The sequence below is a fragment of the Leopardus geoffroyi genome, chromosome D2 (genome assembly GCF_018350155.1).
Source record: "Leopardus geoffroyi isolate Oge1 chromosome D2, O.geoffroyi_Oge1_pat1.0, whole genome shotgun sequence".
Taxonomy (NCBI): Eukaryota; Metazoa; Chordata; class Mammalia; order Carnivora; family Felidae; genus Leopardus; species Leopardus geoffroyi.
The window spans coordinates 55,812,607-55,934,502 of NC_059334.1; the positions used below are offsets into that span (position 1 = coordinate 55,812,607).

A 121,896-nucleotide genomic window follows, 5' to 3' on the forward strand; every position below is an offset into this window, starting at 1 on the left:
CACAAGTGGGGGAGGGGCAGAGAGAGGGAGACACAGAATCCGAAGCACACTCCAGGCCGAGCTGTCAGCACAGAGCCTGGCACGAGGCTCCAACTCATAAACCTTGAGATCATGACCTGAGCCGAAGTCGGACGCTTAACCAACTGAGCCACCCAGGTGCCCCTATATTTGTGTATTTAAATAGAAAGAAAGAAAGGAAGGGAGGGAGGAAGGGAGGAAGGGAGGAATGGAGGAAGAAAGATTTATTATAAAGAATTGACTTATGCAATTACGGAGACCGAGAAGTCCCAAGATCTACAGTCAGCAAGATATCGTGGAGCACAGGAGAAAAAAATGGTGTAAGTTCTAGTCTGAAAGCCCGCAGGTTCGAGACCCACAAAACTCCAGTGTTTCAGTTTGTCTGAAGGCCAAAAAAAGGCCTATGTGCCAACTCAAAGCATTAAGGCAGAACGAATTCTCTCTCTCACTCATAGGAGGGTCAGCCTTTGTGTTTTATTCAGAACTTTAGTTGATTAAATGGGGGCCACCCACATTAGGAATGTATGATATTGTGATATAATAAACATGCATTTGGCCTTTGTCCCAAGTTCCTGATAAAAGACCTTCTAAAACCCTTGGAATTTCTTGAATGATAGGGATAAGAAGAGTATCTTCTAATATTTATAAGAAGCTCTTTCAAGCATACCTGAGTTTATACTAATGATGTGACTCTTGGTGGACCCCTAGATAGCTTCTGGATGGAGGCTGGAACCAACCATGTGATTACAGGGTTGGAACTATCAGCCCTATTCCCTGACCTCCACGGAAGGAAGAGGGGCTAGAGATCGAGGTAATTGCCAATGGTCAATGGTTTGATCAATCATGCCTACATAATGCAACCTTCATAAAAGCCCTAAACAACGGGGTTCAGAGAGTTTCTGGGATGATGAACACACTGAGATGCTGGGAGGGCAGCATGCACAGAGCAGGTATAGAAGCTCCAACCCCTTGCCCACACGTTACCCTACTCTATCTCCTCCTCCATAGTGTATCATTTATAATAAACCTGTAATAGTAAAGTCATTTCCTGAGTCCTGTGAGCTGTCCTAAAAAATTACCAAACCTGAGGAGGGAGTCACGGAACTCTTCATTTATACCCAATCAGTCAGAAGTCTGAAAGCCCCAAAACTTGCGATTCATGTCTAAAGTGGGGACAGTCTTCTGGTACTGAGCATTTGTAGGATATGACACTACTCCAGGTAGACAGTGTCAGAACTGAATTGAATTGTAGGACACCCAATTTGTGTCTAGAGGGTTGGCAAGTGGGTTAGTGTAAGGTTGTGAATAAAAAAATTTTTATTCAAACAGGAGGGCAATATGCTTTACCCAGTCTACTGATTCAGATGTGCATCTCATCCAAAAATACCCTCACAGACACATTCAGAATAATGTTTGTTCAAATGTCTGGGCAAGTTGACACATAACATTTAACTGTCACAACCATCTTACCTGGAAATGGAACATCGCCATATAGCATTTTCAAATTTGGAATACCTCCTTGTTGATTAGAGATTATAAATGTCTACATATTCTGTGCCCTATTTTTAAAAATAGCCTTGACAACTCTCTTTAACATTCTGCATTATGCTAAAACAGTTTGGAAACGTAGTCAAGGAACTCTTCCATACCATGTTTATAACAGGTGTGATTTACCTTTTTATGACCACTCCAACTGCTAGGGGGTGAATACTTTAGAGGATAGAACTAGTGGTAATACAACTCATTAAGAAACTATTGTACAAGTCCAAGTAAGAGATGATGGTACCTTGGGCTAGGATGTCGAGAATGGACACAAATAAGCTGTACTGACTTGAACAGCTCCTCCCTTCAAAAAAAAATTTTTGTCTCTCCAGAAACTTAGAATGTAATCTTATTTGGAAATAGAGTCTTTACAGATATAATTAGTTAAGACGAGGTCATACTGGATTAGGGTGGGCCCTAAATCCAATGATTACTATCCTTTCAAGAAGAGGAGAGGACACAGACACAGAGGAGGGGGTGCTGTGAAGAGGAAGGCAGAGATTGGAATCATATAAGCCAGGGAACACCAAGGTTTGCCAGGAGCCACCATAAGCTAGGAAGAGGCAAGGAAGGATTCTTCCCTAGAGCCTTCAGAGGAGCATACTGACAACTTTATTTGAGACTTCTGGCTTCCAGAACAATGAGAGAATGAACTTTTGTTGTTTTGAGCCACTCGGTTTCTGATAATTTGTTATGGCAGCCCAAGGAAACTAATATAGTAGTAGACCAACCCAAGACATATTTTGGGGGTAACCAACAGAACTGCAGTTATGAAACATACTTCTGAAGTATCAAAACAAGCAAAGAACAAAGTGTAAGACTTTTACTGGAAATAATTCATTCAACTTCAAGTTAAATGTAGTAGACTGAACACAATTTACTCTACTCCCTCTCAAGTGGACCACACAAGTGAATAAAAGCTAAGAAACTAGAAAGTAGATAGATGCATGATAACCAATTTACCAGACCACAGGAAGCTGAAAATGAAATGCCTATAGATTCAGGGATGTTGGGACTTTTCAAAGTCAACAAAGAACCTCAGAAAACTCAGGACCTGTGACACTTTAAAGATGGAGGTAAGGGTAGAGATACGAGGTGAGTTAAAAATAGCAGGCTCAGTTAAAAGTCTTTAAAAGGAATGGCTATACCAAAATATCCCCTTCCTCATCCTTTGTAGCCAGGCAACTCTACTTACCAACACTAGAAGTCTGAAAGCTTATCTTCTAAAGGTTGAACTGTGGGTAAGGAGAGGGGGTTCTACTGAGAACAGAGAGATCGTGTGAAAGTGTGTTCACTGTATGGTGAAGACAGCCTTCCAGGCTGCTTCTCCATGTAGCCTCCAATCCCCTTGGCAGAAATGAGAGGGCTAGAAGGCATTAACTAGAGCATGAATTCAAAATTGTGAGGGGAAGTGATTTCCGGGTTAGAATTTCATATCTAGTCAAACAACCAAGGATGAGGGGAGAGTAAGGATACTTTCAGATATACCAGGTCTCAAAGATTTGCCTCCCAGACACCCTTTCTCAGAAAGCTGTTGGGATATGTAAGTCAAAGAAAAGAAAGACACGTGATCCTGGGAATAGGAATCTAACCCAGGATAGGCAGCCATCAGCTCTAGAGAGAATCCATCAATATTGGAGCTAGAGTGTCAGCATTAGATGGATCTAGAGGAATCAATCAAGAGTGGAAAGATAAAACCAATAGATCATCTAATAGGCTTGACTGTTTCGAAAGCTGAATGGAGACATTTTACAGAGCTATTGGAGGATGTAGAAAACTTAAGACACAGACTTGAAGAAAGCAAAGAAAAAGCATCTAGGAAAACAAAAAGGAAAGTATGATTATAGGACACCATGTGGCTGCACAGTGAACAATGTGTAGTCATGACAATGAAAACAACTGAAAATGGATGTAACCAAAAATGTGTTAAAATTATATATTGGGGAGATGAAGGAAGGGGGAAATGTGTGTGTGAAAGGTAATACAGAGCATCTAATTTTTCATTAGCCAGGACAGTATATAAATGTATTTTAAAATGACAAATTGAAATCATAATATAAACATGCCATTTTGAAAGATGATAGCAAACACCGTGAGAAATAGCTAAAAGAGATCAAAGTGGTTACCTTTTGGAGTAGGACTTGGGAGTGGGGAGGGAGTGCTACAGGGAATGGTTGCTCTCCATTATATGCCTTTTAGAAATATTGGACTTCTTAATTGGTGTACATACACGAATTGCCAGGATACATTTTCAATTTAAAACCTTTCAAACTGGGACACCTGGGCGGCTCAGCCGGTTAAGTGTCCAACTTCGACTCAGGTCATGATCTCACGGTTCATGAGTTGGAGCCCTGTGTCGGGCTCTGTGCTGACAGCCCAGAGCCTGGAGCCCGCTTCAGATTCTGTCTTCCTCTCTTTCTGCCCCTTCCCCACTCGTGCTCGCTCTCTCTCTCTCTCTCTCAAAAATAAACATTAAAAAAATAAAACCTTTAAAACTGGACAATGATCAGAGCTTTATAAAGAGTGTTGGGCCTCTTTCCCTACAGAAGACTGTCACATGTGTGTAGCAAGAACAAAGAACCTAAAATGTTAAAGTCAGAAGCAATCTCAGTCATCGTCTAGTTCACTATATTTATTTATTTATTTAAAAAAAAAATTTTTTTTTTCAACATTTATTTATTTTTGGGACAGAGAGAGACAGAGCATGAACGGGGGAGGGGCAGAGAGAGAGGGAGACACAGAATCGGAAACAGGCTCCAGGCTCTGAGCCATCAGCCCAGAGCCTGACGCGGGGCTCGAACTCACGGACCGCGAGATCGTGACCTGGCTGAGTCGGACGCTTAACCGACTGCGCCACCCAGGCGCCCCACTATATTTATTTTTGAGAGAGGAAGAGAGAGAGAGAAAGAGAGAGATAGGGGGACAGAGGATCCGAGTGGGCTCCACACTGACAGCAGAGAGCCCGATGTAGGGCTAGAACTCAGGAACTGTGAGATCACCACCTGAGCCGAAGTCAGACATTCAACATACTGAGCCACCCAGGAACCTGTTTTAAACATTTTTTTAAGTTTATCTATTTTTGAGAGAGAGAGAAGTTCACTTTATAGATAGGAACATGAGTCTCAGAGGAGACAAATTACCAGCACTCCACTAGGGAGCAATAAATCAAGAACCAGGAACCAGAGCCCAAGTCTTCGGGCGTCCAGTCCTTTGTGTCAGTGGAATCCAATGTAGCCACTGAAAGGAATCCTGGATGTTCTATTATTGAATGTTCACCAGAATATATTGTGTGACAAAGCTAGGTACACAACAGAGGGCATAAAGTGTGATGATGTGTGCACAAAATGGAGCATGCATTATGTATATTACAAGTACTTGGCTATTTCTGGAAGGGTACAAAAAAAAAATAGAGTTAATGTTGCCTCTAGGAAGAACTGAGATTAGGGGAGAGAGGGAGATTTGCTAGTCCCTCCATACAGTCTTCTGTTTGAATGTTTTACCTTTTGCATGCATCCATTTAAAAAAAAATTAAACAATTTAACATCAGTGGCCTTTTACTGCCTAAAGTTCCTGAGTTATAAAAGCATTGCAGAGAATCTGGTCCTATCCTCATCTTTGCATAATCCGTTTTGTGCCTTAGGCAGCAGGCAGGCTGGACCCTTTGCAAATTTCCTCACTCTGCTCACTCTGTAGAAGTTCTGCCTCTTTTTTTTTTTTTTTTTTTTTTTTTTTTTTTTTTTTTTTACTTCCATCCTTTCATACCATTCCTGGCTGCTGCTTCCAAGACTTCCAAGTCTTTCCTATTTCTTCACTCCAAGCATACAAGGACCTCCATGTTCATTCCAAACGTGCCTTCTCCTTGGGGCCTTTGAATTTGCTGTTCCCTTTGCCTGCAACCCTCAGCCACCAGATACCCGCACGTTCCCTTGCTTCCCTCAGGCCTTCGCACACCTCACCTTATCAAAAAACAATGTCCAGTCACTGTCACTTTCTAGTCTCTATTTCTATTTCTTTTTCTTCACAGAACTTGTCACCACGTGGTGTTTTGTTGTTGCTCACTTACTGTGTTTCTCTTTCCCCTTTAGAAAATAAACTGTATGTATGAAAACCAGACTTTATTTCGGAATTAAGTACATACCTAATTGTGTCCAGCTTGCCCCAAAGGAATTAATGAAGAAATCGTAATAAACCTGAATTTACACTTTAGGGAGCTATAATCTAAGTTATATATGTATATATAGACAAACACACGCACACAAATCTATAAAATGCATGAACATTAAGGTCCTTTCATCATAGGAGGCAAATCCAGAAAATATGAAAACTGTGAACAAATACCTCCCCGTGAATAACATCCTTAAAGTAGAAACCACGAGAGACAACCTACTTATTACACTGATGATTTACAGTCTGTGACCTATTTTTCTGAAAAGGTTCTTAAATAGACCCTGCACATTTAAGTTACTGAGATGCCAAATTATTGTCATAAAGTTGCTTAGTGGACATGAATTAGAACCTGAGGAAGTAGGTACTATTTAAACAGCATTATAAATGGGATGGAGCTCTTAGCCTGATGTGTTCCTCTCCTCTCTAGGGAAACCCTGCAACTGGGATAGGCTGGGGCAGCCTCTCCCTGGACAATGCTGTGCTGGGCTGGGTTCTGCCCATCTCTGCTTCTGGGTTTTCCTTGTCTCGCCATTACTTCCTGTAGCTCTCTTCTGGGCATGAGCGTGGTCTCACATGGTTCATATACATATCTGCGGCTGTTCTTCAAATTTATCAAGATGTCAGTGTGATAAGTAAAACGGATTTATATAACATACATTCATCACTTTATAGTATCTCTTTATCATGCATCTTTGGGGACAAAGAATTCAAAGTAAAAGGGGGAAGCTTCCATGATTTATTTTTTAATATTAAAAGAGGTTGCTCTGCATTCTCAGAAAAGTGAGCATCACTGTCCTGGGTTGACCATGCACTTCTGTTGTGATAGTCTACCAAAAAGGTTAAAATACAATTGATTAGATTTCTGCGAATCATATTTCAGGTCCCACATCACCTTACTTGGTTTTGGAGTGTTTCCACAGTTTTGTAGTTTCCGGATTTAAGACCATAAATGATTATTTACGTCCATTTTCAATCTGACAAACTAGGTTACTAAAGGTAAGCTCAACTTTATTCAAAGCTGTCGGGAATCTCTAAAGCAAAGGAAATGAGGGGGAGGGGGAGGTCAATTAGGTTTCTGGAAGGAGTGGGTCTCGAGGTAGAACTTAAAAGAGACAGCAGAATCTCACAGAGAAAACGCTTTAGGTGCTTCGGCAACGGCCAAAAACATTTACGGGGGGGGGGGGGGGGCGGGATTGGTAATGCCACTGAGCAGATCCTAGGATGTAAAACGGGGCTATAATGATGTGAGATAAAACAGATTGAATCCACATTGCAATGAGTTTTAAAACACCAAGCTGAAGCTTCGGACCTTTCCTCCGCGGGCATCGGGAGCCATCGAAGGTTCTTAGCAGGTGAGTGGCATGACCAAATTGACTACCGGAACGAGGATGAACTTTGTAATTTCTCCGGCGCCTTCCTCCGACTTCTGCCCGCCGCTCGGGCGGGCCTCAAGGTAGGTGGTGGTGGAGCTGCCGGGCAGCTCCAAGCGCCGGGTCGCGCCGGGCCGGCGGGGGTTGACGCCGCCGGGTCCCGGTTGGGGCCTCCGAGCCGCAGCCAGACGCTGCACCTGGACCCGGCCCGGCCGCCGATTGGACGGCTCGGCGTGACCCGGCTGTATCGCGAGACGAGATTGGCAGCGGCGGGGCCGCATGTGCCCCCGCGCTGGCTTTGTACGCCGAGCCGCCTGCCGGTCCTTTAACAATGGGCGGCGCGAGCGCCCCGGCGCTGGGCCCGAGCTGAGGCCGGCGCTTTGCGGCCGACTGTCCGCATCATGAGCGGGGCCGGCGTCCCCCGCACGCCGGCGGGGCTGGGGCTGTGAGGGCCGCGGTTCCGGGTAAGGGAGGCCGCCGTGGGGACCGGCAGGCCTGTGCTGGGCGCGGGGCACCGGACCCGCCCGGCCCGGCCTTTTGTTCGCCTTTCTGGGGCCGCGCGATCCCGTGCGCTGCTCTGGACGAGGTGGAGGCGGCCTGGGTGCGTGCCGGGCCCGGCGGGGGCCGCGGGAAGGCCCCCCAGGGGGGAACGAGTGCCCGAGCGGCTGCCGCTGGGACCCGGGGCCGGGCGGGTATTCGTCTGCTGGTTTATCCGCGGGAGGTTTTCGCCTCAAGGGATTTTCGATTGGTGTCAGTCTCTCCGCTGCCCGGGGCCGGCGCGAGAATTCGAACCCGGGACGCGGGGAGCCCCCAGTCAGGCCTCCGCCTCCAGCTTCCCTTGCGCGCACCCCGGGCCGCGCCTTGGGAACTCCAAGTTGGTCCCCTTTGCCCGGCACCCAGGCCGGCAGTTCTCAGCGCGAGCCCGCTCCTCCTGACTGGGTAGCTCGGGCCTTAGGCGCGGCGTCGGGGAATTGGTTTGGATCGGTGCTGGCTTTAGGTCGAGTCCGGTGAAGAGGAGCAGCCACCCAGGGTGGCTTGAGGTCACACCCCTCGGGGAGGGGGCGCTGAGGGTCGTGTGGAAGGAGCCGGCCTTGACCGCGTCTGGGGTGTGTCTTACAGACTGAAGTTGCCGCGTCTGGCCAGGCGCGTCGCCGGGTCCCATGGAGCTGGAGGGGCAGTGGTGGCGGGGACAGCTGGCCGCCGACATTCATCAAGCGCTTCGATACAAGGTAATTTCGGTGCCCGATTTTTCCATTCAGTGTTTTGTGCCAGTTAGTATAAATCGCGGCTCCCTGGGAAGTCTGGTCACTAGTTTCCAGACCAGAAAAGGCGAGTTTGCTTATTTGCTCGAGGTTAATTAACTCCGGGGTTTCTTCCCTGGGATGTATCAGAAGAACCTGTAACTTAAGTGAGGGTGGAGCGTGGTATTTGGGAGAGGGAAAGTGGAACATGAATTTGATACTGTTTTTAAACAGATGTGTGTGCTGGCTTTTATTGGGCAGAGTAACCCTCGTTCTGTAGTTGCTGTTGCGTTCCGCTGTTAGGTCACGTCTGTACATAAATTCCCCAGCCTGTCCACTAACCTGCCTGCTATAAGACTTCGGACAAGTTACTTAATTTTCTCTTTCCCAATTTCCTCATCTGTAAAATGAATAATAATACAATGAGGCTTGTGGGGAGATTGTGAAGATTAAATGAGTTGTTATTGTGCATGTGCTTTACAGCAGTGCTTCGGGCATAGTAAGCCCTAAGAAAGAGGTGACTGTTGTTATTTTTCCCTGGGACCCCCCCCCCCCCGCCCCAGATTTGGGGGCTGTTCAAAATGCCTTAAGGTAGGAGTTAGCTGCTCCTTCCAGCTAACCGAAAGCAGAAAGTAGACTTTAATACATATTGGGGGGGAGGGGCGGGGTTCGGTGCAATTTTCTGGCACAATGCAAAGTCTGTGTATTGTCCTTAAGTTAACAATTTTGCTCTTATGTCACATCTCAGTTTAACGGGTCATCTCTGCCTCTTTGATAACCAGAAGAGAGACCACATCCAAAACTGTCCCTAACTTAACTCAGTTTCACCCTGGATGGAGAGGGCCGTTTGTTATGTACAGAAAATGAGAAAGAAGCAAAACAACTGCCTCTTTAATAAAAGGGATACTGATGGGGCACCTGGGTGGCTCAGTCGGTTAAGCCTCCGACTTTGGCCTCAGGTCATGATCTCACAGTTCATGGGTTCAAGCCCCGCCTCAGATTCTGTGCTGACAGCTCAGAGCCTGGAGCCGGTTTCACATTTTGTGTATCTCACTCTATCTGGCCCTCCCCCACTTGTGCATTCTTTCTCTCTCTCAAAAATAAATAAGCATTTAAAAAAATAGAAGGGTTACTGACTGTTGGAGTTAAAGTTCCTGGGATGATAATGAACTTGTATCGTCAGTTTTTTTTTTTTTTTAAACCAGGTTAACTACATTAGAAAACCTAATTCCGACTTAAATTGTTACAACTGTACCTGTTTCTAAGGTTAGAGATTTTTTTTTTTTACATTTATTCATTTCTGAGAGACAGACCGTGTACAAGTGGGAGAGGGGCAGAGAGGGAAGGAGACACAGAATCCGAAGCAGGCTCCAGGCTCTGAGCTGTCAGCACAGAGCCTGACGCGGGGCTTGAACTCACCAACCGTGAGATCATGACCTGAGCCAAAACCAAGAGACGCCTAACCAACTGAGCCACCTAGGCGCCCTTGGTCTTTTAGTTTTAAATGTTCTCCTTTTCTAAATGTCAGCCCTTTATCCCTCTGGTATGTGGTGAAATTAATTCTTTGATGTTAATGATACTTTTATTTTTTTAGTGACATAAAACTCAAAAGATTTTCCTTAAAAAATTTCCATGGTATGGAAATTATGTGTAATTTTAATCCGAGTGATGACATTGAGTTAATTTTGTCAGTTGAGGTTGGAAGTGGATTTTTTCCAGCACGTTTGTTAAATACTTTGTGTATTAGGCTCTAAGGAGGATCGAAGGAATAAGACACAAGCCTGTACTAAAATTGCTTATGAACTATCGAACTATTGGAGCATGGGGCCTGAGGGAATGCCACTGAAAGTTACCTTGGGTCACCTGTGGCGTGCTACCCTGGGTTGTCTTATTTTATCTTTAAGCCCTGTGTAAGCCACAATTGACACAATAGTCACACTTTGTGAAAAATTTATTAATCGGTAAATATGTTTATCGGTAAAACTTGAATCTTGTGGAACTGGAGAGACCCCTGTTTGTAGTATACAGAAGTCAAGAAAAGTTAAAATGAACTTTTCTTATAAAAAAATTAATTCCAGATTATTAATTTAGTGATTTAGTTGGATAGTCATGCTTATTTATTTATTCAACATATATGAATACCTGCAATATACAAGGTACTATGCCAGGTGTTAGAATGGTAATAGTGGATGAGACAGACATGTCTCTGCCTGTGTGAGGTCTAATCTCACATAACTCAGCATCTCAATTTAGCTCTTCCTTTGCACAATTGCCATTTAGACACAATGGAAGGAATTATCTGTTTAGATCCAAGGTGTGTGGAGTAATCGTTGCTTTGACCAGCAGCTTTGCATCTACTAGGGAAGGGTAAAAATTACAGCAAATGGAAATTCCCTTCAACCCCAAATGCAGCTGTTCTGATTTTTTGTAAAATATAACTATTTTCTCCTCCACTTCCCCCCAAAAACCCTATAAAGCAGCTGTCTTCTTACACTTCTCATATTGTTATCTTCTCATATTGTTATGCTATGTATACTAAAATCCTATGATGGCTGGGAAGTATTTTCAGGAGTGTCTATGACAGATGGGAACAATGCTAGCTTGTGAAAAACACTCCAAAAATATCCCACAGAGTTGTATTTACAGTTGTGAGTACTGCTTCTATGCCTTTATTTCCATCTTGGCTGGACAGTAGCCCGTTCTGAGAAAGGGATGGCATTTAGGATGGTGAATGGACTAGTACTTGAGACTGGAGATGGAGACGACCTGCTCAGGTCTCCGTGCTTTGGTCCCGTGAGATCCTGAGAAGCAGACGGGAACAAGAGTGTAAAATTCTAGAGTAGGTCATTTTTTCATGCTTACATAACTGTAGTATCTGGATGAAGAAAACTGAATCTGACAGCCATCTGGTAAGCACTTGTAGTTTACCATTTAAAATGATATAAAGAGAATGTATTAGACACACTCTTAAAAATCTGTTGGTCCTTGGTGTTCTTGCCTTTGTTTTATCCACATTTAATAAGTTAACATAGTGAAAAATAAACTCCACCAAATAAAGTGTTTTCCAGCTGTGTTTCCCAGTGAGTCTTTAAGACCTGTTCAAGCCTCTTTTAAAGAAAGCCTCCCCTGGCTTTGTTTTTTCCCAGCACTCCATCTCCTGAGCTGGGTTAGATCTTCTGTCTCTCTGTTCTGTAATAACTTGTGATTACTGTATTATATTCTAATAATCTTTGGTTTATTAGACTATAATATATATATATATTAATAGATTTCCTGATATCAAGCCATCTTTGCATTCCTGGGGTGTACTACAATTGATGATGATGTATTCTTTGGATATACTACTAAATTACATTGGCTAACATTTTGTCTAAAATTTTAGCTCTTATTGGTTAGGCAGATATGTAAGTTCCATTTTTGGTGTTTGTTTATTGTAAAGTTTTTACAACATAAAATTTTAACTATTTTTAAGTGGATAGTTCAGTGACATTAGGTACATTTACATTGTGTTACTTTTACCTCTACATCTGTAGAACTTTTTCATCTTAAACTAAAATGCATTTTATCAATTCATATACTGAAGGGTTGTTTGTTTCTACCTTTTGGCTTTTGTGAATAATGCTGCTAACAATAGAGAGGTACAAATATGTGAGTCCCTACTTTCAGTTCTTTTTGGTGTATACCTAAAAGTGGAATTGCTGGATCATATAATAATTCTATGTTTAATTTTTTTGAGGAATTGTAATATCGTTATTCAGTGGCTGTACAATTTTATATTCCCACCATTCCAAAAGGGTTCCAATTTCTCACATTCTTATCACCACTTGTGTTCTGTTTTGGATTTTTTTGATAATAGCAATCCCAGTGGGTCTGAAGTGGTATCTCGTAATGGTTTTGATTTGCATTTCCCTAATGATTAATAATGTTGAGCATCTTCATATGTGTTTATTGGTCATTTATATATCTTTGGAGAAATGTTTATTAAACCTTTTGCCCATCTTTAAGCAAGTTCTTTGTTGTTGGATTGCATATATAAAAGTTCTTTATATAATGTGCATATTAACCTTTTACCAGATATATGATTTGCAAATATTTTCTTCCATTCTGTGGATTGCCTGTTCACTCTGTTGAAAAGAGTGAACTTTGCACAAAATTTTTAAATTTTGATGAAGTTCAATTGATCTTTTTTTTTTTTTTTTGCCTGTGGTTTTGAGATCATATCTATGTAATTTCCTGCTATTGTGATACCTATTAGGTTTAATATTAGTATTATGCTGATCTCATGAAATGAATTTAGAACCTTTTTATCTTTCTGCTTTCTGTATGTTCTGGAAATACTTTAATAGTATAGAAAATTTCTAATTTTCGAAAAATGGTTCATGTAATTCTGAGATTGAACAGCAATGATGGGAAAATTTTTAGGTATATGAAAAGGTAATGGTAAATGAGAGATCATAAAACTGCTCAAATGGAAACATGCTTAGAAGATACTAGTGGATGAATACTAGTCTCTACCTTCCACGTCTCTGCAAGTGTAATAGTATTTGACCTACTAGGAGCATATTCACTACCTGTTACCTTCTACCCCAAAGCTTTGAGCCTCCTAAAGGGGGTGTATATGTGTGGTGTGGTTGGGTTTTTGGTAGCAGTGTTTTTCTAAAAACACGTGGTAGGGAAAAAAGGATACAAAAATCTTGCTGGAATATATCCCTTCTATAATTAATGCATGAAACACCTATATCTTCTCACCTCACAGATGTTTAAAAATAAGGAGAAAAGTTTGGTTTTAAATTTTAAATGCCATTCATTATGGCATTAAACTTTTTCAAATTTGTGTTTCCTTCAAGAAGTGTTTTAGGCACTAAAACACTAATATATTGGGGGCAAAAGTTGTCTTTGCATCGTAGGGATACTACTCCTACAGGCCATGTTAGACTAAATGTTGTTCCTCTTGATTTAGGAGCTGAAGTTGCCTTCCTACAAAGGCCAGTCCCCTCAACTAAGTCTCAGAAGGTATTTTGCTGACCTGATTGCCATTGTGAGCAATCGCTTCACTCTCTGCCCTTCTGCCCGACATCTGGCTGTCTATTTGCTGGACTTATTTATGGATCGGTATGACATCTCCATCCAGCAGCTGCATTTAGTTGCACTTTCCTGTCTGCTTCTAGCAAGTAAGTATGAACCTCATCTACATGACTAGAAGTTTCCATTGTTTGGAATAAAATAAATTCATATAGAGGTCAGTGAAACATCACCAAATTGCATTCATTCCAGTTTACTAATACCAGAAAGTTTATGTTGAAAGTGCTTCTTGGCATAATCATTCTTAACTAGACATTAAAAGACTAGCTCTGAAGTCTTTTAAAAACTTACGTGCTTAAGCCCTACATCCTGAAGATTCTGATACAAATGTCTAGGCCACTCCAGATCTATTGACTTAGCATCTGTATCATGGGGCTTGAGTTCCAAAGCTGATTCTGATGTACCTTTCCATTTGAGAACCATTGCCTTAGGCTTCTCAACCAGGAAAAACTGACCCACAGTAAATAGTTGGCATTGGGTAGAGACAGTTTTGGTTGTCGTCACAACCTGGGAGGGTGCTACTAGCCTCTAGTCTAAAGTAGAGGGCTCTAGTAAGTAGAGGGTGCTACTAAATATCGATGATGCACAAGGCAGCCCCCCCCCCCCCCCCCGTAAAGAATTTCTGGCCCCAAATGTCAGTGGAACTGAGGTTGAGAAACTCTGTCCAAAAGGTACTATAGTCTTGTGTTGTTAGAATACCTTCTACTGACTACATAATGAGTTGACTTAATGAACTGAAGGTTCACAGGCAGCTTCTACAAATGGGAAAGACTGTTTTTGCAATAGGCCTGGCTCAGTGGTGGCCTGCAGGGTAGACTCTGATAAATCCTGTTTGTTACCTGATGAAGAAAGTACTGTTGGGTCTTTTGGTGGCTCTTTCTCTTAGTTTCTTCCTGTAATTCATTTCATTGTTAGTATCTTGACTGAAGAGAAAGAGGGTGAGTAAAGGAATTAAAATTGGGTTTTTCTTTTAGTAATGTCATTTACAGTAGAAATGTAATCCCCACTTCAGAGTACTTTGTAGTAATACCTACTGCCTTCATTTCTAACCCCCTCTTGAGGGTTTGGGATCTTATGTGGGTGCTGTCTAAGGAACATTCCCCCTACATGCTACCACCAGAGTTCTTTGTAGAACAGTTTTGTGCTTTGACTGAAAGTAAACCTAAAACCAAATGCAGGCCTTGTGATACCATTTCTGGCACTAATTTCTTCTCAGATTTTCATTTTCTTTTTCTTTTTCTATTCTTATTACTATTCCTTTGATCTGATAACCTCCTGCGTATTTCAAATTCTTTGTGGACCACACTGCATATAAATAAACACAGCCCCGGGGGTGACGTAGCACTCTTTGTGGGTTAAGGTAGAAACTCTTTAATGTAACACTTAGAACCTTGCATCTGGTCCCAGCCACCTTTCCAGTCTTATCTTCCCTCCCTGTTCCCATACACCTTGAGCCAAATTCTTACCAGAATACTATTTTCTGAAAATCTATATTTCTCCTTTAATCTGTTGTCCTCTATGATCCAGACACATCACTTGCGCTCCTCTCCCCTCTATCCAGAATGCTGGAGAGGTAATACTTGTACGTTTATAATTAACCTTTAATTTAACCTTTAATTAAAGTTTCATTCTCATAAGCAATCTCATGTACAATTCTGTATGTGTTTCATCACTGGCTGTGAAGCCCTTTGTGCTTTCGTAGTTGGCATAGGATTAGAAAAACCCACACTTGATACATTGGATGTGTGAGGATTCACAAATGGAATGGCTTCTTATCCTACAAAATGTTAGTTTATAATAGGATCAGTTTATAATAGACACTGGAAATCACATATGCAAGTTAGGTTATTTTTAAAACTTAGGATCGTTCGTGAAAAATGATATTGCCTGTTGTGGCCATCACTGCTTTTACCACTACCAAACCTCATCTTGCTTTATGCCTGAGATTCTTAAAAGTGTGGTGGAAACCAAGTAGGAGATTATTCCTGGTGAACTGACTTACATTTGTGACTTACTTGACTTTACTTAGTGGTAACTTATCAAATGAATTAGGATTTACTCAACTAGATATTCTTTTTTTTTTTTTTTTTTTTTTTAACTTTTATTTATTTTTTTTTAATTTTTTTTTTTTTAACGTTTATTTATTTTTGAGACAGAGAGAGACAGAGCATGAATGGGGGAGGGGCAGAGAGAGAGGGAGACACAGAATCGGAAGCAGGCTCCAGGCTCTGAGCCATCAGCCCAGAGCCCGATGTGGGGCTCGAACTCACGGACCGTGAGATCGTGACCTGAGCTGAAGTCGGACGCTTAACCGACTGAGCCACCCAGGCGCCCCAACTTTTATTTATTTTTGAGACAGAGAGGGACAGAGCATGAATGGGGGAGGGGCAGAGAGAGAGGGAGACACAGAATCAGAAGCAGGCTCCAGGCTCTGAGCTGTCAGCCCAGAGCCTGACGCAGGGCTCGAACTCACGGACCGCGAGATCGTGACCTGAGCCGAAGTCGGACGCTCAACCGACTGAGCCACCCAGGCGCCCCTCAACTAGATATTCTTAAACTACATGTTATTGCTAAAGTTGCCTGGGGATTCTAGTTGAATAATCTAAGATTTCTGGCCACCATGCAGTGTTTAGCATTGGTGCCAAGTTCTTGAAATTTCTACAATTTGGGGAAAAGATACTTTATTTGTGCACCATCTTCGGTTGATTGAAATGGAGCTTTTAATTGTTCTTGTTTTTTTAATTATCTCTTACTGTTTAAGATTATGATCAACTTATTGAAGATGATTTTTGCACATTTTCAAGGAACTAGGCTTTAGGATTTGTATTCCTGTGGCTTAAATATGAATTGTTGATCAGCTATTGCTGAGCGTCAGATACCTCCTCCCTTTGTTCTGCTGGCATCCCCTAACCTCTCTTTGCCGAAAGAGAGGAATTGTTTTTACATTGTTCCTTTTCCACTGGATAGTGAAGAGAGTGAGATAGGTATCCCCCAGGGTCTCAGCCCCTCCAAGTAGGCAGTGGTCAAGAGTTTAAGCTGTTGGCTGTATCCTTGGGTCAGGAATCAAAGAGACCCTTAGTAGTCTGTCTCTACTCTGTAGGTTTGCTGCTACAAAAGTACTTAGGATGCATATAAACTGGTAGCCTATTTTTGGTATCTGGTGTCTGTTTTTAATTTGTGGAGTACATTCTAGTGTTTCTTAACATTCTTACACTTTTCTTATCTTTGGCAGCTCTCCAGTTAGGTTTCATAAACTTTATTTAAGTCCTGCCTCTCTCCCAGAGTGATTGAACTCTGTATGCTCGCCTTCCCCATCTGCTCCCTGCTTTAGGGTGAGCAGCCTGTTGCGTAACAGTGGAGAACAGCTTGCAGCTGACAGGACTGGGGGACGGTGGATTCTGCTTATTAAATAGGATGGGAGGCTGTCGGTAGTTTGGCCAAAGATGGAGCACAGCTTGTGAGTTCCAGGTAATATCTGTATCCAGCTGCCTGTATGTCTGCACTGTTGGAGCTGGGAAGAAAGGCTGTCTCTGATGAAAGAGCGAGCCCTATGGTGTTTTAGAGTAGGGATTACGGTGGTGAATTTCCTAGGTTTGAATCTGTTGTCAGCAATATGCATTTCAACAGCCCTTAAGTCTGAAGTTACTTGTCTATAGAATGAAAATAAAGACACTTAACTGACAGAGTTGTTGTGAGGATCAAGTAGGGTAAGATGTTTAAAAACACATAGGAATTTGAAACATAAATGTTAGCATCATAATGATTAATTCTTCTATAAACTCTTCTATAATCTTTAGTCTGACTCCCTAGCTCTAAAGATTCTGGCTCTTTCCAGAAAAGTCTGTGCTTCATCCTGGGAAATTCTTAAATTCTAACTCTTTGTCTTGTATACGCTGGCTTCCCTTGGCTTCTGTGATCAGCATTGAACTTGTAGAGAGCACGGAAGCAGTCTTGGATATGAGGCTTTTGATACTTTGGTCAAGGTCTTGTGTAACTAAGAAATGATCTCAAAATCAGGATGAAGCCAAAAGTAAGATAGGCTATTAGTAGTGAAAATCTGTGACAAATGCTTATTTCTCCTTGCTTACCAGTAATGGGTTGGTAAAACTTTTTAATTGGTTATCTGAAAAGTGAAAATTTTACTTCCTAGTTGACTTGATTTACATCTTTTTAATGCAAATAAATATGAATAGAACCTTTTTTAAAATATGAATAGAACTTTTTTCCCCCTATGAATTGCCTCTTCCTGTTCCTTACTTGGTTTTTCTCTTAGATTGGTAGTCTAACAAATTTGTGAAAATTCTTAGTATGTATCAAAGATGACTTTTTTCCTGCTCAATAATAAAAGAATCGAAATGTCTATTGGCAGAGTATACAGTGACATAGGATCCTGGCTCCTTCTGCCATATGCCTACCATTCACTGCTGGCTTTGAAAATGTGCTGGTTTCCATAGCTGATCTGAGCATTTCCTATAAAGGAAAGAAAGTCCGATGTTTTGTTTCTGTGGCGTCTAATTCTTTATTTTCTGGGAAGCAGATGTGAATTTCCTGTGCCCTTATTTCCTGTTTGGAGCCTTTATCAATATAATCACATGGCTTCTGGTATTTCCTTTCAATTGAAGAAACTGATCTTTGTGATCTGTATGTGGTATTGCAGATAAGTAGATTTAAAATACCCATGCACATAGCTTTGAGCACAACAAAAATGATGGTTATGAATGCAGGTACTCACGCTGTCACACATTTTTAAGTCTTTTAGTATCTATGTATCGGAGTATATCACTATATATAATGAAAAAGTTCCAAAAAACTTAAGCCTGAATAAAATCCCAAGTATAGTCATTATGCAGTACACAGGTTGTTTTTAACTTTGCAAGTCAAGGTACAAAGGCTTTCTTTTTACACTTGTAACCGCCAAGTACTTTGTAAATACAGAAACCCCATAGGTTTTTAATAATACAGAATTCTGTCTATTTTGATAGTTGTTGTCCCCATATAACCTAGTGCAATACTTTGATCTAGAAGTACAGATTTGGGAATTCAAACATAAGTCTTCCTTTTGGCTTCCATCTTTGGTTTGGTTCAGCTTACTTGACCTTGAATGAATCAGCCAACCTCATTGCCTTCGTTTTTTGAGCTTTGAAATTGGTCTTATACAATTTTGTTTTCAGTGTTGAAAGTTTCAGAGAAATAATATGAACCATTCTTGATCCTTGAATTAAACAGTGAGTTATAGTGTATTAATTTCTTCAAAGGAACTTCAAACATGATGTAAATAAACACATTAATTTTTATGATATTCCTTTGAAGTACACTGAGGGTGTTGCTGTTGCTACACAAATGGCAGGGTACTTTGAAAACCTTAATGATTCATCCAGAGGGATTGAACTAAATTCCTGGGACACTCTCCACTCTGACAGTGGAGAACAGTGGGTTCCTTTCCCGTATCTTTATGCAGTGATGATGCTGGATGACCAGCTTGTAAAGATCACTTTAGTGCTCTCAGCCCTACTGAGTATATCATTGGAAACACTTGTGAAATTCATCTGTATGTGATTTGAATTGGGAGGGGCTATCTAGATTCTTTCAGAGTCTGAATTGTACATGGTTTTTTGATCACCTCCTACCTGTAGCAATATATAGTTAAGAGTAATTTAGATCTAAAGATGCTCAAAATTTCTGAGGCAGGAGAAAAATTCTCTTTGGACTTCACCTCTTCATTAAGTCATGAGCTTTGACTCACCTGGCATAAGAGACAAAACCTACCCCAGGTCCCCTCCCCCTTAAGCCAGACCCAAGGTAGCCAGCAGTACTTTTTCCCCAGCCCTGGGCGGACAGACTTGAATAGCACCACTGACTCCGGTCTGCTGAACATCTGGGCTGGTGACCATTACCATTTGTTGTAGCACCTCCAACACGTGATATAAACCCATCCTTTCTTGGAAAAGGAACTTCACAGGGAAGCTTGTGTGGTTTCTATTGCTTTGACAATCTTTCTGGCTCTTCTCCAAAACATGTTTTTAAATGGATAAAATAAAATCACAAGATTTCCAAAGAAATCAAATATGTTGAAATAGTTCTCAAAATAGTAAAACAAAAAATTTTATATAGTAATATGTAACATAGTCTAACAACTATAATTTTGAACAAGTATAAAAGCTTTTGTGAGAAATCTATATGATAGATTGTATTGCATACAATACAATTAGAAATAATTGCAATATTATATGGCTGTTTTAATGTAAAATAGAACATAATAGTAGAAGGTAGAAGGCTTTAGTTAATAATTTCCTGTCTTCTGTGGACCACCATGGAACAAACCCAGAGAGATTTGAAGACAATTCTTTGGTTCTAATGCTGCATCTTGAAAACCATACTGGTACTGGATAGTTTGAATTTTTTCCAGCCATAAGTTCTAGAGATACCTAAAATGAATGATTTATATACAGTAAATTAAAGTGTAAGATGGTACATTAATAATCTGTAGAAACATTATTCTGGGGCTGGAGAGGGAATTCTATTCCTCAGCTGCACATTTAGATGAGTATTTCCTGAAAAGAAGTTTATGCCTTAGAATAATAAAGTACAGCCATCAGAATGTCTACTCCTACTTTGTAAGGGGATACAAAAGTAAATATAAAGTATTCTCCTGTTCCTTTTTTGGTAAGAGACTTACCTAGGTTTTGTTTGAATTCAGAAGAGGAGGCTTTCCAGTGTAATGAGAATGCTTCTTAGATATTCACCCAGTTTTTTCTCCCACTGTCTCTCTGGAATTGAGATTGTGCTGAAAATAAGCCAGAATGAAACACTTGAAGTTTTGTGTTTTTTTTTTTTTTAATTTTTTTTTTTTAAACATTTATTTATTTTTGAGACAGAGAGAAACAGAGCATGAACCGGGGAGGGTCAGAGAGAGAGAGAGACACAGAATCTGAAACAGGCTCCAGGCTCTGAGCTGTCAGCACAGAGCCCGATGCGAGGCTTGAACTCACAGACCGCAAGATCATGACCTGAGCTGAAGTCGGACACTTAACCGACTGAGCCACCCAGGCGCCCCACTTGAAGTTTTTATGTATTTATTTTTGAGAGAGGGATGGAGAGAGCAGGGGAGGGACAGAGAGAGGCTCCCAAGCAGGCTCCACCTGTCGGCACAGGGCCCAATGCGGGGCTTGATTTTACAAACTGTGATATCATGACCTGAGCCGAAACCAAGAGCTGGACACTTAACCGACTCAGCCACCCAGGTGCCCCTGAAGCTTAGCTATTTTGATTTCAGATAACTCCGTGACATGAAATTCTTTAAACTTTCTTCTATTCTAAAATAAAAGCCTGTTCTCCCACTGACCACTGCTGTTCCCCCCTTGCCAAAAGAAGTTTCCTGGAAAAGATTGTGCTGGTGATTTGAGAGTTATTTTTTCATTGGCACATATGACTATTTTCATTTACAGTATGACATAGATCAGAATGTTTACATGTTCCATTTTTTGTTTAGAGGCGGGTAGGGAGTAAGGGATGGAGGCACCAGGAGAGAATACTGCAAAATATGAGAACCAGAGTTTTGGCACACTTGTTTCTGCCCAAGAGAGGAGAAAGAATGTCTTTGGATCTAAGTCTTTGCAGTAAGACAGCAAATCCCATTGAAGTGACCGGACCTATAATGATCACTTGTATAACATTTTGTCTCTCTGTCTTACCCCTCCCCCCTTTTCTTATAAGGTAAATTCGAAGAGAAAGAAGATAGTGTGCCTAAGCTGGAACAGCTCAACAGCCTGGGTTGTATGACTAACATGAATCTAGTATTAACAAAGCAAAATTTGCTACATATGGAACTGTTATTATTAGAAACCTTTCAGTGGAACCTCTGCCTTCCAACAGCTGCCCATTTCATTGAGTATTATCTCTCTGAAGCAGTACACGAAACAGATCTTCATGATGGCTGGCCAATGATTTGCTTGGAAAAAACTAAACTCTACATGGCCAAGTATGCAGATTACTTCCTGGAAGTATCTTTGCAAGGTGAGTCATTGTGGACGCCAGTAAGTGACTTGTGAGCTTGTAACTTGTGTATTCTGTTGCTTAAGTTCATTTTTGATGTCTCCACAGATTATGCCTTTCTAAATTATGCACCTTCTTTAGTAGCTGCTGCGTGTGTGGCTTCTTCAAGGATTATACTTCGTCTTTCTCCAACGTGGCCTACAAGATTGCATCGTCTTACTGCTTACTCCTGGGATTTTTTAGTGCAGTGCATTGAACGGCTATTGATGTAAGCCTCCTTACCTCGTGTTTGTGATTTCTCGATACTTTTCTTCATGTACAAGGCCATAAAAAGAACTTCCTTTTTTTTAAATGTTTATTTTTGACAGAGAGACAGAGTGTGAGCGGGGGAGGGGCAGAGAGAGAGGGAGACACAGAATCCCAAGCTGGCTCCATGCTCTGAGCTGTCAGCACAGAGCCCAACGTGGGGCTCAAACCCACAAACCACAAGATCATGACCTGAGCCAAAATCAGACGTTTAACTGACTGAGCCCCCCAGGTGTCCCTCTGAAAAGAACTTCTTAAAAGCACAGAGCTTTTAGGATTTGGGCTCTGACAGTTACTAGCTGCCATGAGCAAGCCATTTTATGATTAGTACTTGGCAGAAAGCTGTACTTTAGCTGTTTTCCAGTGAGAGGCTGTCATTGCTGTCATGATTTGGGGTACATGATAAGGAAAGAAGCTGCTCTTACGTGAGCTCACAACTCATCAGTCCAGGCAAATCTTGCCCTTTTGCCCACTTCCACATCTTGAAATTGTAGGGCCACCAGATGTCACCAAAGTGGCAGCCACGTTTAAGTGCTTATTGTGGAAATATTTCCCAAGCTGGAAATAGGCCTCAGAGCTACCAGCAGCCAATTCCCAAGGTTTGTGTCAAAGGAAGGAGCTTTTAGAAGGATAAGAGTAAAATCTCACTGTTGTTAAAATTATGGTTACAGTGACTGCTACCTGGGCAGTGGGGCAGTCCATGGAGTCAACTGTTGAAGAGTTGAAGTAACATTATAATTTTTTTTTTTTTCAGTGTTTGTTTGTTTTTGAGAGAGAGATAGAGCATGAGCCAGGGAAGGGGCAGAGAGAGAGGGAGACACGGAATCCAAAGCAAGCTCCAGGCCCCGAGCTGCCAGTGCAGAGCCCAATGGTGGGCTTAAACTCAACGACTGCAAAGTCATGACCTGAGCCGAAGTCGGATGCTTAACCGACTGAGCCACTCAGGCGCCCCGAATTGGAAGTAGTATTATTGACATTTTTCTTTCTCTCTACGCAGCGCTCATGATAATGATGTGAAAGAGGCAAACAAACAGAGAGGACAGGCAGGATCCCAGCCAGCACAGCTGAGTGTGTTCCAGTCAGCTTCTCAGCCCTCGCGGCCAGTTCACTTTCAGCAGCCTCAGTATCTCCATCAGACGCATCAGACCTCACTGCAGTATCGCCATCCTGTAGCGGAACAACCAAGCTGTCAGCAGATTGTATCCACCACACACACCTCATCTTACACACTACAGACGTGTCCTGCTGGCTTCCAAACTAGTGTTCAGGGCCTTGGGCATGTGCAGACTGGTGTTGGGATGTCACTGGCAATACCAGTAGAAGTTAAGCCCTGTCTGAATGTTTCTTATAACCGGAGTTATCAGATAAATGAACATTACCCTTGCATTACTCCATGCTTTGAAAGGTGATTTTATGTGAAGGTAATACCTGACCCAGACTGTTTGTGACTTGAAGCTCTGGGGCAAGCTTTTTGTAAACTTCTCTTCAAAAGGAAAGGGATCCAGATTGCATCAGAACTCTTCAGATACCAGCATCTGCTAGGAAGACTGAAAATCCCTTTCAGTGTGCCACGAACACCTGGGAGGACCGAACAAACACCGCAAACACTTTAACAGTATGTATATCAAATCCTGTTAAAACACATCCCTATAATGACAAAAATTTTCAAGCCCTGGCTGATGGTCCAAATATTTCAAAAATATTCACTACAACAAAATTTGGACAGACTCCAAATCGCCATTTTGAGATTGGCCTGTGGTGGGCTCTGGGCCCAGTGTTGGCTTATATGTCAGAGACTAATGTTTATCTGTGGACTTGCCAAACGGTCTTTTTATGAAGGAAAGTTACAGTATTAATTTTTGAAGAAGTCCTTTTTTTTTTTATTCTGCAGTTTTGAGTTCCATTTTTGATCCACAAATGAATTTTTTACTAAGTTTAAACTCATGAATTGCTATTCTATACCAATCTGCAGTAAAAGAAAAAAAAATTTTTTTAGATGATTCTATATAACTTCCTGTCACAATATAAGTATCTGGATTCATGTACTAAGATTAAGGATGGATTAGATCTCTTAAAATCATGGTCATAAGTTTTTCTTATTTTTTCCCCCTAAGTGATCAACCTCATATCTTTAGAATTAAAACACATTTAACTCAGGGAATTTGTACTACTTGGAAACACTTAACTGTAATGCAACATGTTTTGGGAATGTTATAGTATGAACTACCTTTATAACATAGGTTAAAATACTCTTGCTAGGATGTGTTTTCAAATGAGAACATAATTGTAGCTTAGAACGAATGAAGTGGTTCCTATCATTCATGATACATACAGAGGTTTTGCATTTCTCGGTGCAATCAATGATTTATACTCAGAATTGATGTTACTCTAGAGGTTTTTTCAAGGGAAGGCTTGGCTGTAAACTGTCAGTACTAGAATGAAGTCCTGTAGGTTTATTTTGAAATGGAATGTGGCCAGGGTAGTTCTCAGGTTGTGCTAGAGCAGCACTTTGTTACATGGAAGACAAGTTTTATAAGCAGCCTTTCAATCCAGCCAGTCAGTGTAAGCAGGCAAAGGAACTGATGACTAAATTTCAGTAGCCACTTTCATTACATCAGCCCCAGAACTGCCCTGGGACATTTCACTGTATTGGTCATGAGTGAAAACAGCAATAATAAGTCATTACAGCAAGGGCAATTTGGGGGAAAGAATTCAGAGGGAATAAAACGTAAAAAGAAAGAAAGCATTGTAATAACTGAAACTGTATACATTGTGCGCTTATCTGTGGGAGAACAGAGATTTGGTGGAGGGAAGCTTTCTGATTTAAAAATTAGTAAGGTGTGTCTTTTTGTTTTGTGTGTGTGTGTGTGTGTGTGCGCGTGTGTGTGTGTTTTTAAAGATAGCACTTGAATAGAAGGGAAATTGCATGGCAGGTATGTGACTGCCACAATATGCATTGAAGACAATATTATAAATGTGTTGTGGGTATGCAGCAGGAGTCTCAGTAATCAAGCCAATGGCTTTTGTTAGGAAAGGAAGGGACTCAACGCAGTAGTGGACTGATCCAGATGGCTCCAGTGGATAAATGTGGGTGGGTGGCCTCTGCCAGCATGAATTCTTAGAGAATGTCCTTTCCTTAAAAGAATGGTAACTTGTATAATAGAGTACATAGGGCATGATGTGAATTTATTAGTCTGGTAGATTAAAAACCACTCAGGTAAGAACACTCACTCATGGCAGTTTTGAAGCATGAAAATTGTTTTCTGAAAGTATCATCACTTTTCCTCTAGAAGGCTGCTAATTGGATTTTGGTAGTTCTTACCTCAAGAGAGCTTGAATTATTTGGGGGAAAGTGGGTTCAAAAGAGAATATATCTTTCACATTCAGAACCCAGCACCTGGAGTCCGATTTTCAGTATTTTAACTACCTCAATAATGCTATGAATGTAAGATACTGGGATAGAGATCCCAACTTGAAACAACAGCCGGTGCCTATGGTAATTTAATGTCTTGTCAAATGCTTTTATTGATTGGTTTAAATGTCATTCTTGTTATAGAAGAATATGCCTTTTTAAAAAACTTATAACACTTTCCCAGTTTATATTTAAAAAAACTAAACACTGGATTAATTTGGGGGGGGGATAGAATAAAATAATTAATTGGTTACTATTGCTGCATACCCAGGATGGGGTGGGTGGGGTGATTGGAGAATCAGAACTATTTTTAAAACATTAGGTTTCAATATAAATACAACTCACAACTGCTAGCCTTGGGGGACGGGGGTGGGGGGAGTTGTGTGGGTTTTGTTTTGTTTAATTTATTGGTTAGTCTTTAAAGTAGGTCTTTTTTCTTTCTTTCTTTTTTTTTTGAGATTACTGGACCATCATTAAATGTGTACTGTGAAGAGATTAATGATATGTATAAAGGGCTTTACCAAAGTCCACTAAATAAACACTACTCAAGTACAGACTGCAAACCAAAATGTATCTGTGTTGTGACATTAATTGCAAATAGCGAGTATGGTGCTAAATTCTACACCAATGGAATTAGATGAGTGCTATGCACTTAATTTTAAAATAAATCTAGTTTTCAGTAAAATGGCTTTAGTGTTTTGTTTTAAATATAAATTTGATATATATTTGTAGTTTCAGTGAACCATGTCATCGTATTAGTCAGACTTGGAATCCTAATTATATTTACTAAAAGCCATCCAGATGTAGAGTATAACCAAAGTGGTAGGAAACATTTGTGTAGTAATTATGTATTCCATACTGAGCATCAAAGCCCACAAAAGTATATCGCACACAGCTTTTGGACTTTTGAGCTTAAAATCAGTTAGTGTATTAACAATCGCAGCTTCTAATTTATTAAACAACACATACTTGAGAAAATTTGAAATCTGATCTCAGAAAAGTAGGGACACAAAACAGTCAAGGGTGTGAGAGGGAGCAGGGTCAACAGTGAGTGATAGTGGTCTGTTCACCTAAATATATCTTTTGCCACTGAATTAAACTTAAAACTCAGTAGAAATTGTTTTGAAGAGTAAAATTTTAACAGGTTTGTATGTGTGGGTTAAGAATTTCCACTCCTAGGGGCTCCTGGGTGGCTCAGTCAGTTGAGCATCTGACTTCAAGTTGGGTCATGATCTCACGGTCTGTGAGTTCAAGCCCCACGTTGGGCTCTGTGCTGACAGCTCGGAGCCTGGAGCCTGCTTCGGATTCTGTGTCTCCCTCTCTCTCTGCCCCTCCTCTGGTCGCACCCTGTCTCTCTCAAAAATAAACATTAAAAAAATGAGAGGAGTATATATTATTTATTTCCCCACTGCTGTTAAGAACAAAAGATTGTAAAAACCTAAATGCCCATCAATAGGGGACTTTGTTTTACTATTACAGTGACATGTAAAAAGAACAAACTATTACTATAAGCTGATATGGGCAATCTCCACGATATATCAAAGCAAAGGTAATGCTACCATTATGCTAATACTTACAGAGTAAGTAAGAAATAAGTAAGGCTTTTTTGTCTATTGATGTTCGTGGTCATTTGTGGTTTTCTCATCGGTCAATATGGAAAACTTGGAAAATAAAAAATATAAAGCAAAATGGCATAATTTCTCTTGGCACTTTTCCTATATGTATACATATAGATACATATATATTTACATAATTGGCATGTTGAATATGTAACTTTGTACTCCACAATATATCAACAACATTTTTCATGAAATTAAAATACATCCAAATTAAAGTATATATGTTAGAAGGGTTGTTAGTATTCAATTATATGAATACAATATATTTTAACCATTTTCCAATGTTTTGAAATGATTAATAAACTAATGAACACGTATTTTACCACTTTCCCAACAATGACCAGGGTGTATGGGTTATAAGGCTTAAGGGTGTATCTCAGAGACCAAAGATCTAGATTGCTCTCCCAGGAATATTCTTTCTCTTGTATGAAAGCAACGAAGAATATAACAGAAAGAACCAAATATTTGCATAACCATTCACTTGATTTCTGCAGTACCTTTTCCTCTAAAGCCCATCCACTAGGGATCAAGGAGTGTACTTATGACCAGAAAGCAACAGGTGTTATGAGTAGAGGTACCCCAATATCCAAACTGTTTCAAGTACAATTAGTGTAAAAGGACATAATTACATTAATTGTATTACATTAATGTATTATACTTAATTAATGTCTATATCAGTGTATGCATTTATTATATTTTTAAAGTTTACTTATTTTTGAGAGAGACAGAGCGTGAGCAGGGAAGGGGCAGAGAGAGAGAGAGACACACAGAACTCAAAGCGAGCTCCAGGCTGGACGCCGGCAGCACAGAACCTGACGCGAGGCTTGAATTCACAAACTGAGATCATGACCTGAGCTGAAGTCAGATGCCTAACTGACTGAGCCACCCAGGAGCCCCTCAAAGTATGCATTTAGAGTTCACAGAGCTTCCTTAGTTTTAATTTCACTTGAAAATTTTTAAGAAATGTAAAGGGAACTACTAGCTTCATGCTATAGATGATGAAAACGAAAGCCCAAAGATTTTGATTGTTCAAAGTCACAACAGGTTAAAGCCCAGGTATGTCATCTCTTGTGCCTCTAGGAATTTTGACAATCTTCATATTGGCTACAATCTGAAAGGAAGGGGGAAAAAAGGATGAGATTTTTTATTTTCTGTATGTTGTTCAATTCCTCCTAGTTGTAGAATGTTTAATGTTGAAACATGGAAAGTCACTGAATCCAATTTTTTTTCTTTTTTTTAAAATTTTATTTTTTTAATTTACATCCAAATTAGTTAGCATATAGTACAACAATGATTTCAGGAGTAGATTTCTTAGTGCCCCTTACCCATTTAGCCCATCCCCCCTCCCACAACCCCTCCTGAACCCTCTGTTCTCCATATTTATGAGTCTCTTCTGTTTTGTCCCCCTCCCTGTTTTTATATTTTTGTTTCCCTTCCCTTATGTTCATCTGTTTTGTCTCTTAAATCCTCCTATGAGTGAAGTCATATTTGTCTTTCTCTGACTAATTTCATTTAGCATAATACCCTCTAGTTCCATCCACATAGATGCAAATGGCAAGATTTCATTCATTTTGATTGCCGAGTAATACTCCATTGTATATGTATACCACTTCTTCTTTATCCATTCATCCGTCGATGGTCATTTGGGCTCTTTCCATACTTTGGCTATTGTTGATAGTGCTGCTATAAACATGGGGTGCATGTGTCCATTTGAAACAGCACACCTGTATCCCTTGGATAAATACCTAGTAGTGCAATTGCTGGGTCGTAGGGTAGTTCTATTTTTAGTTATTTGAGGAACCTCCATACTGTTTTCCAGAGTGGCTGCACCAGCTTGCATTCCCACTAACAATGCAAAAGAGATCCTCTTTCTCTGCATCCTTGCCAACATCTGTTGTTGCCTGAGTTGTTAATGTTAGCCATTCTGACTGGTGTAAGGTGGTATCTCATTGTGATTTTGATTTGTATTTCCCTGATGATGGGTGAGTGATGTTGAGCATTTTTTCAGGTGTTGGTTGGCCATCTGGATGTCTTCTTTGGAGAAGTGTCTACTCATGTCTTTTGCCCATTTCTTCACTGGATTATTTGTTTTTTGGGTGTTGAGTTTGATAAGTTCTTTAAAGATTTTGGATACTAACCCTTTATCTGATACGTTGTTTGCAAATATCTTCTCCCATTCTGTCAGTTGCCTTTTAGTTTTGCTGATTGTTTCCTTTGCTGTGCAGAGGCTTTTTATTTTGATGAGGTCCCAATAGTTCATTTTTGCTTTTGTTTCTCTTGCCTCCAGAGATGTGTTGAGTAAGAAGTTACTGCGGCCAAGATCAAAGAGATTTTGCCTGCTTTCTCCTCGAGGATTCTGATGGCTTCCTGTCTTACGTTGAGGTCTTTCATCCATTTTGAGTTTATTTTTGTGTATGGTGTAAGAACATGGTCCAGGTTCATTCTTCTTCATGTCGCTGTCCAGTTTTCCCAGCACCACTTGCTGAAGAGACTGTCTGTATTCCATTGGATATTCTTTCCTGCTTTATCAAAGATTAGTTGGTCATACATTCGTGGGTCCATTTCTGGGTTCTCTATTCTGTTACATTGATCTGAGTGTCTGTTCTTGTGCCAGTCCAATTTTCTAATTCAGCATTAGTGGGTCATGAATCAACTTAATGGATCACAGTCAACAAACTGAATAGAAAAGAATGGAATAGAATATATGAATGTACTGCCCTAGTAAAAGTAAGGATTGTTTTATTAAACATTTCTAACTCCAAGTGACAGGAAAAAAAAAAAAAAAGCTTGGAAACACTGCTTAATCCCATGTTCTCAAACAACAGGTTGCCTAAGAATCATCTAGACCTCAAGTCCAAAAGATTCTGATTCAGTTAATCTGGAATGGGAATCAAGAGCCTGCATTTTTAGAAGGCACTATAGGAGAATCTGATGCAGACAGTCTTGAGGTTGTGCTTTGAAAAACTATGCCCCATATAATGCAGAAGCAAGCTCTTCTGTACATGCATGTCTTCTCCAGAAGGTTCCCAAGACACCAGAAGACATTCTTTTGCCGCAGAAAACCACCTCAGTACAAAAGTGCAGGGTTTGGTGGCATGTGCCCACTAATTACAGCCATGTTCTTGTATTGGTCTGCAGACTGTTCCCGTACCTGCCTCCATTCTTAGATATTAATTACTAGGCCATCGACATGTCTGAGAAGGGTGATAACCATGACTAAGATCTGGATCTCTTACATCGTTAAGTGGCATATGAAGGGAGCTGGTGTCAATAATGTGTCCTTAAGTGTTCTTTGACCTTGATTATTCCTAATTGCTAATACTTTAACTAAATCCTACTACACTACTAGGCCCCAGGATTTGGGCTTGGCATTGGAGGGAACACAAAGATGACTGCCCTGGACGTCTTCACCCCATCCCAACACACAGAAAGCAAGAAAGTGGCTCAGCAAATATTTTGTCTTTGCTTTTTGCAGAGGTGCCTCGTGGGTTTCAGATACCAGGGAAGTGGCTTCTTATAATCAGAGATGATGGGACTACACCCTCCAGTTTCACACTTTTCTTCCTTCTTCCACACACCAAAGGGAAACATTGTTCATGTCTTTAAGGAAATATATCCTCTACTGGTCCTATTATCAAGGCATCACAAAATAATATGTCATCCTAGAAACCATGGTCTCCAAAAGGTTTTGAGAAACATAACGAAAGGATTGGGCATGTGCTGGAGTATTGGCAATTAGTACATTTAGGAAGACTCATGTTTTACCGATATTCCTCCCAGTGAGGTGCTAAGTAAAAACAGTCTTTGGATTATAGAGAGGCTTAAAGCCCTCCCTTATTCACAAATCACTTGAAGGTAGGGGCGCCTGGATGGCTCAGTCCGTTAAGTGTCCGGCTTCAGCTCAAGTCATGGTCTCCCGGTTCGTGGGTTCAAGCCCCGCGTCAGGCTCTGTGCTGAGTTCAGAGCCTGGAGCCTGCTTCGGATTCTGTGTCTCCCTCTCTCTCTGCCCCTCCCCTACTCAGGCTATGTGTGTGTGTGTGTATGTCTCCCTCTCTTTCTCTCTCTCTCTCTCTCTAAAATAAATAATAAAAACATTTAAAAAATACTTTTAAAAAATCACTTTTAAATCTAGTTGGTTCAACAACTAACTTAATTTGATCATCTTAAAGGATGTTCATCAAAGGGTTTAACATAGTAATTGCTGGCTAGTGGGACTGTCGATTTTAATTTTCTCCTTTATAACTTTGTGTTTTTTTTCTATAGTACATATGGATTACTTTTACAATTGGGAAAAATATATTTTGTATATCTTTAGAAATCATAAAAAGCATCTCAGATAAGGTAGACTGACTTCTTTATGTGTTTCAAAGAAGTTCTAGATGAAAGACTTAGTAAGTACTCATGCAGGTTTCTTTTTAATAGGATCCCATTCTCAATGCTCAAAGATGTATTACTTAACAGCAGGTAAAGAACCAGAAGGCTTTCCAGAATGGCCATTTATTGATTCAAAAATTGTAATACATCTACTTCACAATAAATCAATTCATTCTCTAAGTATAGACACTCTAGGTGACCCCAAACTTATACAACCCAGAGATCTCTGGCTAACATAACAATAACACCCTCAAATAAAGCCTTTGTGAAGATGATGTTTTTTCCATTTTGGCGAGAACACATTTTCAGCATAAAACAGCTTTGGAGGACGGGAGTCCAACAGGCAAACATGTGCTCCTACTGTTCCCACAAAAGCAAAGCAGTTTTGCCAACTGTTAGAAACATGATAAAATCATGGCATATAAATTATGTAAACAAAACATGTTCTATTTGTTCCATAACAGTATAAAATCATGTTAATTTTCATCCAGATAGAAAGGCTTTAACCCTCTAAATCCAAATAATCTAAGGCCCTCATTGCCACCCAAATATTTAAAAAAAAATTTTTTTAATGTTTATTTTTTAGAGACAGAGAGAGAGAGAACATGAGTGAAGGAGGGGCAGAGAGAGAGGGAGACAGAATCTGAAGCAAGCTCCAGGCTCTGAGTTGTCAACACAGAGCCCAACATGAGGCTCGAACTCACAAACCACGAGATCATGACCTAAGCTGAAGTTGGATGCTCAACCGACTGAGCCACCCAGGCGCCCCTCACCCAAATATTTTTGATGTGGTATGCCTAAACTTTTGGGATGCCCTCTTCTGACCTTGTAAGAGTTTCCCATGTATGTAGATAAGTATTGTCTAAATAATAGACAGTGAGTCAAAGATTTGGAATAAGATTAGGTCTATCATGAAATCCTTTGGAGATGGTCAACCAAGGCTCCACTCAAATGTTACCACTATCAATTTTTTTAAAGCTCAGGTGTAGAGACAAGCATTTAGGGGAGGAAAAAAAAAAAAAAAAAAAAACAAATTATTTAAAATAATTAAACCTATTTATTTTGAATTTTTACTGAATAGCAGGGTAGAAAAAGCCCATGCTGATGTTTTGTTCACCAAAGCATTGTTATCACCAGAAATAGAAGAAACCTCATAATCTGATCTAGAACTTTGGAAGAGAATGGAAAATAGAACATCACAAGAGATCTGAAATGGTAATATTCTAAAGATTTGGGGGGTGGGTGACATTTTTGTCAACACTAACAGGAGTTTTCACTGATTGTATTCAGATTCACTGGATTTTAAGTCTGTTTGTTTGTTTTTCTCTTTGTAACTTAAAAAATATCATTGCTCCACAAAACAACTCCTAAGGAGGTAGCTGGGACTGAGGCTAGTGTCTAATTTAATTCAAGAGCTTATTCTAGGGCTCAGAGAATATCTGGATAGGACTGTGGACAAGGAGTGTGTGGCACAGCCTGCATTACTTGCCTCAAAACCCGTTCAGCCTCAGTAACAGAACCCAAAAGTTTAGCTGGGCGCATGGTCATGAAGCGAAAAGGACTTTCCCAGCCTCCCTTTCATTGAGGCTTGGCCACGTGACTAAGTTTCAGCCATGAAATGTAAGTGGAAGCATTGTTTGGGACTTCCGGAAAGTCTCCTTTGTTTTTATTATTATTTTTTTAATGCTTATTTATTTTAGAGAGAGGGAGAGAGACAGAGCACTCGCGGGGGAGGGGCAGAGAGAGAGGGAGACACAGGATCCGAAGCAGGCTCCAGGCTCTGGGCAGGACGGAGGGCTCAAATTCACACGCTGTGAGATCATGACCTGAGTGGAAGCCAGATGCTTAACCAACTGCGCCCCTGGAAAGTCTCCTTCAAAAGTGAGGGGGAGAGATATGCCCAAGGACACACAACCAGTAGGTTGTGGAACTGGACTCAAACTGCTCTAACTGTGTGATTCTACTGCATCCTAAGGACATAGTGAAATCTTGTGAACCATCTACAGCAGAGTTTGGCAAGCTTAGGTCTGCAAGCTAAGAATCATTTTTACCTTTGTAAATGGTTGAAAAACAATCTAAAGGATATTTTGTGGCAGTTTCAGGGTCAATAAGTAAAGTTTCATTGGAACACAGCCACATTCATTCACTTACATGTTGCTTCTGGCACCTTTTACAATGACAGGGCTGAATGGTTGTGACAAAGTTGCCATGACCTACAAAGACTAAAATGTTTATTATCTGGCCCTTCACAAAAAAAAAAAAAAAGAAAGAAAGAAAAGAAAAGAAAAAAAAAAAAGAAATGTACTGATCTGTTACCCACAGAAAGGGAGGAGGTATGGAGTCAAGAGGGTGTGTGGCTAGGTAGGAACAGTGCGACTCTGGTAGCCATTCTAGAAGTTCAAGTGGGCCAGAGATGAAGTGTCACTGCCTAGTAAAATCAGGTGCTCATAAGCATTTGTTCACGTGACAAAACATGTAAGTATGGCCAGCAAGCACATAAAAAAAGATCCACAGAGTGTATTATGCTAAGTGAAATTAGAGAAAGACAAATATCATATGACTTCACTCACATGAGGACTTTAAGAGACAAAACAGATGAACATAAGGGAAGGGAAACAAAAATAATATAACAACAGGGAGGGGGACAAAACAGAAGAGACTCTTAAATATGGAGAACAAACAGAGGGTTACTGGAGGGGGTGTGGGAGAGGGGATGGGCTAAATGGTTCAGGGGCACTAAGAAATCTGAAATCACTGTTGCACTATATGCTAACTAATTTGGATGTAAATTAAAAAAAAAAAAAGATCTACAGCACCAGTAGTCATCGAAGAAATGCAAATGAAAACCATGAGACACTACCACACACCCACTAGAATGGCTATAATTAAAATGACTACATATTGGTGAGAATGTGGAGTAACAGGAACTCAGATATTGCTGGTGGAAATATAAAATGGTACAAACACTCTGGGAAAACAGTTTGGCAGCTTATTTTAAATTTAAGGATCCACTTACCATATGACCCAGCCATTCCACTCCTAAATATTTCCCCACAAGAAATGAAAACATATATCTGAACAAAAGCTGGCCCCAAACTGGAAACATTCCAAATGCCCACTAACAGGTGAATGGATAGACCAATTGTGGCATATCCATACAGTGGAATAATACTCAGCAATAAAAAGAGACAAACTACAAATACATCAACAACATGGATGGACATCAGATACGTAATGCCGAATAAAAGAAGCCAGACTCCAAAGAGAACCCTTTCTATATGGGTTCCCCACTTTTTGAAGGTTTGTGTTACACTACTTTGCTTTTACGAAAGACTTACATCGGTATGTGTTTTCACTAACCAAAAGAAATCCAAAGAGGATATTTGATGGAATATCAAGGCAAAAAGCAAGTAGCATCCAGTGCTTGTTTTGCAGTAGGTTATAGAGGCAGCATATACCCCAAGTAGTGAAAGTGGCCCACCAAGCTCCCTCCCCAGGAACTACACGAACACCTCAGCATCAAGCTGCCACAGCTTCGAATTGGATCTGTGAGCACCTGTGCTTTATCTCAATTTATATTGTGCATCCATTAGCAAGATGTATCCTTCTTGGGTCTGGGAACACTCAGACAATCTTCCATATTTATTAATGGTAAATGCTTCTTTGCTTTACAACATTTGGCTTACGAAACTTTCATAGAATGCTCTATTTTCAGATAGTGGGGAAAATCTGCACTTGTATTTGTTTAGAACTCTAGGAAAGACAGGTTTATTCCACACTGACAGATCCTTGTCTCATGGGTGTTACTCTCAATGGTTGCTTGGGTGGGGCTTGGGTTGGGGAGGTTTAGTGGGAAAGGGCACCCAGAGACCTTTTAGGGTAATGCTAATGTTCTAGATCTGGATTGTAGTGGTGGTTACACAGGTGTATGTATTTGTGTGTGTGTGTGTGTGTGTGTGTGTATTTATATATATATGTATATTTATATATATATAAATTTTTAAAAAGGGGCCCACATCTTCAGGACCCAATAACAGGGAGGAGCACTGATGCTGAGCATCACCATGAATCCATGCAGTCATAAGAAATCCACATGGAAGAGAAGAACAAAGATAAAAAGGTTACTTTCCAGGCAGAGTTTTTCTGATCCTACAAGGAAGTGGCCTCAAACAAAGTCTTCTTTGTAGGCTCCTTGCTGTAGGGCATTTTTGAGCCAGGAAAAGCCCAGCTTTTATCCTATATCAAGGGTTGCAAAGATCCTAGAAATGAGGCCTTTAGTACTCGGACCTTTGGATTTCTCTAAACTGAATAAAAATTATGAATACCCTCTTATTCAGTTTCTCTGAAGTTTCCAATCAGCAAGTTACCCACTTGGATTCTTCAACTGGGAAACGAAACACATTTACCTGCACTAAAAATGTAGTCAGTTGGTTTGATCTAAGTCCCTGAGGGAAACTTGATCCATCAAGGTAACTGGACCTAGTCAGTTGGAAGTTCAGGATGTAGTTGCTGACAATTAAGTCTGCTTTAGTTTCAGCTAAATTAAAGTGGTCGTCTTTCCTCATAAGAAACATACACTAGCTGCTCAGAGTTGAAAGAGTAACATTCTAGCCAATCTGAGGTGTAGGGACAAAGTTCAATAAAATCGGCATCTGATTTCTCCTTTTGGGTAAAATTTGGATGATGGGGAAGGTTGTGACCCAGCCACTGAAATTAGAGAGAGATGGAAGAAGAATGGTTTTATCTGGGAATGGCCAGATGGAGCAGACGGTTCTTGAGGAATAAAAGAAAATCTCTGAGTCTCCTTCCACAGGAAGCCTGAAGCAATACCCAGGAGACGAGATTGTTAAGGGAGCCAAGGAGGGATTCAAGTAACAAAGTGATCTGTATTTGCAAGTCTTTCCAGAAGAGGGGGAAGGCCACTTCATTTTGCCTCTCAATTGAGTTAGAATTAAAAAGAAAAAAAGTTTTTTTAAAATACCAGTTTCAAATAACAACCAAGATAAATCCCTGAGAGAAATCACAACGGAATATAATGATTCTAGTCCTAAGACAATGAGACAGGTAAGGAAAACACCTTCAAAGAAAGGTGCTTGGGAAGATGGGAATGATAGAGAAATTTATGTTTGATCTAGATTCTCTGAACCAATTGTGCAAATCCAAGATAAAGGGTGGGACCCTTATCAGTGATCTGTGGTGGGTGGTAAGAAAGAGGAAAAAGGGCTTAATGTAAGTCTTCTCAGGAGTCTTACACAACTGCAGAAGAGAATGGAATTTATAAAGCTATAAATTGAATCTATTCAGTCTAGAATTCAACTGAGTGAGGGCTTCAGGTTTTGGGGCAAGTCCTCAAAAGTAGCCAACAAAGTATAAAGAATTAGTTCATAATCAAAAGAGGCTAAGAAGACCCTGGCAATATGCAATGGGCAATGCCAGAGCGGGAAGCTCAAAAGCGGTTTCAGAGATCATTTCAAAGGAGAAAGCGCAAAGCTTGTAAGAAGCCAGATAAGTTTGCAGAATGCTGCAAATTATGGAAGAAGCAGTGGTGTAGCTCTGGATGTGATGCCTGGAGCTGCTGCAGCCATCTTGCTCAGCTTGATGTTAACATCATAATGACACTTTCTCCTACAACACAACACAAAAGATGGCAGAAAGAGTTGGAAAGAGTCTGTGTCCTTGATGACATCACTGTGCCAATGAACAGAGGCAACCACCCCTGAAGCCTGCCCTGCACTTGGAGTTCCTGTTGTAAGAGCTAATTCTGCTGTTTAGTCTTTGAGTTTGGGTTTGTTACTTGCAGCCCAAAGCATAAGAGATAGATTCCTCTGTACTACTTCCTGTACTCGCCTTCATGCGGCCAGATATTTATACATTTTCGTGTGTTCTCTTCGCTATGCCATCTTTTAGACTTCTGAACAATCTCAGGTAAAAGATTTTTTTATGCACTTGTGTACACACACACACGCACACACACACACACTTACTCATTTTTCTGAAAGTTAAGATGTTTCTATTTCCCATACATTTTGGAAGAGGCGTGTTATAGTCATGGCTCCTACTCCTACAGTTGCTGGTGCTGTGAAGGTTATGAATGCTACTGAACCATATTTTGGAAACAAAAATAAAATTTTAGCTAATTATACCTACCAATGTGGTGCTGTAATCTATGAATGTCTTAAGCCACTTAAGATGAAGCAACCGTACATCTTACAAGCTCAGATGTGTAGGCATAGTAAGTGTCCCTGTTAATTCAAAGCTTGCTGATTGCCCTCAAGTGACAAATGCAACAAACCTTCACTATCACAGGAAATGTGCTGGGGAATTTTCCTGCAATTTTACCACAGGTATTTATCTTTTAGGAATCATGTCTAAATTTGCATTTAAATTAAATGCATTAAATTAGAGATGAGTACAGTTACAGAAGGGATGGGGTAAAAAAATCACTTAGAGTATTGGCAAAAGAATGCTCCATTAGGCCATCCAAACAAGCTAAATAATCTCAAACTTGGTTATAAAAATTAGTTTTACTCTTAAAATTATAGAGGTACTTTTCAATCTGGAGGCTGTCTCAAAGGTCCATGACTCAATTTTCTCAAACTTGAGGCTTTAGTTGTTCATATTCTGTGTATATAATAAGCTTCAAGGAGGGCCTAATCTTCTATGTCCCAGTGTGGTCCTCCATAACTTTTTTAAAGCGTGTATGTGTATGTATATATATATATATATATATATATATATATATATATAGTATATATATAGTATATATGCAGTATATATAGTATACAGTATATATATATACAGTATATATAGTATATATATATATATATACACACACATATAGTATATAGTATACTATATATATACTATATATATATATATATATATATATATATACTTTTTTTTTTAACCAGTAATTCTTATTTCACTGCCAAAAGGAATAATCAAAATTTAGTTTTTGCTAAACTATCAGCAAAATTTACATCCAATCTAACCCAGTATTCATATCTAAGATGAATACCATGTACAATCAACTTCTTCCCTTATGTTTCCATCACCACCACTCTGGCCTGAGCTACCGTTATCTCACACCTGAATGACTGGACTTATCACCTCCGCTCCACTCAACGCTTGTCCTTCTTCCAGCTCAAACAAGGGGATCCTCTGAAAACTCAAGTCCGACCTCAAGCCTCATCTCCTCATTCTCTCCCCTGTACAGCCACCCAAACTTCCTTCTCATACCTCTTTCCTGACTGTTCTTTCCTATCATAGATTCTTGCACATTCTAGCCCTTTTATCTGGGGAATACTTTCCTTCCTTGTACACGTACACAACATTCAGTCAGTCTTCAGCCTGAGCACTATTTTAAGACTTCCTTAGTACAGTCAAATTCTCTTGTTCTAGACTCTCATATAACCTCATACTTCTTCCTACTACCTGTTAAATTTGCATTTTTATATTCCTCTGTGGTTGTCTGGTAACTGGTGGTGTTACACTAAACTGTAAGCTTTATGAGCAGGGGTTTTATCTGCTTTTACTCACCATTACATGCCCAAGGTTGGGCACAGCAGTGGAGGCTCAACATATTTGTTGGATGAAAAAATAATTTTGGCAAACATTTTCTCTCATACACAATAGTCTCAGAAGAAACATGAGTCTTATCATTTGTTTGTTTGTTTTCCCTGGTTGTTTTCAGTGATCAAAGGAACTCAATATGGATTCTTTGGCTAAAAGATTTGTCCTTTTAAAACATGTAATGAGAAGAAAGACCTGGACCTTCTTAGCACCCATCCCTTTTGGAGGCTGGTGGTAGACTATGGATGGCATAAAAAGATACTGCCAGAATGCAAATGTCCTACTACTTGTGACCACAAGATATCAACACCAGGACCATTGCCTTCTCTTGTCCCTAGAAATAGTTTCATCAAGTGAGGAATTACTCAGCCTCCTGCTTGTCCCCTTTTCTGAAGCTGACATCCTACTCAGCATTTGAACCCTAGTAGAAGCTAGAATCCTATTCAATCTAATTTCAAAATAATGATACCAGCTCTATCTCTTCATTTTCTCCTTTTAAAGGCCGTGTTAAGTTGCTTTCCTGAATTTTATTCTTGTGACACCAATCAAGGTATAAAGGAGTGGGGGTTGGTGGGTCGGGAAATAGTGCCTTGTTCACAAACGTTAGGTTGAAGAACTGGTTTAATCTTAACATCTCAGAGGAAGTATACAATGGTTACAAAATCTCTCTTCTGGGAAAAGCTGCCTTCATTTTCACTTTCTGTGCCCCCCTTCCCCGCTCGCCCCCCCCCCCTTTTTTTTTAATGTTCTTGTAAAAGATTCTACTAAGATAGATTGGAAGTTCCAAGGCAAGTTCTCTTAATCTGGAGTGATAAACAAGATTTAGCAATTGTGAAACCCTTGAAAACATATGCTAAATTTTGAGTGCATGTTTTGGGAGTACATTCTTCCGGAGAAAGACTGTGGGTTTTATGTCAGATTCTGTCTCTAGCATCTAGTACAGTGCCTGGCATGCAACAGATACTTAATAAATATATGAGTAAGGAATGAGAAAATGAATGAATGAGATGCCCTTAAAGACACTGAGAAGGAATGGCTACAGAAGTAAGTTATCTGATTCAAGGAAAAGAGTAGTGGCAGAGAAGCCAAGGAAAAAAAGATTTTATGAAAAGGCAGTGGTTAAACTGCCATCTGTTGAAGAATAGTCAAGTCAGATGAGGTCTGAAAAGTGCTCAGTGGATTTAGAAACAGAGTGGCAGCTGGAGACCTTTAAAACTGATAGCTTCCTTTGGGGTAAAACATTGCAGTTGGTTGAAGAATAGGAATACAAAGTAAGGAACTGTGGATAGAGACAACTCTTTCATAAACCACGGAGAATGATGAGTTGCTATAGGAAGGTTTTAGTTTTTTAAGATAGAAAAGGCTTGAAAATACCTAAATGCCAATGGGAAAGAGCCAAAGATAAGTAAAGGAACAAAGGTCCGAAGAAACAGGACTGGGAAGGGATCCAGAGCTTTGTATCAGAAGAGGGTCATCTTTTCCATTGTGAAAGGAGGAAAGAAAAAGAATGGGTACCAATTAAGCAAGTTAGAAGGTTTGGTGGTACTAATTTGAGAAAGATTGCATCTTATGGGTTCTATTTTCTCTGAGATAATGAGAGGTAAAATAATCTGCTGAGAATGAAGGGGTACAGGGGTGGGTAGATACAAGGGGAAGGTCTTAGGTGAGCAGAAATTTAAAATAGCTCCTGTGGAGAAAGGGAAACAGGGAAGAATTGCCAGGCAAAATCGTGAACCTGTATTTGTTGTGCTGCTAGTGTTCTCTGATGGGTGCTTTTTCTCTAGGAAGTCTTTTAAGCAGAAAGCGGTTTCTAAGAAGAATCCCTACTCACTAGAAGCTAGTGAGCCTTCTCTAGAGGCTTCTCTCTTGAGACTGAGTAACTCAAATTCAGGTTCAGAACTGTGAAGATATCATTTCTGTATTACATACAGAAAGTATGGTGGCTTTGATATTAAAGGTAAGAAGTCATTGATATTATTTTAAATACATAGAATATAAAAGTTTGCCTTTTAGGTACCTAAGAATGGCAACAGGAAAGGTTTTTTTGTACTGGGAGCTAAAAATCACTGTCAAAACCAAAGCCTGAAAATAACTACGAGAGGGCCACATTGGTAGGCCCATTAACTGGAGCAATCAGCTCTCAAGAGCTTTATCCTGTCACTTGATAATGTCAGGGTCAACAAATCCATGACAAAAAGAGGGACATCTTGAGAAAGAAATCCCAGAGGAAAAACTGGTGAGAGTGATTGTCCCCAAAACAGATGGAGGACTCTCTCCTGTCTACTCCATTGCAGACAAAGCCAAGTTCAGTCTCTCAAGTTCAGTAGTTACCTGGTCATCAAGCAGAGGGGATATGTCATGTCCAACCCCCAGACTGATGCACATTCTCTCTGTAGTTTTCCTCTCCCTTTGGCTACAGACATCCAGAAGTAGCCGGTGGCATTAGATACCTCATCATTGTTACTTCCCTCTATGCTTCCTGCCTTGGCTTGAAACTTACCATGAGGGTAGGTACTGAACCAAGGGCTAAGACGAGTACTTTCTACACTCTCCATCTAGCCAAACCCACTCTGTCCCTAAAACAGTTCAGCAGTCCAAACACGGAAGCAGAGGAGACGGTTTGGAAGGAAGTCTAAAGTGATCGTGAAGAGCATGGTTCCTAGGAGCAAACTGCTTGGGTTCATATTCTAAAGACACTACTTAGAGGATAGAAACTGCTTTAGTTTCCTCATCAGCAAAATGGAAATGATAATAATGCCTGTCTCGTAGGGCTGCTATGCAGATTACAGGAGACAATCCTGGTAAACTTGGAGAATTGTCTGGAATACAAGAAGCACACAGCATATGTTAGCTATTATCATCTCTGACCTATGGCTGGGTTTTGCTGAGTAGGTTTAACAGAAAGACAAGATTGCAAGAGTGCCGTGGTTGAAATGATGAGAAGTGAAAAGCAGAAGAAACTGATAAAGTAGCACAGTCAAGGGCCTGGAGTTCTTGAAGTTGAAATCATTCCATTAGAGGAAATTAGCAGAAAGTAGAAGAGTTTAAGTTTTGTTTTTTTTTTAATGTTTATTTTGAGAGAGAGAGCGCTCATGAATGGGGAAATGGCAGAGAAAGAGGGAGAGAGAGAGAAATAGAAGAGTCTAAGGTTTTTTTTTTAATGTTTATTTTGAGAGAGAGAGAGAGAGAGAGAGAGAGAAAGCACAATCAGGGAAGGGCCAGAGAAAGAGGGAGATAGAATCCCAAGCAGGTTCTGTGCTATTGGTGCAGAGCTTGACATGGGGTTTGATTCCAGGAACTGTGAGATCATGACCTGAGCCAAAATCAAGAGTCAGATGCTCAACCGACGGAGCCACCCAGGTTCCCCTATTTTAAACTTTTAAGGGTGAAGTTGACATAAGTGATGACAAGGTCCAGGGAGTGGGTAGCTTTATAGAAAAGGTAAGGACATTGAATTTGAGGAGGCCAAGCAATCAAGAGGCCAGGATATTGGCTGGGTTATCCACATGGAATTTTATGTAACCTGCCATAAAGGTGGGACTTGGGGAAGGGAGGGAATCTGCAAGTCAGGTACCAAAGTCTTCGGAGGATGAAAGGAAATGAATAAGGATGAAGCACATGGACAGAAAAGGGCCCGAAAGTGGTGCAGTCAGACTGTGTTGAACATGCATAAAGATCAGAGCCCAGGAGTGAGGAAGCCAACTGCTCCTTGTGATGCCGACTGAGGCTAGTTGGTGGGAAAGGATGATAGAGCCAAGAATGCTAAATATTTAACATTGCTTAGGAGAGTCTAGTCCAGTGATAAACTGTCCTATCCTAACACTGTCTCTGTTGAGGAACACAGCCCCCCTAATATTTAGCGTGCTTCCTCAAAGGAACCTGGCTATCCAAGGTATCACAGTTCTATGAAGCCACTCTCCTCCCTCTTAGCATGCTCTAGACCTCAGAAAGGATCACCCGTGTCTCTCTCTACCCTGTACATACTCTCCTCACAGTACAGATCATCCTCCATTGCACTTACATGTTTAAATGTCACTCTCATATAGATACTTCCAGGGTTGTTGCAAGATACAGTGATCTTTTCATGTTTGTCTCTTAGCCCTGGGCAGGCATTCATAAATGTCATTTGTGAAACAAGAGACTTCTCACGGTCACCAAATTGGGAGGCAGAGCATAAAAAGAATTTTCTATTAAAATGGGTCATCAAGCCTTAAGCTTTTGATTATAAAGAATAATTTTCTGGTGCACCTGGCTGGCTCAGTTGGTGGAGCACTTGAGTCTTGGTCTCAGGGTGGTGAGTTCAAGCTTTGCAACAGGTGTAGAGATTACTTTAAAAAAAAAAAAGATTTTCTAATAAATATTAGAAAGGAGATGTGATATTTCTTCACCAACTTGCACGATAACATTTCTGAGCACCCTATATTAGAAGAAGTCATGGTTGAGACCTCAAAGGGAAAAAAATCAGGATCTAAAAAATAAGGTTGTGAACTTGTAAAATTCTTTACCTTCAATATACCAAACTAAAACCAATAATGAATTAGCAACATTTTATTTGTATTCCTTTTCTAAAAACTTTTAAGGAATTTACTTGCTGTACAGGTTAAATGTGACGCTTATAAATCCACTTTTGCTATAGGTAAATAACCTGACAATATTTTATTTATTTATTTTTTAGTTTATTTATTTTGAGAAAGAGAGAGGGGGAGAGTACATGTGCAAACAGGGGAAGGGCAGATCCCAAGCAGGCTCTACACTAACAGTGCAGGATTAGATCCCATGAACCACGAGATCATGACCTGAGCTGAAGTCAAGGTGGGATGCTCAACCAACTGAGCTACCCAGGTGCCCAACCTGAGAAGGTTTTAAAATTTTGTTTCTGGGTTACTTTCAAGTGTCCCGTGCCTGATTTTATTATTTTGATTCACTAAGATTTTATACAAATGTCAAACTTTCTAAATCATATATATTTGACATAAATTCCTAAACGTGGAGAAAATATACAAAACAAAATAAATGTATCCTAGGATTTTATTCTAGATGAAGTCACATGAAGTCATAATTGGCAGGTCAACCTAGCTGGCAGCCCAGGAAAGGGATAAGCGGCTTACTAGGATTTATTTACAGGGAAGCAAAAAGATTTTGTTTTAAAGATGGGAAAATAATAGAAATTTTAAAGAAAAACATTATTTTGAGGTGGTACAAAGCATTACCATTAGGTACTTTAAAAAATCCTTTAGAGTTTGAATTCAAAGAACATATTTGCTACAAATTTAGTGATAAATACCAGTCGTCCTTCAGTTCTTCAAAATGTACAGGAATATTTAATCAATATGCATAAATTTCTATAAAAACCTCATAAAATTAATTATTTTATTTGAACTCATAATGTCCTGTGAGCCCTTGGCCTTATTCTCCTTTGAGTTTGGGGATTCAGGAAAATATACATTTATACAGCCTTTGCAATGAATTAAGTGAACACTATTCCCTCCTCATTACTGCACAGGCTGTAACTCATAAATGAGTAAAAACTGCATTTTCTATGAAAAGATGCCCTGAGAAAAGCAAACCGATAGTGGAAATTCAGAGAAGGTAGTGGTTAATGTCCATTCAGTAATAATATAATGTGATACAGGGTTTCATTTTAGTGGCAGAGATTTTAGTAGCTATGTAAATTCGACTACCAAGTATTTGGTCTTTAAAAGTTGGGTATGCAAGCATGTAGGCTTTCCAGAGTTATGTGAGGAAAACTGTAGCTATAGTCATTATAGCTATAGAATTAGAGGTTTTGAACATTCTAGATCTATCCATCATGAATATGAAATAACTGTCTATGTCTCATTTTAGATAGACCATTGTGTTTTTTCAGGGTATATTTTTGGTTGATTTTCCCAAATCCTTTTCTGATGATATTTCACATGTTGTTGGTTGTTCTGGCCACAGCAGAACACTTAGCTGATTATCTCCCAAGAATTGTCTACAACTCTATAATAATTCCTGTGTCTCCTTCGTGGTTCTAACTGAAAGTACAGCCGTCATCAGACATACTATAAATACAGTTGGGATAATCTCTTTAGTTACATTATCTTACACTTAGCCACCTCAAAACTTGAACACTTTTCTGCCTGTTCACACAGTTTCAAAATGTCTTTCAATTATAGTTTATTTTTAGCATTCGTAACTCAGACACATTAAGTACTATTTGTGTATTTAGAAGGATGGTATGGTTAATCACCTCCAGAGTACTCATAAAAATTTAATGAAGCTATCAAATAACATTTTCCCAACTTTTGTTAAAATAAAAATCTCTATATATTAACCAATGTTCCTATGCTTTTGCTAACTAAAAAACAAAAACAAAAACCAGTTTGATTCCTTGTTTAAAAGTCTATATGCCAGCATTTCAATTTTTACTATACCTCTTCAAGGAACAAAATGTACCACACACTTGATGACAACCAATAACAACGCACAGAAAAGATGTTTGGAAACAATGACCACTGTTATTTATAAGAGTATTTTCCTGAATGCAAAAAATGTTAGCAAAGTATTTTTTCACTGTTAATACCACTCTATATTATGTCAAATTCAGGTCAAACACAATTTTTTAAAAAGCTGTATTTATAATGTGAAGATTTGCTTAATTTGTTCAGCAAATATTTACTGAGCATTTACTACCTGCCAGGCATTGTTCTGGGAAGTGAAGATTTAGAAATGAAAAAGACAGGAATGGTTCCCACTTTTCCATTACCAAGAAGCTTGTTTTACCTTGGAGCATTCACATTAAAAAATACATAAACCAGCAGTAAAGTATTAGATTGTCAGAGATGTCACAGAATTGGGGTTGAAAGCAGCTCAGAGATCATCTACTATGTATATATTACCAATTCCAAGAAGCACCTTATTTTACATTTTGATGCTGCGAAAACAGCCACATCTTACAACGTGGTCAGACCAGGCCGTGCTCAAGGGAGAGCTGTCACTGCCTGCACATGCGTGTCAAAGCTCAAGGAACAGGTGTCAGAAGCTTGGAAGACAATATGGGAGACAATGGTGAAGGCATTCTTAAGGATTCTTGATGAGGCAAGATTCAATTAAATACAATAGTTGAAAGTGTTCGTTTCTTATAGGAGAGGAAAATGAAATTCAGACAGGTTAAATGACTTGCACTAATTTACAAAGCAGGGTAGGTAGTATGAGTCCAGATTCTGAGTTCTATTCTTATTCTTCTACCAAAGTCTTCAGATATATGCAGAGAAAGGCTCTAGAATGTGGTTCCAGTTTTAGGACCATGGGCAAGGAACTTTATCCTCTGACTCAGTTTCTCCATCTGTAAAAAACAGTTTAACAGACCTAATTCATGACATTGTACTAAGTAAGATAATGTACGTACAGGACTTAACAGAGTTTGGCATACGGTAAGTGCCAAAAACTATCTGAGATCAAACTTCACATTTGGTAGGAAATTTAAAGTGACCAATTATCCTACAAATATTGCTCACTATACCAAGCCCACATCTAGTTATTTAACTAAAATACTGAAAATCAATAGACTGGTCAAATATTTGAGCTGATTAATAAAAATTTCCACCTTAACAATGCTTTGTCCAGGTCTATATGGTACTATGCCAAGAAGCCAGTAGACTTACCTGCAAAAAACCATACAAAAAATAAGAATTGACACCAACTATGATTATCAAGTTACTAAGGACTCTGATGTATATGAATGCATTTATAAACACAACCTGAAACAACCTATATATAAACAAGGAAAGAATATTCAAAATGCATAAACAGTTCATTTATTTTTGCTTTCTATAAAATATTATTACAACCATATATATTAATACTTGTACAAGAAGCACAAGTTTTGGAGGTTAAAATGTACCTACCCTAGGAGGACATGATTTGGTCAGAAGAGTGAGAGTACTGTTCATGATCAATATATCCCTTTATATGTTATAAAGCACTTTCCCATTCATTATCAACTCAGTGCCTTGCATATAGTATATAATTGTAAAAATAAATCCCAGGTGCTTTCTAATGCCATTTGTATTCTGTTCAAACAATGGCATGTTTAGAGAATGGTTAAATATCTACATTTCTTTTTTAAGTCTTTCTGGTCAGCTCTTCTAATTTGGGGAGTTTAAGTGAAAATCTAAATTATAACACACCGTGTTATATAGAGTCAACCTGCCTTACATGTTAGTTTCTATATTTTTGTTATAAAAATAACATTCTATATGTATATTTCACATCATGAGTTTATTACATTCTATATGTACATTTCACATCGTGAGTTCATTACATAGTTTCAACTGAGATTCTGAATGCAACAGATATACAGTTAAGCAGTTAAAAAGTAATTTTAATTACTAGGAAATGTTAACCAATCAACTCACATTTGTTCTGGTTTCACCCGGAGACAAAACTGGAGAGAACTAACCTAAACGAATATATCTATATTTAGAATTATTGTATTTGCAGAAGCCTCTCGCAATTAAAGTCTTATCACGAGGTACAATTCCGGTGTCTTTGTGTTTCATCATGACAACTACGCAGTAGCAGAGTGCAACAATTTTCTGAGTATTTTAAATATTATTTTATTTTCTTATACCCGTTAGTGTTAAGAATGCTTTTAAGAAATCTCACAAGCTCTAATATGTTATCCAACTTTAAACCTTAAAAGAAAAATAACCCAATATTCAACATGTGAAGTTTCCCTATTAATTCTGAAATTTAAAACTAACATTATTAGTTTGCTTATGTTTGGGATTTTTAAAGACCAATCACATCCCGGATATTATTCGAGGGGCAAAGTCTAAAGCTGAGTATGGTTGGGTCGGCAGGGAACAGCCCGATGGCCAAATGTAAGAGCCCCACGGCAAGGTGCATGTCGGGCAAAAAGACCAGGAGCAAGACTCCAACGGGCACGGCAGCTCGGGGGCACTTAGTGGGGCGCCCCAAACCTCTGCCACCCCCAATTTCCTAGCGTGCCCCGCCTCTCTCCGTCCTCGCCTCCGGCCCGCCCCTTCCTCCCGGGCTAGCCCCCCGCAGTGCCCGCCCAACTCCAGGACTACGCGGAGAGACAGAAACCAAAACCCGGCACCCACGGAAAGCCTGGGTAAGAAACGAGGCCCCACCCTGCCAAGAGGGGCGGCTCATTTAGAAACACTTGGCGGCAAGTTAACAGGAAGCGCGGAGGCACATTTTTTAGGTCTTTTGGAGTACCCTGCCGCCTATAATCTCATCTTTTGTCCTTTGACAGGCCTCCTTAAAGCCCCAACTCTGAGCGCTTTCTGGGCAGCTCTTGACTCGAACTCCACTGCGGCCCCTCACTGATGGCAGCCATGTTAGTTGCATCCGGGTATGTCGAGGAGCCCCGACCAAAGTCTCCCGGAAGTGACGCGAGCGCGGAGGGATTCGCGTTCGGCTGAGGTGAAGGGGCTCCGGAAGCGGTTGCGGTAGAGACGGTGACAGGAAAGGTTGGGTCTTATTCACTACCGAGTTCTTGTATCCAGTTTTGTGTGTCATGTGTTGTGCTCGACATCAGCATTGCCGTGCCATTTAAATCCTTTCTTCCCAACAAGCCCAGGAGGAAGAAATTTTATCCTTTCCATTATGGAGACATTAAGGGTCGCAGAGGGCAAGTGAATTGTCTAAGGTCATTCAGCTTGTATTGGAGCTGGTCTGACCCCCTCAGTTTGGCTGCAGAGCCTGTCTTAAATCTCCGTAATGCCTACGTTTAGCAAAATCCCAATCTCTGGTGCTTGCATCCTGGCAGGTCGCTTCGGCAAGGGCGTTCACCTTCAGCTCGGCAACATTTGCCCGTGGAATGGTGCCAAGCCACCGTGGTCTTTGCGGTGGACACAGACCGAACTGTGTGCCGGGGTCACCTAAACTAACCCAGTGCCCTGGGATCTCACTTGGTCTCCTACCCCTTGAGTCTGCACATGCAGGGTTCTTGCTGACCTCGACCGCAGGTTAACTGTGGGAATTGGGCACTGACTGTTGGAGCTGGGAAACATTTTAACTCCTGTCGGGCACTTGTAAAGTCAAGACTGTTCAGACCATTCGAGGCCTGTCATCAATTAACTATAACCAGCTTTCAAATACTGAAGTGTGAATAGCCAGTGAGGTCTTTTTTTCTTTTTGCTGTGTTTTGTTTTGTTTTTCTTTTTCTTTTACAGGGAGGCCACCAGGTGGGGAAATAGCCACACACACCCCAACACCTCCTTAGAATGGGAACTCTGAGACCCCTGGGTGTCAAAGGTCCCAGGGGCACCGTGTCCTCAGGGAAGGACAGAGCCCAGTGCTGGATATCATGGGAGCGAGGCAATGTTTTTGTAAAAATAAATTATGTATAGAAAAAAACACTAAACAAACACATCAGAATTAAGAATGATAATATTTGAAGAGTGGCCACTTAATTCTATTCTTTTCTTTTCTTTTTATTTTTTATATGTGCTACAATATCTTTTTAATATAGGGAAATAAACAAATTGACTGCAGCAAATCGTTTTTAATTGCTTGCGATAATGAAGACAAAGGCATATTGCCAGATTTTGGCCAATGACAGTCCTTGACACAAATTACAGGAATTCTGTTAGGAAAAGCATTGGTTTTTGTCAGGATGTTATCAAAACACAGTTTTGGTATTGATGTTTTTCACACACCTTTGTATAAAAATATCCTACAATCAAAGTTTTTCTTCTAAGAGAAAGAGAAGGATTTGGGGCACTTGAAATTCTGGAGAACAAGTATAAAAAGCTATTTTTATTCTGCTTTCTTTGGGGTACAGCTTTAAGCTATTTATCAGGTTTAGACTGTGCAAAATAAAGGTTTCATTCTCTATTTCTGTATTCTGCTTCCCGCTGTTGCTCTTCAGTGACCTCTCAAGGAGTGGCACAGAAATACAGTGAAAACATAGATGAGAAGAATGAGAAGGGATTGGGGAGGAAGAAAATATAAAATGTAGGGGAATAAAGGAAAATGCTGATATTGGGGGATATTGGGGTTGAGGTTGCTTTGTAGTTCCAAGTTAGCATGTATCAACCTTTTTATCTAAGTCTTGGCACAAGACCTGTTGCCCACTCAAATAGATTTGCATATACAATGTTCCCACTCACACATTGAGCACCCATTATGGTAATTCTTACCAAAATTTCAGCATTATACTCCTACAAATTAGACATATATTTTGACAAAACCTAGAGTGTTCTGAACAACAAAAAAAGTAAAATGCCATAGATTCCCCTGGGGTTCCCTCTTACCATATCATTCGTTCATCCTGTAATTAGTAGCATAACTGGATACTGGAGTGGGAGTGTTGCCTGCAGCATTGTAGTACAACAACTACAAAACATCAAGTGAGGTCCTGACAAGATGCATGTCTTCAAAGGAAGTATCTTTTTAAAAAAATTTTTAATGTTTACTTTTGAGAGAGAGAGAGAAAGAGACAGAGTGTGAGTGGGGGAGGGCAGAGAGAGAGAGAGGGAGACACGGAATCCAAGGCAGGCTCCAGGCTCTGAGCTTTCAGCACAGAGCTCAATGTAGGGCTCAAACCCACGAACCACGAGATCATGACCTGAGCCAAAGTCAGATGCTTAACTGAATGAGCCACCCAGGCGCCTCTCAAAGGAAATATCTTTATGTTAGTCTGGGCCCTCGGAGAAACAGTTAAGATGAGATTCAGTGCGCAAGAATTTGTTAGAGGAAACAGTTGTGAAAGAGAAAGGAGAGAAGGCTGAGAGAGCCATCCGACTGGTGCAAGTCTGAAACTCTGTGAAGGAGGTCGGAGGAGGTTGGTGGAAGTGTCTCAGGCTGCTGAACAGTCTAAGGAAGATTTGGCAAGGCTGTTGGGAATGTTCAAGCTAAAACTGCCATCAGAGGAGTCCTCCTAGGAAGGAGTCTGCCTTATTATCTATGCTACATTCAGTCACTGGCTGGAGCAGCCCATGGAAAGCTTGCTCTTTGGTGCAAATGTGGCAGAAGATTTCAGAGGGTAGCCTCTGGGGCCCTTGGTCAGTTTTGCTCCCTGTATTTGGTAACCACAGTCCAAAAACTGGCTTTTCAATTATTGGAGATTGTCACCAATTTCAAGGCTTAGAATATTATAAAAGAGGTGATTTCATGAGGAGTTTTGGAGAGGGCCGTTGTTATGCTTCCTCACTCCCCGTCAAGTCTACCGAGTGGGGCTCCAAAGGCACTACTTAGGGAACTTGATATGTCTCCCTTGGGTTTTGAGAAGTACAGTAGTGCCTGACTCACATCTGAGAATCCTAAGGTAGGAGAAAGTGAGAAGTTTGGGCAGAGGAATAAAGAAGAGTTGCTATGTTGGGATCAGCTGTCACTCCCATAGTTTGTCAGGGCAAATGATGTTCGAGTGTTTCTCGTGCACCAAATGTGTACCACATGTGGGAATGAGAGAGCTGGCCTGGGGCTCTTTTGACTCTTGCCCAAGAGGACTTCCTAGAAGAGAAATGGGACTCCAACTGAGAGAGTTTATGTGGTGTGGATTATCAGAAAGTCTGGGGCTATAGAAGGAGCAGAATGGGGGAAATAGAATGCCTTGCCCATCTAGGATGGCCAACTTGTCTAAGTTTGCCTGGAACTCTCCATGCTTTAGTACCAAAAGTCCTGAGTCTCAGGAATCCCTTGGTCCCAGGCAACTCAGGATGGTTGGTCATTCTGCATGTTACAGGAGTTGCAGTCAGAAGGCATCCCAGCACGGAACCTCCAAAACCCTCCAAATCACCCATAAGAGTAAGAGGTAAGTTGAAATTTCAGGCAGGTCCCGAATATGAGAAGCCAGCTTATGATTATGTCAGTATTGAAGTGGATATTGTCAGAGGGTAATTGGAAAATGATGCTGAAGCAGAACCTTCTTTTCTACACCTTCCCTTTGGAGTGTGTATAGGCTGCTCAGGCTGCCATAACAAAATACCACAGACTGGGGCAGCTTATACTACAAAACTATTTCCTCACAGTTCTAGTGGCTGGAAATCCAAGGTCAAGGTTCTGGGCAATTCAGTTTTTGGTGAGAACTCCCTTCCTAGCTTGCCAATGGCCACCTTCTTGCTATGTCCTCACATGACCTTTCCTCAGTGCCAGTGTGAGAAGGGAGGGAATGGGAGGTATTTTTGGTGTTTCTTTTTATAAAGACACTAATTTATAGGATCAGGGCCCCACCCGTATCTTATTTAACTTTAAGTCTTCAGAGGCCTCATCTCCAAATACAGCAACATTTGGGGTTAGGGCATCAACATATGAATTTTAAGAGAACAAACATTCAGTATATACCAGTGTGACTCTATAACACAGAGATACTTTGGGGGAGGGTCATGAAAATATTAGGCCTGCTTCATGCCTCATACCTTTATGGAGAAGATATGCTATTGTGACTGTAGCCCTGTGTCTTTGCAAGAACAAAAGTAAGCATATTATATTTAGAGCTCGTTTGTAACACTTTTTTAGAGCTCTTCAGACATTATTCTAATCATGTCAAGGTAAAGCTGAACCCCTCCAGGGCCTTTTTTTTTTTCCCTGTCCTGTAGAGCAGAGGAATCCTTTTTAGGAAGGATTCCTAAAATCCTTTTAGGAAGCAGAGCTAGTTTTTAACTCTTCAAGGCTTTAGTAGTTGGACCTAGGTTCAGCCATGAGCACAGAGTAATAGAAAGCACCAAAATAAAAGTCGTTATGTTTTTAATATGACAAGTATATTTTTTTCTTTCAAGAAATCTGGTGAAATTATCTTGGGATTAGTATGGTGATTCATGGGGTGAGGATTCCAGGCTCCTCCTACCTTATTGCCCCACTGTGTGTGACTTCCATTTTTCAAAGTAATTTCCTGGTCCAAGATGGCTGCAAGAGCTCCAGTCATTCTAGTGAACAGGAAGGATGGAGACCTACAAAGAACGGCACACCTCTTCCATTTAAGGACAGTTCCCAAAAATTGTACACAAGCTTCTACAAGAGAAGCTGGGAATAGTAATACTTTTTTTCCTAGTGGGTCAGTACCCAGCCAAAAGTTATGAGATTTTATTACTCTAGAACAGAGATCAACAAACTATGGCCCATGGGCCAGTCATGTGTTTTTATAAATAAAATTTTATTGAAATACAACCCTGCCAATTTTACCTATTGTCTATAGATACATGTTTTTTTGTTTGTTTGTTTGTTTTTTTGTTTAAGCACTCTTTATATTTTTAAATCTCAATTCCAGGGTAGGTAACATACAGTGTTGTATTAGTTTCAGGTGTATAATATAGTGATTCAAAAATTCAATATATTACTCAGTGCTCATCAAAATAAGTGTACTCTTAATCCCTTTCACCTTTCACCCACCCCTTCACCAACCTCCCTTCTGGTAACCATCAGTTTGTTCTCTAGTTAAGAGTCTGTTTCTTGGTTTGCCTCTCTCTTCTGCCACCATCCCTCTCAAGCATGATCATTTTTGTTTTGTTTCCTAAATTCCACATGTGAGTAAAATCATATGGTATTTGTCTTTCTCTGACTGACTTATTTTGCTTAGCATTATACTCTGTCTCTATTCGTGTCATTGCAGATGTCAAGATTTCATTCTTTTTTATGGCTGAGTAATATTTCACTCTGTGTGTGTGTGTGTGTGTGTGTGTGTGTGTGTGTGTGTATGTGTGTGTGTGTATCTATCTTCCTTCTCCATTCATCAGTTGGTGGACACTTGGGCTGCTTCCATATCTTGGCTATTATAAATAATGCTGCTATAAAAATAAGGATGCATGTATCCTTTTGAATTAGTGTTCTTACATTCTTCGGGTAAATACCCAGTAGTGCAGTAAGGTGATTGTTGGATCATAAGGTACTTCTATTTTTAACTTTTTGGGGAGCCTCCATACTGTTTTCCAGAGTGGCTGCACCAGTTTGCATTCCCACCAACAGCACATGAGTGTTCCTTTTTCTCCACACTCTTGCCAACACCTGTTGGTTCTTGTGTTGTTGATTTCAGCCATTCTGACAGGTATGAGCTGATATCCCATTGTAGTTTTGATTTGCATTTCCCTAATGATAAGTGATGATGAACCTCTTTTCATATGTCTGTTGACCATCTGGATATCTTCTTTGGAGAAATGTCAGTTCATGTCTTCTGCCCATTTTTTAATTGGATGGTTTGTTTTTTGGGTGTTGAGTTTTATAAATTCTTTATATATTTTGTATGGATACGTTTTTAAAAAACAGCCTTATTGATATATAATTCACATGCTATAAAATTCAGTCATTTAATCTGTACAATTAATTGGCTTTTAGTATCTTCACAGAATCATGCATCTAGCACCCAAATCAATTTAGAACATTTTTATTGCCATGAAAAGAAACCCCACACCATTTAGCTATTGTCTTTGAATTTCCCATTTCTTACCCCCCACCCAAGACCTAGGCAACTAGTAATAACTTTGTGTCTCTACAGATTTACCTCTTCTAGACTTTTCATATCAATGGAATCCTACAATATGTGGTCCTTTGTGCCTGGCTTCTTTGACTTTGTATAATGTTTTCAAGGTTATTCTATTTGTAGCATATATTAGTACTTCATCAGTACTTCATTTCTTTTCATGGCCAAATAATATTCCATTGTATGGCTATACCCCTTATTGTTTATCTGTTCATCAGTTGATGGACATTTGAGTCGCTTTGAAGAGGCAATAATCCTTTGTTCTGTTAAGACTGAAATAAAACAAACCAGCAGGTAGTCTACTCCAATATATTAATAATTTTAAAACATTACCTTATGGGGGCGCCTGGGTGGCTCAGTCGGTTGAGCGTCCGACTTCGGCTCAGGTCACGATCTCACGATCTCGCGGTCCGTGAGTTCGAGCCCCGTGTCGGGCTCTGGGCTGATGGCTCAGAGCCTGGAGCCTGCTTCCCATTCTGTGTCTCCCTCTCTCTCTGCTCCTCCCCCGTTCATGCTCTGTCTCTCTCTCTGTCTCAAAAATAAATAAACATTAAAAAAAAAAATTAAAAAAAAAAAAAAACATTACCTTATGGATTTTTATGGGACTGACTGGGCAAAAATATTCTGTAAAAATATTGACGATCTAAATAACTGTGATTAAGATTCAACCAAGGTTTATGAGAAATGGTGCAGTACTACAACTATTGCCAGTCCCTATTCAGAGTTACATACAGCTCCCAAATTGTTTGTGGAAGACTTCTCAACAATGCTTAAAGATAAGCTGTTGCCTATAGATTATGTGAACATAAAGACATGAGTGTTCTAGAAGACAGAGTCAGTTACCCTAATGACAATGTAAAAGTTTTCACCATGTATGTCCAACGCTGGAATCTTACATCACTTACATTATTATAAATGTATTCTGTTGAGGCGAGAGAATTCAGAGCCCCGGTCTAAATGTCATGTATGTGCTTTTTTACAAACTGTCTCCATTACTACTTCCTCCTTCACCTAGGACAAACTACAGGAAAGTGCTCTACAGATGGTTCTAAGAAGTCTTCGATGAAGCTAAAGAGAGCAGATTTCTCTAGTGTGTTGCCACCATCCCCCTCTGGAGACTTGGGAAGCAGAAGGATAGCAGTGAGACAGAGTGAAGCTGACATGCATAGAGAAGCTGGGGTAAGAGACCGATGGAAAGAGATCTGAAAATTTTTATATCTTTGTTTCTGGGAGCTTCTGAGACCCAGTATCCTTTCTGCCCTTTCAGTAGTTGTGTGTTCAAGTTTTCCTTTCATTACAAAGGATATCAGACCTTAATATTTTTCTAATAAATCTATCTTTTTCAGACCAGTTTGTTTGTTTGTTTGTTTGAAACCAAAAGACTCAATGCATACATGATTATTGCCATATATATATATATATATGGCAAGAAGTAGGCGGCTTCTCTTTCTTTTAAAAAAAATTTTTTTTTCACATTTTATTTATTTTTGAGAGAGAGAGACAGAGAGACAGAGCACAAGTGGGGGAGGGGCAGAGAGAGACACACACACACACACAGAATCTGAAGCAGGCTCCAGGCTCCGAGCTGTCAGCACAGAGCCTGATGCGGAGCTCAAACCCACGAACCATGAGATAATGACCTGAGCCGAAGTCAGTTGCTCAACCGACTGAGCCACCCAGGCACCCCGGAGGCTTCTCTTTCTTAACAATTTGTTTAGTATCTTCCCATATTATTTCTAGGCATCTTACACATATGAAATATCACTTTATATTTACTTTCATTTACATGTGACTGTTTTACTTGGCAGTGTTGTGGAATTCTTTCTATGTTAAGATATATAAAATGTACCCCGTCTTTAAAAAAATTTTTTTTAACGTTTACTCACTCCTGAGAGAGAGCATGAGCAGGAGAGGGGCAGAAAGAGGGAGAAAGAGAATCTGAAGCAGCTTTCATGCTGTCAGCACAAAGCTGGATATGGGCTCAAACCCACAAACTGTGAGATCATGATGTGAACCAAAGTCGGACACTCAACTGACTGAGCAACCCAGGCACCCATAACCCATCTTTTTAATAGGTGCATAACATTCCATTGCATGGTGTGCCCCAATTTATTTAACCAAATAATTGATGAATATTCAAAGGATATTCCCAATTTCATAAGTATTACAAGACAAAGGTATAAAATTCATTCATCATTTATTAATTCAGCAAATATTATTGTGCCCACACTATGTGCCTCTTTGCCAGGTAAGGTAATTTCTGCAGTTTCTTTTGGTGTGGAGAAGATAAGCAAGTAAAGAAATAAATGTGAACTAAATAATTTCACCTACTAGTAAGTTCTGCGAAGAAAAGAAAACGTGGATATTTGATGAAGAATGAAAAGTGTGGATGTAGCACTTCTTTCTGTGGAGGATCTCAGCTGTTTCTAAAGGATGACATTTGGCCTAAATCCTGAGTGATACAAAGGAACCAGCCGGGTGAGATCAGGGCAGAGGGAGCACCAGAGCAAATGTCCTAAGGCAGTAAGGATTTGGCACTTTAGAGGAAAACAAATGAGGTCAGTTTATCAGTCACAGTTGTTAGTTACAATCAGTAGAAACCAATGTAACAGTTTAAGGAGAAAAAGAATTCACTGAAATATACTAGGCAACTCAGAATCTCTGGGATGCTCAGAGAACCTATCTTGGAGACTGTCTGACAAGACAAAGTCTCAAAATCCCATCACAGAACTGGTGTAGTGGGGACGTTGGTAGTGTGACTACTGGTTGTAGACGCTATGGCTTGCACCAACGACAATATTACCACTGCTGGCTCTGAAATTCAAACCTACTTGCCACCATCCCCCTACCCTTATTTGCAGTACGTGTCTAATTTAAAGTCTGAACAAGTGACTCACTAATGTAGACCTTATATGTGTATTTTTGCACGTTTATATTGATACTTCTATAGACTCAATTCATAGAAGTATTGGATTTAAACAGAAACACATCAATTCTTTTTCTACTGAATTGTATTCCCTAAAATATGATAGTAATTTACACTCCCACCAACAGTATATGAGTATGACAGTTTCTTCAAAGCCTCATCAATTCCAGGTTTGTGTTTTAGAGTAGTTTTGTAAAGCTGGACACACCTAGACTTGATTCTGGCTCCATGACTTAGTAATTGTGTGTCAGTGGGCAAATTTGTCCATTCTCTGGGTTTCATTTACCTCGTAATTATAGTATGGAAGTGATAACCATGTTGCTAAGACTGTTAGTTGTCCCCTAATACTCATTCTCCCCTTCTATATTCATAAGGCCCCAATTTTTAGTTAGATCCAGAGATGTCCAGAATCAGTACTAAGTTGCTAGCTTTTCTTAGTCATAGCCAGCATCAAAATCTGCAGAATGGGTGTCAGCTGTTTGTAAGAAAATACTGGAAATAATAGGCACTTTTTAAATGTATTTATTTTCAGAGAGAGAGAGCACAAAGGGGAGAGGCAGAGAGAGAGGGAGAGAGAGAATCCCAGGCAGGCTCCACACTGACAGAGCAGAGCCCCGTGCAGGGTTAGATCTTACAAACCGTGAGATTATGACCTGAACTGAAATCCAGAGTTGGACACTTAATTTACTGAGCCACCAGGTGCCCCAGTAATGAGGCACTTTTTACAAAAATTATATGTTACAAGCATTCTTTATGATACAGAGGATAACACTATGTAGAAAACTTCAGATATTTATGCTTCTGAGTTAAGCGATTTGAGAATAGTTAGACTCTGAACATGAAGAAAAAATTTAAATATCTTAAATTATTTCTTTTGCTTACATATCTCTTATATATTTTTTTATGTATGGACAAAAGTGGCATATAATTCAATTCATGTCTAAATGAATCAAAAAGTTCTACTTCAATAAATACACAATAAAAATTCTAAGTGATAAGAAAGTATTGTCACAATTTAATTGGAAATGTTTTTTGTATTCTTAGATTCCATTAAAATATAAACAGTAATGGTTTCAAATGTTAATTCTTACTTTCTTCTATAGTAACAGAACTCTCAAATTTAGTAGGACATAAGATTGCCAAAAATAAAGATTCAGGCTCCATTGCAATTAGGTCACGTGACTTAGTCTGGCCAATGAGACATGAGTATAAGAGATGTCTGGAGATCTCAGGTCAAGACAGTATGGTACTGGCACAAAAGAAGACACATAGATCAATGGAACAGAATACAAAACCCAGAAATGGACCCACAATTATATGGTCAACTAATCTTGGACAAAGCAGGAAAGAATATCCAATGGAAAAAAGACAGTCTCTTCAACAAATGGTGTTGGGAAAACTGGACAGCAACATACAGAAGAATGAAACTGGACCATTTTTTTACACCACACACAGAAATAAATTGAAAATGGATGAAAGACCTAAATGGGAGACAGGAAACCATCAAAATTCTAGAGGAGGACACAGGCAGCAATGTCTTTGACCATGGCTATAGCAACTTCTTACTAGACACATTCCGGAGGCAAGGGAAACAAAAGCAAAAATGAGCTATTGGGACTTCATCAAGATAAAAAGCTTCTGCACAGTGAAGGAAATAATCAATAAAACTAAAAAGCAGCCTACAGAATGAGAGAAGATATTTGCAAATGACATAGCTAATAAGGGGCTAGTATCCAAAATCTATAAAGAACTTACCAAATTTAACACCCCAAAAATAAATAATCCAGTTAAGAAATGGCAAAAGACATAAACAGACATTTTTCCAAAGAAGACATCTAGATGGCTAACAGACACATGAAAAGATGCTCAACATCACTCATCATCAGGGAAATACAAATCAAAACCACAATGAGATACCACTTCAAACCTGTCTGAATGGCTAAAATTAACAACACAGGAAAAACATGTTGGCAAGATGAAGAGAAAGGGGGACGCTCTTACACTGTTGGTGGGAATGCAAACTGGTGCAGCCACTCTGGAAAACAGTATGGAGGTTTCTCAAAAAGTTAAAAACAGAACAACCCTCTGACCCAGCAATTGCACTACTAGGTATTTATTTATTTATTTATTTATTTTTAAGATTTTTCTGGTAAGGTAATGGTAAGTTTTTTGTTGTTTTTTTTTTTTTTATATATGAAATTTATTGTCAAATTGGTTTCCATACAACACCCAGTGCTCATCCCAAAAGGTGCCCTCCTCAATACCCATCACCCACCCTCCCCTCCCTCCCACCCCCCATCAACCCTCAGTTTGTTCTCAGTTTTTAACAGTCTCTTATGTTTTGGCTCTCTCCCACTCTAACCTCTTTTTTTTTTTTCCTTCCCTTCCCCCATGGGTTTCTGTTAAGTTTCTTAGGATCCACATAAGAGTGAAACCATATGGTATCTGTCTTTCTCTGTATGGCTTATTTCACTTAGCATCACACTCTCCAGTTCCATCCACGTTGCTACAAAAGACCATATTTCATTCTTTCTCATTGCCACGTAGTATTCCATTGTGTATATAAACCACAATTTCTTTATCCATTCATCAGTAGATGGACATTTAGGCTCTTTCCATAATTTGGCTATTGTTGAGAGTGCTGCTATAAACATTGGGGTACAAGTGCCCCTATGCATCAGTACTCCTATATCCCTTGGATAAATTCCTAGCAGTGCTATTGCTGGGTCATAGGGTAGGTCTATTTTTAATTTTCTGAGGAACCTCCACACTGCTTTCCAGACTACTAGGTATTTATACAAAGGATACAAAAATGCTGATTCAAAGGGACACATGCGTATAGCAGTGCTATCAACAATAGCCAAACTATGGAATGAGCCCAAATGTCTATAGACTGATGAATAGATAAAGAAGAGTTGTATATATATACAATGCAATATTACTCAGCCATTACAAGGAATGAAATCTTGCCATTTGCAACGACATGGACGGAGCTAGAGTGTATTATGCTAAGTGAAATAAGTCAGAGAAAGACACATGATTTCACTCCTATGTGGAATTTAAGAAACAAAACAGATTAATATAGGGGAAGGAAAAAAAAAGAGAGAGGGAAGCAAACCATAAGAGACTTTTAATGACAGAGAACAAATTGAGAGTTGATGGAGGAAAATAGGTGGGGGGATGGGATAAATGGATGATGGGTATTGAGGAGGGCACTTGTTGTGAGGAACACTGGGTGTTGTATGTAAGTAATGAATCATCATATTGCAACCTGAAACCAATTTTACCATATATGTTAACTAACTAGAATTTAAATAAAAACTTGAAAAGGGGGAAAAAAGAGGAAAAGTTGTGCCCTTTCCTTCTCCCTCTCCCATAATTACTGATAAGAATTACTGATAAGAATAAAGATATAGTGATGAACCACGTTAGGGCATAAACCAAGGGTAGCAAACTAGAAATGACTGAGCAATGAGACAGAAGGAGTTTAGTTACCTGACACTGTAAGTCACCATACCAATCCTAGATTTCTTAAATCTAGGTTGTTATGTAAGAGAGAAATAAATTGCTGTCAAGTATATACTGTAGTATCTTAGATCTCTATAACAGGAGCTGAACTTACACCCTAATGAATATAGTTCACTTACTTGAATTGTGGTGAATATTATTAAATTAGATAATGTATATAAAATACTTAGTAGAGGCATGTAATAAATGTGTGCTAAAGTAACTTGCCTTAAAGTCTCAAAACAAGCCATGGCAGGTTTTAAAATTTAATTAAATTTCTGTTTTTCCTTTATTTGTGCATTTAGTAAACACTTACTGAGAATTTACTATATTCCAACTACCATGTTTGACTCTTGGTACAGAATGGAGAACAGATATAATAATATATAGTAATAAAATACAATGAAAAGCCAGGTGCTACAGTATAAGTGTTTACTCTCCAGAAGCTGGTCTTGAGATGAAGCAATATGTCTGATGTTACTGGGTAGAAGTGAGAAGCAACCAAACATAAGAAACTCAGATACCCAAACTGTCAGCCCATCCTCACCCTGCTGCCCATTGTATACCACAGGCAATAACCCTAAGCAACTTGCTTTCATCTCTCCCACCAAGAAGGCTGCACTGAGGACTAGTAGGAAATGACAACTGCAAGGATGAGTTCACGGTCAATTGTCATGAGTTACTTAAGGATTGTAAACTCTGAAAGAAAAACCAAATAAGAAAACTCACACTCAGTGAAAGAACTAATAACGAATAAATAAAATTAATATTCTTAGATAATAAGGTATTTGATACATAAAGCAAGAACAAATGGGTTTTTCAAAAAATACTTACATTTTTAGAAATGAAAAATATAATTGCTGAGAATAAAAGCTCAGTTCCTGGGCTGAACAACAGAGTAGACATAGCTGAAGACTGGGGTAGTAAGTTGGTCCATTGGGCAGCAGGAGGGAATGATAATAAGAAAGATAAGAAGAATAGCTTACTATATATATATATATATATATATATATATATATATATATATATATGGCTTACTATCTTCAAAGCATTGTTCTAACCTATTTACTGATCTAAAATTCATATAATTCTCATAATAAGCCTGTCAGGAATGTGCTAGGATTATTCCCATTGTACTGATGAGAAACATATGGCACAAAAGGACTATAACTCATCCAAAGTAACACATCTGGTAAATAGGAGAGCCAAGATTTGAATCCAGGGTCTGGTTTTCAGAGTCCATATTTTAAACTCTAGGCTATACTGGGATGATGGAATGTTTAAATTAAATATTGAGAAACAAAAGATCAATTGAAAAACATTAACATCCATGAAGAATTTCAGGAGGAGAGAATACAGGGAATAGAGGGAAAGAAATAACAAATAAAAGATACGAATCCTTAGATTGAAAGGAGCCTTCCTAGTAGAATAAATAAGACATATTGAACATAGTATGGTGAAGTTTGGACAATTTATAGTGAAATTTTAGAAAATCAAGGATTAAAAAACAATTCTAAGAGAGGAGATCTTAACTGTGCTCGCAAAAAAAAAAAAAAGGAACTACTATTTGAGATTATAATAGAGATGTCAATTACCTTCTTTGTGGTCAACAACTCATAATGGATACATATATCAAAACATCATGGTGTACACCTTAACTCTATACAATTTGATTTGTGAATTACCCCTCAATAAAGCTTGGAGAAGAAGAGGCAATCCAAAAAGTTATCAGAGATAACCTACAAAAGGAATGATAATCATTGAGGTCAGATTCTCATCAGCAATAGTGAAATCAAGAAGAAAAAAACCCATAAATCAATATCTTCAAAATGGTAAGAAAAAGAATTTCAAACCCAGAATTCTATACTTAGCCAAAGAATCTTCCAAATTCAGTGGTGAAAATTATATTTTAAGACATCTCAACAACTCAGGAATTTATCACCTACAGATCCTCTCTGAGCAAACTGTCAAAGGAGCACTTCTGCAAAGAAGAGTGAAATATAAGAAAAAAAGGTGGACATATAATTAGTAGAATTTATTATTAAGTAAGTATTGTTTGTAAAGAACTTCTTAATGTTAGTCTGATGTATATGCTCTAAATAATACTGTTATCAAGATTGAGTTTTCCAAAACTGGACATAGGAATATCCGTAGGAAAGTAATGCTTTCAGTTCCACATGCTTTTCAGAAACTTGTCATTCCTCATCATGATTTATTTCTCCTCCCTTTGAAGGTGGGCAGGTTTGTGACTGTTCTGACCAGTAGAGTGCACAGAAGTAACACTTATGCAGTTACACATAAGCAATCACTTACGACTTCTGAGGGTAGATCATAAGGATAGAGCTTCATCCTAGCTCTCTCCTATGGAAAGTTGACTTTGGCAAAACCAGCCACCATGCAGCACAGAAGTCCAAACTAGTTCACAAAAAGAGGTTGTATGGAGAGGCCTCTATGGAAAGGGAATGCACTTCCCAGCCAGCATCCACCACCAGACTTCTGAGTAAATTAATTATCACATGAGTCTAGTGCCCAGTCTTTGAGTCTTCCAACTGAGACACCAGACATTCTAGAGTAGAGACAAGCCATCCCCTCTGTGCCCTGTCTGAATTTGTGAACAACAAAATCCATATATATGGAAGTTGGTGTTTTTTTTAACATTACATTCTGGGGTAATTTTTCACAGTCATAGCAACTGAAACATGTCAGTATTGTAGATAGTATATAAGGAAAATATACAAGGGAAGTAAAAGCATTTTGTCATTTTCATCAAATATTTTGTGAACTCTACACTTGATAGAAGAAAGAATAAATTTAATGAAGTGTCTAATAATTAAGGATAGGTATTAAATGAAAGATGCAGATTTAATTTTTTAAGGCTTATTTATTTATTTTGAGATGGGGGAGAGAGAGAGAGAGAGAGAGAGAGAGAGAGAGAGAGAGAGAGAGAGAAAGGGGCAGAGAGAGAGAGAGAGAGAGAGAATCCCAAACACTCCATGCTGATCGATGCGGGGCTCGATCTCATGAACTGTGAGATCATGACCTGAGCTGAAATCAAGAGTCCGGCGCTTAAATGACTGAGCCATCCAGGCACCCCCAGATTTAATTTTTTAAATCAGTTTTATTCTGTTTATAAGAGATATCTGGAAAAATGTCATAAGGAAAGGCTAAAAGTGAAGAAATAGGAATAAATATACGAGGAGACCTAATCTAGCAAAGATAATATCATAGTAGAGTTTAATGTGAAATTATTAACAACAAAAGAGACAATTTCTTAACGATAAAAGTAATAATCCATCATCAAAATCATGACCTTTGCTTTGTCCAACTTTATAATTCAACATGAATGTAGAAAAAACAATATAATTAAGAGGAAGAATAAGCAATTTCAAACCACCGATAAAGATCTAACACACTCTGTTTCAGAAACTGGTTGCTCAACCAGAAAAAAGGTTTATAAAAATGCTTATCTAAATTTACATGTAAATTTAAATAAATATATGTAATACTTTGCATCCAACATAGAAAATGTATTCTTTTCAAGCATGCACAAAGTATTTACAAAAATTATATATTGAGACACAACAGAATCTTCAACAAACACTTTAAAAACTGATAATACAGAGACAGTGTTCTCTGACCCACATGAAATAAAAATAAAAATCAATGCAAAAAAGATAGTTTAAAAATTAATTTGGAGGGGCTCCTGGGTGGAACAGTCAGATAAGCCTCCAACTCTTTTTTTTAAATTTTTTTTTTTTCAACATTTATTTATTTTTGGGACAGAGAGAGACAGAGCATGAACGGGGGAGGGGCAGAGAGAGAGGGAGACACAGAATCGGAAACAGGCTCCAGGCTCTGAGCCATCAGCCCAGAGCCCGACGCGGGGCTCGAACCCACGGACCGCGAGATCGTGACCTGGCTGAAGTCGGACACTTAACCGACTGCGCCACCCAGGCGCCCCAAGCCTCCAACTCTTGATCTCAGCTCAGGTTGTGATCTCACTGCTTGTGAGATCGAGCCCCATGTCGTGCTCTGCACTGACAATGTGGAGCCTGCTTGAGATTCTCTCTCTCTCTCTCTCTCTCTCTCTCTCTCTCTCAAAATAAATAAATAAACTTAAAAAATTAATTTGGGAAACAAAATCCTCACTTCTAAACATCTTCAGGTCCAAATAAGAAATCAAAATGGAAATTATGAAATCTTTAGAAATGAAAGCCAGTGAAATCACTACTTATAAATGAGTAGTGACATGAAGCTAGCTAAAGTGGAGCTTAGAGGGAAATTTATACTTTTTACATATGAGAACACAAGAAATATGAAAAATAAAGTGAGCACTTAACTCACAAAGCTAAAAATAATTTAGAGTTAGCCCAGAGAATATAGAGGAAAACAATAATATAAAGTGTAATTTAATTATTTAATAAAACAATAAGAGAAACAAATAATATCACCAAAAGGTTTTTTCTTTTTAATATTAAATAGATCAGTATAAAATGGTAGAGAAAGAAAGAGAAGGATTTAGCTCCTAGGAGAGTAATTTGAATGGCTATATTCAATAAATTTATAAAACTTACCCAAAATACATTATTTTCTAAGAAAATGTAAGTCAAAAAATCTTTTAAAAACCTGGTCAAATAATCATTCAAAAATCATAATCAGTATTAAAATTTCTACTCTCTACAATAAAGATGTTATCTCTACATAGGTTTATAAGTAGTTCTGACAAACTTTCAAAGAACAACTAATCACTGTCTTATACAATCTGTTGAAAACATAACTTAAAAAAAAAAGAAGAAGAAACTACTCAATACTCATGAGGCCATATAAAATCAATGAAAAAAATTATAGGCAAATTTCACTTTTGAGCATGGATGTAAACACACTGTACCAACAAATTGAATCAAACTACATACTAAAAAATACATCCAGACCAAGTTCACATCAGAAATTCAACAGTGGTTCAACAACTAAAAATTCTATCATTGTAACTCACCATACTAACATATCAAATTGGAAATATGACCAGTCAATAAATAGGGGAAATTGTTGATGATATTCAAAATCTATTCATGATCTTAAAAAAAAAAACAAAACTCTTTAGCAAACTAGGATAAAGAGGTAACTCCTTGGGGTGCCTGGGTGACTCAGTTGGTTGATCCTGATTTTGGCTCAGGTCATGATCCCAGCGTTGTAGGAATGAACTCTGTGTCAGGCTCCACACTGAATGTGGAGCCTGCTTAAGATTCTCTTTCTCTCTCCCTCTGCTCCTCTTCCCTGCTCACTCTCTCTCTTAAATTAAAACAACAACAACAACAACAAAAAAGGTAGCTCCCTAATGTTGTAACTGATGTCAATGCAACCCCTCCCAAAAACATATTAATCATTACATTTAGAAGTATTTTCATCAAAGTTAAGACACAGTATGGATGTATGATTTTTTTTTTTTTTTTTTTTTTTTTTTACCACTACTACTCAATGCACATGCATTTAAGATTCTTCCAGGTCTTTCTGGCCTGATAGCTCATTTCTTTTTATTGCTAAATACAATTCTACTGCATGAATGTGCTACAGTGTGTTCATCAGCTTATTCACCTTTCGAAAGACAACTTGGTTGTTTCCAGTTTTGGGCAATTATAAATAAGGCTTCTATATAGACATTCATGTGTAGACTTTGTGTGAACCATAATTCTTTCAATTCATTTGGGTAAATACCTTAGGAGGACAATTCCCAGATTGTGTTGTAAGACCATGTTTAGCTTTGTAAATAACCGCCAAATGGTCTTGGACAGTGCTGTGCTATTTGTATTCCCATCAGCAATAAATAACTCTCCTCCACATCTTCCCCAGTATTTGGTGTTGTCAGTTTTTGGATTTGAGGCATTCTGATAGGTGTGTGGTGGTATCCTATTTTGTTTTAATTTGCATTTCCCTAATGATATATGATGTTGAAAATCTTTTCATGTGCTTATTTGTCATTGGTATATCTGCTCAGGTGAGGCATTTGTTCATAGTTTAGCTCATTTTTTACTTGTTTGTTTTCTTATTGTTGAGTTTTAAGACTTCTGTGTATATTTGAATAAAAGTCTTTTATACAACTTCTATAAAAATTTTTTGGCAAATATTTTGCAAATATTTTCTCCCAGACTGTAGATTGTTTTTGCATTATTTTAACAGGATATTTTGCAGAGTAGAAGTTTTAAATTTTAATGAAGTCCAACTTAATCAATTTTTTCTTTTATGGATCATGCTTTTGGTGTTGTATCTAAAAAGTCATTGCCAAACCCAGTGTCAACTAGATTTTCTCCTGTGTCATCTTCTAGAGTTTTTATACTTTTGCAATTTACATTTAGATCTATTATCCATACTGAGTTGTAGTTGTGAAAGTTGTAAGCATCTTTGAGGCTAAAGAACTGAACAGAGATTCAGTAGCTGCAGGGTGCTAGGGAGGCAGGATGGAGTTAGAGATTGGTAAAGGTGGAGAAAATGTCTAAATGCAACAGACCTTTAGAGGAAACCACAGAAAAGCCTAAGTATCTAAGCTTTAGCTTAAAGCCTAAAATATCTAAGAAGTAATGGCAAAAAAGTAAATCATCTTTAATAAAGCCTAAAAGCAAGCCTAGACAGGATTAAGATGATCTACTTGCACTATATCTATGTGCCAGAAGACAACTTAACTGGCTCAAGAAAGAGATAATGTTATTCCAAACCTTTACATTTTTAATGCACAATGTCTGGCATCCAGTAAAAATTATTAGGAATGCTATAAAAAGGTCCACATAACCAAAAAACCATATTAAAAGCAGATGGTAGAAATATCCCCACAGATGATTCATATATTGGAGTTATCAGACAGAGAACTTAAAATAACAATAATTAATATAGTTAAGAAAATGGTGAAAAATATGGAGAATTTCAACTGGTACTTAAAGCCTATTGAAAGGATCAATTGGTTATTTGGAACTGAAACAAATTATAACTAAAATCAAGAAACAAATGCATGACTTTAATAAGAGATTAAACACGTCAAAACAGTTTAACTAGAAGTCATATAAGTAGAAAGTATCAAGATTAAAGTACAAAGAGAAAAGAATGAAGAATACAGAACAAGGATAAGAATATATAGAACATGGTGAAATGTTCTAACTGTGTGTAAATCTCAGAAGGGAAGAAGAGAATAGAATAGTAGCAATATTTCAGAAAATATTGGCTGAGATTTTTCCAAAACTCATATAAAGTATAAAATCACACATAAGAAGGTGCAAGGATCCTAGGTAGAATAATCACAAAGAATGTAATGCTTGGGATCATCATAGTCAAAGACTCTCCCGCAGCTCCCCCCCTCAAAAGAATCATAAAAGCAAACTGAGAAAAATAAGATGTTATTTTCAAAGGAGCAGCAACTGACTTTTCAATGGAATCAGTGGAAGTCAGCAGGCAATAGATTGATATCTTTAAGCTGTTGAAACTATCTATAAATTATGCTGGAATTCTAGGAGCACCTGGGTGGCTCAGTCGATTTGGTGACTAACTCTTGATTTTGGCTCAGGTCATGATCTCATGGGTTCATGAGTTTGAGCCCAGAATCAGGCTCCACACTGTAAGTACAGAGCTTGCTTGGGATTTTCTGTCTCCCTCTCTCTCTGCCTCTTCCCCACTCACTCTCTGTCTCTCTCAAAATAAATAAACATTAAAAAAAATTATGCTAAAATTCTATAACCAGCATAAATATCCTTCAAAAGTAAAGCAAAGTAACAAAGTTACCAAAATAAGGACATTTTCAGCAGCTCCCCTCCCTCAGCAAAAAAGCTGAGAGAATGTATTGCGGGCAGACTTTCACTAAAAGAAATACTTAAGGTGGTTGTTCAGAGAAGAGAAAAATGGCTCAGATGGAAGAACAGAAATGCAGAAAGGAATAACAGTACTGAGAAGGATAAATATGTGGCTATAGAAAAATGAATGTTGCCTTTACAAAATGATAATAATAATTCTTCGGGCTTAAAATATATAGAGAATGAAAACTATGACAACAAAATGATTTAAAATGTGTAAAGTTCTTTCATTGTTTGTGATGAGTTAAAATTACTAATTGCAGAGAGACTCTAATCAGTCTAGAGTGGATAGTGTAATCTCTGTGGTAAACACTCAATGAGCAAAAGCTGCATAATCAGGAAAGCAATAAGAAAAAATAAAGAATAAAATAGTTGAGTCATTTAAAAGAAGAAAAGAATTAGTAAATGCATTAGTAAACTGTGAGATAAGTCAGAGGAAAGCATCAAGAATGAGGTACAGAGGGACGCCTGACTGGCTCAGTTGGTAGAGCGTGTGACACTTGATCTTAGGATCGTTAAGTTCGAGCCCCACATTGGGTGTAGAGATTACATAAATATAAAATATTTTTTAAAAAGAATAAGGTACAGAGAGGCAAAAGGGTGCAAATGTATAGAAGAATATAGGAGGCACAGTAAATAAAGTGAAAAGGTATTACATATTGTCTAATATATGCATAATTATGGTTGTAATTCCAGAAAGAGAGGCAAGAGAGAATGGGATAGAAACAGTGCTTGGAGAGATCACAGCTGAGATTTTCCCAAGGTGAAAAGTGCTCCCCAGCCTCAGAGCAATCTCTGCTGATGTCCACCTTCTGGTATTCTCCTCCCATGTGTAGCTTCCTCCCACAATGTAGAGGGCTTAGCTGTATAACAATAAGACGCTGGAAATGAGGGAGTGTGACTTCCAAGGCAAGGCCAGAAAAGACATGAGCTTTCTCTCTTGCTCCCTCAGATCGTTTTCTCGGGGAAACTACCATGTCTTGAAGACACTCAAGCAGCCCTATGGAGAGACCCATGTGGCAAGGAACTGAGGTCCACAGCCAGCAACCAGTGTATGCACTTGGCAGACACGAGTAAGCTACCTTGGAAGCAGGTCTTTTAAGCCTCATTAAACTTTCAGGTAACAACATTCCTGGCTGACATCTTATATATAACCTCAGGAAAGACCCCCAAGTCAAACCCAGCAAGGTAAGCCACTTTGAAATTTCTCACCTACATGAGCCATATGAAATAATAAATGTTGATTGAATTATGCCACTAAGTTTGGAGTGATTTGCTATGCACAAACAAACAACAAATACAGATAGCTGAGCCTGGAAGTGGAGTCTTGCTATAACAAAAACATAAAATATGGAGTAACTTTGGAACTAGGCAGTCAGTGGTACCTGGGTTAGGGAAAGCATGAAGACCCTTTATGTGTTTGTTATAGACGCCTGATGGCCTTCAAGGAGACATCAGGTGAGGACTTAAATGAAAGTGAGAAAAAAGTCTCCTGAATGTTGAAAAAAGCGGATTCTAGTTGTATGGAAACAAAGTTTAGCAAACAGTTGCCTATAGTAACATGGAAGTTAGAAAATATACCAGAAGAGCTATGTGATCCAGCTAAGGAGAATTTTCAGGCAAACTATTGAGAATGCCTTCTTTCTTCTTAAAAAAATATTTATTTATTTATTTATTTATTTATTTATTTATTTATTTATTTATAATTTATTTTCAAGTTAGCTAACATACAGAGTATATAGTGTGCTCTTTGCTTCGGGAGTAGATTCCCATGATTCATCACTTACATACAACACCCAGTGCTCATCCCAATAACTGCCCTCCTCAATGGTCATCACCCATTTTCCTCTCCCGCTGCCCTCCCCATCAACCCTCAGTTTGTTCTCTGTATTTAAGAGTCTCTTATGGTTTGGCTACCTCTCTGTTTGTAACTTTTTTTTCCCTTCCCTTTCCCCATCGTCTTCTGTTAAGTTTCTCAAATTCCACATATGAGTGAGAACATATGATATCCATCTTTCTCTGACTGAGTTATTTCACTTAGCATAATACCCTCTAGTTCCATCCAGGTTGTTTCAAATGGCAACATTTCATTCTTTTTCATTGCTGAGTAGTATTACATTGTGTATATATACCACATCTTCTTTATCCATTCATCAGTTGATGGACACTTGGGCTCTTTCCATAATTTGGCTGTTGTTGATAGTGCTGCTATAAACATTGGGGTACATGTACCCCTATGAACAGCACTTCTGTATCTTTTTTCTTATAGTAAAATATCAGAGAGGAGACATAAGCCAAAGGTAAAATATTTTTAAAATCTGGGGGAGAAGAGTCAGAAATCATTGAATTAAAAACTCCCAGCCTCTCCAAATGACACAAAATGCTAAAATTAAGAAATAGCTTCCTAGCAAGGTTCAAATTCAAGGCACTTTAAAAAAACATGACCTAACAATGGACTTAAAAGTATTACTCTAAAAAGCTTTTGAAGGTCTCAGATGATGTCTTAGTGACATTCAGTCAGAAGATAGGGGTTATATGAAACTTAAGTGTGTTTCCCCTCAACAGTATCAGCAGAAGCCAAAGGTAAAGAAGGGCTTACCTCAGAGAGATTTGTGGTGTGTCTTCTGTCTAATGGAGTAAATTCCAATAGCATCCACAGCATAGCCACAAAGTTATAAAGATATTTGTATTGGCAGAAACACCATTAACTTGGACTTAAAGAATCAGAGACAGTAACAAGGAAAAGAGCCTTTGGATTCTGAAACTTTTATAAGCAGGAAGCAAACTGAGGAAATCGTGTGACCAAAAATAGTGGTATGTTTCATAAAAAAGAAAGATAACTCAAATTTAAGAGCCAAGAGCCCAAATGGAGGAGCCATGAAACAATGTGAATCATGTCTGTGCAAGAGTGGAAATGAATTCTAATCAGAGAACTTCTAAACTTTGCCCAGTGAGATTTCAGAATTGCTGTGGACCATGTGTTGTGCTCATTTTCTCCTTTCTGAACAAGAGCTTGTATAGCAGTTATCCTCTGCTATACCAACCATTCTATGTTTGGCATGGAAGGGGCAGATAACTTGCCTCTGTAGTTCACATGACTTCAAATGAAAAGGAGCAGTACTCAAGGGGATTGTATTAAGAACCTACACTCATGACTCATGCACACCTGGACCTGATCTAGATATAGAATTTTGGACTTTGAACTCATGGTGTAATGAGATGAATCTTTTGAGAATGAGTATGTTTTGCATCTGAGAGCAAAAGAGGGTGGAATGTGGTAGCCTGCCACCAAGATGGCCTCCATTGATTCTTGTCTCTCACTATTAACACACTCATGTAGTCCCCTCCAACACTGAATGTAGTTGAATATATAGCCAATAGGGCGTTATAGAAATGAGGGAGTATGACTTCTGAGACTATGTCATGAAACACACTGTGCCTTCCATCTTGTGGTCTCTTGGATTACTTGCTTTAGTGGAAGCCAGCTGCCATGCCAGTAAGGGCACTTAGCTAGTCCTATGGAGAGGTCCACGTGACATTACATTGAGATTATCTGCTAATGACCAGCATTTTTTGCTTACTAAGCATTTGAGTGAGACACCCTGGGAATAGATCCTTAACCCTAGTCAAGCCTTCAAATGACTGCAGTACCGGTAAGTCTCCTGACTGCTATCTCATGAAACATCTAGCTAGAAACATCTAGCTAGAAACATCTAGCCAAACTTCTCCTGGATACCTCACCTACACAACCTATATGATATAATAAATGTATTTTGGTTTTGTCTGCTAAGCTTCAGGTAATTTCTTGCATTTATAAATAGCTCATACATGAAACATTTCTAAAACTGAGGGTTTTTGTATTTAAAAAAATGAGCAGGATAAATATAAGAAAGAAAATCATACTAAACACATAAGAACTGACCGCTGAAGTCCGAGACAAAGGAAAATTATCTCCTTACAAAGATTTTAAGACACATTAACTTCAATGAAACAAATATTGAATAGATAGCTGTGACTTTGCAATAGGAACAATGGCAGCCAGAGACAACAAAGATAATTTCAGGGGTGCCTGGGTGGCTCAGTTGGTTAAGCATCTGACTTCAGCTCAGGTCATGATCTCACAGTTCATGGTTCAAGCCCCACATCAGGCTCTGTGCTGACAGCTCAGAGCATGGAGCCTACATCAGATTCTGTGTCTCCTCTCTGCCCCTCGCTGCTCCTGCTCTGTCTCTCAAAAATAAAAATAAACATTAAAAAATTTTTAAAAAGATAATTTTGACATAGTGCAAGAAAGCAATGACCAACCTAAAATTCCATACCAAACAAAAATAAGGTGAAATAAATATATCTTCAGAAAAAAACCTGAAAAAAATTAATCACCAGCAAATCCACTTAAAAGACATAATAAAGGGTATTTCTTGTAGGCAGAAGGAAAAAGATCCCAGCTGGAAGCTTGGAGTTGCAGGACATTAGAAAGCAAGAAATTTGTATCAGTTATAAAACAGTAATGACAATGTACTTGGGGGTTTAAAATATAAGGAGAATTAAAATACATGAACAAAAATAGCACATAAGTCAGGAGAGATGGGATTAAATTGAGGTAAAATGTTCTCTATTCATTGTCCAGAATAAGAATAAAGTACTAATATACAGTAGACACTAATAAGTCAAGAGTGAATAAAATAAGCTATAGATAAAGCACTTAAAGAATAAAGAATAAATTGATACCAATCTGTTAAAAGACAGAAAATAATAATAAAACAATCAATTCAAAAGGAGAAAAGAGAACACAGAAAAGGTAGGACACATAAAAAAACAAATACACAGTAAATTTAAATTCACAAAGGACCATGAGAATACACAAGAATTTGAAAGAATAATAAGGGAAAGTAGAAAGAATTTCTCATCATATACCAAGACATATATACAGTATTAAGAGAGTGTTCTTTTGATATATGTATAGAAAAATAGAACAATTGGCCAGAAGACAGCCCATAAATAGAACACATTCATGTGGATACTTGATAAAGGGGAAAAAAAAGTTCTGTAGAACAGTAGTGAAAGGTCTGTTTTTTCAATAAATAATGTTAGATATCTTGATGGGAAACACGGGGTGCCTGGCTGGCTCAGTGGGTAGAACATGCAACTCTTGATCTCAAGGTTGTGAGTTTGGGCCCTGCATTTGGGATGTGGATCCTACTTAAAAAAAAAAAAAAAAAAAAAAAGAATCATGGGCCTCGATGGTGAACAAATGAAGCAACTACTTCTAAAAGTACAAATTAAGCAATAACACTTCTAGAAAGTAATATATGAAAAACTCTTCTTTCTTCTTTTTTTGGGGTGGGAACACAATTTTTTTTAATTGAGATATGATTGATATATAACATGTTAGTTTTAGGTGTACACCATAATAATTTGATATGTGTATATATTGCGAAACAATTGCCACAAAAAGTCTAACATTTATTACCACACATAATTACAAATTTTTTTCTTTTGATGAAAACTGTTAAGATCTACTCTCTTAGAAACTTTCAAATATTCAATACAATATTATTAACTACAGTTGCCATGCTGTATATTACATCCCCAGGACTTATTTATATTTTAACTGGAAGTTGTACCCTTTGACTGCTTTCATCTACTTTGCCCAGTCCCCGACCCCCATGTCTGACAACCACAATACGTTGTATCTGTGAGTTTGGTGGATTTTTTTTTTTTTAGTCCCACATATAACTAAGATCATGCAGTATTCATCTTTCTCTGTCTGACTTACTTCACTTAGCATAATGCCCTCAAAGTCCATCCACGTTGTCACAAATGACAAGATTTCCTTATTTTTAATGGCTGAATAATATTGCATTGTATATGTATACCACATTTTCTTTATCCATTCATCCATTAATAAACACTGAGGTTGTTTCCATGTCTTGGTTATTGTAAATAATGCTGCAATGAACATGAGGGCGAAGATATCTTTTTGAGTTAATGTTTTCATTTCCTTCAGATAAATTCTCATAAGAGGAATTGCTGGATCATATGGTAGTTCTCTATTTCATTTTGGGGAAAACCTCCATACTGCTTTCTATAGTGTCTACACCAACTATATTCCCAAAAAAAGTGCATAAATGCTCCCCTTTCTCCATATCCTCACGTAATTCTTAAGCAACATAAAAAGACCCTAACTCTAAAATTGGACTACATTAAAATTTAAAAGTTCTGTTCATCAAAAGATACCACTAAAGGAAATCCTACCATTTGTAACAACATGAATGAACCTGAAAGACATTATGCTAAGTAAAATAAATCAGTCAAAGAAGGATAAATACTGCATGGTTCCTCTTATGTGAGACATCTAGAACAGTCAAACATATAGAAGCAGAGAGTAGAATGGTGGTCACCATGGGTTGAGGGGAATTATTCAAGGAGTATAAAGTTACAATTATTCAAGATGTGTAAATTCCAGAGATCTGCTGTACAACATAGTGCCTATAGTTAACAGGACGGTATTAAAAATTTGTTGGGAGTGGATTTCATATGAAGTGTTCTTACAACAAAACAAAACAAACCACAAAAGAAACACAGAGAGACCTTTTAAGGTTATGGATATGTTTATTACTTTGATTGTGGAGATAGTAACATGAGTGTATACATATGTCCAAACTCACCAAATTATATACATTAATTGAGTGTAGAGTTTTGTATCCCAGTTATACTTCAATAAAGCTGTGGGAAAAGGGAGACTGAAAACAATCCATGAAGGATGAGACTATACTCATGACACATTCCATCTACAAAGAACTCATATCCAAAATACTGTGTCTAAAGAACTCTTTAAATCAATAAGACATACAACTAAACAGGAAAAAATGGCCAAAGACTTAGACACCTCACAAAAGAGAATCCAGTTAGCCAATAAATATATATATATATAAAGGTGCTCAACTCATTATGAAAGGTAGAATACAAATCCAACCACAATGACGAGTATTAGTGTACCTATGAAACCACTAGTACTCTCATACATTCCTGGTCAGAATACAAATTAGTATAATCACTTTGGTGATGATATGGCAAAATGTGCTAAAAATAAATATATATGGGGCACCTGGGTAGCTCAGTTGGTTAAGTGTCGGAATCTTGACTTCAGCTCAGGTCATGATCTCATGGTTGTGAGATCAACCCCCAGTCGGACTCTGTGCTTAGTGTGGAGCCTGCTTGAGATTCTCTCTCTCCCTCTCCCCTTGGCCTTCCTCAGCTTGTGCTCCCTCTCTTAAAAAAATATATATACACAATCATATGATGTAGCAGGTCCGCTCCTACATATATATCTAACATAAATGTGTGCATATGTGCGGCAAAAGGCATGTATAAGAATGTTTATAGCAACATTATTTGTGATTATCCCACACTGGAAGCTAACTGTCCATCAGCAAGAAGGATAAATATATCTTGATATATTCAGACACTGTAATAGTTCACAGTTATTTAAAAATTACTATATGTTTGCTATGCAAGAAAATGGATGACATGTTGAATGAATAAATTGATACAAGTACACATCATACTGTGTGATATCATTTATATAAGGTTCAAAAATGAGGTGGCTAATTTACGGTGAATATAAGTCAGGAAAGTGATTAGTTCTTGGTAGGGGAGAGTTGTGTAGAGACTGGGAGAGGCTATGAGGGGGTTTCTGGGGTACTGACTTTTTTTTTTTCCACATCTGTGGTGATTATATAGGTGTTTTTGCTCTGAGAAAATTCATTGCACTATACGTCCGTGATTTTTCTACTTCTTCGTATTAGAGAAAGCATTTTGAATGAACTCACTCTTCCTAAGACAACGACTACAGAAAGACACCAGTTCTTGGCAGCCATGTTATGGCACGTGCCCTGACAGCAATTGCTGGCTCTGCTACTTGCTTATCCCTGGGGAATCATGTTTTCCCTGGTCTCCAGTTGAGTTTCTTACTTTTCCACCAGATCAGCAATATTTTTAAAATGGTTTTGAAATTGAGGTAGCATTTTTCAGGACTGGACAGGGAGATGCTTCTCTACACATATAATTTACGAAAACATTGTTTCAGAAGATGTTAAATCATTTGAATTCCGAAATCTATTTTCTCTGAAGGCAGATTCAATATGACTTTATGAAAACGTTGGTACTTCTTCTAGAAAAGCTGGCCATTGAAATATGATTCTACCAAAATACAACTATTACTACAAATGTGACTATGGAGCTTATGGTGAAAACACTAGCTCTGCAAAAATCCTCTCTTTCCAGACATAGGCGCTGCATTAAGATATTGAATTAAACAAATGTTTGTGTAATCTCCATATTCCTCCAGAGGAGAAAGGAAAAGACAATCACTGTAGTTTTTATTTTAAGATTATTACTCCAGGTCAAAGAATTTTCTTAATGACTGGAATATGAACAGGGCAGCATTAAAATCGATATAGATAATTTTCTGTGGACTCTTATTTACTTGAGATAAATTAAAGAATATTAAAACTTACTGGAAGTGTTTTCTTGGAAACAAAATGGTAACAGTACTACTAATGAAAAATATAGTCTCAGAGTCATCAAATAGAGATGGAATTATTTGGCCATGTAGGAGGATAGAAGAAAAGATTTGACATGAATTGTAACTACCTCCTCACTATTTCCCCATCCTCATATACAATCAGAGATATTTAAACAGCTGGAAAAATGTACACAAAATATACCTACAACCTAATGATGTCACCAATGACACATGGTTTTTAGGATTTCACTTTCCAAAAATCGCTAAATGTTACTTCATTTTCTGTTTTTCATTTTAAATCAAATTTTTATCCCTTTTGGAGTAGTGTTTAGGTATTTTTCAATAGCTTATTATTAGTTATTGCTCAAAAATGTATATTCAGATGATAGGCAGGTTTAATGTTAATAAATTTTTAAAATTGTGTTTTGCATGCTGTTTTATAACAGATGAAGTATGTTTAATATTTAATTTTCCTGTTTTCAAAATTTCATTGATTTTGAAAGTTGTAAAGAAAATATTCATCCTACTATCCATATTTCAGTATTATGTGTAGTGAAATGCAATACTGTTTATAGTGTCATTTTGTTCTCATTTTGGAATCAGTAGGTTGTATGGTATTGATTCTAGGATATGTGTTAAGATGTTCTTCATGTCTTAAATTGTGTTCAAATTTTGTAAACACCCCACTTGTCTCTTCTTAGCTTTTAAATGCTGGAATGTAAAATTAGACCAAGTTTGCTGATTTCACTATTCAAATCTGTATCCTTACTAATTTTTTTTTCTGCTTGACCCATCAGTTTCTAATAGAGATATATTAAAATCTTCCTCTATGATTGTGGATTCCTCAATGTTTTTCTTTTAATTGTTAGTTTTTGATTTATAAATTCCAATCCTCTTTTGTTATGTATAAGTTTAGGATTGTGTTACCTTCTTGGTGGATTGTTCCTTTTACTATTAATATGTAGTGATACCTTTACATTTCTTTTTTTTTTAATTTTTTAATGTTTGTTTATTTTTGAGAGAGAGAGAGAGAGAGAGAGAGAGAATGAGGGGCAGAGGGGCAGAGGGGCAGAGGGGCAGAGGGAGAAGGAGACACAGAATCCAAAGCAGGCTCCGGGCTCTGAGCTGTCAGCACAGAGCCTGACGTGGGGCTTGAACTCACAGAGTGCAAGATCAAGACCTGAGCTGAAGTCAGAGGCTTAACTGACTGAGCCACCCAGGCGCCCCTACTTTTACATTTCTATATAGCTTCTATCTTTAAATTCTTTTTCAGACTCATTAATATTTTAAACCTATCTTCCTTTAGTATTTTCTTAGTGTATCTTTCTATCCTTTACTTTCAAACTTTCTGTATGGCTTTAAGTTTTCTCTTGTAAACACCATAGAGATAGTATTTATTTTTGTGATGTATTCAGAAAATTTACCTTCCGATATCTAAGCTTGATCATTGAAATGATTATTGATATACTTAGATTAATTTTTGTTTACCATAGTACTTGCATTTTCTATTTATCAACCTTTACCATTATATCTTTTTTTTTTAAATGTTGAATTGAACACCTTTACTGCTTTTTGATTCCTCTCTTGATTTGGAAACTATAGAATATATGTCTTTTCTTTTAATAGTAGCCCTTCATTTTTAAAGTACATGTATATGTATAAAATTTTCTGATAATATCTGTAATTACTCAGTATTTCTATTTTCTGAATATAACATGACTTTATTCATTGAATACCAAGCCTAACTCCAAATCCTATAATTGTATAAATTTCCAGCCTCAACTTTTTTCAAAGATAAGAAAATGTTTTTTTAAAGAGTTCATTAATTTACAGACATATTTTGTAAGTTTCAGAACTCACTGTTTTCGTTAAATCTCATCCTTTCCCCCTAGGTTTATTTATCTTCTGGTTGAAGTTCATTCTTTTAATAGTACTTTTGTGGAGGATATATGGGGAGTAAATTAACTCAATCTTCATATGATGGCAAATATCTTTATTTTGCCCTCATTATAATAGTTCACCTGGTTATGAAGTCTAAGTTGATAGTCAATGCCTCTCTCTTTTTTTTTATAATTTTTTTTTAATGTTTATTCATTTTTGAGAGACAGACCATGAGCGGGGAAGGGTCAGAGAGAGAGGGAGACACAGAATCTGAAGCAGGTTCCAGGCTCTGAGCTGCCAACACAGAGCCCGACGCGGGGCTTGAACTCATGAACTGTGAGATCATGACCTGAGCCAAAGTCAGACGCTCAACTGACTGAGCCACCCAGGTACCCCAATAGTCAATGTCTCTTAATACTTCAAAAGGTTAAGCTATTGTCTTACGGCATCTACTATAGTATTGAAAAATTTGTCATTAGTCTGTCATTCATATTTAATCTGTCTTTTGTAGTTGAAAATTTTAAACAATTTTCTCTGTACTTTTGACATCCTTAAATTTCACTATGGTGTGCCCAGGTATGTTTTTTTATTTATCCTACTGAGTGCTTGTAGTACATTGTAAAATGAAGAACTCTTATATTTCTTCAATTCAAAAAAATGGGCAGCTTTTGTCAGTTCAAACGCGGCTTTTCTACCGTTAACACATTGGCATACTTCTGGTACTTTTCTAATAGATATGTGTTGGAGATAATCTATCTCTGTGTATATTAACTGCTCTTTCGTATATTTTAATGTATTTAACTCCCCTTGCTGCATTTTGTGAAAATTGCTCAGTGCTATCTTCACATTTATTCTCTTTTCTATCATAGCCACTATAGACTTTCCCCAGGCTGTCACATATTATTTCAATGGCTATTCCAGGATAGTTTAATTGTATTTTTAATTGATGCTTTTTATTTATTTATTCATTTTTAATTTTTTAATGCTCATTTATTATTTTGAGAGAGAGAGAGATTGAGAGAGAGAATCTGAAGCAGGGTCTAGGCTCTGAGCTGTCAGTACAGAGCCTGACTTGGGGCTCGAACTCACAGACTGCAAGATCATGACCTGAGCCAAAGTCAGATGCTTAACCGACTGAGCCACCCAGCCATCCCTAATTCATTCTTTTTAAAAAACTCAATCTATTTGAATTTCATTTCTTCCTGCTTCATAATTCTTTGCTTATTCTTTTTTTTTTTTCTAATGTTTTTATTTATTTTTGAGGGAGAGAGAGAGCAAGTGGGGGCCGGGGGCAGAGAGAGAGAGACAGAGGACCCAAGACAGGCTCTGTGCTGACAACAGACAGCCTGATGTGGGGCTAGAACTCACAAACCACGAGATCATGACCTGAGCCAAAGTTGGTCACTTAACTGACTGAGCCACCCTGATGACCCTTGCCTTTTCTTTTTAATAACATTATTCCTTCGTTTACCTTTTTGAGGCAGTTTATTTCCCCCCAGAGTGAATTTGCATTCTGAAGTTTGATTTCATAGATTACTGTCATAGCATTAGATTACTTTATGCAATTTGGAATTTAATTTAATTCAGTGGGAAGTTTATCTTTTGTTTGTTATTCTCCTCCCCTCTCCTGTCTCTCTTCCCTGTCTGGTTATTTTGAAGCCGTTTTTCTCAGCCTATCCAGCCCATGGTGAACAAGATTTTATATTACAGATTGTAGGTCTTCTATACAATTGGGGCTGTCACAATTCCCTATAGAGCCAATGGAGAATTTTGTTTTGTTCCTGGGTCTTCCTGGGCTTTTCTTGTTCTTTCTCCTGACTTACATTTCCTATTTCCTACTTTCTGTATCTTCCTCTTTCTTGTGAGGAAGCAATATTTTAGAGAAGCATTACTTTTTTGGTAAAGAGTACAAGAGAGGTAAATTTGGGAGAATTTCCCTTTCTGAAAATGTTTTGAATCCTCTCTCGTGTTTAATTGATAGTTTGACTGATTATAGAACCCTGTATTGGAAAATCATTTTTTAAGTATTTAGACTTTGGAGGTGTTACTCCATTGTGGTCTAGCTATTTGTGTTCTCGTTGAGAAATCTGACTCTATTTTTATTCACAATCTTTTGCATGTGATTCGCTTTTCCTTTCTGAAAGATTTTAGGTTTTTTATATCCTGAATTTTACAATCATATATCTTGGTGTGGTCATTGTGGTGGGCATTCAGTGAGTAAATTCAGGATGTAAGTTTATGTCCTTCAGTTCTGGGACAAGTTTCTTGTATTATTTATTTAATAATTCTTCTTGTTTCTCTTTTTTTTCATTTTCTAGAGCTGCTATTAATTGAATGTTGAATTTTAATTTTTTATGTTTTCTATTTTTTAATTCTGAATTTTTTTTTCTATTTTGGAGAGACTTTTTACAATTTTATTTTCAAAACTATACTATTTTACAGCATACTTTAAATTTTCAAGAGCTCTTTCTTAGCCTCAGGATATCCCCTTTTCACAGTATTTCTATTCTTTCATAGATGCAATAGCTTTTCTTATTTATCTGAGGATATTATAGTTGCTTTTGTTTTATTTTGCTTTCTTCTCCTTGCTGCATCAATGCTCTTTCTTCAGAGTTACTTTCCTGTTTTTGTTTTTTTTACAAAAAACGATCTATATATTTTTAGAACTTTTTCTTGAATTTCTGCTTATCCTTGGCTCCTTAAAGTTTATACTTAAAAGTGAGGCAATTAGGGACACCTGGGTGGCTCAGTCAGCTCAGCATTTGACTCTTAATCTCAGCTCAGCTCTTGATCTCAGGGTCTTGAGTTCAAGCCCTGTGTAGGGCTCCACACCAGGTGTGGAGCCTACTTAAAAAATAAGTAAAAGTGAGGTGATTAATTAAACATTTACTGGATTGGTTATTATTTGGAGTCTTAGAGTTTTATTGGCAAAACCCTAAATGTTCATCTCTATGAGTGTTTTTCTTGAATTCTATCATTTCACCAGAGGGGAAAAAGGCAGTGGTATAATTTCATATTGGCCTCTTTTTCATTTAAATCTTTTGGATCTTTGCCTTTGTTCTGAGAGCCAATTTGCATATCCCTGGTTTCTTGAGTTTGAGAAACATTGTCCATCTTGGTGATAGGATTAGTTGAAGTGAAGACCTATTCTCCATGGACACATTTCTTACTTTCAGTTGACTTACTTGGTAAATGCCAAACTGTCAGGATAATGTCTTCCTTTTCTGTTGTGGTCCAGGTTTCCTCACCTGTTAGGAAATCTACGAAATAAAAAATAGCTTGTTATGGGGTCTCCTTCAGCTTCTCTCTTCACTTTATGCCAACTTTAAAAATACTTTACTCTGGAAAATGTAGAACTATAATGCTGTGAGCAATTATAAGTATATAAATAGAATTCTGCTGTTATTTCTCAGGTGGCAACTCACTTAATCCCAGAGTATAAATCATGATTGGTTTAAATCAATCACAACAACCCTGTTTTGCTTTGCCATTCCCTTTGTTCTAAAGGGGAATATAGGTCTCAGTCTTGGCCAGAGAAACATAAGAAGGTTTTTGGAGGAGATTTTTCTCCCTGATAAGAGAAGACAGAACTTTTTTGCTTCTGTCTTTTAATATTTCTACATTTTTCAATGATTTCTTGTTCTTGCTTTGTATACTATCTTCCCCAGTATCTTTAAATATAGTTAGCATGTTTATTTTATTTTATTTTATTTTATTTTATTTTATTTTATTTTATTTTATTTTTTATGGTAGGCTTCTTCCTTAGTTTTCTTTTCTTTTTTTCAATATATGAAATTTATTGTCAGATTGGTTTCCATACAACACCCAGTGCTCATCCCAAAAGATGCCCTCCTCAATACCCATCACCCACCCTCCCCTCCCTCCCACCCCCCATCAACCTTCAGTTTGTTCTCAGTTTTTAAGAGTCTCTTATAGCATGTTTATTTTAAAAATTTTTTTTCAACGATTATTTATTTTTGGGACAGAGAGAGACAGAGCATGAACGGGGGAGGGGCAGAGAGAGAGGGAGACACAGAATCGGAAACAGGCTCCAGGCTCTGAGCCATCAGCCCAGAGCCTGACTCGGGGCTCGAACTCACAGACCGCGAGATCGTGACCTGGCTGAAGTCGGACGCTTAACCGACTGCGCCACCCAGGCGCCCCGCATGTTTATTTTAAAGTCTAATCTGTTTTAATTCTTTTCAGATGGTATATATTATTTGGTTTGATACCTTTCTTTTGGTTAATTTTTCTTATGACTCTTGGGAGCTTGAGTTCCTCTTTCAGGTGATGTGTGTTTGGGTCGGATGAAAAAACTGAGCCCTAGTTAACGTGTGCCCATTAGTGTGTGTCCCTTGGTGTGTGAATTAATATGAGAGGAAAGAAAGAACCCCAGCGCTGAGAGACCACATGCCCAAAACCACTGCTGAACACTGTTGCCCACCCACTCAGTCCATTACATCATGAGCAAATTTTTCCTTTTTGTTGATTAGCCTTCAGTTCACCACAATAATTCTTGTTATTGCCTTTCTTTCCTACTATTAAAGAATGATTTAGTTTCTCTGAACAACAGCAAGGCAAGTCAAACATTTCTGAGTTGATTTGCTCTTAACAGATAAGATTTCTATCCGTTTTCCTTTATCGCTACAGTGATGATTCAGTTATCACTAAATTGAGATATTTTTGACTGAAAATGTAAGAGCTAGGGAAAACAGGTATAAATGAGGGCTTTTGGGGGGGGGGGAAACTGAGTTATATGATCCCTCTATTCAACCTTATGCCTGAGGACAGAGGCAGGTATTTGTATCCTCTGGCACTAGGAAGACATTCTGAAATACTTACTGAACTCTGGGCCACTTTTGTAATTTATATTGTGATAGTGTCATCTATCTCCTCCATCTGTCTGAGGCATTCTGAATCTATTCTTATATCAATCCTGGCTCTGTTTTTGTATATTCATCTCCATGCTGTCTTCTGTGTTTTCAGCTTCCAATTGATACCTTTCCATATACATCTATAACGTTTTCAAATAGAGCTTTTCCTTCTTCCTTGCATTTAATACTTTCCTCTTAAACAAATTATGCTTTTCCGATTGCTGCATTATACCCTTTACTCCTACTCTATCCTGGCTCTCCAGGATTACCTCACTGCCTTGGAGAATCCTGATATCAATAGAAACAAGGCACGTAAAGCTAATTTAAATGAGTTACTGGTTTTTTTTCCATCTTTAAAAAAAAATTTTTTTTAATGTTTTTATTTATTTTTGAGACAGAGAGAGACAGAGCATGAGCAGGGGAGGGGCAGAGAGAGAGGGAGACACAGCATCTGAAGCAGGCTCCAGGCCCTGAGCTGTCAGCACAGAGCCCGACGTGGGGCTCGAACCCACAGACCGTGAGATCATGACCTGAACTGAAGTCGGACGCCCAGCTGACTGAGCCACCCAGACGCCCCTTTTTTTCCCATCTTATAATTGTTTCTCATTTACTTCATCAGGCATTCTAGGATATACTGCAAAGATTTACATATCCCCTTAACTTCCACTCCCCCAACAAACAATATTAACAAAACATAAACATCAACGTTAATACAACTTCAGGACCACTGAGGCACTATATATAGTAGTATTAAGGAATATGTTTATTTAAAACAAGAAAATCTGGGTTTTTGTTTTTGTTTGAAGGGAGAAGTTAGAAAAATTTGCAGGTGGATGCAACTTGGAAATTTTAGAGTAATGAGTCAGATGATTTACTCTTACAAGTTCTTAAGTGTAATTTATTGATGTTAACATGGTCCGGTGTCACAGGTCTCACAGAAATTAGAGTTACCCTTAAAAAAACTTTCCAAAGCAATCAAATCAACTTACATAGTATTTAATCTCTACCAAACAGCATGCACACACACACACTCCAAAAAAAGCCTTATACGTCTTTATTCTTTTAAAACATCAAATAATGAAATGTACTATACTTATGAAAGTATATACAAAATAGCATATATAACATATATGTGTACCAGATTTGTTTTCTTAAAAGAAATATAATTAACAAGCATTACCTTTCCTCTTTTTATTCCTCTAAGGACTTGAATTATCTGTGCCACCTACTCTCTTGCCCGCAGGATACGGGGATTCTTAGAAAGAATTTGATGTGATTGGGGATAAGGAGAAATACCCTAAAATATTTCGGTAAGGCCAGTATAGTTTATATAGTTTAATGTTCTTCATTGATGAAGATTGTATCCACTGAAAGAACTAAGAAAGAGTGACTATATCTTTAGTAACAATTTAATAAAAATAGCAGCATATCTAAAGTCTTAGTCATCTAGGAAGTATGTGTTGAGAGGAAACTGGCAGGGATACCTATCCTAAAAAGATCATCACCTGTTATATTTGAAATCCCAGTTTTGGAATTGCTCTGTTGAATCATTAAATCTTTTAGATATTAAGAATCTGCTACTGAACAAGTTACTCCTTGAGAGATTACATCTTATTTATTAGAAGCACAGTTTCTAGCGCATGGTAAGGGGTTCAAGAACATATCTGCTGAATGAATATTAAAGAACAACCATGCAGAGGACTTTGGCTCAACTCAACTAACACTTGTTTGATGGCTTGAAGATAGTAATCAACCTATGGTATTCTTTTTTTTTTTTTTTTAATTTTTTTTTTCAATGTTTATTTATTTTTTTTGGGACAGAGAGAGACAGAGCATGAACGGGGGAGGGGCAGAGAGAGAGGGAGACACAGAATCGGAAACAGGCTCCAGGCTCTGAGCCATCAGCCCAGAGCCTGACGCGGGGCTCGAACTCCCGGACCGCGAGATCGTGACCTGGCTGAAGTCGGACGCTTAACCAACTGCGCCACCCAGGCGCCCCAACCTATGGTATTCTTGATCAGAGAGTGGGACCATTTTAAGCTAGATTACCAGGTTCTTGGCATCGTTATTTTTCCAATTTTGGTTGTACTTGATTATATTATTGGAAGTAGGGAGTCTGGACTTGAGAGATCAGCAAAAAGGAGAGAGCCTTTTTCAGAGACTCTTACTCTTTAAATATTATTTAATTCTTTAGTTACAATTGTAACAGCTATCCTTTATATAATATTATACAATACTTATGACATACCAAGCTATCTACAACTAAAAGCATGCTGTTTTTGTAAATATATTGTATATATTTATGTAAATATATGTATATATAGGCTTATTGTAATTTTATTACAATATGGCATTACCTATGATTCAGAGGTGTGAATCCCTAAAGTGAAATGTAATTCCCACTCGTATACTATTTTTTAGGAGAAAATTTCACTGTCTTGAAGTGATCTGCTTCCTGACACAATCACCATTATTTATATATTTAAAAGGAGAAAGAGGTTTGTAATCAAGATGGAAACTTTGTGACTATCACCTCCATCATCACTTCTACCATGGGTACTGTGGGCGCCATGGAGTTGATTTCTGTCTTCAATCTACCAACTGTTATGTATTGCATAATTCTGTGCAACTCAGAGATTAAGTGCCCTCAGCTAGTAAATAGCAGATTTAGGTGTTCAGAGGAATCAACAATTTACAGCATTAAATTAACTCTATCCCCAATAACTATCCTTCTCAACTACAAAATATTTTCTTAAACTATGATTCCATTTTCTCTGCTTTGTATTCTTTCTTTCTCTCTCTTTTAACATCTTCTTTCCTTCCTTTCTGTTTTACTCTTTTTTTCTGTGCTAACCCAATGTTCAAAATCCAAAAAGTGGGCAAGAAAGTGGGTGGAGGTTGTATGATATGGATGACGAAAAAGGGAAGAGAGAAGTTTGTGGTTGAATAATACCTTATTTACTTAAAAAAAAAAAAAAAAAAACCTCACACATATTCCAGTTCTTCCATATCATATATACAGGTTTGCAATGTTTTCAGATGAACATATATGTATAAGCAAAAATGAAGTTAATAATGCAAATACTGTGGAGGAGAGGGGTGCAATTTCTTAATTTGAAAAACAAAAAAACAACAATTACATCAAAACACAAAACAAACTACTCTATCATATTCCCAGCTATCATCTTTTTTGCTATTAAAAATAAAAACTCCTGATCCTTTCTTTACTCTGTGATATGTATGTGTGTGTGACTTGAATGCAAATGAAGACCAGAGAGAGGGGGATGATGTTTAATGCAAAATAAAATCCATTTTGTAAACATGTTCTCTATCTGATAAGGGCCTCCCTTTTGGTATTTACAGAAGATTTCTCCTTGTGTATTTTATACAGGCATATGAGTACAAGATATATAAGTACATCTAAGGTGGATTACTGCTCATTTGCGTTTTCCAGGAGGCATCTTGCAGACCAATAGACCCAGTGATAAAAAATTTCCTTAAGGACAAGGAGTATTCCTCAGTGTGCTTTTTATTAAAGGATGCAGAAAATCTTGTGTCTGGCTACAGGTTGACATTTTCAAAGCATACTCTATTTTAGTGAAAACATTCGTTTAGTATGTTTGGATATCAAAAGTCTAAAAAACACCAGAAAAATAAAATAAGTCAATATTTAAGGAATTCGTAAGAATACAATACAATTCGTAAGACAATAAAAAATGTTTATGATAAACATTAAATTTTTTTTCAACGAAGACAACTCGATTGCAGTTTCACTTTTAATATTAATATTTTGATGTATACCTCTGTCCCAATCAGATTTTTTTACAGTTTTTGCTATATATATATATATATATATATATATATACATACGTATACATACGTATATATGTATATATATATATATATATATATGAAGGTATATATATATAAGTTTATAATATGTAAAAAGTAAATTAATAGGTTGGCTTGCAGAAATGCTCTACAAGAGACAAGGGGAGCCATTCCGGCCTTTGAGAGAAACCCAATCATAATATTAATTGGCCTCTTTGTCCAGCTCAGTTGTGTGATGTTGTGGAAGGATTCCTTTGATGGGAATGAAATCTCCCTTGTTGTAACGACAGTTTTCAGATCAATTATTATATATGTGCACGTTTGGAGTTCAGTATGTCTTCCTGGGGGTCTTGGGCAGCTTCCTTCATTGACGTGGGCTGCAATGGCTGCTAAAACCTGGGAGTCAAAAGCAACGAGGAGGCGACGCCATTTGCAAAGCCGGAAATGATTAAAATCTCAGGGTTGAGACCATTCCCAGTTAGTAAGGGCTTGCCAAGACCACAGTTCCTGCTTCTGGTGTCTACTCTGAAGAGCATAGAGTAGAGGTTTGTCTACCCCAACATGGGCAGTAGGATCTCTGCAGCTGCTGGAGAACACAGGGGGAGGGTGAGTCACTGGCGTGGCAGGCATCGGGAAAGCGCGCTAATTTGAGAGGTCAGCGGCAAGTCCAGCTCAATGGCCTAGTCTCGCCAGGCTAAGGCGCGAACCCTGCCGGCCTCCGTCCTCTTCCGCTCGCTTCAGGTACTGCCCGGCGGATCCCTCCGCCGCAGCGTGCGCTACCGGTAGCGCCGCGATCGGCTTTTCGGCAATACCCGGATGGAAGCGTAATGGCCGCCAACGGGGACTCGCAGGCAATGGGGACCACGACAGGTATTCCCTATGAACGGGGCCGCTCAGACTTGTTAGGATGCCGGGACTTCTAGATGGCCAGCCAGGGGGCAAAGTGCGAGTTTGTGGGGGTGTCAGGGTCCCCTGAACCGGCTCAGGGATCCGCCTCTCGTGATAGGAAGCGCCTGCTAAATAGTCCCGGCTATTCAGCGCTTCCGCCTAACTTGCCGCAAAGTTTTTCTAGAGAAGTGGGCTCTTTTACTCGGCGCTCCTGCAGGCTGCTAGAGCTAGCCTTCCGTTTCTTAGCTGGGTTTGCACTACGTTCGGGCTCTTTGAACTCCACACTCTCCCACAGCTTAGGAGCTGGAGCGGGAGCGCGGCGACAGTGTGCCTCCGCGCGCCCGAGGGGAGCCGAACCCCGGAGGAAGGGGCGGATCGGGCGCGGTGTTTGGGACGGAGCGGGGCGCGCGGCGCTCGAAGCACCCACTCGGCGCGTTCCGGGGCTGGTGGAGACAGCATGGGCAGTCCTGCGGCCGCACCCCTCGAGCTGTAGATTCGCAGGCCCACGGCAGCCCGACTCGACGGCGTCCCCATTGTGGGTCCAGTTTGTGGTCATTGGAGGTCTTTTCTTGCAGATACGCACAGCTCTCTGGCGCGCGCTCTCTCCTCCAGAGTTGGCCACAGGCGCCCTTCCTTGCAGACCCCAACCACACCCAGTGGCAGATGGATTTCTTTGTAACTGGCTTTCTCACTTGTAGGGTCCATTTTGAGTCTATTCTTAACATGGTGTCCTCATTGTCAAGTAGACAGTCTCTTCCTAGATGGATATGGTAATGGAATATATGTAGGGTGAATGTATATGAGGTAAAATGTTGTAACTTAGGAAGAGCAACAAAACAGATGTGGTAGCTTTAAGGTTCAGAATACAAAAGTTTAGGCTCAGTTTTCTTTTTAGGTTTAAATTTGGGGCGTTTAGTGTTTGTGATCTATTTTAGTGAAAACATTCGTTTAGTATGTTTGGATATCAAAAGTCTAAAAAAACACCAGAAAAATAAAATAAGTCAATATTTAAAAATGGAATTCGTAAGAATGCTTGAACTTTGTGTGGCTGTAGCAATGGTGAAACAAGACGCCAAACTGTACATCAGGGTAGGAATTTCATTAACTAGAGCGTCTGTGTGTTAGGCCTGGTTTACTGTTTTTTGTTTTTGTTTTTTCTTTTTTCTTTTTTATGCAGCAAGGGATCGGATTTGAGTGTACTCTAAAATTAGTATCCTCAGGTTGAACAGATAGAAACCACTTAAATCGATGCAATGGAATACCCTGACCTCTTTTAACTGCAAATCCGTAGAAATGGATTATCTTTAAGCAAAACTATATGTTTCTGATATTCATGAAGAAAGGCATTGCATTGTATTAACATTTTTCAGGCGTTAGCATTTCATGAGTATGGTAAGCGTAGTAGACCCCGTTATTTTTGTTAAAATTCTCATAAATAAGATGATCCCCAGGTTTAGAAAATTGTTAACAAAAGGGAAAGGAGGGATAAAATAAAAGTATCTAACCTATATTGCACATCCAAATTTTTCTTTATTTTTTGCAGTGAAAGTAAGTATAAATACCAATTCAAAACGTTTTAGATATGGTTTTATGGAAGGGTAAAAGGATCAACAACCATGATGAATACCTACTATGTGCATTGATAATGTATGAGCTTTTATTTTTTTCAACGTTTATTATTTTTTTATTTTTTTTATTTTTGGGACAGAGAGAGACAGAGCATGAATGGGGGAGGGGCAGAGAGAGAGGGAGACACAGAATCGGAAACAGGCTCCAGGCTCTGAGCCATCAGCCCAGAGCCCGACGCGGGGCTCGAACTCACGGACCGCGAGATCGTGACCTGGCTGCAGTCGGACGCTTAACCGACTGCGCCACCCAGGCGCCCCAATGTATGAGCTTTTAAATGGTTGAGATTTTTTTATCATCACACTTAAAATCCTGTCCTATTCTCTGGTAATAGTATGTTGCGGTCCCAAGTTTTTATATCTTGAAGCATTCCAGAGGATATATTTTAGCATAAATACACAATTTGACTTTAAAACATACTTTAAACATGTCATTTAATGTACTTTTATTCTTTACTTTTCTGTTTGGAATTGTTCTTACTGAAGCAATGTTTGCTTTAGATCACTTAATACAACTTTTTTTTTGATGATAAAAGACTTGAGGGTTTTTTTGCTCAGTTCCTCTGGGTACTCTACTAAAAGTTTTGTGATAAAGCACTATATAAGCAGAAGAAAAGAATTGTAATAAAGTTGAAGTTTTTATTAATTATCTGATCCCAGGTGTGTAGAGGCTATGAATGTTTCAGTTCTACATGGGGTATTGACTTTACATGGTCAGCAATATACATGGGATACCAGCACAATGAGTATTAAGAGGTAGTATTTTGGTAGTAGGATATCTGGGGTGGAATCAGATCTAGATTGTTCTAAGATTGTGATTTTGGGCAAGATTCATTTTCCTGATCTTGTAATAAATGAATTGGATAGAGTCTGAGCTCCCTTCTAAGCTTTGAGTTTTCTGATTTTTATAAATTTATGATGTTATCATGGAGTAGCAATGATGGGTTATTTGCCTAAGGGCAGAGAGGTTTTTTTGTTCCTTTCAAATTTAAACACATAAGTTGAATATGAAGCATAATTGAATCACGAGTATAAAAAACATTTACTAACAGTTTATGCAGTCAGTTTTAAACTCTTGGTCTTCATTTCCAGATATCGTCTCTTCTTTTGACCACTGTTCCTGATTGTGGCTTTGTCCAAGCATTAAATTGCGTGCCTTTTGTTCCTTGAAGAAGGAGGTATGGTAAAGATTGAAGTATTACAGTATGTAGTCTATTAAGCAGTAAGTTAATATGTTTTGATATGGGACAAAAAAATAAGAGTTACGAGTTTTCATAAGTTATAGTTTTATGTTTGGCTTAAATAAAAAATACAGGTTTGCTTTTAATGTTGGCAGAAAAGGTAGTTTTGGTTTCCTAGTTTGTTATTTAACATTTCATTAGAAATCTAAAGATAATTTAAGCTGTATTTTTCTAAACATAAAGACAACATTAAGGGCTTCTGGGTAATGAACGATGGAGATATATATGGTAGGAAGATGTTTTGAAGTTGTATAAATGACCAGAAGAGTGTTTGTGTTTTGCTCTGGTAAGTGTAAAGTAATGCTCCTAAAAAAAAAATCCCGATATTTATATCATGATTAATGGCATCTACATTATGAATCAGGAAAGATATTTGGGAATCGCTGTGGAGTTATGACTTGTTTCCTGAAGGCAATCATCTGAATATCCTGGTGTGAACAAAAAGAAGGGGGAAAATCTGCCATCGAATCCATGGTATTGTAAGGAAAGCTTTGCAAACTCAGTGGAAAATATTGTACCCTTGTACAAAAATACAGTTTATCTACTGTGGAAGCACAGTTTTTCTTGCTGTTTGTTTTGGGTAGGTACTGGGATACCACAGTATTATAATTCCCCTCACCAAATGCAATAAGTATACCCATAAATATAACTCTAAATTAGAAATAAGATTATGTATGGGACACCCGGGTGGCTTAGTTGGTAGAGTGCCCGACTTCAGCTCAGGTCATGATCTCACGGTTCACGAGTTTGAGCCCCATGTCAGGCTCTGTGCTGACAGCTCAGAGCCTGGAGCCTGCTTCAGATCTCTCTCTGCCCTTCCCCAGCTCACTCTCTCTCTCTCTCTCTCTCTCCCTCTCTCAAAAATAAATAAACATTAAAAAAAATAAGTTATGTATATAACTACTAAAAAAGTGGAAGAGGACTATACCAACTTAAATTATTACTTTACTAATCATAACCATGTTTTGCCATGAGTTTTACTAGCAGATGGTTTTCTTTTCAGGGTCATTTTTCACAAAGGCAGGAATGTTTTATTTTATTAGAAGTTAATATCTAACAACTACAGTGAGTACAAAGCAACAAAGCTTAGATACCAGGTTATTATTTATGTTCATTTATATGTGTAATTTCTTCCTACATAACAATTGTTTGACCTCTAACTGAATTAGGTTTGCATGGGTACTGTGTTGTTTTCTGAATAAAGTAAATGCTGAGGGCTAAGAATTTTCTTTACTGTGTTTGATCCAAAATTCTCAGAAGAAGTTACACAATGAAGAGTGAAAACTTCAAATGTAATAAAGTAAACAAGAGGCTGCTGTATGATGACTTACCAAAATGATTTGGATTATTCCATCTTGAAAAATTGTGAGCAGAGTCTGACTAAATTTTAAATCTACTTTTTATTTTTTTAAGTTTACTTACTTATTTTGAGAGAGCACGTGAGAGAGAGAGAGAGAGAGAGCGTGCAAACAGGAAAGGGGGCAGACAGAGAGGGAGAGAGAGAGAATCCCAAGCAGACTCTGCACCTTCGCAAGGAGCCTGATGTGGGACTCGAACCCATGAACCATGAGATCATGACCTGAGCCAAAACCAAGAGTCAGGCGTTTAACTGACTGAGCCATCCATGTGTCCCTGACTAAATTTTAAAATTGTGATCGGTATGACTGCATGAAATAGGTATCAGAATTAAGTTGCATGACTTGAAGCTTAGGATAATTAAGTAGGTCTCACATGGGTCTTATTTTAAGAAGTGGTAATAGCCAAAAACAAATATTGGCTTTGTGGAAAGTCTAGTAAGTGCAAAATGTGATAAAATCATCACCAATTCCTAATTAAAATTGGGTTGTTAGAGGTTATAGCTGGTAGAAAAAAATTAGACATATATATGTTTTTGTTGACCTTGAACAATGTGGGGGTAGGTAGATTTCCAATTCCATGCAGTTAGAAATCTGTGTGTATTCTTTTGACTCCCCTAAAATTTAACTGCTATAAGCCTTCTGTTGATTGGAAGCCTTACTGATAGCATGAACAGTTGAATAACACATACTTTGTATATGTGTTAGAGGCTGTGTTCTTAAAATAAATGAGGATAAAGTAGGCTAGAGAACAGAGAGTGTTATTAAGAAAATCATAAGGAAGAGAAATATATATTTGTAGTACTGTATTGAAAAAAATCTGTGCATAAGTGGACCTGTGCAGTTCAAAGCTGTGCTGTTCTAGGGTCAGCTGTATGCTAATTTGCTCAACTCCGTATCTCTTCATTTGGGGAATCATCTCTTCACCTATCATGTGTGGTTGATAGGCTGCCTCTCAGTCGTATACTCTTATAACCCAAACCTAGTCATCCCTATTGCAACAGTGATTGCGTATTGATCCAGCAGAGCCAATTAGAATCCTGTGACATTGATGTATGAATGCTAGGAGAAAGATGCTCCCTTTTTTCTGAAGTTATTAATCTGGGTGTTAGTAGGATTCTTATTAATTAATTCAGATTAACTCTTATTAATCTGGGTGTTAGTAGTAGGGTGTTAGTGCATTCTTTCCCACATGTATAAGAACCCCATCTGTAGTAGGAGAAAGTGAAACCATAAATAAATGGGAGATAGGTTGAGGTAGCATGCCAATTTCAGTTCCAGGGATTGTGGTATGAGATATCCATGGTTTTCTTTTGATTCTGTCAGCTACCCTGGTGTCCTTTCCAGTCCCATGAGCCAAAATTTTATATATAAATTAGTTTGAATTGGATTGCAGCAGAAAATGTTCTGATGAATATTTGGCCCTTATGAATTTAAGATCTATAGCTTCAAGTTGACCACGTCCATCTACAATTTGCCCTTTTCTTCCACCTTATGAAGAATACCCATTATTCATTCATCATTCATGTATACATTTAGTCCTTCATTCAACCTACAAACATTTGTTGAGTGTCTACTATGTACAAGTATGTGCAGCTGCCTGGATAGTCAAGGATTATACCTACTTGCTGAAGATGATGGACTTCCTTTAATGTAGCACATTTTTATATACTTAGGTTACACAGGTCAACAAGACTGTGTTGAGATTAATCAGTGCTGTGCTCAGCATTTTAGTAATATGAAAGAATAAAAGGAATTGTTTGCCTTCAAAGTGCTTACAGTTTAGTTAAGGAATCCAGATTAATGGGTATGAAATGACACAAACAACAGGTAAATGCATATACATTCATGTAGTCTGGATATTAAATCTGAGTTCTGATAGAAAGGAAATTAGTGAGGGCTAGAAGGTTTCTTCAAGGAGGTATGAGTGCAAATAGGTTTTAACTTATGAGTCATTTTGATAGGCACAGAATAATTGAGGAAAGGATGGAGTTGAAAATGACTAAGGACTGATCCAAGATAGGGAGGAGATTGGTTTGACTGTAACGGTTTGTATTTTGGGGAAATGAGAGGTAGTGATAATAAGGTTGACTATTTTAGGTAAATCCACGTATGAGGCATTTGGAAAGCCAAACAAATTTTATTTTCTGTTAAGGTGGAGATTGCTTTGAATAAAATGTTTACATTTCTTTGATGCCATTTTTGTGATGCTAAGGTGCAAAATAAGTGTAATCAAGTGATGTAAATTTACTTGTTGTGGAAAACATCTTGTTATGTTTTCTGCCTTGGAAATTTTTTATTTTTATTTAAAAAAAATTTTTTTAACATTCATTTTTGAGATAGCAAGAGTGAGCGTGGGAGGGGCAGAAGAGAGGGAGAGACAGAATCTGAAGCAGGCTCCAGGCTCTGAGCTGTCAGCACAGAGCCCTATGCGGGGCTCAAACCCACAAACCATGAGATCATGACCTGAGCCAAAGTTGGAAGTTTAACCGACTGAGCAATGCAGGCACCCCTGCCTTGGAAATTTTTTAAAAACAATCATTAATTTGCGGTGTTGTTCTGTTTTATACATGTTATACACATATATATAAAATTGGTTTCTTTCTTCTTACCTGCCCCTTTTTGAGAGATCCCATAGTAACAGTGGCATAACCATACCCTTCCTCTAGAGAAACAGCCAGTTCAAAACTAACGTTGCAATAGATGTAAAAGCATTCTGAAAGAGATAAGGAATTAAATTAACGTTTGCTCACATAACAATTGTTTTGAGCTCCAGATACTAGGAATGACGTATAGGTTAATGTGTCATTCTTTCATTAAATGCTGTTGTTAACTTCACCTTTTTTCAGTAACCAGTTAGCTGATATTCAACTCAAGAGAATTAACATTTGGAACATTCCTGTATACCAGGGTTGGCAAACTTTTGCCGTAAATGGCCAGGTAGTATATATTTTAGGCTTTTTTGGCAGTATGATCTCTACACCTATCAGCTGCTGTTGGAACACGATAGCAGCCATAGACCATATGTAAATGAACAAGTGTAGCTATGTTCTAATGAAACTTAATTTACAAAAAGCAGCAGGCCACATTTGGTGCACAGGGTGTTGGTGTGGACCACCTGTCATAGATTTAATGAGACATTTTATGCCACAGCTTCTCATAATCACATCTTCCCACTATCCTCCTCTCTAGTAACTATGGATCAGTTATCTTTATTATTTTCTAAGTTTACCTCTCCTACTTGTTCACTTTTTTTTCCTTCATCATCACTTTTTATCTTTTTGTTATGTCATTTTCATAAGCACGTAATCATACTGTAATTTCTCCCAGTTTAAAAAAACAAACAAAAAATAACTCCATTTCAATTCCTTTGTCTCTTGGCCTTTTATAGTAAAATTCCTTAAAAGGGTTGTCTCCCTTTTATAGTAAAACTCCTTAAAAGGGGGCACCTGGGGGGCTCAGCCGGTTGGGCGTCTGACTTGATTTCAGCTCGAGTCATAATCTCACAGTTTGTGAGATTAAACCCATGAATTATTGTTAACATGTCTCTGCTGGTGATGTGGAGCCTGCTGGGGATTCTCCCTCCCTTTCTGCCCCTCCCCTGATTGAGCACGCTCTCTCTCTGTCAAAATAAATAAACATTAAAAAAAAAAGTTATCTGTACTGCATCCATATCTCCCTTTTTTTCCTCCCATTTTCTCCTAAATCCATGCTAGTCAGCCCTTCTATATAACCCCACTGAAACCATTCTAATCAGTGTCACCAGTGGTCTTGACATTAAGTCCAGTGGTCAATTCTCAGTCCTCATCTTACTTGAGAGAGTTGATCAATACCTGATCCTGGAAACACATTGTTCACTGCTTTCAGGACACCACTCTCTTTACTTACCTCATTGGTCATTCCTTTCATCCTTACCAGCTGGTTCTTTCTCCTCTTTTTCCTCTAAATGTTGTAGCATCTTGAGGCTCAGGCCTTGGACTTCTCTCTTTGTGTACTTACCCCTTGATGATTTCATTCAATTCTATATACATAAATACATACACACACCAGTGATTCCCAAAATTTTATCTTACATCCAGACCTCCATATTCTGTATTCAGCTACACATCCACATTTCCACTTGGCTGTCAGCTAGATTCCTGAAATTCCACTAAAACTGAACTCTTGATATATATTCTATACTTATTGTTCCCACTCTGTCTTTTCTGTATTAATAAATAGCAATTCATTTCTTCATTTGCTGAATTTGGAACTTTGGGAGTTATCCTTGACATGTCTCTTTCTCACAGACCAAACGGAGTCTGTCAGCATATCCTTTGGCTCTATCTTCACAGCATATCCACGGCCTAACCATATCACATTCTCTCCACCAAGCCACCATCATCTCTGACCTGGATGTTGTAGTGTAATTATCTCCAAAGTGGTCTTCTTGCTTTCACTCTTACTTCCTTCCCAAATACTTTGTTCTTAACATTGTAGCCAAAGTGATCTCTAAAAAATAATTCAGCTTATGTTACTTCTTTACCCCAAATGTTCCAGTAGCTTCTCATCTTGTTTATAGTAAAACCAAAGTCCTTGTAGTATCCCTCAGGCCTTGTGTCAGTTCCCTCATTACTTCTTTGACCTCATCTCCTACTGCTTTCTTCCCTGTGCTGTTTTCTTGTTCTAGGCCTACCGACCTTGCTCTTCTCTGAACATGCTAGGGACGCTCCATACTCAGGGTGTTAGCACTCATTATTTCTTTTCTTGGAATGCTTTCTGCCTCAACGTTTTAAGATCTTGGCTTAAATAAGACTTTTTCAAATGAGGGCTACCTGACTTCATATTTAAAATTGCAACTCTGATTCTGCCTATTTTTCACCATAGGTATTTATCACCTTTGAATATGTTACACATGTCATATGTAATAGGAATTTACTTATCTTGTTTATTATCTAAATAGCTAGTAGAGTGTTATGTCCATGAGGGGAGGGGTTTTTGTCTGTTTTATTCATTGCTGTATTCTCAATACTTAGAACAAAGACTGGCACAGATTTGGTGCTAGCTACATGCCCAACACTATGCCAGATGCTGGTGGTATAGCAAAAAACATGACAGATGTGTTCCTTATACTTATGCAGTTTTTATTTCAGTGGTAACGACAGATAGAAAATAAATTGTCAAATATATAAAATATTGCCAGAGGAAAAAAAAGTGTTATAAAAAAGAAATACAAGGAGCTTAGAGAATAATATTTTTCTGGTTGAGAAGCCACGCTTTATATGTTGGGGAGACCCTTCTGAGGTGATGACATCTGAGCTGAGACCTAAAAGATGAGAAAGATCTAGCCATTTGAAAACTAGGAGAAAGACCAATTCAATTCAAGCAGGGAACAGCAGGTGCAAAGGTCTGAGATAGGAAAGGAGTATTTGAGGAACTGAGAGGCTATCTGTGGTAGCTTGCTGGAGTGCATTTACAGATGAGGAAATTGGTATGAGGTGAAGTGTAGGAGAGAGGTTCAGGACCAGATGTCACTGCTCCTTGTAAGTCTTGGCAGAGATTAAATTTTGTTTTAAGTGCTTTGGGAAGCCACTGTAGATTTTAAAGCAGGGAGCGTTGTGATCTATTTTATATTAAGATCACGTTTGCTCCTGTGTGGAGAATGGATTCACAGGAAGGTGGTGGGCAAGAGAGAAGCATGAATGCCAGTTAGGTTATTTTAATCCAAGTTATAGATGGCAGTGGACTGAGAAGATGGTGGTGGAGGTGGAGAGAATTCAAGATGTATTTTGGAGATAGAATTGACAGGACTTGCTTATGGATTAGTGTGGGAGTAAGAGAAAGAAGGCGCAGAATGATTCCTTCATTTCTGGGATGAGTAACTGGATGGATTGTGGTGCCATGTTACTATGGTGGGGCAGCCTGGGAAGTGGAGTTTGTTTCTGTCCTTGAGGCAGGTGCTTTATAGAGCCAGAGAAAAATGAAATAGTTTATATTGTTTTGAGAAGCAGAGGGGAAGTGGATTACGTGTTGATACATGTTCTCCCAATCGAATAGCCATAAATCTTGATCCCCCCCCCACCATGTGTTCCAAAATCTTAAGTAAAATCTGCCTGCTCTGAGTTACTGCCACAACAAAATGACAAAGAAGAAAGGCATGAGAGATGAAATAACCTTTCTCCTTCCCATACTAAATTTGGTGGTCTTTATTTCACTTTGGATAGATTACTTTGATTTTTCTCCCAATTCCTACATATTGAAAATGTGATATCTGACCATGTGAGAGAGAACGTGCACGTGTGCGTGAGCTTGTGTGTGTGTTTTAAATCAAATTGCATTGCAGCAAAAAAAGTTTACGTGATCTGTAACGTTTGTATTTGCTATAAAGTCATTTAATCTGAAATCACAGGAAGTCAGATATTTGGGTTGCAAATAAAAGAATGAGTCGGGAGTGTGTTAGGACCCTGTGTACCAATCATCTTGACTTTCGTGAGGCATAAATGAAAAATATAAAATAGAACTTCTCTTTAAGGGAGGTAAAACTTAAAAAATGAAATGATGTAACTATAAAGCAGTGTAATGAAGTGGTGAACAATGGCTGTACTTTAAATGGATATGCAGAGAAGGGAGAGATTAGTGTGTATTGCAGAAGGTTTCGTGTGCCTATAGGAGGTAGAATTAGGAAGTTTGACTAGTATGGAATGAAGATAGAAGGGGATGACAAGCCTGGTGAGAGGAAGCAGGATGAACAAAGATAAATAAAAGTGTATGTGTAGGTAGTGGGTAGCATCTTAGATATTGGGCACTGTACCTTATGGATAGTGAGCAGTCATCATCTCAGTAATAAGAAATAAGATTAAGGGGTGTTTGGTGGCTCAGTCGGTTAAGCGTCCACTCTTGATTTCAGCTCAGGTCATAAACTCGAGGTTTGTGGAATCGAGCCCGGTGTAGGACTCTGCGCGGACAGTACAGAGCCTGCTTGGGATTCTTTCTCCCCCCACTCTCTGCCCCTCCCCTGCTCATGCTCTGCCCCTCCCCTGCTCATGCACAGAGAGAGCATGACAGCTCTCTGTCTCTCTCTCTCAAAATAAATAAATAAGCTTTAAAAAAAAAAGATGAACCTGAACTGCTTCTGTATTTTAATTTTTCTATTTTGTACTCCTTCATAATTGTATCAGTGTCACTAGCCTACCTGAGTGGTACATGGCTCACATGTATTCTCGCATTTTGAACATTTCTGAACCTGTACTTCCTTACATCTGCATATTTAACTCTTTATTTTTCTTTTCTGTTTAAGTTGTTTATTAGGCCACAAAGATTTGGAGGGAGCTGGCTTTTATTATATGTGTATATGTATACAATATGTATGTGTATATATACATATATACATATATATATACAAAATAGATACACATACATATATATATGTATTATATATGTGTGTGTATATATATATATATATATTCTACAAAATTTATTCTTTCACTTGTTTAAAATATGATAGGTATTAGGGGCGCCTGGGTGGCTCAGTCGGTTAAGCGTCCGACTTCGGCTCAGGTCATGATCTCGCGGTCCGTGAGTTCAAGCCCCGCGTCAGGCTCTGTGCTAACCACTCAGAGCCTGGAGCCTGTTTCAGATTCTGTGTCTCCCTCTCTCTCTGACCCTCCCCCCGTTCATGCTCTGTCTCTCTCTGTCTCAAAAATAAATAAACGTTAAAAAAATAAAAATAAAAATAAATAAAATATGATAGGTATTATTAGCCCTGTAGGTAAACTTTTTAAAAACTTAAAACAGCTATAAAAAAAACTAAGCCCAGAGTGTATGTTTCAAGTCATGAAAAGATTATTGTTTTGAAGGCGTTATATGGTTCTGCTTTGAAAATATGTTTTAGGGTTTTTTGTGTTCTCTTCTAGATCCCTTTTAGACAGAACTTTACATTTTTTCAGTAAGCTCTACTGATGCATGCTGCTTTTGTTTTACCTCCAGTTATATATTCATATGACTGTTTTGAATTCAGTTATCTCTGTAGAAAAATTTTGGTGATTCAAGGAATGAAATTGTTATACAAAATAATGACTAATTATATTAGTCTTTCTGTGTAATGTGACAAGTTAGGTTACAGAGCTACATGCTAAGTTACAAATGGGGCAAAGCTAAAATCAGAATTTTTTAGTTCTTTGTTTACTGTTTAAGCAACTGGAATGTAATAAAGAGCATATAGATTCTTCCTTTTTATACCGTTTCAATAAAGCTAAAGACTGTAAAATGTCTTTGCTTTTTAGTCTGTTGTAGACAGCAAACAAAACTCTAAGAATGACGCTTTTTGATTTATTCTATTCAAATGTTTTTTATCCTTGGTGTTTTACTTTGGGAATCATCTTTTTAAAATTTTTCTGTGTGTTTCTTAATATGCGAACACTGCCAGTTCTGTGGTTCCTTACTCTTTATGTGGATTGTCACTTAGTTCTCTGATTTTCCAACTTCTATTTTTACTGTCTCCAATATATCTTGCTTTCTAGTAGCGTTCTAATAATATTTCTAAAATAGTGCCTTTATAACTTCTCTCTGCTCATGGGCTAGCCGTGGCTCCTGGTTACCTTTCATTTCAAGTTCAAATCTGTCCTCTGTAGTCTGTTCTCACTTAACCTCCCTATTATACACATTCTCTGTGATCTCAATCCTGCAGTGCCATGAGAGAAAAATGCCTTTCTTCAGTGTTACTCCATTTTTCTGGTCTGGATAGCCTTTGCTCCTTTCTTGCAAGTTTAAGTCCTTTCCTCTTTAAAGGATCATCACAAAACCTACCTTTCTGTGAATTAAATGCAGTCAGCATTGATCTATCAACTTAATGGCTTAAGAGTCTTTAGTTACAAGTAATAAAACTAGCTTAAGCTAGTTTAAGTTAGGGTAATCTGAAAAGGAGGAATTTATCTTAAGGATACAGATTTCCTAGAATTCAAGGGCAGGAATAGATGAGGCTGCAGTAAAGCCTTGGTGGTAGTAACATTGCCCTCTTGGTTCACTCAGGAGTACTTACGAAAGCTGATGATTCTCTCCCTGCTGTTTGGGTACATTTGTCTTCTGTTATGCCATGCTGTCATTCCCTAAAAGAAATTAATATGTTGTCAGTAGTTCAGGACGTATCTTTCTATAGATTTGTCTATGCTTATGCAAACATACCCTCATACTGTCTTTTCTCCTGACATGAAAACGGGGATCTTTCCTCCTAATTTAAAAATGTGTTATATGCCGTCATCTGCAACTTCCTTTTTTAAAAACAAACAAAAAAATTCACAATGAAATCAATTCAGTACATACATCTTTTTGTTTATAATGTTTCGTGTGGATGGATGTTGCATAATTAATCATTTTCCTACAAATGAACATTTAAGTGATACCGATACATATGTTGTACTTTTATTTATGTAAGATGGATTGTTAAAAGTACAGTTTATGGGAGTATACTTAGACAATGTGTAGGAAATTTATTATTTTCAAGGAAAATATAAATTGCCCAAAGTGGCTCAAGCAGTGGAAACCCTGAAGAGCCCAGAAACTGTAGAAGAGCTTGCAAAGGTTGGAAGGCCTAAAATCTAAAGAGGTACCAGGCCCATGTGGTATTTTTGGTGCAATCGTGTAATTTTAAGGAGTAGGCAATTTTCATGTTTAGTGAACTAATTCCAGAGGAGATGAAATTGTGGAAGTTATTCCGATTTCATTTTACATATTCTCCATAATGCCAACATCAAAACTATTAAAGATAGCAGAAAATTCTGAATAAAATTTTGTCAGGTCAAAACCAGCACTTTATTGAAGAATAATATGCTTAACTAATGTAAAAACAGTTCAACATTATACTTGCTCTTCATTTCATTGTATAGTATACAGGTTTCCTTCACTATCTGAAACAAGAGTGGTCCTATGAAACGTTTTATAGGCTGAAAATGGTATAAAATGAAGAAACAATTACCATTCCTTTAGGTGGAAAAGTTTTGGGTGTTCTCAGAGCCAAAAAATAACCTTAGTCTTAGGCTTTTCTGATATCTTGAGGCATATCTTGTTGGTGGAGGCAGAAATAATTGCAATAAAAGCACAGATGCTCACAAACACAGTTCAAAGCTATGGCCATGTTGAATGCTGACATGTTGATTTGTAGTTCCTGGGGAAGGAGCTTGGTGGTGCCACTCACTGCTTGGGGTGTGTGCTGCCTCTATAAGAGCTCGCTGCAAACAAAGGCTGAAAGCTATTTCTGCTCTTTACCTTTTTTTGTAAAACCATGTCTTTTGGTCAGCAAAAACATACTAATGTAGGTCTTGTAAGTGAAGTGGCATAATGCAAACTTTTTGAAAAGTGAACTTTCAAAAAGCAGGGGATACCTGTATAAAAAGAAATAGTTGAATTTAGATCATTACAGTTTTTCCTACTTCTTTATCTTTTTTCTTTTTAAAAAGTTTTTACTATTTTTTTTAGTGTCTTTCTTTTAACAGTGTATTGAGATCAGGAAGCATATTGGTTGATTACCATTTGTTTTCTATGTAAAATACATAAAACTTTTTATGAATGTATAACTGCATTCGTAATTGTTACTCTGGTAGTGCCAACTTTTTTACTTTTTTAGGTAGCATCATGGCTCACAAATTCTTAAATAAGCAAAAAATTGCTTCTCAATAGCATGAATTTATATACCATGAGTGACCTCTAATAGCACGATTTTATATTCTTTGAGCATTATGTTCGCCTCCAACTTTATGGCTGTTATACAGTCTTTTCTGCAGAGGTGTGATTGGGTACTTGTGTACTGATGTGAGGAGTGTAGTGTTGAATGATACCTATTTTGTTTTGATTTCCACCCTTTAGTGTCTACATCCCACAATTTTGTGCTGGCATCAGGTTTGTTCAGAAAAAACTCAGTTGGTTTATGGCAGAATTCACTTGCTTTGAGAATTTCAAAATTTTCGTGGCTTCGTACCACTTTTTGATAAAGTTTCATAACTGTGGTCTAGACACAAAGAGGTCATTCTCCTCACATCAAAATGTAAGCTGTTTGCTTATGCTGTGATAAGGAGGTATGCCAATGTGGAGGCTGTAGTGATCCGAGGACAACATTTTAAGAAACAGTGATTTAGGATACACTAGTAATCACTATAAACATTTTTATGTGTGTATTCCTGACTTCTTACTATGAGTCTGTATGGGTCTATGTCTCTTCTCTATACACCTATTAATTTTTGAGCCGATTAAACCCTAATATGTCTACTGTTTGTTTCTTGTTTTTTTTTTTTTCATTGAATGCATCTTGGATCTCTTCCTGTCAATAAATGTAGGTTTGCAGTATTGTTTTTAAAACTGAATAATATTCCATTAAGTGAAAATACTATAATTTTTAATTATAGTAATCTTTAATCTTTTTTTTTTTTTAGCTTGTTTATTTTGAGACAGAGAGTGCGCACACACACACAACTAGGGGAGGGGCAGAGAGAGAGGGAGAGAGAATCCTAAGCAGGCTCCCCGCTGTCAGCGTAGAGCCCGATGTGGGGCTTGATCTCACAAACTATGATATCATGACCTGAGCTGAAATGAAGAATTCGACACTTAACTGACTGAGCCATCCAGGCTCCCTGTGAAAATACCATAATTTACTTATTGGTGGACATTTTGTTATTTTTGATTTTGTGATTTTGTAAGCGATGCTGCAATGAGCATGATTATTACCTTTAAGATACCTTTCTAGAAGTGAATCAGTAGTTCTATACTTGCTTTCCAGTTGTGTATAGATTTATATTTTCTTGTATATTAAAAAATATATACTATTGTGTATGTAACTATATGTAACATAACTATGAATTGTTTATAATAAATATAAATGAATATATACATAGCAAACTGTTCTTTGTAAAGATTGTATCATTAGTATATCATAGTGACTCTGTTACTAGAAAATGAAATTTTAAAAACGAAGGCATACAAAATACAAGTAAAAATGTTTATTGTTCGATTCAACAGATATGAATTTAACTCTGTCAATTTGCTACAGTAGTTTCTAAATGCTTACTCTCAGTTTCCATACATATGTGGTCATGGACTAGTGACAGATGTTTTATGGACCATCGGCAGGACCTTATTTTTAGTAGCACTATTTTATTTTGGCCTAGGAGTCAACGTAGAAGGGGGAAAAAGGGGCTGGGGTGAGGTTTATATTTCATCCATACACGGTCATTTAATCCTCTTGCTTTTGATATGGTACCCACTCTCTCACCTGTGTCTGGTATCCCCTGTTTAAGAGAGTGTGTTTACTTTTTGTAGAGAATAAACTGCTGCTGTGGTGGGGAAATAGCAGTTACCTAGCCTGGAGTGAGAAAGGGAATCTTGGCATCGAACCAGAACTCAAGCAGCTTTCTCCAAATTTCTCTTTGTTTTAGCTTTCTCCTCCCTTCTTCCCATTTCATAGTTACTTTGTACTGCCAGTTCCTAAGCCTTTCAAAGATTCAGAATGTAAAATAGGTTAGTTCTTAGCTTTTGCCACTGTCTGTCTGGGATTCAGTTTTCTTGGGTCTGCAGGGTCATTTACTAATTTTTCTGCTTTCCAGCATTTAGGAAGTTGTTGCTATTGTCATGTTTCCTGTTTCCTATTAATTTTTCTTTAAGGACTCCTTACCTGTTTGTCATGTTGTGAATGTTCCCCTCCTCTAGTTTTTTTTGCTTTTCTTAACTATTAACAAAATATTTACTTTTATTTCTATTTTGTAGATTTTGTTATTGACAGATATTTCTTCTATAACACATTATTCCTTTCTTTTAGTCCTTGTTTTTCTGATTTAAATTTGATTTTGCTGAAGTATTTACTTGAAACTTTATTCCAGAAAGAGTACATGTATAGCGTATTCTCTAAATCATTTTGCACATCTAAAATTGTGCTTTTCCCTCATGCATTTTCCTAGGTATAGAATTAATTCTTTGGTTAATCAGTTTTCCTCAGAACTCTATATATTCTAACATTTAGAATTGTGACTAAAATGTCTGTTTAATATTAATTTCTGCTTAAAGTTGGCATTGTTGATGAAAAATCAGATACCTTTTTAGATAATTCTCCCTCTCTACCTTTTTTTTTGTAGCATTTCATTTTTTCTTTTTAAACTCAAAAATTTGACTAGGATAAGTTGTAAACATTGAGGTTTAATTTTTTTTTTTCAACGTTTTTATTTATTTTTGGGACAGAGAGAGACAGAGCATGAACAGGGGAGGGGCAGAGAGAGAGGGAGACACAGAATCGGAAACAGGCTCCAGGCTCTGAGCCATCAGCCCAGAGCCCGACACGGGGCTCGAACTCACGGACCGCGAGATCGTGACCTGGCTGAAGTCGGACGCTTAACCGACTGCGCCACCCAGGCGCCCCATAAACATTGAGGTTTATATTCTCTTCTCTCTTGGCTTTTGAGGAACTTTTGATTTTGAAAATTCAGGTCTTTAAAAAAAACAACCCAAAACTCAAAATTTTTTTCTTGTTTTCAAAATCATTCTCTGCTATCTACTACTTTTCTCTCTCCTTCATGACAATATGTTCTTAGTTTTCTTTTTTTAGTATATCATCTCAGGTCTTGCTAAAATTGCCAATTACTACTTGATTCTTCCCCTCTAAGCCTTCTTTTTCCTGCAGTAGTGGCTTTTGTGTAGTTACTATTTTTCATTGCCGAATGGGGAAATGAGGAAGGGTTTCTCAGTGCTCAGTTGTTTTCTCTTTGTTGAGCTGTTTCAGCTAGTGATGTTTCTGCCTACTCCCCTCCCCACCATTTTTTTTTTTTTTTTGAGAGAGAGAGAGAGAGAGAGAGAGAGAGAGAGAGAATGAGAGAGAATCTTAAGCAGGCTCCACGCTCAGTGCAGAGCCGACATGGGGCTTGATCCCACAACCCCAGGATGGTGACCTGAGCCGAAATCAAGAGTCGGATGCTCACCCAACTTAAGCACCCAGGTGTCCGGAGATGAATTCTTTAAGAATGAACCAATTTTTTTTTTTCAGTTTTTTAGTTAAAAGGAGGTGAAAAGCTAATGTAATTTTTTCCTGACGGCTTAGAGATAATTTACTTATGTCGATAAAGGACAGAACTGTTAAACAGAGGAAGATAGGCATGGATAGAGGAAGATTTATCTTTGTTCAGAAATAATTTTCTCTTTATATCTTTCTCAACAGCTGGTGCTAGCAACTCCCAGCTCGGCCCCTGGACCTAGCTCAAAACTCTGGATTCATTCTCTTCCTTCCCGTACCTCAGCCCGAGCTTTCTGTCTCCCCAAAGGGTACCACATGATCTTCCTCTCAAGTCCTCACTTCCTCGAATCCCAAGGTATGTAGGGAAGGAGTAGGCTGAATTATGTCCTTTACTTTCTTACGGCATAATAGATGCTTATTATATGTTAGTTAAATGCATGTCCCCTAGTGAAATTCTTCCTTGAGAGTGGTGGTTGGCAGTGAATTAGCATTTGTATTCACTCTCCTCTCTCTGAACTCTATCTTAGCAAACACGTTGCAGTATGTGTATGGAATCTTTTTCTAGTTTCTTGTCATTTTGTAGATCTTTCTTTATTGTATTTTTTGGTTTGTGTTTCAGTGGGCAGTTGGAAGAAGGAAATCAAACGGCTTAAGTTGCCACCTTGATGCAGGAAACTCTCCAGGTTACTTGAAAGGGTCAGGCATACTTTATGCAAATAGTATTACTTCAAGGCTTGATGAGATGTTGGTTAAGTCTTATGAGGTAGTAATATGTAGAGAGAGGACAGTAGTTTCAATGGCAGATTTAAAATCGGTAATCTTTTTGGTAAGGTAAAGATTGAACTGTAGTGAAAAGAGCATTAGCTAGTAGGTTGGAAGATTATAATTCCTCATTCTTTTTTTTATGTTTTCTGATGTGTTCACAACACAATACATTTTTTTGCCCATAGGTGGTAACCATATTGTAATTTGCTACCAGGTGTCGTCTTTGATTGCTTCTGCATACTTAGGTTGAACATAGTTAAAGACAAATAGATTTTCCCCATTTCAAATTTGAGGGTGAAAAACCCCAAACTACCTAAAATACACAAACCCCCCCAATGCTGTATTGTACATGCCATACATTAAATATAAAAAAATACTGATACTCAGTATTGATTACTTAGCAGTTACTAAACTTAAGTAAAATCTAAGTGGATTTCTTAATAAGGTGGTCCCTTTTATTAATTGTTTTGCCTATGAGGAAAGGACATGCACTTTAATGGATGGAATTTGTGAACTCTGTTTTTTCTGCCATGTATCCCACTTAATTATTTTCTATTCTTTGTGTCCTGGAACGGTGAGGTTGCTGAAATGTCAACTCTGAACAAGCAATGTATTAATGTATATGTCCTGCCTCTTCCTTTAGATTGTAAGCTGCAGTAGGGTAGAGACCATGTTTTTGACTCTTTCCATAGCACCCAGCAAAATGCCTCACAATCATAGTTGTTATTTATTAGTAAGTTTTGGTTGGTTGACTTGTTTAAAATCCTATTTTTAAACTGGTTGCCAGACTCTGGGGTATGTGTTATGTTATAAGAAAAATTTTAAATTTTACAGATATTTTGAAATGGAATTGATGATATTTAGAAATCCTATCAATCTATTTTTAGCATTACCTATATATTTTGGGACACATGTACTGTTACCACAAGAAACAATTTGCCTTTTATAATAAAACCCACGATATAGTCTCCTCTTGATTACATGTATAATAGAAAGGCTTGAGTATGGATGGTCCAGAGTGACCATAATATGATATTTAGGCAAATGGGGAAGAACCATTATAGGTGTTCTTAAAAGTTTCACATGTTTGAATCTCACCCTCAGATTCTGGTATGGGGAAAACTCCATAGGTGATTATGATGCTGGTCACTGTTGAGAATGTGACAGTCTGCAGGGAATCTTCTCAGTTGGTGTGGAGTATCCACCAGGTGTCGTGAACTTTCTTCTGGCCATTTGTTAGTTTTTCTTACTTTCGAAGGAAAAGTTTTTACATTTAACTTTAAATAATATAGTAAATTTTTAGTAAAAATTTTAATAATTTACTTAGACACAGTCTGTAAAAACATTTAGGAAACCAGTGTGTGCTTTGACAGCATTTATACTAAAGTTGGAACAATACAGAGAAGATCAGCATGGCCCCTGCGCAAGGATGACATGCAGATTCGTGAAGTGTTCCGTATTTTGTGCAGTTCCTGAGTGTCCTACCACCCACGGCAGATTAACTCTGAGGAAATGATATGAATCAGAGGATGGTGTGTAGCACTGAATAGTGAAATTCTGATTTTTCACTATTAAAAAAAAATTCAGTAGACTGGTACCCTACTAATGAATTATCAGTTTAATATTTATATATTTGAGACTACTAAAGAATGTGTTTTTTAGACCCAACCAAAAATACTAAGTGTGAGAAATATTAAGAGTCTCTTAATATGTAATGTGATGTAACTTTTATCTATGGTTTCTTAATAAAGGACTTCTGAAATAGTAATGTTTCTTGTTACTTAGATTAATTGAAAACATTTTTAAAGTTCTTATTTATTTGATCTCTCTGCCCAATGTGAGGCTTGAACTCACAACTTCGAGATCAAGAGTTGCATGCTCTTCCAACTAAATCAGCCAGGTGCCCCTAGATTAATTGAAATTTAAAGCTGAGACCTTTGAATAGACATGGGTGAAGCTCAATGTGATTTACACTTTATTTTCTTTAGTTTGTCTAGTTTTCTGTTACTCACAATATATATTTAAGATCACAAAAGTAAGAGAAGACAATTTTTCCAGTACACATTTTGATATTCTGCTGAACCTTCAGTATTCAGATTTCAATCTCACCGATGTATTATCACATCTTACTATTTTACTATTTTTTATTCCTTTGCAGTTTGACTCATAATGTGTCATTCCATGGTCATCACAGTAGTGATAGCTACAATTTATATAGCACTTTACAGGATACCGTTACATATATTTTCTTATTTAATCTTTACAACAACCCTGTGAAAGGGGAAGTGCTAATTTTTCTTTTTCACTTTATAGATGAAGAAACGAAGACAGAGATTGAGACTTGTCTAGAGTAACACAAACCAGTAAGTGTTGGAATTAATGGAGGCAGGTAGTAATGAGTGCCTTCTCCTATGCCAGGGGCTTTCCTTGCTGCCATGTACCTGGGTTCTAGGGACAAAGAGCCAAGATGGTCAGGAACCAAAAAGGTAGTAGGTGGACTTAATCATACCCCAGCAAAATGTGTTATTCCTTCTCATTTCTCTCTCTCTCTCTCTCTCTCTTTTTTTTTACACCATTTAGTAGTGATAACTTGAAAGAGCACATAATATCTTTTTGTTGTTGTTAGATAAGTGAAACTTATTTTAAACATAAGTTATCCCTGAGGCACTAAGGAAGTAGAAAATCTGGAGGGAAGTCTGTTGAATTTCTCAGAGGGTAATAGCTATAGGGTCAGCTAAGGAAGGGAGAAAGTTACCAGTACATGTGTGTAATTGGAACTGAAATTTTTATGGCTCTCATTAAGATTTTTCAAATCCTGTTTAAAGATTGTAATATCAATTTCATATAACAATCTTAGAGCTTAAGGGTGCTTATCCAGTTGTGGTTTTCTTTAGATGACAGAACCAAGGTGCAGAGAAGTCGAAGCCTGCCTGGTGTCCCAGAGAGTGGCTGCAGGTAGAGCTTGTAGCTGCTGACTTCCTGATTAGCGCCATCTCTGCTTTCAACTCTTACCTCTTGGTAAGCTGTCCTCGAAGTACTCCACAGTCTTTTCTATCTCTTTTTATGTGTTTGATTGACATTGGCATTTTGTATCAAAATGAACTTTAAAATTAATGAAAATTACTGATGCTTACGTGATGAAAATTCAATTCTTTGTTTGATTTCAGGTGAGTTAATGTGGGAAAAATCCTCGTATTTTGAAGATGTCTTGCAACAGTATTGTTTCCTGTTTAAGTTACAAGTAACTTCAGTTTTTAGAGAAAAAAGAAATTGGGGTTTTCTGTTAAATCATGCCATCTGAACAGAAACAGTTATTTTTTGATGAAAAACAAACTATTTTAAAAAAAGATTATGATGTGAAAAATGAGATAGTTGATACTATTAGATCAGTGCTTAGGCCAAAAATTTCAGAAAGTCGTTTTCATTATGAACTAAAAAATGTGAAAATCGATTTGCCGAAGATAAATATTCCAAATGAAGTCTTTTTGAAACATGAAGTTGACAAATACAGAAAGTTATTTCAGCGTCAACCACAGACTGCAAGAAAATCTATCAGTATAAAGACTGTAAGCTGTGTAGAGGAGTGTATGCTGCTCCAGAAGTCTGAGAGAGTTGAAGAAGAGGGTTTAAAAATGTCGGCAAAAATACTCAATTTCAACTGTTTAAAATGCCGAGATAGCACTCGATATAGCCCAAATGATTTACAGAAACACTTTCAGATGTGGCACCGTGGTGAATTACCTTCATATCCTTGTGAAATGTGCAGTTTTTCAGCAAATGACTTCCAGATATTTAAACAACACAGACGGACACACAGAAGCACTTTAGTAAAATGTGACATTTGTAACAATGAGAGTGTGTATACTTTATTAGACTTGACAAAGCATTTTACATCCACACATTGTGTAAATGGTAATTTTCAATGTGAAAAGTGCAAATTCTCCACCCAGGATGTTGGCACATTTGTTCAGCACATTCATAGACATAATGAAATCCATTATAAATGTGGTAAATGCCATCATATATGTTTTACCAAAGGAGAGCTTCAGAAGCACCTTCACATTCATTCTGGTACATTTCCCTTCACTTGTCAATATTGTAGCTATGGTGCCACTAAGAGAGAGCACCTCGTAAGACATGTTATAACTTTGCACAAAGAACACTTATATGCGAAAGAGAAACTGGAAAAAGACAAATATGAAAAAAGGATGACAAAGACTTCAGGACTTAAGCTGATACTGAAAAGATACAGAATAGATGCATCAAGGAAGACATTCTGGAAACGCAAGAAGATCAACAATGGAAGCGACCGAAGTATAGAAAAAAACACTCAAGTGCTAAAAAAACTGAACAAAACACAGGCTAAATCTGAAGACCAGAGCCATCTTGTTCAAGAACATTTAAATGAAGAAAAGGACGAAAGACCACACTGTGAGAATAATGATAAACCTGCTGAGTTAGGGTCAGAAAAGCCAACTCTTCTGTCCACTGGGCAATATAATAGAGCTGAAGAGGGATCACATTCGACTCTAGGTTTCTTGAAGACTGCTGTACAAGGACCTACAGTGTTGATGGTGAAAAATAATAGAATAACAATTCCTGCTAACTACAGTGCTGATTTTATGGGTTTTAAGATGGTGGATGGAAAACAACATATTGTAATAAAATTGTTGCCTACCAGTAAACAGAATTTATATTCACCAGGCTCACAGCCAGATGCTGCAAAGGATGGTACTGGCAATTTGCAGCCCCAGACACTGGACACTACTGGATTTTTAGCAGGAGTAACAACTGAGTTAAGTGACACCGTTTACATGAAAGCAACTACTCCATTTTCATGCTCATCTCCTCTACTTTCAGGGAAAGTCCTATCAGAAAAAGAAATGGCTTTGCTATCTCAAACGGGTAATATGCTTCAAACAGTGGATGATGAAAAAAGTGTGTCGTCTTTGTCAGCATCAGGATTGGTTACAGCACCAGTGAATTTGGCCACAAAAGTTGAAACAAAAGATAATATTGACTTATGGGGAAGTTACATTCCTCAGAGTCACCCTGAGATATCAGGTGCTGCCATTAGAAGTCCAGATAAAGTCAACTCTGCTACCAAACAAAATGCATACAACAGCGGAGATATGCATAACTATTGCATTAATTATGTCAGCTCTGAGTTACCTGTTGAATCTTCCAACCACGGATCATTACCCTTTCATAATTACTCAAAAGTAAATAATTCTAATAAACGTCGTAGGTTTTCAGGAACAGCAGTGTCTGAAAAAGAACCCTCATCAAGCAAAACGGTTGTTCAACAACCAATAAGTGAATCGGTTTTATCTTTGGTGCGAAAGGAGAGCTCAAATCCAGATAGCATGTTAGCATCTCTTAGCCTGTTAAATACTAAAGATGGAACTTTAAAAATGCAAGCTGAAATTGAAGAACAATGTGTGTTAGAAAAAGGACGAAACATTGACGGACAGAACTTCTACACTAATGAAAATCAAAATTTAGAGAATATGACTGAAAAATCTAAGTGGGATGACATTTCTAATGTTGAGTCACCTATGATGCCTAGAATCACATCTGTTTTCTCTCTCCACAGCCAACAGGCATCAGAATTTTTGCCCCCTGAAGTAAACCAGTTACTTCAGGATGGGTTAAAAACAAAATCTGATATAAAACAGGACTCTAGTAAGACTCCAGATAAAGGCCTGCCACTTCATTGTGACCAGTCATTTCAGAAACCTGAGGGAGAAGGCAAAATAGTTGAATCTTCAAAAGACTTCAAAGTACAAGGCGTCTTCCCAATTCCTTCTGGTGGTATAGGGATTAATGTGCCTATAAATGATCTGAATTTAAAGTGTAGTGGAAAAGAAAAACAAAATCTGTCAATATCACAAGATGTGAGAGATTCAGAAAAGGCACCTAGAATTTCAGGTATTGGCACGTTACTTAAGACTCAGTCAGATGCAATAATAACACAGCAGCTCGTAAAAGATAAACTGCGAGCCACTACACAAAATTTAGGTTCTTTATATAGGCAGAGTCCACTTCTAAATTCAGAACCAAAAAAAGCTATATTTGTTCAGACTCCAAAAGGCTTTTTTGTACCACTGCACATTGCTAACAAGCCTGGATTACATGTTGTTTCAGGAAGACCACTTCCATTGGTTAACACACAAGGTGTACCTGCTTCTCTTCTTTTAAACAAGAAACCCGGGATGATTTTAACATTTAATCATGGGAAACTTGAAGGTGTTTCCACTGTCAAAACTGAGAGTGCTCAAGCTTGTGGAACTACAGCTAAGGAGCCTTGCAGAACACCTTTTTTAAAGGTGGAACCAAACAGTAATTGTCTGACACCTGCACTATGTTCCAGCATTGGCAGTTGCTTGAGCATGAAAAGTAGTTCCGAAAATACTTTGCCATTAAAAGGCCCATACATTATTAAAACGTCAGCAAGTTCTTCAGTGAAAGCTGTTCCTACTCCTAATGTAGCTTCTGAGCACCAGGGCACCAAGTTGAATATTTTGGAATCAGTAAAACAGCAGAACGAGATTTTTCCCAAACCACCTCTTTATACCCTCTTGCCTGATGGCAAACAAGCTGTTTTTTTAAAGTGTGTGATGCCAAATAAGACTGAGCTGCTTAAGCCTAAATTAGTCCAAAATAGTACGTATTATCAAAACATACAGCCAAAGAAACCTGAAGGAACACCACAAAAAATATTGCTGAAAATTTTTAACCCTGTTTTAAATGTGACTGCTGCTAACAATCTGTCTGTAAACAACTCTGCATCCTCATTGCAGAAAGACAAAGTACCATCTAATCAGACTACAGGAGGAGAGCAGAGAGAGCCAGAATCTTCTAGAGATGCCTTACCCTTCTTACTAGATGATATGATGCCAGCAAATGAAATTGTGATAACTTCTACTGCGACATGCCCAGAATCTTCTGAGGAACCAGTGTGTTTCACTGACCGTTCAGACACCAGGGTGTTAAGGTGTAAAACAAATTGTACAATTGAGAGAAGCTTCGATAGAAAAAAGACTTCCAAAAAAAATTTTCCAAGAATAAAAACTCATGTAAGAAGTAAAGATTCTGAAACTGCCTTTGTACCTAGAAACAGGAACTGTAAACGAAAGTGTAGGGATAGTTACCAAGAACCTCCAAGAAAAAAGGCAACATTACATAGAAAGTGTAAAGAAAAGGCAAAACCTGAAGCTGTCCGTGAATCGTTTGGATTTAGCAGACCGAGGCTTTCAAAAGATGCAGTCAGAACTTTGCGGCTTTTCCCATTTAGTTCCACGCAGCTTGTGAAATGTCCTAGGAGAAACCAGCCAGTTGTAGTTTTGAATCATCCTGATGCAGATGCCCCAGAAGTAGTAAGTGTAATGAAAACTATTGCTAAATTTAATGGACGTGTACTTAAGGTTTCATTGTCAAAAAGAACTATCGATGCTTTACTGAAACCGGTTTGTGGTAATGCTTCACAAACAATTTATGATGATTTTTCCAAGAGGCATAAAACATTTAAACCTGTTAGTTCTGTGAAAGAAAGATTTGTGCTAAAATTAACACTCAAAAAGATGAGCAAAAACAATTATCAGATCGTGAAAACTACCTCTGAAAATGTTCCAAAAGCTAAATTTAACTGTTGGTTTTGTGGTAGAGTATTTGACAATCAGGATGCTTGGGCTGGTCATGGGCAGAGACATTTAATGGAGGCTACTCGTGATTGGAATATATTAGAATAATTTACTGTAGTTACCAAGGAACAGAGAAGTAAAAGGGTCTTAGAAGAAAACAGTGGGTTGAATTACCTTAAGGTAATTGTCTACTTCAGTATATACCTAAAATTGAACATCGGAAAGTAGGCTGTATTTCCATGGGAGACTAGAAAAGTTTTATGTGTGATAGTTGCAAATGCTGTCACTGCACACATAAGTTTTGAAAGAAACTAATCACAGCACAGATGTACCTTGATTTAGTTTTTTTTAAGTGTGTTCTTGGGAAGTTAGGGCTAAAGAAAATTTTGATAAAACAGTTTTCCCAGTTTAGTTTATTTAGGGACTCTTAGTAGAGGGTAACGGCTGACAACTGCATTCCCTCTCTTCTTCCACCAGCCTTAGGAATCTGATAAGTGTAGCTCCTCTGAAGATGGAGAGAGCTCTTTCACCATGGAGCTGAAGCAGTTCCTCATCATTTGTGAAGATATACTAAGAGAGCTTGAGTAAAGAATTTAACTTTACATCTGCTCGATAGAGCTGTTTTGAAGGGTATTAGGTTCCTTAAAGTAACTAAGTACAGTTATACCTCTTGATGCTTGAAGAGAGTTTTTGACAAGTACATCTTTTTTTCTCTTACGCTGTGTCCCACATCAAGGATTGGAATACCCTCCCAAGGTGATTTTCTTTTTCTAAATGGCTGTGTCAAGCACTGTAGTAGATGAGAAGCCTCAAAAGAAGAATTAAACTCTCTGCGTCTAGTTTGAAGTCTAGTGAAGGAACTTGAACATTTTTCTGAATTTGATGATAATCTCCAGTGATTCTCTTGCACAGAACTATGCTTATTTGATTTAAATTGTTTGTCCCTCTTAAACCAGATGGCCCATTTTTGACTTGGTTGCCATGCATTTAAAAAGTGGACCATAGACGCACTTCCAAGGGAATGGCTTTTCTTGAAAATAAAAAATTATTCTCCAGAAACCATATTTTAAAACAAGATTAGCAAAGCAAATCAGATTTTTGCTGTTTAATTACTGTTAGGTGTCTGAACATGTACACTCTGGGACAAACCATTTTTGTTAGCACCTTTTCAGTATGATTGACAGCCCAAAGCAGATTCTTTACTGCTTGTTGGCAGTTGAAATAAAGAAGCATTAATAGTGGATTCAGTGACAGTGCATAAAATTTCAGGATAGATTCCTAGGGGACATACCCAGCAGGTAGGGTTTTAAAATGGATATTTTCATGACAACGACAGAATCATTGACTGAAACTTCACCGTGTAAGTTTGGATCAAATTTTGTTGGATCATTGGATAACGGAGTCCTTGTATTACAAATTACTGTATAATTTTTGTTATATTGTTACTACAAGTGTTACAACATTTTCATTGACTGAAAACTTCAGGGCTTCTTTTCTGTATATAAGAAAGAATTTAAACCTGTACATATTTTTGTACCTTTCAGTTTGTTATGTAAATTTTGCACAGAAAATTTTTGACATAAAAAGTTTATTTTCCTTCAGTTTAGTTCTGTGCATGCACTAATAAAACTGGTTGTTTAATTTAAAAGGAATATGTAAGACTTTACCCATGTCCTTTTCTTGGTTTTTATTTTAGATGTAGAATTTTTTTTTTTTTTGGGTAAATTCATTTTTCAGGGATTGAACACTATTGTTAGCAAGTGCCTAAAAGATGTGAAACAGTTTACATATGTCAACTGTAACAGTAGGTCCCAAATGGGCCCATTCCCCCAAAAGTTTTATTTTAAAGAAAGCCATACATAGATGCTTCAAGCTATCTTGCTATGCACATTATACATGTACTTTTTTTGTGCAGTTTGTCTACTTTCCTAGTGAAGTATTTTTTGTATAAAATCTGTTATAATTGTGTTTCTTAAATTGAGCCTAAGAATGGAGTTGATTGGAAATATACAGTATATATTAATAACGTATATGGTGTTTAAAGAATGATAAGCATTGTTAATTTCTGTAATGAAAATTTTCTTCAATTAAATTTATCTTAAGTTTGTGTTTACACAGTAATTTTTTTTACTGTACTGAAGTCAAATGGGAATTTTATTCTAAAGGGAAATACTTCTATTTCAAAAAAGTTTGTTTCCTTTTATGTTAGGGAACTGTGTCAAATAAAGTGTGGATTTGCTCTCCCCAAAATCATAGATGAAACTTTGTTTGAGAACAAACACTTAACACCATAAAGTTACTATAGTTATGCTGATGAGGAAAATCATAGAGAGGCTTATGCTCTTTAGTACCCTAACAGCAATAGAGTTGAAATGCTCTGCTGTTCTGGGTAGATGTATTATAACCCATTGCCTTCCATGAATAGAGAAGAGAGAGCAGCAACTATCATGCCAATATTTGCAGGATTATAAAAACACATTTCAGAATAGCCATGCCAGTAAAAATCTAATGTTGTGATGCATACTTTTTGCCTTAAAGTTTTAAAAGCCATTTTAAAAAGCTTCATGCCCCAGATACTCTAGTTAGCCCCTTTTCTGATTTGTTAGGTTATTCTGAAGAAGGCAAACTTCCTTGGAACCTCTCTCTTGCTGGAGTGGAAAATCCAAAATCAAAACCCACCATCCTTTCTTTTCTCCTAGCTGAAACTGAACTAAAGATTGTTCTCTAAAATAGGAATAGCCACTAATTTGAGGTTGTGACTACACTGGAAGGGTTTTATTTTTGCAATCCAACTTCTTGGTTAGGAATTTGTTTCATTTTTCCCTAGTTGTCCATCTCCAAGGAAATGGACCTATTTGCATTCGATTGAAAAAATAGTTTAACTTTCAAAGAGTTTACCTTTCTATCTTACTAAGCACTCAGTGTATTGAAATGTGATATATATATATATATATATATGTGATATATATATATATATGTATATACCTATATATAAATGTGATATATATATATATATATATATATATACACATATTTTTTTTTAATGAAAAATTGTGGTTTTGTTAAGGGGTCAGCAAAGTTTATCAGTAAAGGGTAAGTTAAGCTAGTAAATAATTTAGGCTTTGTAGGCCATTTAGTCTCTGTCATAACTTCCTAAATGAGCCATGAGCTGAATTTGGCCTACCAAACCATTCACTAACCCTTGTTTTAGTTCTCTCAAAAGTCTGCCCTTAGAGTGGGATTTTTAAAGTTAGTAACAAATTTGGTGCAGTTTTTTTGTGATGTACACCAGCTGTATAAAAGTTACAAAGTATAAAAACTAAAATATGCATATAAAGTTACCGACATAGATGTGTTTAAAAGTGAAGGGAATGTAAATAATGAAAAGGATTAGTGGTTGAAATGGATGGGTCATCTGTGTGCAAAGGGTCATGTAACTTATGGAGGGTTTAAAAATGAGATCAAACAGTTGTGAGAATTTATGTTCAGGTTAGGTGAGAAATACTAGTTCTTTAAGTGATTTGAAATAGCTGTTAAGAAAAGTAATGAGTTTTTGGGTGGGGGGAGAATGGAGGTGAGGTGAAAACAATATTAATTCCATATAGCTAATTTACTGATCTTTTTTCCATTGTCCCCCCCCCCCCCGCCCCATTGACATCTGCTTTTTTAGCTTGGGATATGAACCATTTCTGTTGGGGTATTGGCTCTGTTCCTTACTTCAGCAATTTGCTAGTATTCTTATTTTGAGCAAAGTGCCTTGACTCCATTTGGGGTCTTATCTGGTGAAACTTGCTGGGGGAATTTTCAGGGCATTATTTGTTGTTAGTTAAGAATGTAGAAAGAATTAGCTAGTTATGCTAATTAGCTAGTTAAGAATTAGAAAAATTTCCCTATAATGCAGAGTTGAAATAGGATCAGCATGGTTGACTTTAGTGTTCATTGGTTTAAGTATGTTCTTAATTGTACAGTTGAGAAGTAGCCAATATCTTGGAAGAGGTGTTTGACCAAGTCTTCTTTGAATTATTTGTTTTTAGTTCCGTCTTTTGAGCTGCTGTTAGTAAGTGCCCCCAATGTAACAATCTTCTTTCTTTGAAAAGTACATATCATTATTGTGACATTGTAAACATTTGAGTAAATAGTGTAGGAAGAATGTTAATATGTACATCAATTTCAAATATCATGAATTTTAGTCAATGCCAAGAATGTACTTAACATAAAAATGCTCATTCCTAGTAAAGTCATTTTTGCTTTTTTAGAATTCTTCCTTAATACTTCAGAGTCCTTTAACCAAAAGTGAAGGTAATGTTCAGTTTGTGACTGAAACTGCTTCTTTCAGTTAAGGTGCCTGTTATCAATTACTTCATAAGTTATTGCTAATGTAAAAAGACAGGAAAGCAAAATGAAAAACTTGGAGACCAAAATACTATTTACACATAACTTCAATATTTTGAAAATCCAAAGGAGTACACTGAAAATTAGCTTTTCTGAACACTTAATAGTATTCAATTGTGAAAAAATAAAAGAAGACCCATTTATAGTAAGAGCCACAAAATAATAAATTTAAAAGTTGTGTGAGGCTGCCTAAGGAAAATCCACAAAACCTAACTGGGAGATACACAGTGTCTCTGGGTATAAGATTAAATATACCACTGTTTGGTAGATCCCATTTTCCACACAAGTGTCCCACAGAAGGCTCATATTAAGTGGGAGGTGGCAGTTGGTGGGGCCCACTGTACCACCCTCAAATCCAGTGTAAGGAGAATCAGGGCAGGAGCCGCTCTTAGGTGCAAGTCCCCCTTTCTCACACAGCTGTGTTGGAAGAGATCTGCTCTGGTGGGCTGGGCATCTAAACGGCAGCTTCTATCTCTTCTAGCTTTCTGAGGGGCAGAAGAGCTATTATTCTGTGCACACTCAGCCCCTGATGAACATTAGCAGATTCCATCCTCCCTGGTTCTGGGCTATAGAAGGTCCATACTGAGAGGTGATAGACGATTGTCACCCATGTCCTTCTCTAGCTCCTGGCACAGCTACTTTGCAGGGAAGAACTAGGAGATGTTGAACAAAGAGCCAGTTTCCCATACTCTGCCCCACCCCCAACCCCACCCCAGCATGCTCCATAGCACAAAGGCACAGGGGTTCTGTTCAGGGGAAGGTTTGAGTGAGCTTCAAAGACTTGACAACACACTTGACATTACCAGGGGCCAAACTTTACCTGGAACAGACTAGAGCAGAGCAGGTACAAACTGCTAATGTAAAACAAATCATATAAAAAATTTAAAACAATAGAACAAGCAGCTAGCAATAAATGGAGGCTAACCATTGCTGGTAATACCAATAAACACCAGCCAGAAAGCATAAAGACAAGATCAGGGAGAGAGACAAAGAGAATGGATAAAACTACAGACATCCCTTGTGATCAGAAATAATGTGTTTATGTTCAAGCCTGCACCACATAGAAGCGACCAGACAGGGAACATCTGGGCTACAAGTCCAGATGACAGAATGTAGGGCAAAACTTGTCAACTCCCTAGACAGTCAAAGCAGACTCCAAGCCCCACACAGATCCAGTGGTGATGGGGGTAAATCTCCCTAATTCAGGGGGCCAAAGCATAACCTCGTTAATTTAATTAGTGGCTGGTTATAAAATGCTGACTCAGAAGCAACCCGTAGGAAGTCAGGCTTAAAGATAAAAATGAGGGAGAAACAAGGTGGGCAGTAACATCAGAGGCTGCACACTGTGAAGGGATATAAACTTCATGAATTAGTCCAGCCAAGTCACTAAACAAAACTAAGCCAGGAGTGGGGAGGAGAACTACTATGCAGAGAACCTACAATATGTTACCTAAAATGTCCTATTTTCAACACAACATTATGAGACATTCAAAGAAGCAGGAAAGTGTGACACGGGCAAAAGCAGTCAATAGAAACTTCCTTTGAGGGATACCAGATGTAGTGTAACTGTTAAGCAGCAATTATAAATATGTTCAAAGACCTAAAGGAAACCAAGTTTAAAGAACTAAAAGAAATGCTGACAGTGACTCATCAAATAGAAAATGGAAATAAAAAGATAGGAAATAAAAACTCAAAGAAAATTCTGGAGTTGAAAAGTTCAATAGCCAAAGTGAGACTTTTCCTAGCGGGGCTCAACAGTAGATTTGAGCTGTCAGAAGAATGCACAAATCTGAAGATAGATGGGGAGAGATTATGAAATCTGAAGCACAGATGGAAAAAAGAATGAAGAAGAACAGTCCTCCTCATACTACATACACAAAAGTTAACTCAAAATAGATCATAAACCAAAATGAAAGCAAAAACTAGAAAACTCATGGAAGTAAATACCGTGACCTTTGTTTAGGCAGTCTTCTTAAATATTCTTAAACAAACAAACAAAAAAGAAATCAGGAACTTTAAAATGTATAGAATTTTTATTAGAAGAGGTTATGAGCTGATCTATTTCATCTAGTTTGGCTGGTATCAATTTCAGTAATAAAAACTTTGTTATACATCATTCCTCCCCTCATGCTATTGTTGTCACAAATTATATCTTTATAAGTTGGGTGCCCATCAATTATTGCTGTATGCATTTTACTTCTAAATTGAGAGGAAAAAAGTTAAAAAATGCATTTGCTGTCTTTTATAATTACCATGATCAGTTCTGCATGTCTTTGTATGGATTTGAATTACTATCTGGTGTCCTTTCAGCCTGAAGGACTCCCTTTGGTATTTTTGTGTAGGACACGTCTGCTAGCAATGTTTATTTGGGAATGTCTTAATTTTTTGCTTCCCTTTTGAAGGATAGTTTTGCTGACCATGGAACTGGTTTGCAGTCTTTTTCCATTCAGCACCTTGACTATGCCGTTTTACTGCTTCTGGCCTCCATAGTTTCTTTAGAGAAGTCAGCTGTTAATCTTATTGAGGACCT

At 38.0% G+C, this 121,896-nt stretch overlaps 2 protein-coding genes, 1 long non-coding RNA gene and 2 other non-coding genes across 16 annotated transcripts; 4 read left to right on the plus strand and 1 right to left on the minus strand.

Moving 5' to 3' along the window:
* Positions 1-7,351: 7,351 nt before the first annotated feature.
* On the plus strand, positions 7,352-25,815 carry CCNJ (cyclin J). 4 transcript variants are annotated; one of them, XM_045438366.1, is made up of 6 exons: positions 7,352-7,561; positions 8,217-8,326; positions 13,299-13,509; positions 21,134-21,433; positions 21,521-21,680; positions 22,716-25,815. In XM_045438366.1, the coding sequence occupies exons 2-6, from the start codon at positions 8,258-8,260 to the stop codon at positions 23,125-23,127; spliced, it is 1,152 nt and encodes a 383-aa protein (XP_045294322.1). In that variant the 5' UTR covers positions 7,352-7,561; positions 8,217-8,257; the 3' UTR covers positions 23,128-25,815. The 4 variants fall into 4 exon arrangements, with proteins under 4 accessions (XP_045294322.1, XP_045294324.1, XP_045294325.1 ...); XM_045438368.1 differs by having other exon boundaries at positions 7,391-7,561; positions 21,554-21,680; XM_045438369.1 differs by having other exon boundaries at positions 7,391-7,561; positions 21,557-21,680.
* A 21,800-nt stretch (positions 25,816-47,615) lies between these two features.
* LOC123576875 lies at positions 47,616-87,220 on the plus strand. The gene is made up of 6 exons (XR_006701619.1): positions 47,616-47,816; positions 47,961-48,177; positions 55,150-55,301; positions 69,337-69,572; positions 86,088-86,164; positions 87,058-87,220. It is a non-coding gene; the product is annotated as an uncharacterized LOC123576875 (long non-coding RNA).
* On the minus strand, positions 48,938-49,026 carry LOC123577609. The gene has a single exon (XR_006701962.1). It is a non-coding gene; the product is annotated as a small nucleolar RNA SNORD88 (small nucleolar RNA).
* An 819-nt stretch (positions 87,221-88,039) lies between the features above and the next one.
* Positions 88,040-117,087, plus strand: ZNF518A (zinc finger protein 518A). 9 transcript variants are annotated; one of them, XM_045438374.1, is made up of 7 exons: positions 88,242-88,367; positions 91,103-91,188; positions 92,509-92,616; positions 106,771-106,921; positions 109,645-109,694; positions 110,226-110,349; positions 110,499-117,087. In XM_045438374.1, the coding sequence occupies exon 7, from the start codon at positions 110,622-110,624 to the stop codon at positions 115,080-115,082; it is 4,461 nt and encodes a 1,486-aa protein (XP_045294330.1). In that variant the 5' UTR covers positions 88,242-88,367; positions 91,103-91,188; positions 92,509-92,616; positions 106,771-106,921; positions 109,645-109,694; positions 110,226-110,349; positions 110,499-110,621; the 3' UTR covers positions 115,083-117,087. The 9 variants fall into 9 exon arrangements, 8 of the variants coding, with proteins under 8 accessions (XP_045294326.1, XP_045294330.1, XP_045294329.1 ...); XM_045438373.1 differs by lacking the exon at positions 92,509-92,616 and adding an exon at positions 107,186-108,539; XM_045438377.1 differs by lacking the exon at positions 88,242-88,367 and adding an exon at positions 88,533-88,920.
* Positions 108,693-108,795, plus strand: LOC123577633. Its single transcript, XR_006701976.1, has one exon. It is a non-coding gene; the product is annotated as a U6 spliceosomal RNA (small nuclear RNA).
* Positions 117,088-121,896: the final 4,809 nt, after the last annotated feature.

Coding starts and splice junctions, on each gene's coding strand:
- ZNF518A (XM_045438370.1), top strand. CDS start 110,622: ATGCCATCTGAACAGAAACAGTTATTTTTTGATGAAAAACAAACTATT.
- CCNJ (XM_045438366.1), top strand. CDS start 8,258: ATGGAGCTGGAGGGGCAGTGGTGGCGGGGACAGCTGGCCGCCGACATT. Junction 8,327..13,298: donor ATCAAGCGCTTCGATACAAG/GTAATTTCGGTG, acceptor CTCTTGATTTAG/GAGCTGAAGTTGCCTTCCTA. Junction 21,434..21,520: donor CCTGGAAGTATCTTTGCAAG/GTGAGTCATTGT, acceptor ATGTCTCCACAG/ATTATGCCTTTCTAAATTAT.